The sequence below is a fragment of the Phyllostomus discolor genome, chromosome 3 (genome assembly GCF_004126475.2).
Source record: "Phyllostomus discolor isolate MPI-MPIP mPhyDis1 chromosome 3, mPhyDis1.pri.v3, whole genome shotgun sequence".
NCBI lineage: Eukaryota > Metazoa > Chordata > Mammalia > Chiroptera > Phyllostomidae > Phyllostomus > Phyllostomus discolor.
The window spans coordinates 149,423,615-149,567,793 of NC_040905.2; the positions used below are offsets into that span (position 1 = coordinate 149,423,615).

A 144,179-nucleotide genomic window follows, 5' to 3' on the forward strand; every position below is an offset into this window, starting at 1 on the left:
AACTAATCAACAAGCATGAAGTTTCAGTTGTACAAGGTGAATAAGTGCTAGAGACCTGCAGTACAACATTGTGCCTATAGTCAATAATATTGTATTGTGCATTGAAAATTTTAAAAGGGTAGATCTCATGTTAAGTGTTCTTATAAACATAAAGTTAAAGTTAAAAATTAATGATCATCAGATGATGAGGTAGCCCCTCTCTTCTATGATGGTGTTTTCCTAGGCCCAGAGCATTTCCACCTCAGGCTTCTGAAGGTGTCTGCAGAGGTCTTCTGCAGCCTCTGCTAGTGACCTTAGAGAAGTGAGGGGAAAGTGGAGAAGTGTCACAGAGCTGAAGATGGACAGATGTTCTTCTGACTTTTCTGAAAGTTGTTGAATGGCCAGTTAGGATGAATGAATGTCTTTTTGAGGCCTCATGGATTCTTGGGGGCATGTCTGGTCCCATTTCCTCTCAGCACTCTGACTTCCTCTGCACATTGGCTATGCGTGGCTGCCCCAGCCCTAGCTTATACCGCTTCTCATTTCAGGTACCCAGAGACTCATTGGAGTTAAGTGCATTATTTCAACATTTCAAGGAGAAGAGGGCCTGGTTGGGACAGCCTATGACCTGGTTTCTCTGGCTTCCAGGGTCCTTCCCTGTGGTCCAGTCAACTGAGTCCTGGGGCTGTGGGGTTGCACAGTATAAACTGGGCATCTGCAGGAGGGGCTTGCTTTGTGTAGCAGGGGTGTACACAGGAAAAATGATTAGAAGAGGAAATGATTTATCTCTTCAGGACTTTTGCCAAAATATCCTTGTAGATAAAGTTGGTGAAAGATGGATTAGAGGATAGCATATTTATTTATTTATTTATTTATTTATTTTTGTTGTTGTTGTTGTTTTTTAATATATTTTATTGATTATGCTATTACAGTTGTCCCATTTCCCCCCTTCTCTCCCCTTCACCCTGTACCCCCCTCCCACCCACATTTCCCCCTTTAGTTCATGTCCATGTGTCATACTTATGAGTTCTTTAGTTTCTACATTTCCTGTACTATTCTTGCCCTCCCCCTATCTATTTTCAACCTACATTCTATGCTACTTATTCTCTATACATTTTCCCCCTCTCTCCTCCTCCCACCCCCCTGCTGCTAACCCTCCATGTGCCCTCCATTTCTGTGGTTCTGTTCCTGTTCTAATTGTTTACTTAGTTTCTTTTGGTTTTGCTTTAGGTGTGGTTGTTAATATTTGTGAGTTTGCTGTCCTTTTACTATACATGTTTTTTCTTTATCTTCTTTTCTTAGATAAGTCCCTTTAGCATATCATAAAATAAGGGCTTGGTGATGATGAACTCCTTTAACTTGACCTTATCTGAGAAGCACTTTATCTGCCCTTCCATTCTAAATGAAAGCTTTGCTGGATAGAGCAATCTGGGATGTAGGTCCTTGTCTTTCATGACTTGGAATATTTCTTTCCAGCCCCTTCTTGCCTGTAAGGTCTCTTTGGAGAAATCAGCTGACAGTCTGATGGGAACTCCTTTGTAGGTGACTGTCCCCTTACCTCTTGCTGCTTCTAGGATTCTCTCCTTCGTTTTTACCTTGGCTAATGTAATTATGATGTGCCTTGGTGTGTTTCTTCTTGGGTCCAACTTCTTTGGGGCTCTCTGAGCTTCTTGGATTTCTTGGAAGACTGTTCCCTTTGCCAGATTGGGGAAGTTCTCCTTTATTATTTGTTCAAATATGTGCTCAATCTGTTGCTTTTCCCCTTCCGATTCTGGTACCCCTATAATTCGGATATTGGAACGTTTAAAGGTGTCTTGAATGCTCTTAATCTTTTCCTCAATTTTTTGAATTCTTATTTCATCATGCTTTCCTGCTTGGTTGATTCTATCTTCCTTCTGGTCCATTGTATTGTTTTGAGACTCATATTCCTTCCTTTCACTATTGGTTCTCCTCCGCGTGTCTTCCTGCATCTGTTTTATGGTACTCTGCATTCTTTCATCTAAATTTCATCCAAAATCCACCAGTTCTGTGAGCTTTCTGATCACCAGTGTTTTGAACTGCGCATCTGATAGATTGGCTAGTTCTTGGTCTCTCAAAAGGATGCTACTTCAACTTCTTGGCTGCCCGACTTCCATTCAGATAAATCCTCTGCCGGATCTGGGTGTTATTCTGATAGTAAATTATTGTTGTAAATTATTGGTTTTCTAATCTTGGTTGTGCGAGGAGGCACGGTGCGTCCACCTATTCCTCCATCTTGCCGGAAGAAGAGGATAGCATATTTAGGTAGTACCCAGGTCATTGAACACACAGGCCCATGGAGTGTCATTTGATGACTTTTTGCTGGCTTGGAAAAATATCACTAGCACTGTGCCACAGGGCTCCATCATTAGCCTTGTCTTGTTCAAGATTTTTATCAAAACTTGGATGAAGACATAGAAGTCACCCTTATCAAATGTTCTGAAAACACAGGGAAGAAAATAGCAAGAATGATAGATGATAGTATCAAGATTCAAAGTTATCTTGACAGTCTGGAATGCTGGGCCCCAAACCAATCTGAAACCTATGAGTAAACATGAAGTTCTACATTTGGAATGAAAAATCAATTATACATATTCATAATGGGAGAGGTTTTTCTTGGCCATAGTTTGTGAAAAAGTCTTTGGGTTTTACTTAGCCACAGTTTCATATGATCTGATGATATGATGTGGCTGCTAAGAAGCATTAAGTTAGTTTCAGGCTGAGTGGAAGGAGGGTATCCAGGTCAATGATATAATTACTTCATTGGATTTTGGCTTGGTCAGACACAAACTAAAGGATGCTTTTCCATTTAGAAACTTCATTTTTAAAGAATACCAGCAAATGACCAGGAGGGCTGAGTTATGGGGAATGCATTCTGGAAGCTAGACAACTTGGTAAGATCAGGGGATAAACAGTCAATTAGTATTTGAAAGTCTGTATTCTGCAGAGGAGGGTCTGTATATGTCCCTGGTTGTTTAGAAGGTAGAACTGAAACTGCCAAAGGTCACTTCATGAAAACTGATTTTGAGTTGATATAAATAAAGAAGAACTTTGTAACAGTTAGAACCGTAGGGACTTGAAGTGGACTGCCTCTGGTCCTTGAGCTGGGTGTGTGCCTGCCAGGATGCTGTGGAAAAGGATTCCTGCGTTGGACAGGATGTTTGACAAAGTGATCTCTAGGGTCCCTTTCAACAATGAAAACCCAGATTTCTGGAAAAGGGGAAGAGCATTTATTTTAACGTGATGATTGTGCTCAAAAGACGACTACAGAGTAAAGAACTATGGGTACATGTGATATGAAGATAAGTTGAGATCCATATGTGCCTGAAAAACCAAGGAAATTAAGAAGGGGGGTCTTAAGGCATTTATATTTAATGAAAAAAGCCCATGTGCAGACTTCAGCTTCCTTTCTTTATCCACCATTCCTATGGAACCTCCCTTTCACTTGGTGTCCCTGCTTGTCCGAGAGTCCTTTGATATCCTTTGGTTGGTGTATTGAAAAGTATCTGTTGCTTCCATGACTTTTCCTGGTTATTTCTACATGGAGCAGTTCATGTTCAGAAGGATTTTTTGGGGTAGTTTGGGACTCTAACCACCATGTGAAGCAATGCTTTTTAGGGAAATATATTTCAAGCTTCTAATAACCAGTGTATGGACTTTTGAAATAGTCATTGCAAAGCTGGAATATTTCTCTCTTTCCTTATGATGTCCCACTTCACACCACCTCCGAACCTTTTCTAAACTGAGCTCTGGGCTTGGAAGCCCCCCTTGCTCCTTGCTGCCAACCATGGCAGTTCCTAAAATTGACACTTCAATGAATCAAGCTCTCTCAATTCTCTTACATTGCTCTATCTAAAGATGGATTATACTAAGGTTCTTTCTTCACCAAAAGGAATTAGAAGACTCTTAGAAAACTTTAGGTAGTACAGTACAATAAGAAAGAAAAACATGGTAAAATATTGGGTTGGCTAAAAAGTCCATTTAGTTTTTCCCATGAAGTAAAAGACACAGTTTTCATTTTCACCAATAACTTTGTTGGTTTGGATATTTTGAGTATGTCAGCTATCTCTCGCTATTGACTTCAAGTGGGTAGAGGCCAGGGATGCTGCTAAACATCTTCCAATGCATAACACAGCCCCACAGCAAAGAATTATTTGGCCACAATGTCAATAGTACCAGTAAACTTTGCAAACCACTTTTGATACTTTTGATCAGTCACAGCACCTTCTCCATACACTGCACAAATCTATTTTTGTGTTTCAGTTGCATTTTTACCTTTCTTGAAATAATAAAGCATAGTACACCAAAAATGTTGTGTGTTTTCTTCCATCTTCAATATTAAAATTGCTGCTCAAAAATTCACCGATTTTGATTTTTTTTAAATGCACGCTGATATGACAGTTGTCACAATACAATCTAACAACATTGTTTCTAATGAAATAAAGACAAGTAGGCACTACTAGAGCCACTTTATGGAAAAAACCATAATGGACTTTTTGGCCAACCCAGTAGTTCCACGTCTTCTAGCCCAACATCGCACTGTGTGCCTGCTCTCTTAGCCACCATCTTGTGGGATCTAGTTTTGCCGTCCTTAGCTTCTCAATGTCTAATTCCTATATAAAAAGGTGTACAAACTAAGTCCACACTTAGTTTGAAATGATGATGTTGGTACAAAGGGAGTTCCTAGAATGGTTGTATTATTCAGAATTCTTGGTTGAAGCAAGTGAAATGGACATTGCCTGGTTTAAGCAGATTTAAACAAATGAAAAGTTACAGGGTCCAAATCACTTTTAAGAGACTACCTGGCGAGGATGCTGCTGATGCAGCCCTTGCGAGTCAGCATCCTGCAGCTGTAACAACTGCCGCTGGACACAGCCCTGGCCCTGCTGATGTCCCAGCCCATGAAATGAATTCTTTACTGTCCCCACTTTAAACTTTTTTTGCATCATTTATTCCACATTAAAGTTTTCAGATGGAGCTTCTGAGTGACCAGGCCTTGATCACAGGCCCAGACCTCCATGTGGAATTGAGTGTTGGGAGGGGTGTCTTACTTTTTGGTTTCTATAGTGGGAGGTGGGGTACTGCCTCTCTCAGATTGAATATGGTTGGGAATTACTCAAACAAGGGAAGGGCTTCAGATATTAGGCTGCTAAAAAAGAAAATGGCCCTGGCTGCTGTGGCTCAGTGGATTGGGTGCCGGCCTGCAAACTAAATGGTCGCTGGTTTGATTCCGAGTCAGGGCACATTCCTGGGTTGCAGGCCAGGTCCCCAATAGTGGGCATGCTAGAGGCAACCACACATTGATTTCTCTCCCTCTCTTTCTCCCTCCCTTGCCCTCTCTCTAAAATAAATAAATAAAATCTTAAAAAAAAGAAAATGGGTAAAAATTTATTTTTAAATTTCTTCATTAACTTATGAAAATAAAAGGTTGAACTCAGTTTGGAGCATGGCTTTTCAGCTGTGGCACATACTGACATTTTTGTTGTGGGGTCCTGTCCCCACATGCCTATCCTGTACATTGTAGGATGTGTAGCAACATTCCTGGCCTCTGACCACTAGATGCTGGGGACTCCCACCCAGTTGTGATCGTAAAAAATATTTCCAGATATTGTCAAATGTCCCCTGGGGGGCAAAATTGCCCTGGTTGAGAATCACTAGGCTAGAGGCCTTCTCAAATCATGGATTATGATTTCTCCTTTCCCCTGATGGTGCCCTTCCCTGGTCCCTTGAGGGTCTGAAATTCCAGTGTTCTTAAACTTAGGTGTACTTAGGAATTAACTGGGAACTATTTGAAAGATACAAATTCTTGGGACCTGTCTCCATGTAGTTTGACTCTGTGGGTCTGAGGTCCAGGGATCTGCAAGTTTTAACAACCCTGGTGATTCTGATGCAGGTGGGCTATGGAGCACACCTTAAGAGACATGTAGCTACTTCATTGAGTATCAACCTAAAAACAAAAGTCATGTGTTTCTTCAGTGGAAAGAGACATAATTTTCAGGCTTTTAAACCTTTCCAATTGTTAATTAAAAGGAAGGAAGGTAAAGATGCAGTCTGTTCTTAGACGTTTTTTGGTGAGGGTTGTTTGGAACCAGCCTTGACATATGATGCCAGTGCTCATTGCCCCTGTCTCCATCAGCGAGAAGTGTCTCCTGTTTTGAGCTCTGATGTGCCTCTCAATCCTCCTTGGAAAAGCACCTTTCACTCCCTTGCCCCAAGTATTGGTTGAAACTTGTAGGGGTGTTTTAATTCTTTCCAGTTCCTGCTGGTCTGCTTTGTGGTCTTGTTCTCTGACTCCCTAACCCCCACAGGAACAGAGAATGTCCCAGCATCACGGGCTTCACTTCCCCCAAGGAGCCTCCATACTGGGAGATCCCGCGTTCCAACTGTGTGTGAGGCAGAGGATACATCTGCTAATAATACCTGCAACAAAGCTGTTGCTCCCACTACGCTCTTCTCTCAGAAAGCCTTAAATCCAAGCAAGAAGTTTCCACCCAGTGACACAGCATCTTGTAGTTTTCCACCATGTTTGGGGGGCTTACTAGAGCTATTTGGTTCTGCTTTCACTCTTGCTCTAGCTGGGACTACTCACTATGCTATTTCCAACAGCATTTTAAAAATAAAACTCAGAGTCTGTGGCTTTGATTTAAAGCCTTTGGTGGTTAGCCATTGATGAGTGGGCAAAATTCACACTTATCTGAGTCCCCACCCTACCTTTGCAGCTATTCCCTATCATGTGCCCTGTATTCCAGACTCCCCAAACCACTTAGGCTCCCTGTGTGCTCGTTGCTCTCTGTATGCTAACTGTCCTAACACCCTGTATTCCAGACTCACCAGACTGTTCTATAGGCTAATATGCAATATCCAGTTCACAAACTGCGTGCCTGCCAAGTATTTTGTCAAAAAAAAAAAAAAAAAAAAGAAAGAAAGAAACTGGTTGCTAACATTATACAACATCTAATTCTAAAAAGCATGGGCTTCCAGTGTCTTTTTAAAAATCAAAAGATGTGACAGTACTGTGGCCACGTTTCCAAATGATGAACAGCCAGCTCTTGCCCCAAGGTGGGGCATGTTCTCTTCATAGTGCACTTGGAGGAAGGTAAGGGGAAATTCTGTGAGTCTTTACCTTCCTGTTTCCCACAAGAGGGCATTAGAATTTCTCTAAAAGTAAAATTTGGGACTGGAATTGCAAAATATGGTTGGGAATTACTCAAACAAGGGAAGGGCTTCAGATATTAAGGCTGCTAACTTGACTTTTCTATCAAGTAAAAAGTTATTTTGGCACCCACCTGTTTTGTGTGCTGAATGGGTGTCTAGCATGTTGTGTGCTATTATTAGTCACACTTTCTCAGAAACTCCTTTCATTTGGCTTGGTTCCCTCCATGATCTTAATTCAGTTCACTGAGAGCCAGTTTGAGGGAAACAAATGCAAGTGGACCTCCAGTTAGCTTTGGGAGCCACCTTCCACCGGGATGGAGGGTGTGGAAATTTGCTGGAGTCCTGATGAGGCAGTCTTGTTTCCATCAGGAATTGCCTGATCAGCAGAGACAGCCTCACAGCCTAGTATTCCTTGGTGGTGCTTCTTGCTGGCATATGATCTTGCTTTTTCGTCAGCACCCTGAGAGGAGAGCAGTCGCCCACCTGCCCCTACTGGCACGCTGTAACACTGATGAGGCCGGCAGAGACAGGTGTGTTGACCAAAATGCCTGTGTATTAGTTTAGAATGAGCCATATTTGTAGAGGTGGCCTAGAAACTCATTTTTGCTGGCTAGTGTGTACTTTCCTTTAAGAAAAATGAAAACCAAGTCAAAATATAGCTTTCCGTTTACTTGTCTGAGTTCTGAGCAGGAGAAGTCTGCACAGAAGGAGATCCCGCTGTGATCCTCCCACCCTGACTCAGCAGTAAGGGACGGGTGGGCGGAGCACCTCGGCCAGGCTTCCTGTGGGAGCTGTGCTGTGCCGCCGTGCTGTGGGCACTTTGCTGTATTTGCCTCTCAGACTGTCTGGGCGCCCCTCTCCTCCATGGTCCATGCCAGATATACAGGTCAATAGCAAATGTTACCAACTGGATTATAAATGTGTGGCATTTTTCGTATTAGATCCTGTTTATGTCTTATCTATTACAGGTGATTTTAATTCTTTGGGCCTAAGGATTTGGAAGGGTTAAGGGTGAGTTCCCTTAGCACCTCTAAGTGCCTAAAGAGATCTCAAAGGTTTAAGAAAATAAAACAAGCTCTGATTGCCCATATGTTGACTAAATATATGGTAAATGAAAACACAGTTTCTAAATTTTACTTTCTCTATTAGTTTTTGTCTTTTTGCTTGCCTTTGGTTAAAACAAAACAACTCATCTTTGCCTCAGTTTTTCTTTTTCAAAAAGTTTTAAAATTATATTTTATTGATTATTGCTATTACAGTTGTCCCAATCCCCCCCCCCCCCCCCCCCCACTTTGCTTCCCTCCACCCAGCACCATCCACTCCCTCAGGCAGTCCTCACACCATTGTTCATATCCATGGGTCATGGGTATAAGTTCTTTGGCTACTCCATTTCCTATACTGTACTTTACATCCCCATGGCTATTCCGTAACTACCTATTGGTACTTCTTAATCCCCTCACGTCTTCACCCAGTCCCGCATACTGCCCTCCCATCTGGCAGCCATCAAAACTCTCTCTGTATCCGTGATTCTGTCTCTCTTCTTCTTGTTTGCTTAATTTGTTTTTTAGATTCAACTGCTGATAAATATGTATTTATTGCTATTTTATTGTTCATAGTTTTGATCTTTTTCTTAAATAAGGACCTTTAATATTTCATATACTAATAGTTTGGTGATGATGAATTTCTTTAGTTTTTTCTTATCTGGGAAGCTCTTTATCTGCCCTTTGATTCTAAGTGATGTCTTTGCTGAGTAGAGCAATCTTGGCTGTAGGTCCCTACTTTTGATGACTGTGAATATTTCTTGCCAGTCCCTTCTAACCTGCAAAGTTTCTTTTGAGAAATCAACTGACAGTCTTATGGGAACACCCCTGTAGTTAATTAACTGCTTTTCTCTTGCTGCCCGTAAGATTCTTTATCTTTAACCTTTGGCTTTTTAATTATGATGTGTCATGGAGTGGACCTCTTTGCATCTATCTTGTTTGGGACTCTGTGCTTCTTGGACTTGTATGTCTATTTCCTTCACCAAATTAGGGAAGTTTTTAAAAATTATTTTTTAAAGTATATTTCCAATTTCTTGCTCTTTCTGTTCTCCTTCTGGCACCCCTATGATGTGAATGTTGGAATGTTTGAGGTTGTCTCAGAGGCTGCTTATACTATCCTCCTTTTTTGGCTTCTTTTTCCTTGTTACTGTGATTGGTTGATTTTGCTTCTCTATGTTCCAAATCATTGATTTGATTCTTGGCCTTATCTACTCTACTGTTATTTCCCTGTAGTTGTTCTTTATTTCAATTAGAGTATCCTTTGTTTCTGAATGGATCTTTTTTATGCTGCTGAGTTCCTCACTAAGTTCCTTGAGCATCCTTATAACCAGTGTTTTGGACTCTGCATTTGATAGATCACTTATCTTCATTTTCTTTAGTTCTTTTTCTGGAGTTTTTATCTGTTCTTTGTTTGGGCCATATTTCCTTGTCTCCTCATTTTGGCATCCATACTGTGTTTGTTTTTGTACATTAGGTAGAGCTGCTGCTATGACTCCCTGTCTTGGTAGCATGGCCTAATGTAGTAGGCATCCTGTAAGGTATAATGGCACAGGGTGCCCTACCACTCAAGTTGGGTACTTGAGGTGTACCCTTTGTGTGGGTTGAGTACACCTTACTCTTGTAGTTGAGCCATGACTGCTCTTGGCAGGTCAATGGGAGGGATTTACCCAGGCCAGTCAGCTATAAGGACTGACTGTGACCACTTACCACCAACCTCCACCCTCTGTGGAAGATAAGCTATGTAGGGGCAGGATGGTGGTGTTCTGATGTGGTCAGTAGCTATTCACTGGGTACACAGCCTCTGGGGTTTTCTGGATGGTACAGGCCAACGTCAGCCCCCACTTATGTTCTGTTCAGGGTCACCCTGCCTGAGCTATAAAGCAATTTGAGATGGCTGCTACTTGTGCTGGGCTTGGAGATTCCAAGGTGAAGCCAATCTGTGAATCTAGGCTGGATGCTGCTAGTGCTATGCCTGGGGCCACTCAGTCAGGGGTACTGGGACTGGGGGGCTCACTGAGGCTGGCTGGTGCTTGTTTGATGGGATTTAGGAAGTTGTGAAGCATGAGCCAAGACCAGTCATTCATATGGAAAAGTCATGGTTAACAACTTGGGTGACCTTATAAGTTAGGTGGGACAGAGTCTCAGGGGTTCTCTAGGGTGGAGCAAGCAATGTTAGCCAGGTTGATGGAGTCTCAGATATGGCCTGCCTGTCAGCTGTGTGGCTCTGTGGGGGGAGGGCTCAGAAAAGGGACAAAGGCCTCTGTCCACCTTTCTGTCTGGGAGGAGAAGTTCCCCTAGCTCCTGCCTTGATGTCAGACACTTTACTTCTACCCTGTATTCCACTGGTGCCTTTCAAGCTGCTACCCTGGTGCTGAGCTCAGAAAAATTGAGTCTGAGTAAGTTCATGTGTGGGGTTCTTTAAGGGGATCTGCTTGGGACTCCAGAGGTTTCTCTTACCAACTCAATCCCCACTGGCTTCTGCTGCCAGAAGTTATGTACTTATCTTCCTGGCACTGGAACCCTGTGCTAGGGGACCTCTTATGGAGCTGGGATGCTACATTCTGGAGATATTCTTCCCAACTTTTTATCTACTTCATGTGGATGTGGGACCAGCCTGTTTCACATCTCCACCCCTCCTAGCAGTATGGGTGGATGTGGTTTCTTTAATTCCGTAGTTGTCTGACTTCCATTCAACTCAGTTTCTGATTGTTCTGAGTGATGGTTGTTCTATATTTTAATTGTAATTTTGATGTGGTTGTCTTTCATTTGTTTATGCATCTTTGATGATGGTAAGATTTGAATAAGAATGTGGAAATATGGAAAAAAGAGGAAGAGAAAGAGCATCAGTGTAACCTATATGACCTTATTAACTAATATCACCCTAATAAATTTAATTAAAAAATAAAATGAGAGACTTCTGAGTCTCTATTAGAGACTTCTAAGATGGAGGTGTAGGTGGACACACCGTGCCTCCTCGCACAATCAAAATAAGGACAACAAAAACTTAGAAACAAAAAAATACCCCCAGTACTGACAGAAAATTGAACTGTATGGAAGTCCAACAACTGAGGAGTTAAAGTAGACACATTCATTGAGACTGGTAGGAGGGTTGGAGTCGGGTGGTTGGACAGAGAGGGGTTGTGGCAGAGCTGCTGGCAGACCCCAGGCATGCAAAGTGGCAGCTGGTGGACCCAGTGAAGCAGCAGATTGTAGAGGGGTGTGGCCAGCCTGGTCCCACATTTGCACACGGATAAACCAGGCCAAACTGGTGAGCGAGACAGACCTCACAACCCAGGATCCCAGCTCAGGGAAATAAAGCCTTAAAATCCTGATTGAGAATACCTATGGGGTTGAGGTGCAGGGAGAGACTCACAGACTCACAAAAAAGTTTGTTGGAGAGACCCACAGGGTCCTAGAATATACACAAGCCTACCCACATGGGAATCAGCACCAGAAGGGCCCAGTTTGGTGGGGGAAGCAGGAGAAGTGACTGAAATCTGTCAGAGAGCAGAACAAGTGCCATTGTTTCCTCTCAGACCCCTCCCCCACATACAGCATCACAACCCAGCAACTGGGTTTCCTGGCCCTGGTGAACACCTAAGGCTCCGCCCCACACTACCTAACAGGCACAACAAGACAAAAAAAAAGGCCCAAATGAAAGAACAGGTCAAAGCTCCAAAAATAATATAATAAGTGACAAAGAGATAGCCAACCTATTAGATGCACAGTTCAAAGCACTGGTGATCAGGATGCTCACATAGTTGGTTGAATTTGGTCACAAATTAGATGAAAAAATGAAGGCTACACTAAGTGAAATAAAGGAAAATGTACAGGGAACCAATAGTGATGGGAAGGAAACTGGGACTCAAATCAATGGAGTGGACCAGAATGAAGAAAGAAATATCCACTCAGAAAAGAATGAAGAAACAAGAATTCAAAAAAAGTGAAGAGATCCTTAGGAACCTCCAGGACATCTTTAAACTTTCCAGCATCTGAATTATAGGGGTACCAGAAGGAGAAGAGGAAGAGCAACAAGTGGAAAAGTTATTTGAACAAATAATAAAGGAGAACTTCCCCAATCTGGCAAAGGAAATAGACTTTCAGGTAGTCCAGGAAGCTCAGAGAGTCCCAAAGAAGTTGGACCCAAGGAGAAACACACCAAGGCATATCATCATTACATTACCCAAGGAGAGAATCTTAAAAGCAGCAAGACAAAATGAAAGAGTTACCTACAAAGGAGTTCCCATCAGACTGTCAGCTGATTTCTCAAAAGAGATCTTGCAGGCAAGAAGGGGCTGGAAAGAAGTATTCCAAGTCATGAAAGGCAAGGGCCTACATCCAAGATTGCTCTATCCAGCAAAGCTTTCATTTAGAATGGAAGGGCAGATAAAGTGCTTCTCAGATAAGGTCAAGTGAAAGGAGTTCACCATCACCAAGCCCTTATTATATGAAATGTTAAAGGGATTTATCCAAGAAAAAGAAGATAAAAAACATGTACAGTAAAAGGACAGCAAACTCACAATAATTAACAACCACACCTAAAACAAAAACAAAAAGAAACTAAGCAAACAACTAGAACAGGAACAGAACCACAGAAATGGAGGTCACATGGAGGGTTAGCCACAGGGGAGTGGGAGGAGGAGAGAGGGGGAAAAGGTACAGAGAATAAGTATCATAGATGGTAGGTAGAAAATAGACAGGGGGAGGGCAAGAATAGTATGGGAAATGTAGAAGGTAAGGAACTTATGACACATGGACATAAAGTAAAGGGGGGAATGTGTGTGGGAGATGGTGTGCAAGGGTGGAGGGGAATGAAAGGGGGGAATGGGACAACTGTAATAGCATAATAAAATATATTTTAAAAATGTGTCAAAAGTGGTTTTTGAAATTTCTTGGTACTATTGACATTTTGGCCAAATAATTCTTCTCTAGAGGTCTGTCTTATGCATTGCAAGATGTTTAGCAGCACCCCTGGTCTCTACCCACTAGAAGCCAATAGCTGGAGGTAGCTGACATACTCACAATATCCAAATCAATAATGTTATTGGTGAAAATGAAAAGTGTGTCTTATATTTTATGGGAAAAACTAAATGGACTTTTTAGCCAACCCAATATATAAAGGAATAAAGGGCATGAAGTAGAACTAATAAATAAGGCCTCTGGGACAACTTCAGTGTCTTGGGTGCTCAGAATTCTTTTGCTCCCAGTTTGTTGGCCATGTTAAGGACTGGGGTTTCTAGAAATGTGGAACCTGGCTAAATGGAGTGTTTGTTTAGTAGGACAGGGTGTAGAGAAACATTGAGTAGCCCTGGATTACCTTTATTTCCCATCAGAAGTGAGCTTGATGGAAAGACGAACTCATGCATAGGTGGGAAATGTGGGTTCCAGCCTTCATACTGAGGCCATGACCATGCGTGAGGGCTGCCGGAGGAGGTCTTCAGTTATGGCAACAGTTTGGACCCTCCTGGGAAGAGTGAGGTAAAGAATGAGTGAAAATGAACTTATTAGGTCTCAACTTCATATAAGTTGTTTTAAAATGAAAATGTTTATTTGTAATAAAATAAAACCCAACAAAACACTTTAAGGGACTTTGCCTCTTTAGAGAGTGACTGTTCTCTTTTGAGGTGATGGAAATTGCATGCGTGAAGGAAAATCTGACTGGCTGTGGTAATGAAAGAGTGTAAAAGTCAGGATTTCTCACAGCTGTTTTCATAGGCAGAGTGCTTCCACTTAGGGAATAACACCACAAAAAAATCTCAATTTTTCCTGATGTTTGTTCCATTTCATTCTGTGTATTCCTCTCCTCACAGATTTAAATACCAAATTGCTTCTATTACTTCACAGTTTCCACCTGTGGTCTCAGGAGTTTGCACAGAGCCAAATAGCATCTGCAGCCCCCAACCCCTTTGCCACATTCTCAAACTTGGGGCTTCTTTTTGAGCTGTGTATGTCATCATCACTATATCTCTGGGTATTCCTAGTTGAGTTTTTAGTTTCAACCAAAGCTGTAATCTCAGAAGTGGCGGCATTCCCTGTGCTTAAAAACCAACATTATCTTGAAGAGTTTTCTGCTGTGAGCTTGGGGTGACTTAATATTGAAACTCTTTTTACCTTTCTCGTCTCTTCTGGGATTAATAATTTTTCTTTATTTTTAAGTTTGGCAGATTTTTTTTGCATGTAAAGATTATTTTTCCCATAGATACAGAAAATTACTTTAGCAACAATCTTGTCAGCATCAGTGTTTTATTCTCTGAACACAGAGAAGGAAAATTAGAGGCAGTAAAGATAGATTTAATTCTGTCTGCCAATGCTGTGTGGCACACATTAAAATGAAGTGTCTCTGGGTATTTGAAGGAAATACAGATTTTTGTTTGAAAATAACAGTTTGTTGCATGTATGAATGAGTTTGGCCATTTCAACTAAATTGATCAGTCAGTTAGCTGGATGGTGAATTGCTTTCAATTTGGGGACTAATAAATTTTGGGTGCTGTGATCAGCACTTGTCTAGCTTAGTTGCTAAGTTGTATGCATTTTTGCCAGAGAACTGGCCTGTCCTTGAAAAAGGTCCACTGCGGTGGCTGGAGCACCCTTCCCTCTCCCTTCTAATTTTTTCCCTTCTCACTCTGTGACACAGTGGACAGGCTGAGTGGGGTTGGAATGACCAGCCTTGAAAAGAGGTGAAAGGTCAGTGTGGTGGCTAATGAGAGGTCAGATATAAGACCCAGGAAAATTTCTCCCAGCTCCTTGCTTTGGTCCTTGCATCTCTTCTGCTTGCTGGCTCTGCATGTTCCCATCTCTCAAGAGTTCAGTGTCCCGTGGTTGGCCAAAGATCCCCAATCCTGCCTGCCCCTTGTGTCCCAGGCTTCAAGATTACTTCTCCTGCTTCCCAACTTCAGAACTCCCTTTTGCCATTTGAAAATTGTGTGTTAGTTGTCTGAAGACCAGTTCTGTTGTATTCTCAGTCACTAGAACAATGGCATGTATTAGGCTCTCAATAAACATGTTTTCAAATTTTTTCTTAAATTGGATGTGTACCATTGTCAAACATTTGAATGCGTAAGTGAACAATTATTTTAGTCTATTAAAAGAAAGCAATCTGACTAAACTAATCCATATTAAAATACAAATGACTTCCTGAAATCTTTCATCAATATTATTTCAAACCATTACAGGAATTTTAGGCTCAAGTTTGCAGCATTTGACCATTAATTTATTATGTTTATTTTAGCCAGAAAAACATTTTAAAGGAAATACAAGTTCACGGTTAAAAATTTCATATAGTCCTTTAGTACCCTTTAGCAAAGCCAACTACTGTTTCAGATTTCTTATGTATCTTTTCTGAGAGTTTCTATAAATATGCAAGCATATGTTTACATATTGGAGCAGACTTTCATAATATAAGATAGAATATGACTGTTTTATTACCCATTGCTACCGTAAGGCCCTGACCAAATGGCCACCTGTCTCTTCCCCCTTAGCTGTCTCTAAAATGGCCATGTATTTGTCTTAAAAAATCTCATTCAGAATTGTGTGTTTTTAGATAAACTTTATAATTTATTTCTTTACACCACTGTAGTATTGGGGTGGCCAAAAAATCCGTTTGGGTTTTTGTAAGATGGCTTACACTTAGTTGTACACTTAGATGGCTAGAACTTAGTTGTCTTTAACTTCATTTGAAACAATTTTGTCAGCTTGTATAGTGACAGCTGTCATATCAGCATGCATTAGAAAACTTATCAAAATTGATGTAGCCATTTTAATATTGAAGATGGAAGAAAATATGCAACGTTTTCAGAATATTATGCCTTATATCATGAAAGGTAAAATGCTGCTGAAATGCCAAAAAAGATTTGTGCAGTGTATGGAGAAGGTACTGTGACTGATTGAACGTGTCAGAAGTGGTTTGTGAAGTTTCCTGCTAGAGATTTCTCGCTGGAAAACGCTCCATGGTTGAGTAGATCAGTTGGAGTTGACAGCAATCAAACTGAGACATTAATTAATAACAGTGAATGTTCTACCAAAATATTGAAATCCATAAAGTTATTGCTGAAAATGAAAAATATGTCTTTTATTTTACAAAAAAATCTAAACAGGCTTTCTGACTAACCCGATATTTGGGATAAAGTTTGACTGCATGTGTCAGAAAACCTAAAATAACAGTGGCTTACAGAAGATAAATTATTTTCCCCTTCACTTAAAGAAGTCCAGGGATGATAGGGCAGCTTACAACGTCAGGGGCCAGGCTCTTTCTGCCTTGCTGTTTCTAGTGCTTTGCCTTGTGATCCATGGTGACTGTTTAACCTCCAGTCATTGCATTCACTTTCTAGGCAGCAGGAAGGAGTAGTCTCTCTACCTTCCCACATCATGTACCCCCTTTATGGAGACCTCGCAGAGGTATCATACAAGGCTTTCTGGCTGGCCCATTGTTCTAAATACTGGAGATTCTGTTGCTGGGGAAGAAGGGGAATATATACATTGGGTTAGGTAGTTAGTGTTTTCTCCCACAATCAACTCTTCAGATATGGAACCTCCCCTTCCCTGACCTGACCAATTTCTTATTTACTGTGGGCTTCAAAATAACTTTCTGCTTCTTTCAGTAATACTTGATTTGATTTGTGAGCCAAATTTGACCCAAGGGCCCTGTTTTGCTGACTCCTAATATTGATGATTGTAGAAATGATAAGCTCTAAGAAAAGAAAATGGTTTTTTGTTCTAAATAGAAGTTGGTCAATTAGAATAAGACTCTGGAATGGGAGAGAGGGTAGGAGAATCTAAAAATGTTTAGAAGAATTGGTTAAGTTTTGAGGCCACATATTCTAAGATGCTTAAAAATATATCACTAGATTAAGAAAATACCCATTTTTGGAGGTTTTTTTGCGGTGATTTTGAATTTTCTTTCTTTTTAAAATTTTAATTGTTGTTCAAGTACAGTTTTCGGTCTTTTATTCCCATCCCAGCCCAATGTTTTTGTTTTCTAAGGTGATAAAATTTAACATAAAATTTACTATTTTATCCAGTTTTTAAATGTACAGTTTAGTGACAGTAAGTACATTCACAATATGTGTAACTATTACCACTATCCATTTCCAGAATGTTTTCATATCCTAAACAGAAACTCTGTACCCATTGAATGCTAACTCCGTTATCTCCTCCTCACTCCCAGCCCCTGATAATCTCTATTATATTTTCTGTCAATTAAATTTGCCTATTCTAGGTATTATATAAATGAAACCATACAATATTTGTCTTTTAAAATCTTCGTTATTTCACTTAGCATAATGTTGTCAAGGTTCATTCATGTTGTTACATGTACCAAAATTTCATTTGTTTTTAAGGCTGAATAATATGCTATTTTATGGACATACTACAGTTTGTTTCTCTATTCATCTGTTGATGGACATTAGGTTGTTTCTACCTTTTGCCTATTATGAACAATGCTGATATGTACATTGGTGTGCAAGAATCTGTGTTTCTTTTCAATATTGTTTGTGTATATACCCAGAAATAGAATCACTGAAGCATATGGTAATTCTGTGCTTAACTTTTTAAGAAATGACTGTACAATTTTCCTCAGAGGCTGCAACATTTTACACTTCCACTAGCAGTGAATAAAGGTTCCAGTTTCTCTATCTTCTCACCACTACCTGTTATTTAAAAAACTGTTTTTGATAATAACCATCTAATGGTTGTGAATGTTTTCTTTTTCAATATAGTTTATTGATTATGCTATTACAGTTGTTCAATTTTCTCCCCTTCAGTCCTCTCTACCCTGCACAACCTCTCCCACCCATATTACCCACCTTTAGTTCATGTCCATGTGTCATACTTATAAGTTCCTTACCTTCTACATTTCCCATACTATTCTTGCCCTCCCCCTGTCTATTTTCTACCTACCATCTATGATACTTATTCTCTGTACCTTTTCCCCCTCTCTCCTCCTCCCACTCCCCTGTGGCTAACCCTCCATGTGACCTCCATTTCTGTGGTTCTGTTCCTGTTCTAGTTGTTTGCTTAGTTTCTTTTTGTTTTTGTTTTAGGTGTGGTTGTTAATTATTGTGAGTTTGCTGTCCTTTTACTGTACATGTTTTTTATCTTCTTTTTCTTGGATAAATCCCTTTAACATTTCATATAATAAGGGCTTGGTGATGGTGAACTCCTTTCACTTGACCTTATCTGAGAAGCACTTTATCTGCCCTTCCATTCTAAATGAAAGCTTTGCTGGATAGAGCAATCTTGGATGTAGGCCCTTGCCTTTCATGACTTGGAATACTTCTTTCCAGCCCCTTCTTGCCTGCAAGATCTCTTTTGAGAAATCAGCTGACAGTCTGATGGGAACTCCTTTGTAGGTAACTCTTTCATTTTGTCTTGCTGCTTTTAAGATTCTCTCCTTGGGTAATGTAATGATGATATGCCTTGGTGTGTTTCTCCTTGGGTCCAACTTCTTTGGGACTCTCTGAGCTTCCTGGACTACCTGAAAGTCTATTTCCTTTGCCAGATTGGGGAAGTTCTCCTTTATTATTTGTTCAAATAACTTTTCCACTTGTTGCTCTTCCTCTTCTCCTTCTGGTACCCCTATAATTCAGATGCTGGAAAGTTTAAAGATGTCCTGGAGGTTCCTAAGGATCTCTTCACTTTTTTTGAATTCTTGTTTCTTCATTCTTTTCTGAGTGGATATTTCTTTCTTCATTCTGGTCCACTCCATTGATTTGAGTCCCAGTTTCCTTCCCATCACTATTGGTTCCCTGTACATTTTCCTTTATTTCACTTAGTGTAGCCTTCATTTTTTCATCTAATTTGTGACCAAATTCAACCAACTATGTGAGCATCCTGATCACCAGTGCTTTGAACTGTGCATCTAATAGGTTGGCTATCTCTTTGTCACTTATTATATTATTTTTGGAGCTTTGACCTGTTCTTTCATTTGGGCCTTTTTTTTTTTTTGTCTTGTTGTGCCTGTTAGGTAGTGTGGGGTGGATCCTTAGGTGTTCACCAGGGCCAGGAAACCCAGTTGCTGGGTTGTGATGCTGTATGTGGGGGAGGGGTCTGAGAGGAAACAATGGCACTTGTTCTGCTCTCTGACAGATTTCAGTCACTTCTCCTGCTTCCCCCACCAAACTGGGCCCTTCTGGTGCTGATTCCCATGAGGGTGGGCTTGTGTATATTCTAGGACCCTGTGGGTCTCTCCAACAAACTTTTTTGTGAGTCTGTGAGTCTCTCCCTGCACCTCAACCCCACAGGTATTTTCAATCAGTGTTTTGAGGCGTTATTTTCCCAGTGCTGGGACCCTGGGTTGCATGGTCTGTCTTGCTCCCCAGTTTCACCTGGTTCACCTGCTTACAAATGTGGGACCGCCTGGTCTGCCAGCTGCCTCGTCTGCCAAGCCCCTCCACAATCCACTGTCTCGCTGAGTCCACCCGCTGCTGCCTTGTGCACCTGGATTCACCAGCTGCCGCTTTGCGGAGAGTCCTCTCCACCTGGCTGCCTGACTCCACCCCGCCGCCTGACTCCACCCCGCCGCCTGACTCCACCCCGCCTACTGGTCTGGATGAATGTTTCTTCTTTAACTCCTTGGTTGTTGGACTTCTGTACAGTTCAATTTTCTGTCAGTTCTGGTTGTTTTTTGTTTCTAAATTTTTGTTGCCCTTATTTTGGTTGTGCGAGGAGGCACAGTGTGTCTGTCTATATCTCTATCTTGGCCAGAAGTCCTGAATGTTTTTTCATTACAGGTTACATTTGCATTTCTTGAATTAGTGGTGATGTTGATTACCTTTTCATGTGCTTTTGGACATTTGTATATCTCCTTTGCACAAAATCTATTTCAGTTCTTTACTAATTTTTAAAGTGTTTTTTTAATTGTTGTTGGGTTATAGGAATTCTTTATATATTTTGGATATAAGTCACTTATCAGAGATACTTGATTTGCAAATATTTTGTCCCATTTTGTAGGTTGTTTCTTGACTCTCTCCATGGTACATAATAGTTTGATGCACAAAAGTTTCAATTTTGATGAAGTCTGTTAATCCATTTTCATTTCTCTTTTGTTGCATGTGTTTTTGGTGTCATAACCAAGAAATCATTGCCAAATCCAGTGTTATAAAGCTTTCCCCTTATGTTTCCTTCTAAGAGTTTTGTCGCTTTTGTTCTTACATTCAGGTCTCTATTTTATTTTGAGTTAATTTTTATGTATGGTATATAGTAAGGCTCCAACTTCATTCTTTTGCACATGGATATACAGTTTTTCCAGCACTGTTCATTGAAAAGACTATGCCAATGGTCTTGACACCCTTTAAAACAAAAAAACCCCCACATTATATTATTTATGTGATGGTTTAGTTCTGAGCTTTCTGTTCTAGTCAATTGCTCTCTATATCTGTTCTTATGCCAATACCACTGTTTTGACTCCTGCAGCTTTGTTGTAAGTTTTGAAATCAGGAATTGTGAGCCTTCCAACTTGTCTGTCTTTTTTGGTGTCCCTTAAGATTCCATATGAATATCAGAATGGGTTTTTCTATTTCTGCAAAAAATGCCAGAGATTTTGATAGGGATTGCTTTAAATATGTAGATTGCTTTGACTAGCATTGCTTTCTTATTAATAGTAGGTCTTTTAATCCACAAACATGCGATATCTTTCTATTTGTTTGTGTCATCTTTAGTTTCTTTCAGAAAATTTTTTAGTTTTTAGTGTAGAAGTCTTTTGCTGCCATGGTTAAATTTATTCCTAAGCATTTTATTCTTTTGGAAGCTGTTATAACTGGGATAGTTTTTTAAACTTTTCTTTTGGATTTTTCATTGTTGGTGTGCAGAAATTAAACTAATTTTTACATGTTGATTTTGCACCCTGCAATGGTACTTGTTTATTAGCAATAACAGTTAAATTTTTTTAGAGTTTTCACATATGAGGTTATTATTTGCAGATATAATTTTGCCTTTTTCTTTCCAATTTGGCTACTTTTTGTTATTTTTTTCTCAAGTAATTTATCTGTCTAGGACTTCCAATATTGGGTTGGCCAAAAAGTCAGTATGGTATTTTTCTATCAACTTCAACCGGTCTGCCTGACCATGGAGCATCATCCAGCAAGAAATCTCTAGCATGATACTTTGCAAACCACTTTTGACATGTTTCATTAGTCACAGCACCTTCTCCATACACCACACAAATCTTTTTTTGCATTTCAGTTGCAGTTTTACCTTTCTTGAAATAATAAAGTATAATAATACAGTGAAAATGTTGTGTATTTTCTTCCATCTTCAATATTAAAATGGCTACACTGAAATTCACCAATTTTGATAACTTTTTAAAAAAATGCACACTGATATGACAGCTGTCACAATACAATCTCACAAAATTGTTTCAAAGGAAGTTAAAGACAACTAAGAACTACTAGAGCCATCTTACAGAAAAAAACATGAACTTTTTGGCCAACTCAATATTATATTGAATAGAAGTGGTGAATGACGTCTTTGTCTTTTCCCTGCTTTTAGGGGTAAAGTTTTCAGTCTTTCACCATTGAGTATGAGGTTAGCTGTGTGTTTTTCATATATAGCTTTATTATGGTGTGAAGCTTCCTTTTATTACTAGTTTGAGTGTTTTTTTTTTTAAAATCAAGAAAGGATGTCAAAATTTGTTGAATGCCTCTGTAGAGATGCATATTAAAGAATACACGGGAGGGGAGGGGTGGGGAGAAAGTGCAGACAACTGTAATTGAACAACAGTAAAGTAATTAAAAAAGAGAATACAGGGATGCTTTCTGACGTTTACTTTAAAGCACTTCAGCAAAAATAAAAGGATTTAATGAAGCAAGTGTGGCAAAATCTGGATAATTGTGGAGAATGGGTGATGCTTTGGGGATTAACTATTATCTTTGCTTTTTAGTATGTTTGGAGATTCAGATTATTAAAATTTAAAGGAAAAACTTTCATTAAAATACTCATTTAATTATTCAAACATTATTATTTGAATGTTTTTATTAAAATAACTTTCTGATTTTAAATTCATTATCTTTTAAATTGCTTTTACTATTGTCTCTTAGTTTTAGGCAATATTGTGATTTTTCTGGAACACCAAACTATATTATGCTTTTGCTTTTTCCTAAGAAAAAGTATCTGTTCATGTTGTTTCTGTTTGTGAGAGTCTCATTCTTGATGAAAGTGCTCTTGTCACCTCTAGAAGTTGGTAAAATTGATGCTCGTGAGTTCTTGGATATTTCATATGAATGTGCAGTAGTTTCTAAACTTGAATTCCTGGGGTGGGGGACTTTGAGAAAAGTGTAGAACTGTAGACAGATTCATCAGGCCTGGGGAGCGCTTGGTCCCCAGAAAGGATTGGGATGCAGCCAGGTTTGGGCATCACTCAATATGAGCAAAGCTTCAGAAAGGGCATAGGACCAACATCCCTTTGTGCACCCTCCTACCAGCCTGCAGAGCATCCTGTTTTAGTGGAGGGAGAGCAGGACGAACTCAGAAGTTTCAGTCCAGTCAGTAGACCTAGAGGACCTTGGTTACACAAGTAACTTCACCCTTGGAAAAATAGGAGACTTAACTCTACTACCAGTGTTTCCTGAATGAATTAGTTATCTCATGATGAGATTCTGGGAGAGAGATATTGGTCACCAGAAGTGTCAGGATTAATGTGGAATAATCCTGTACGCTAAAGGAGAATATACTTGTGTATCTGTATTAGGTTGATTAAATTTTTAGCCAAATTGCTCAAGGAAAATAACTATAAATTCCCACAGGTGTTTTTTTTGGGGGGGGCAGGTAGTGGAGGAGAAGCTTACTTTGTTAGTTTATTTTTATACATATTTATTTAAATCAGCATAAGTATTAGAAACATGGCATTCTATAGTTACTCTCTACATTTCAGAAAAAGAAAAACTCATTCTCTTCTTGGATGGTCTAGTGGAACCACAGCTTTGACATATTTAATAAAATTAAGCATTGTACAATGTGCTTTTCTTTTGAGGCCTTTAAGAATGTTTGAATATGCCTTGTTAGCCTACCCAAGAGCCAAACTGGGAGGTCAGAAAGATGCTGGCAGCCTGTTGGATCCTGAGGCTCCCAGGCCCTGAAATTAGTCCCAGATCACATTCAGGGGTTAGTGTACAACTGCTAGCAGATTCCAGTCTTCTAAAAATCCAGGGTTCAGAGGGGAATGGATCTGTGAGGCTTTGGGACAACCCTTTCTTTTACAGATGACAGAACTGAGGCCCTGAAAGGGACGGCCTAGGCAGAGCCAGAGCCAGAGCCCTCGTGCTGAGCCCAGGCTCTGTTAGGATGGCAGCACCTTCAAAACACAGAACATACTTCCCTGCCGGAAGCCACATCTTTCAGTGGTGACACCCATCGTCGGCCCCTGTGGTCTTTTGCTTGTTTTGGAGAGATGCAGCGTGACTGCTTTTGTTGTTACAGCACTGGGTGGTCTGCCAGTGAGCACGTAGTATAAATAACAACTAATAAATAATTTTACAGCAGAGGTCCTAAATCTTTCCAGATAGGGCACTGGTGCATGGCTGTCAAATGCCAGACAGAGCCTAAGAAAACAGTAACTTTAACCCGTCCATCTTTTATGTGCATGGCACATTGTTGTCATAAAATTTTCCGAAGGTTTTAATGGCTTAAAGGAAAAAATGTACACATGAGAACACACGTACACAAACACACCCACATATGCAGAGCTGCCCTGTCTGACTGCATGATGACTTCTCTTTGTAGACATCGTATATTTTATTATATTTTTCTGAATTTTTCTTCCACTTGTAAGCTATTTTATTTTCTACTTGGTAATTTTGATATTTTTGAAATAAAATTCCTTTGATTTTGCATGCTGGACTATACTTCTGTGCTTGTTTTAGTGTCAGAAATGATAAGATGAATCGGTTTTGTTCACTTGGTAGTTTTTTACCTCCTGAGAGCCATGCTCCTGAATGCTGTTCTGTTTCAGACCCTTGGGTTTCCAGCTGAGTTGGGGTTAGGATTCTGGCCTTGTCTCCCTCCCTGAAATGTCCCAAGCTTCAGCTTGTCACCTGCAAATTGGGAGTAATAATACCTATTGCACAGGGTTATTTTAAAGGTTGAGAGTGGTGGCTTCCACAAGAGCCCCCAGCACAGATTCTCATATAGAGCTCTCGGTAGGTGTTGGTTCTCTTTACCTTCTGTCTTTATGTCTTGTAATCCTTTCTGTTGAAATTGTGCCCACAGCAAAGCCTGTTCTCTCCTTCAGGAACCTTGAGTTGGAATAAAAGACATGCTGCTCTGTGTTTTCATAGTGCACTTACTTTGAGCCTCTCCCATAACAGTCTTTGATGTGATGCCTTTTTCTGGGGTGATTACAGCGGACCTGCCTCTGCACCGGTCACCTTGCATCTGGGCTGAGCCACTGCACAGAGGCTGTCTGAGGACAGGCTGTGGCTGACTGAATCCTGCATTTCTTCTGGGACATTAGTGTACATGTGATCACAGACGATCCCTCAGCAGATGTGGGGCAGTTTCTAAAACAAATCAGAATTGTGCCTGCTCACGAGATGCATGCTGTCTCCTGCATCCTTGCTGCTTCTAGGGCTCTGTTCCTCTCCAGGCCCTCGCACTTGGAGAGAGGAGGTCAGGTTTATGGAGTGCTGGTTAATCAGAGCCAGCCTGTTTGCTTAATAGCTGTGTGCTCTGGGTAGAATTGTGGCCCCAGAAGTCAATGAAGTCCTAACCTCTAGCACCTCAAAATGTGACTTTTTCTGGAAATAGAGTCTTCAGAGAGGTCATCAAGGTCACATGAGGTCATTAGGGTGGGCTCTAATCTAATATGACTGGTATCCTCATTAAAAGGAGAAATTTGGACACAGAGGCAGATATGCATAGAGGGAAGATGGTGTGTAGGGGCATAGAGAACAACATCTACAAGCCAATGGATGCCTGAGGCTACTAGGAGCTAGGAGAGAGGGGTGACACAGGTTCTTCCTCACGGCCCTCAGAAGGAACCTACCCTGCCAATGCCTTGTTTTGGGACTTCTAGCCTCTAGAACTATGAGACAATCGATTTGTGTCATTTAAGTGACCCAGTGTGTCATACTGTGTTATGGCAGCCTCAGGAAGCTAATACACTATGTAAAGCAGGCGCGTTTAATTCTTTTCAGCTTTATTTTCTTTCCTATAGAATGGGATGATGTGATAAATCATACCTACCTCATTGGGTTCTTCTGAGGATTAAATAGTGCCTGGCATCCTGGGAAGGTCTTTATTAATAGTGTCCCTTTAACCATTATTCCATAGACTCTGGGCCCTCCACAGCCCTGGAGCACTTTTAATCTTAGCAGCCCCTTGTTGCATTTCTCCAGAAGCTGTTCAGCCAGTTTCTAGTTTCAGTAGTCATTCAATCTAGAAACCTTAGTGTAAAGCAAGTCCTATTTTGTCATGGGAACCTAGTTGAACAGGGGTTTCATTTCCTGCCTGAGCACTCTGTGACACACAACCTGCAGAGCCATTGTCCTGACAGGTTAGGGTGTGTCCACAGACTGAGGCTTTCCTGCCCTCCAGTAACCATTTTAACTGGGAGCCTTTGTTATTTATGATACCCTTTGAGTACCCATTGATTTCCTGAATTTTAAAAGCCTGTCATCATAGGCTATAGGAAGTAGGGCCTGGTTTCTTTGGTAGTCATTAGAAGAAAGATTAAAATCTATGAGTTTAAATCTATGCATCCTTCTTGGAATGTGGTGGGTGGACAGCCTCTGGAGTCAGATGTGGACTTCACTCTGACACTGGTAGCTGTGTGGCCTTGGACCAATTATTTAATCTTTCTGATCATCTGCTTTCTTCTCTGTAACACTAAGGTGATGATTCCTGCCTGGGTGGCTGTTTTAAGATTTAAGCAAGATAATGTAGGTAAAGAAACAACTTTTGCATGTGATACTCAGAAAATGTTCCTTTCCTCTCTCATCCATCCCTCCCATTCCTCAACTATCACAGTCAACAGCTCAATGGCTGGCCACTCAGGCCTGTTGTGGAGGGTTCTTTGGGACAGGTAAGAGCTTACTGTGCCCCTCCAGATGTCCTTGTAGAGAGCGGCCCGCCGACTACATGCTGAGGACCTTTGAGTGACAGTTTAGATTCAGAAGTTCGTTTCAGCACAGTCTAAAGTGAATCTGATATTCTATGTATAGTCTTTTGATAATTTTATAACTTCTGAGCTGTTTATTTTTTAAGAGGTCTGAAGTACCAAACATTTGAAGGCTAAGGTATGAGACGTGTGTGTGCATGTGTATACAGCATGGCTGAAAAAGCAAAATTTCCTATAGCTAGGGTTCTTCAATTATGAGTTGGTCATCTCTATAAATTCAATGTATATTTTTGAAGTTCTCTAAGATAAATCTGCATTAATAACTATGGCTCTCTAAGCACTTAAGGTTCAGTTAACGTAACCTAAAAATCTCTAAGCTCTTTATAAACATCAGTGCAGACTGTATTAATACCCATGAAAAACAACCTTCAGTTTGAGCTTAATTGAATTAGTCACATGGTATTGGATGAGGCGTCTGCTCCAGTTTCACTTAAAGGGCCGTAGGGTGGGGAAAGAAAGAGGCATAGAACGTTATGTTTCAGCATCATTTTATTTGTTTTATTAATTTTCTAGTCTCAAAGCCATTCTCAGATGTTTCCATTAAAAGGAGGTGGGATATTTGCCATTTTTCATGAAAGTAACGACAGATGATGGGGGTGAGAGATTATTCACACCTTATTATACTCAGTATAACCTCATCCCAGAACTGCTTTTTGTGTACTAGAAGCTGAATGACCTTACTTTCTTTTAAAAATAAAAAACTTATAAATTCCATAGGGGCAAGTTCAAAACAAAAAATTTTCCTAGTTTTCATGCCCCCTTTTGATTAATAATTATTTTCACAAACTGGGTTCAGGTAGGACCCTGGTTTGAGTGGCTATATGGTCTGGAGACCAGTGTGAAATGAATCATAAAACGGATCATAGTTCACCATAGGAGTCTAGTTTTAATTAGGAATTTTATTCCTGACAAAGTGCTCAGCATCTTATAAATCTTAAATATGGCCATTAATATGTTAGGAAAGTAAAGATTCAGTAATATATGTCATGTAATAACTGAAATAATAGCATTATACTCCTAGTTACATAGAATGGGCCTGCATGTAGTATATACATTGATTATACAAAGGCCCGAGTGCTTTATAAAATACACATTCAGCACATAAAATGCATAACTCTGCGATGATTTAATATCTATGAAAGACTTAATAAACTATAGAGTGCTATATAGATGTAAGCTAAAATTTTATTAGCCTTGTGCTTATAGCCTAACATAATACACGTGCAATAAGACATTCCTAGATGTCTATGGTTAGCAGTATTTTTGCTTTCATTAGAATTTAGAACTTTGGGTGACTCATGAGCTAGGATATGTAGAGAAGTTTGAATGGGTGCTATTTTGGGGGTTAATACTTCTTTATGCTTAGATGCTTTATTTCAAAATGTTTTTACATGTGTTTTGGGATGTAATCCTCATTATCTCCTTTAAGAGAAGACACCATTATCCCCATTTTGAAGAAGAGGGAGGACACTGATATGCACAGAAGATCAATGGTGACTTCAGGGCCACTTTGTCACTAGGAAGTTGCAAAACCCAAACTAAAGCCTGTTATTTCTGACTCCTCATTCTGTGCTCTTTTAGGTGCATCATAAGAATCTGGCATTTTCCCCTGTAATAAACAGATGCTACCAGCATTATTTCATGGATCTTAGATCAGTGTTTAAGTCTTCCTCACAAAAGACTCCAGCTGTGAGAGTTCAAGAGGAGAGATTCTTCTTGAGTCTTTGCTCTTTCTTCACCACCCCTATCCCCAATAGCATTACTGAATACAGGTGGTCCCAATAGGCTGGACAACCTGAGGAGGGCACATGGATAGGGGGGAGTAGGGTCACCTGTCTGCCTTCATGTATTAGGTAATACTAGCCAATGCTGCACTAACAAAAACCCCTCAAGTCTCATTAGTTATAACAAAGATTTTTCAGTCAGACACAGTCAGAGACTCTTCTTTGTGCAGTGACTGAAGGACAGGGCTGCTGCCATCATGTAAGTCCACCACCTTGGAGTATCTGTTTTCCAGGTATGAGCAAGAGGAGAAGAAAATATGTGTCTGCCCCTGAGTTAAGGAGAACAGTGTGTGGTCCCATGTTCATGTGTTCTCTGTGTTGAGGTATTGGCTTCTACAGCAACAGAACCATGACACTGTCTTCATTAACATCCTGGTTAGTCATGTGACCTGGCCATACCTGACAATCATCTTGATGGCTTTTTGTTTGTTTATTAAACATGTGTGGAGTGCTTGTGTGCAAGGCATTGGGTTGGAAAGTTAATTCAAAGCAACAATTTATTCCAAAGACACACCAGAATTATGTCTCACCCAGTTATTGTAACTTGCATCAGGGCCATTGTTGGTCCATGCGGAGCCTTTGTGCACACTGGAAACGGGCACCCCTTCCTCAATGGATTTCACTTCCATCTCTCAGAAAATTGTCATGCTGAGCTTCTTAGAACAATTTCCTCCGTTACTGCGTCATGAAAAATTGTCCAAATAAATACGCAAATTGATAGTTCCCTGTTACACATCACCCTGTCTCCCTCGTGCAGTACACAGCCTGCTCAACTGTATGTGGCAGCTTGTTCTTGCTTCCTACTGTCGAATCTTTCTGAAGTTCTTCAGCTCCTCCCAGATAACAGTCTTTCCAATCTTTGTAAATGTGGGTTATTCTTTTTTTTGGAATGGAGATTTCAGTTCTGTCAGGCCATGGGAAGAAGTGTCACTTCTTTTCATAAGGTCAAATTTCTGTGCTATTTTCTGAGGCAGATATCATCAATCTTCAGTCTGATTTGTTTTAAAATTGTATATATCTCCATCCATTGTTGCTGTCTCTATTCTTTGACCATTTGTTACATTTTGAAAATATGGAGTCGCGGTGGTACAATAGTTCCTTTATTCAAAAACTTTACTCAAATAGGACCTTAATAGAATATCCTCAGAGTGATAAATTCATGCCCAGAGGCTAACAATTATTTCAATTATTAGGAAAATAGGTTTTCTGTTTGCCAGCATTTGCAACAAGCCAATCCAAGAGGCAACGCTATTATTTGTTAAATGAACAAATGAATGGATACATTGTGAAGGACAGTTAGTCTTAACTGTAAACCAATTGCTTTAAATGAAAATTTGTTTAATAATTGCATGTTATCACAGAAAGACCCAAACCTAGAAGAGCCCATTACTGTTTCTTTGAGTTAGGGAGTTTTGCTGAAAAAGAAGGAGCAATCATGTGTGAAGAAGGATAGTATGTTTAAAAGAACTCCAGGACCAGTCTAATTGCACTTTGATTGCTGTCTCTAGGGAGTAATTCTTATTCTTGGTAGGAAACCACGAGCAAGTCTGACCGTTTGGTTTTGTGAAAATAAACTTAGTTTAATTTATTGACACATTATACATACCTGCCAAATTTTCTTATGCTTTTTCCCTGACATGTGTCTTGCCTGATGGAGTCACTGTAATGCAGCCTATATGTTTTTAAAGAAATTATGTTTTGTTAAGGAATGTATCAAAATTGTTAAACCGCATTGCACCTTGTTCTCATTAGTCTTTGGAATGCAGCTGCCGGAACAGAAAGGGCAAGGGAGACAGAGACGGAGAGAGGTGGTTGTGAATACTCTCACCTTCTCTCCTTCTAGGAGGCCTCTGGGTTACATTTTGAGCTGCAGGGTCTCAGTCCGTGTTCAGACAGCTGAGCCAGGAGGTGTAGTAGGGGGTCCCTGTAACCCAACCCCATTGCTGCTTTGTTTAGCTGACAAGCCTAGTAACAACGAATCTCATCTCTGTGCAATCCAGCTATAGTTGCCCTACTGTATGTAGTCATATTTCACTGGGTCTCCATTGGAAATACCTGCTAAAGGCCTGCCTGGGTTTTAGCAAGTATTTCCAATGGAGACCTGGATGTTGGAAATTTCCTTAACAGCAGTGAATACTGAAGAGTGTGCAGATGGAGTTCTAAGTCCTGACAATTCTGTCTGCTAGCATCTTGTCAGTTCCAGATGTCTCTAATCCTGACATCCCTGCCTGCTTCTGGATCCCATGAATCTTTCCTGAACTGGTACAGTAGCTTCCTAACAGGCCTCCCTGCTATTTCCAGTACTCCCTTCACATTGTGGCCAGAGTGGTCTTTTAAAGATGCTTGGCCTTTTCTGCCCCCTGCTGGGAGCTCATCCAGGGTTCCCTGTCACCTACAGCATAAAATCACAACCCTTTGTGTGTTGTTGAAGGTCTTTCAAAATCTGGCCACTACCTCCTTGTCCAGTCTGCTTTCCCAATACTTCTTGTCTGCAATTTCATGTTCTAGGAATAAAGGACCATTTGTGATTTTGGAGATATACCTTGCTCTGTCATACCTCTCTCTGTGCCTTTGTTGTTGTTTTTCTTTCTTCCTTGGATGTCTTTCCTGCTAATTGTCCATCTCTCTGAATGCCGCCTCATCTTTGAAGCCCTCCCTAATTTCCTCTGCTGATTTAGGTGCTCAGAGTTCTGGGCTCTCACTGAGCTTTATGTAAATATAGCCAGCAAAGCAGTTAGTAGCATAAATACTTGTTGTTCTTGACAGGACTCTGAGCTCCTTGAGCTCAAGGACTATAGCTTTTAATTTGGATCTCCATAAGGGATCGCAAACTTGGTATACAGAAGTTCAACGAATGAATTAAGGAAGGGCTGCAAAGTGAATCTTCAAAAGCTGTTTTTTGCCCTGGCTGGCGTAGCTCAGTGGATTGAGCGCGGGCTGTGAACCAAAGTGTCGCAGGTTCGATTCCCAGTCAGGGTACATGCCTAGGTTGCAGGCCATGACCTCCAGCAACTGCACATTGATGTTTCTCTCTCTCTCTCTCTCTATCTCCCTCCCTTCCCTCTCTAAAAGTAAAGAAGTAAAATCTTTAAAAAATCACTTAAAAAAAGCTGTTTTTTTAGACATCTCAGAATCCAGCAAATTCAAGTAAGAGAATGGAATGGCTTTGGTGAGAAGGTTTAGGTGTCTCTGAAATTCAGCCAGACTGCCTTGTCTATCTCTGTGCTTGTTGCTATCTCTCCCATGTTGATATTAAATACAAAGCCACTGAAGGAAGGCTCTGCTGTGGGTCACCCCCACTGCCATGGTGACTCTGCCAGAAGTCAGCCAGCACCACAGGATGGTGCAGGAGTGCTCACCATTGGGGCTTCCATCTTGTGTGTTTCAGTGTAGTTTGGATTGGTTTCCCCAGCTCCTGCCAGGGCCCCAGATTCAGGCTTCTTTGGGTGTCCCCTCTGGGGGGAGCCATTTTTATTATTATTGAATAAAAATTGCTATGGGTCCTGGCTGGTGTGGCTCACTGGATTGAGTGCTGGCCTGAGAACCACAGGGTCACTGGTCGGATTCCTAGTCAGGGCATATGCCTGGGTTGCAGGCCAGGTCCCCAGTAGGGGTTGCATGAGAAGCAACCACACATTGATGTTTCTCTTCCTCTCTTTCTCCCTCCCTCCCCCTCTGTCTAAAAATAAATAAATAAAATCTTTAAAAAAATTGCGGTGGAATTTTAAGGCATGTGACATCTCAGTCCTCCAGGCTCCATTTGGTAGTAAGATATTTTCTTGTTTTGGTCCTTCACAGTACAGGCTTCACCTTTTTTTTTTTTTTTTTAAAGATTTTATTTATTTATTTTTAGAGAGAAGGGAAGGGAGGGAGAAAGAGAGGGAGAGAAACATCATTGTGTGCTTGCCTCTCATGTGCCCCCTACTGGGGACCTGGCCTGAAACCCAGGCATGTGCCCCGACTGGGAATTGAACCCCTGACCCTTTGGTTCTCAGGCTGGCACTCAATGCACTGAACCACACCAGCTGGGGCGGTTCACCTTTCTCTACAGGCTTCACCTTTCTCTACATTTGGGGGCAACTGGGTCTTCATTGCTTGTGAGTCTTCATATTGTGGCCTCTGTCCAGTTTGGGCTGAGCTGGGCAGAGGGGGCTCCATGTCCCCAACATGCAGGCTGCTGTTGTGGATGAGGTTCTTCATTCCTCATAGTGCTACCCTGCCTTCCCGCCAGTGAGGAAACAGGGTGATGCTCGAAAGGGGGCTGGCTGTCATGGGCACTACCCCTTCTTTGTTTCGTGTAGCAGGGGGTGTCTCCTGTCATGGGGTTTCTTCCTCCCTTGGTGACAAATTCTAGCTCTCCCAGTCATTGGGAGTCAAATGCCTCTAAACTTTTTGAGTGTGTTAAATGTTGAGGAAAAAGTTTTCAGAGTTGTGCTGAATTAGAATCCAGATTCTGGCATTTTACTGTAGGACTTTGGCCAAATTGCTGATCCTTCTTTTATTTATTTATTTTTTATACTTACAAAATAGGGCCCACACTCCTTGTGGGTTGCTGTGAGGATTAAATGTCATACAGCACTTGAGAGAGCTTCTGATATGCACTGGGAGTTTAGGAGCGAGTACTCCTATTTGTGAATATCTGTTTTAACAAAACATTTGCGAAATACAAGGAAGGAGCAGAAAGGGAGAATGGATATTTGTTTTTACTGCTGGCCTAGTGAAGTGGCCAAAATTGCTGGATCACGCTAACTCAGAGAGGGCTCCAGACTGTGAGAAGCTCTAGTCTGGCTGCTTATCCAGAAAATCTGCTCAGGGGCCCCCTCTGGGGTGGGGTTGGAGGGCACTGTATGCCTGAGCTCTAGTCCTGTATGACCTTAGATTAGTCACTTGCTCTGTTTGCCTCAGTGTCCAGACTTGCTTACCTCCAATAATGTAGATGTGAAATTATTATGAAAATACTACAAGGTATTTTATGACTGAGAATGGTAGTAAATGGGGGTTGTCTTTTCCTCTCTCTTTCCCTTCTTTCCATTAGCAAGCTGTTTAATTAACACCATCACAAAGAACCTTGAAGCACAGAGGAGAGGCATTTCTGTTAAAGTGATTTCTCCTAAGTGTCATTATATCCGTTTCCAGAGGTTCTTGGGAAAGTCTTTGAAGTTGTCTTAACATTTTACACCTGCTCTGCTGTCAGGTGTTGAGGTAGCAGCTGGTCCGATTTGAATTTCACAAGTCCATGAGTCAATTTATTCCTTAGCTCTTAAATAATGCTCTCCAGGATAACTACATTTTAAAGGTGAAAATCTCTTGACTATGTTAAAAATGCAGGTGGAAAAGACTGGAAAATAATAGATCAAAATGCTAACTGATGGGTGCACAGGAGAGTTCTGAGTTTTTCTTTTTTCCTTTTTAAAAAATATATTTTACTGATTATGCTATTACAGTTGTCCTATTTTTTTCTCCCCTGTATTCGCCTCTGCCCTCTACCTTCCCACAATTATTCCCCCACCTTAGTTCATGTCTATGGGTCATATATATATATATATATATGAATATATATATATTCTTTGGCTTCTCCATTTCCCATACAATCTTGACCTCCCCCTGTTTATTTTGTACTTACTATTTATGATTCTTATTCCCTGTACCTCTTCCCACATTCTCCCCCCTTCCCACCCTCTGCTGATAACCCTCCAAGTGATCTCTATTTTTGTGAATCTGTTCCAGCTCTAGTTGTTTGCTTAGGTTTTTTTTTTTTTTTTTTTTTTTAGGTTTGGTTGTTGATAGTTGTGAGTTTGTTATCATTTTACTGTTCCTACTTTTGATCTTCTTCTTTTTCTTAGATAAGTCCCTTTAACATTTCACAAAATAAGGGCTTGATGATGATGAACTCCTTAAACTTGACCTTATCTGAGAAGCACTTTATCTGCCCTTCCATTCTAAATGAAAGCTTTGCTGGATAGAGCAATCTTGGATGTAGGTCCTTGCCTTTCACAACTTGGAAACCTTGCAAGCCCCTTCTTGCTTGCAAGATTTCTTTTAAGAAATTAGCTGATAGTCTTCTGGGAACTGCTTTGTAGGTAACTATCTCCTTATGTTTTGCTGCTTCTAGGATTCTCTCCTTCATTTTAATCTTGGCTAATGTAATTATGATGTGCCTTGGTGTGTTCCTCCTTGGGTCCAACTTCTTTGGGACTCTCTGAGCTTCCTGGACTTCCTGAAAGTCTATTTCCTTTGCCAGATTGGGGAAGTTCTCTTTCACTATTTGTTCAAATAAGTGTTCAATTTCTTGCTCTTCCTCTTCTCCTTCTGGCACCCCTATGATTCAGGTGTTGGAACATTTAAAGTTTGTCCCAGAGGTTCCTAAGCCTCTCCTCATTTTTCTGAATTTTGTTTCTTCATTCTGTTCTGGTCGAATGTTTATTGTTCCTTCTGCTCCTAACTGTTGATTTCAGTCCCAGTTTCCTTTCCATCACTGTTGGTTACCTGTATGGTTGTCTTTATTTCACTTTTCATAGCCTTCACTTTTTCCTCTTTTGCGACCATGCTCAACCATTTCTCTGAGCAACCATTTCTCTGAGCATACCAGTGTTTTGAACTTTGCATCTGATAGGTTGGCTACTTCTTCATCGCTTAGTTGTATTTTTTTCTGGAGCTTTGATCTGTTCTTTCATTTGGGCTGTATTTTTTTGGTCTTTGTGTACATGCTATGTAGTAAGGGGTGGAGCCTTAGGTATTTGCTAGGGTGGGGCAACTCATGGTCGATGTGTTGTGGAGTTGTCTGTGTGGGAGTGGTCAGAAAGGGAACAATGCTGCTTGCTCAGCTCTTGGCTGGCTTCCAGTAATTTCCTCCATTACCCACAAGCAAATTGGGGCCTTCTGGTTATGATTCCCCAGGTGGGTGGTTTTGTGTATATTCTAGGACCCTGTGGGTCTCTCTAATGAACTCTCCTGTGAGGCTGTGAGTTGCTCCCACTGCCGCTATCCACACAGGTTATTTTCAGTCAGAGGTTTAGAGGCTTTATTTCCCCACACTGGAACCCTGGGTTGCCTGGTCTGTCTCAGTCCCCTGTTGTTCCTCCCAGTTTATCCACACACAAATATGGAATTGCCTGCTCCACCGGCCACCACCTCGCCTGGTCCATAAGCCACCACCTTGCCATGAGTCCTCTCTGCACCAGCTGCCCATCTCTGTCCCTCCTGCTGGTCTGGATGAATATTTCTTCTTTAACTCCTTGGTTGTTGGACTTTCATGCAGTTTGATTTTCTGGCAGCTCTGGTGATTTTTGCTTTTAAATTTGTTGTTGTCCTTCTTTTGGTTGTGTGAGGAGGCAAAGTGTAGGTACCTATGCCTACAGTTTGGCCAGGAGTCCTATTTTTTCCCTTTATACCCTTTGGTACTTTCAACAGTGGGTTTTGCTTTTGGAGTAAAAAAAATATGTGCCTCCTCCCACAGACCAAATGTAATGCTATTATTTAATATTAGAAAAAAAGTACAGATTTTAAAAGTTTGTTACACTAGTCTTCCTCATTTTGCTTACCAGCATGTGGAAAAGTCCCCAAAAGCAAGCTTGGATCAGCCAGGAGGAGGCACTTACCCTGAGCAACAGCTCACCCTCCTCCCTCTCCCTCAGCTGCTCAGAGCTGGGGGAGTGGGGACAGGACTCCTTTTCTGACAAGGCCTTTCTTACCAGCAAACCAACGAGCTCAGTGTTTAGTGAGCTCACATAGAGTTTTGGTGGGTCTGGAGGATTAATGAGCTGCTAAAACTCAACTTCTTTATCCCCTGAAGCTTCCTTTCAAACTGCAGATTCCAAATATGAACTACCACAGCTATGCATCCCCTCCTACTATACTTGTAATTTGTATGCTTAAACACACACTCCCAAGCAGTGCCTTAGTTCCTACTATTGATTCTGAGAGTTTAAACCAAAAAGTGCCAGATAACAGCTTTACAAATGAGCTCAGCAACCTCAAAGCATGCAAATGACTCTAGAATAGCACAGTTTTCAGGACTGCTGGTAAATTAAACTTTATAATTATTCTAATTTGTTAGTCCTAAAGTGTAAACACATGAGTCAAATAGAAAGTTCAAAAAAGTGAAATCCTTTTTTTTTTTGTCAAGCAAAGGCCCTTTCTATTCCATTTCAGGGAGCTTTTCTCTGGTGGGGAATTTCATTTTTTTTTTCATTCTGCTGATACAGTCTATCACTGAGTCCTGATGAAATGTCTTTTAACTTTTCACTTTCTTTCTTCCACCCCCTAGTGTAGACCTTCATCTAATAACCAGACAATTGTAATCAGTCTCCCCACTTCTAGACTCTGATTATGTCAGTCTCTTAAACCAAAACCTTAATTGCACTCCCAAATGCCTTCAGTGAACTAAACAGATCAATCAGGCCTTCCCAGTGCAATTTCCAGCCTCATGCATTCCCCCAGGCCAAGTATTCTAGCCAAAAGAGGTATCGAGCACAGGTGGCAAACAGAAGCTTTGAGGGCCAAATCAGGCCATTTACCTTGTTTTATCTGGCTGGCACCTTGTTTCTACCTGGTGGCAGTGCCGAGCTCCCTGCCCTTAATTAAGGGGTAGTTACATTTATACAGTCCTAAAATTACATTTGGCCCTTTGAAAGCAACCATGAGGCTGATGTGGCCCCTGGTGAAATGAGTTTGACACCCCTGGTATAGACCATCCCACAAAGTACCCTGTGCCTTCTCCTCCCTAAGCCTTTGCTCATATCCTTCTCTTCAGACACCCCCTTCACTTTTGTCCACTCATCCCTGACATGCAGGAGGCTCTCCTTTCTCAGCTCTGATGCTATCTCCTTATGAAGTCTGAATATATTACATACCTTCCTATCCTATTCCTATGTGAAAACAAGTGTGTCCTTATTTTCTTCCTCTAAGGTCCATTTGCATGCTATGAAATGCTTCCTCTCTTGTTTTGACAAAACATTTGAGAAATACAAGGAGGCACAGAAAGGGAGAGTGGATATTTGTTTAGTAGTATATTTAGTAGTTTTAGTAGTATATTAAACAATTTGTATATTAATTTGCTCAATTCACTGGAAGACCATTGGGTGGGGTCCAAGACCCCACTTTTGGGTCTCTCTGCTGTCTAGCCCACTGCCTTGAAACCTGTATTTGTTGAATATAGTTGAACAGTGGGATTCAAAAATGGCCTTTAATGAAGCATCTAGAGTAGGTTTAAGAAATATACTAATTTTTCTTACTTTCATTCGTGGAGAATGAAAAGGAAAAATTGTATGCTATTCCATTTTAGTGGAATGCTGTGAAATGATAGTGTTTTGTGCTACTTATGTTGCTGAGACCTGGAAGTCTTTCTTATTTTCCAACTCAAATAGACTTTCTTTAAGAAGAGAGTAATTTTGGCTCTATGAGAAAGAGAGGAAGGTGTAAGAGTTTTGCTTTTGGCCCAACATGGAGTCAAATCTTAAGTCCCAATAGAAGCTCACATTCTGCATCTGCAAAATGTTGACAATATCTGTATAAGCTATTGTGCCGATTGTAGGACAATGAGTTGGAAGCATCTAGTATAGTACCTGGCACACAGTAGGCATGCCAAAAGTACAATAATGGGTTATTATTTTTATAGTCATTGCACATGGTTCAGTTAGAAGGTGGGGCATCTGTAAGTGCAGCCGTAGACTGAAATTGCATGTTGCAAAAGCTCACCTTACACAATGGCTTTCATGAAAATATGAGATTGTTTATTTATTTATTTATTCTTAAAGATTTTATGTATTTATTTTTAGAGAGGGAAGAGAGGGAGAAAGAGAGAGAGAGAGAGAGAGAGAGAGAGAGAGAGAGAGAGACGTCAATGTGTGGTTGCTGGGGGCCATGGCCTGCAACCCAGGCATGTGCCCTGACTAGGAATCGAACCTGCAACACTTTGGTTTGCAGCCGGCGCTCAATCCACTGAGCTACCCCAGCCAGGGCTGAGATTGTTTATTAAGTAGAGGATTACTTGATAGCAGACCCTGAAAATGGAGCTGGAGCTTAGCAGAAAGGGCCAGGTGTGCTGCGCTAGACTGTGCTGGGCATTTCCTCCTCAGTAGGCAAGCTCTTTGGGTCAGAACAAGCAGATGTTTGGCTTTCTGGGATGAGACGGCAGGATGGGGTCTCATTTGCTCTTTCACAGTGTGAGGCTGTGAAATACAACAGCATGAAAGGCTGGGCCCTGGGACTATGCTGATGGAGATCTCACATGTGCATGGTTGAAAATCAGAGCTTTAAAAATTCACCACCCTCATGGCATCTCCATTTCGGAGGCAGGGGTGATGAGAAAGAAAGGACCAAAGAAGAGGATGGATCAGTTGGATAACTGGTGGTTGAATACCTGTCATCTATTAGGTACTGCTTTTGGGTGCTGGGGCCAGTGATGGAAGTGGTAGTACAGATTACAAAGGTAATAAGATATAGTCTCACCCGAGTCTGTATTTTTTTCTTTTTTTGGTTTTGAGTCCCAGACTTTTTGAAAATATGGTAAAAGGAAAATGTGTACATACACACATTATTTTATATACGATTCCCAGGGGCTCATGGATCCCCTGAAGTTCACTGGAGGACCCTAAGTTAAGAACCTTTATTTAGTAATTACAGTCTAGTGGAAAACATTAGCACATTGGATTTAGAAACATCTGATTCAGGTTTCTGTCCCAGTCCTTACCAGATATATATCTCCCTGAATGAATGAAGAATGATCTGAGATAACTTATCTTGCCACATCTCAGACACTTCATGGAGATGAGGACAATAGCAGCAGCAGCATCTTACAGGGTTGTTGGGAAAAGAAAAAGTTAATAAGCAGAAAAGCTCTTAGCTCTATACCTGGCTTGTGGTAAATGATTGATAAATGGTAACAGTTATTATTAGTAAGCTTTCTATGAAGGACCAATGGAAATATAGCAGGAAGTTAATTCCTATTAGCATCTGAGAAGAGAGTATGAACCACAGTTTTCATTTGAAGGTCTTGTATCTAAAGAATTGTGAAAAACAACATGTAATTTTCCATCTGTATACACAACAAATTGATGGTAACTATCTCATGCCTGTTTCTAAAAGAAGGCAACCCAACAGCATTCCATAGGGGGTTTTAGTGGTTACATATTTCATGGAGAAGATCTCACTGGAGGGAATGAATCTTTCTCAATGATTGCTAAATACTAACAGTTATAATCACAAGCAGTAATGAAGAAAAAGGCTGTGATGATAACAGTTATGAATTATTGAGGGAGTGCCACATGCCAGGCATTGTGCTATGTGCTTTATACAGGGGTGGGCAAAAGTAGGTTAATAATAATAATAATAATAATAATAATAATAAAATAATTAATAACTTATAATGCAAGAATAAACTCTGTTTTGTGTGCTCACAGCTATAATGCTACTTTTGCCTACACTGTATTTCTGTGGGTATTTTGTTGTCCTTTCTGGTGAAGCTTGATCACTTAGAAGAGCAGAAGTCCCAAAGATAAAGGGCTTCCACCAGATGTGTTGGAGGTCTGCAGGCTGTGTGTGTGTATGTGTTTCCTTGAGCACACTCACTGGTGAGCAAAAACAGCTTCTTATCAGCTTTCGCTCTTTTGACTGCTTTCTGAGCCTTAGTTTAACATTTGGGAATGCGCCCAAAAACAAAGGTTTATCATGCAGCGAGTCGAATTACAACCACAAGATTCAGAAAAGGGTTTCTGAGCTTGGGGGAAAGTTACAATTAACCTCATAAAGAGCCTAGATGAAAGTCTTTCCCATCGTTACAATCAAAGACACTTTAGGCCAGTCTTCCCCCAAAGGAATAGTTGCTTTTTATGACACGTTTTAAAGTTTTATTTCAAAAACAGTCAGCATCTTAAAGCACAATGTGTATGCTCCCCAGGCCTTCACTCACAATATGTTTTCAGTTTTCTCAATCATATTACCATGTTTTTGGATGTGATGTTGCTACCCTCCCCGATCCACACACGGAAGGATTTAGCCTGACTTTCCTGAGCTCATAGCAAGAGCTTTCTCCTAAACCTCTTTGCTTTTTTCTTCTCAGAGGAGGGTACAGAGTTAGCATTATGACGTTAGAAGAGATTCTCTTTTTCAGTCCTTTCATTTTTCAGTCAAGGCCACTGAGGCTGAGAGAAGAGATGAAACCCAGTTCTTTCCTTCTTTTCCTCCCTCCCCTCCCCTCCCCTCCCCTCCCCTCCCCTCCTTTCGCCTCCTTTCCTTTCCTTTTCTTTCACTGTACCCAGTACTCAGCTATTCCTCAAACTTAAGAAACCAGTTTCTGGCCCCCTATTCTGGTTTGGAATGCTTCCTCACTCTGTCATATGTCTGTGTACACGTGGGTATATCTGTGCGTGTGTCTTAACTTATGCACTTAAATATCATATGCCTTTTTCATGATGTAGAAACTGTGGCTAATTGCCTTTTAATGATAATCTTTCACTGAGTACCTAAATGCTGGAGGAAATGACTAATAGCCTGATAGCACCTAGGGTGTTACAGTACTGCCATGGTCACTTTGCACCTGTGTTTGCAGGAATTTCAAGGTCAGTGAACATACTCATGTCTCTCTTGGTTGCTTGCTTTACTCCCACTCCAGCCCTGTCTGCTGGGTCTCACTGTCACCTGAGCACTAGTGTCAGCTTGTGCTGGCTGCTGGATTTCATTGTTTGAAGAGCACTTCAAATGCTTTCTGTACCATAATATGCCTCAGAAAGGACTGGGCAAAGCTTGAAGTTTCACCCAGTTCTGACTTTGCTGGGATGTGCAACTCCTCCTCAGTGGTCACTGTGCCTGCAGCCTGTCCCTTGATCAATCCTCACTGCTGTACTGCTTCAGCTTTGTTATGCACAGAACCAGTCTTACCAGCCAGCCACCTGTTGAAAACCCCGCAGCCTTCCACCACCTAGAGTAAGGATGGCAAATGGTTCTTTTTCAGGTGCCAATTCCAGGTGATTAGTGGTGGCCGGCTGAAGTGTGGGCTGTCTAAAGTGTAATAAAGTGCTATGATTTGTGATGTCTGACGTGTGGGGAGAGGCAGTGGGAGCAGATGTGCCACGTCATCCCTAGCCCAGAGGACAAGGTGTGAAGTTCTAAGCATGGCACACGAGACACTTTCTGGTTTCTGCCTACCTGTCCCGAATCATTGATCACTTTCGCGCCTGCATCCTCCCTCCATGCCCTGCTTCCCCAACACTCTTGCCATCGGTCACACCAACGTGGCTTTGCATCTGTCGAACTTCTACCTGAAATCCCTTGCCTCTTGTTTCTGTATTGCTGCCTCATTCTTCAACACCAGATTAAAGTATTAATACCTTCGAAGCCTCCTTAGTTTTGCCCCTTAGCCAGACCTCACAAAATCATTTTCTTCTTTCTCTAGTTTTGTATTGCATTCTGTATATATAGTAATGTTGACACATTATATTATAATCATTTAATCATATGTCTGCTCTCCTACTAGACTACTTGATAGAAAAATCTATATTGACTGTTTACAATGTTAAACACATTGCAAGGCACCGACCGTCCAGGAAGCCCAGTAAGTAGAAAGAGGGTCGGGTTTTGAAGCTGACTTTCTGATCTTTACCAATGGAGAAGATATGCCATTTCTCCGAGTCTCAGGCTATTCATATTGTAAATTGGGAATCATAATATTTATGCCAGGTTATTGAGTGGTTCAGAAATAGTATTTCTAAAATGTTAGCATATTCTTTAATAAATGGAAGCTATTATTATCAGTTACCTAGTTTATTTTTAGACTAATTCTGTGAGGTGCAGTAAGAGTTAATTTTTTTAATGTTGCAACTGAGCCTCAAATTATTTCCTTACAGTCATATATCAAATAAATTACTGAGTTAGAATTTAAACTCAGGTATGTGTGACTTTGTGGCCAGTATCCTCTTTCTTATGTGTTTTTCACAAAAAAATATTAGTGGTCTCAAACCTACCAAGAAGCTGTAAAAACAGTACAAAAAGAATTCTGTATCCCTTTCATCTCACCCAGATTTTTCCAGTTGTTAATATTTTACCTCAATTTTTGGCCACTCTCCTTTTCTCTCTCCACATGCATGTGGACACATAGACAACACATACATTTTTCTTACATGATGACTCATCACCCCTAGTCCCACTTCCTGTATGATCATTGTGCAACCATCCCAACCAGGGGGTCAGTACTGATCCAACAATACTCACTGTACAATCTACACACCCCACTCAGATTTCTCCAAGTGCTCTAACAATATCTCTCTTTCCCTTCTGGTTCACGATCCTATCTAGGAAACAGTATTGCATTTGGTAACCACATTTTATCAGTATCCTTTAATCTGGAACTGTTCCTCAGTCTTTTCCCAGTGTCTCGTGCCCTTCACAGGCATTTCATTCTGTAGGACCATCTTCCACCTGTGTTCAGCCAGTGTTTCCCTATGATCAGCTCAGGCCATGCAGTGTTGGGAGGAAACCACAGAAAGGATGCTGTGCTCCTCCTGGTGCATTAGATCAAGAGGCACATGATGGTGATAACCCATCACATCACTGGTGCTATTAACCTTGCTCATTCCATCAAGTTGGGATCTGCCAGGTGTCTCCATGGTAGAGCCATGGTTTTTCCTTTTTATTTGACTAATGTGGGGGAGATATTCTTGTATTATATGAATATCCTGTTCCTTATCAAAACACTACTTTTAAGCCTTAGTATCCATGATCAACTCCCACCTGCATCCACCACCACCATGGTTGCTAAATAGTGATGATCTATTTCCACCATTTCTTTTATGTTTTAACTTGGCTTTCTATGGTAAGAAAGAGCATTCCTTCTCTTCCATTTATGTATTTATTTATTTTGTTTCATTATGGAAACTTGGTTCTATTTTATTCAGTGGATTTTAACCTGATGCTATCATTATTTTAACCCTCAAACTCTTCCCAGTTTGAGCTCCTGCATGCTGGCTTTTATGTCTTCTTGACATTTAACCATCATTTATGAAGCATTTCCTTGCTTTCTGACTCAGATGTTCTATGCTCATCTTGTATTTCCCCTGCTCCAACCCTGAAATCAAACTTTCAAACACTCTGGTTCCTGTTAGTGAAGGATGATATTGAGAAACCAAGGACTGATTGCTCACTGTGCTTGTTGCTTCTGTATATACACATCCATGCCTGTGTAGAAATACACACATATACAGGGGTGGGCAAAAGTAGGTTTACAGTTGTTCATATGGAAAAAGACACGCAGGCTTTGATTATTACAATAGCTTTACTGACTCAAAAGAATGTCACAACGGCACAGTAAACCTACTTTTGCTTATCCCTGTATTTGTGTATGTGTATGTATATATCACACAGAAATACAGAGAAAATAAGTATTTCTGTATTGGAATATATATTGAATGCCTATCAGTTCATATCAATACTTCCAATTACAACTCAACACCTCAGAGGTCTTTTTAGCTTCCTTTTTATGTTTGGAAATCCCTTCTCAAAGTGACAAACCTGGAAACTTTTATTTACAATGTACTTACTTATTTGTTTAATGTAACCAGTCTTCCTAACTGTTCTGGCTGCCTCTTCTGTCTGCTTTCTTTTTACCTCCAACCCCTTCCTGTCTGCTTTCTTGACTGTCACACTACCACCAATGTCTTTATAAGGCAGAAGGGCTCTCCTCTCCCCCTCACGTTCTTGAATGCTAAGCAACAATGTCAGGAAGTGAAGACAGGAAGAAATAGGTACCGTATTTTTCAGACTATAAGATGTACTTTTTTTAAAACCACATTTTTGCTTCAAAAAATTTCCCCCTATTTTCCTCCTCTAAAACCTAGGTGTGTTTGGGGTCCACGCCATAAGATCACCTAGGTTTTAGAGGAGGAAAATAGAAAAAAAAATTGTGAAGCAAAAAATGTGGTTTAAAAAAAGTGCATTTTATAGTCTGAAAAATACGGTATATGCCTTTAGGCAGGGAATGTGTACTTTTTCCCCCCTCTAACCCTAACACCTGATGTGGCATGTGGCAATTGGGGATTTATTAATGCCATGTGAATGAATGTATAAATGGACAAATGAACAAATTAATGAGTGAACAAACTTGTACTGTTACTGTGTGTTGCTTAATTTATTAATGTTATGTTTGGATTATCAGAGGATGAGAGTAGAATAGATACAATCAAAGCATCTTCTTTATCTAGGAAGATTTTTGTCTCTTTTCAGTCTTGCAAGCAGCTTGGAATGCTATAGAGAAAAGGTACCAGACTTGGGAATACCTGCTCAAGAAGCCAGAGGTACTGAATGAAACTGGTCTGGAGTGATTGACAATGAGGCAGCCTGCTTGTCTGTATCCAGAACAGCACCAGGCACAAAAGGACCCTTTACGCAGGAGGTGTGATGATGAGAACAAGTGCAAACAACAGTCTGAATTTTGGTTGCCTCATTTTGTTTGAGATATCTCAATGTGTGTGTGTGTGTGTGTGTGTGTGTGCGCGTGAGACAGAGAGAGAGAGAGAGAGCACGCGCGCGAGAGAGCGAGCAAGCATGCTAATGTAAGGCAACACTCCAGAATAGCTAGTTCCCAGTCACCTCTGTATTTTCTCAAAGTCCATTTGGATTCCAGTATTCCACGATATCCTGGTCCAACTCTAGTGGGATGTGTACTGTGTTGGCACAGAGGCACTAGTCTAAAGGTGCTGGTGCTGTAAAATCAATGATTCCACTTTAATAGTGTGCAGCTGTAAGTAAACATGCATAATGTTAGTTTTGTGGATATTTAGAACCTCTTTTCATCTTGTTGGAGTTTTCACTAACCCTTACCATGGTAACTACCTGTACTATTATGACAATACATAAAAATGCCTTATTGTGTTAGAATCATTTTGAGAATAGATTCTGCTGGGTGGCTACTCCAGCTACTTCCCAAGCCCTCTCTGTCTTGCCTGTTGCCCACTGTAGTGACTAAAGAAGTCAGACCCTTGACTTCACAGCTTCCTTTGCAGTTGGGGGTGGCTTTATGACCTGATTCATCAGTGAGAGGGCTTATGGGAAGTGATTTTTACTTTTTCTTTGTCTGGTTGTGGAGCATAGGATGCCTAGTAAGTGGGGCTGCTGATGCTATGCTCTATTAATGAACTTTGCCTCCCTGATTCAGGGTTGGAAATGGTTTCTTCCTTAGATCCTGAAGGGCTCGAGGTTTAGTGTTGGGCACCAAGAGGAGAAAAGAGATAGGGGAGGAGCAAAGGGGACAGAATTAGGAAAGAGATGGAATTTGATCAAAGCTGGGGGATTCTTACCCTTGACATCTCAGGCTGCTCAGAGGTTCAGAGACTAAGGCTGCAGTCTACTCCCTGGTGAATGCTCTTGTGAGCCTTTTGCAACCGAGCTGTTCCTGGACAGTCCTTTGCAGCCCCTGACTTTCCATAGTATGACTGACAACCTTAGGTTTTGAGTCTTTAGTGTGCGTTTTGGTTACTGTGAAGGCTGAGATAATACACATAAATAGTTAACTCTGCCTGGGACATAGTCAGTACTCAATATCTATTAACTATTCATATGGCTATCTTTGAGAGTATACAACAGGGGTGTGAAGCTTATTTTCACCAGGGGCCACACCAGCCTTGTAGTTGCCTTCAAAGGGCCGAAATAATTTTAGAACTGTATTAAATGTAACTACTCCTTAACTGTTAAGGAGTTGAAATTACATTCAGCCCTTTGAAGGCAACTGCAAGGCTGATGATGTAGCTCGTGAAAATGAGTTTGACACCCCTGGTATGCAAATCTATTGGTGTACAAATTTTATACTTTTATGAACAGAAGGCAAAGGACCCACAGAGAAGTTTTCAGCCAGTCCAATAGAAATGTATGGTGTTTGTTTATTCACTGATTTGAGGAGAGAGAAAGAAGAGGGTTAATTTATGAAGATTGTAGAGGACCAAGAATCTTATTGTTGTGGATTTTTTTCTTTTGTAAAGAAGGTTTCTTTTCTACCAGAAATCAAGAATGGAGTTAACACCCATCATGTGTGTGTATATCTGCCTGTTCTCTGCTAACACCTCCTCATTCCCTAGACCTTTGCCAGCATCTGGGAGGTCTAGTAAGAATGCTCTTTAAATCCTCTGCATTCTTCCAGAAGCCCAAGGGGTTTAACAAGTTCTGATTTTAGCTAAAACATATGAACCAAAAAAAAAAGTACACTTTCTGTAACTTGGTTCGTTATGCCAGAAATCTTTGTGTGTTTGTCAAGTAAAGAAGCAAAACCTGGATCTTTTGTTAGTGGTCATTAGGCAATCAATATTAAGCAAGATACTTGTTCAGAGATGAGAAATTGTATTGCCTTTAACATTTTATAATGTATTTTATTGAATGAGTGGGTTTCAAGTTACTATCAGTAAACCTTAATTTCTAGAGATAAGACTATATTAAAAGTATAGTTGGAAAGAGGTAATTTAAAATGTTTTTAACATCTGATGAGAAATAGAGAAAAATTATTAATGAAATCAGAGACCACTTTGATATACTGAATTAGGCACACACAGCATCATGAAGTGATTTCATTTCAGCTGCTCAGTTGTAATAATTAAACCTGAAATGCAGCCTCCTGCTTTTTTTGGGAGGGAGAAAGGGGGTGTCCTGTAACAGTGACATCAGCTCCTAAGAATCAACTGCTTGTTTAAAATATTTATAGTACACGAAGGAATACATTTAGTGCAATAGGCCATTTTTCTAAAATCATTCCACTCATTGTGTAAATTATTTTTCTTTAACTTTAATGACAATTATAGGAGATTTGGCTCAAATTTTGAATAGCTCAGTAGAGGCAGAGAAAAAAATGTGGATTAACATTGGAACAATCATTTTTGATGGAGATGATAACAGTTGTTGAAATTTGAGTATTGGTTGAAATTCCAGCAAGGGTTTCAGTGAGGAACTGAAGCAAGCACCGGGGGCCTTAGGGAACAGTATTTGGTTTATGACAGTAAAGCCTCCAGTAGCTTATGAATGAGGTGGGGAGAAAATTCGCACTGTTTGAGTTAGGCACTGGCTACTAGACTTAGAGCTTCTGTCTGCACATCCTTGCGCTGCTACTTGTTCCTGTGAAGGACAAAAGTGCTCCCTTCTGTGCCTAGTCCGGTGGGAAATGGTATTGGGTAGGAGGGCTGGGGCAGATCGCATGGGAGCCAGGGGAGAGTTGATGGGAGCTATTTTCTCTCCATTATCCATAGCATGAGACAGGTTCATATTTAGAGAAGGAAAGGCCCCCCGAAATTTTGACCTAGAGAGAACTTAGCATTGAAAACCTGACATGGAGGCTAAAATACCTCAGTACCAAGTTTTGGGGCTTAAGGCAATGGGACCCCTAGAAATGCTGTGAAGTGCCTTGTAATTCACATTAGTTCATAAGACACTTGGCAGCTCCCAGGCATTTGAGTAACTCCGCAGTGGACAAAAGCATGACCATATCCAAGAGATGGGCTGTTAGGACACTGGGACAGTTTTCTGAGGAAGGCAGAGTGCAGCTGTGCCTGGAGTACTTCCTGCTCTTTGGACTTTTGGCTCAGTGAAAGCTGTCACCATGCGCCCGCTGCAACTCAAAGCAGAAATCCAGGGCCGTGGTGGATATACAAGCTGACAGGTTTGGGTAGGGAGTGCGCCTCAGCTGATGGCCAGTGTTTTATTTATAGATACACTCAGGACTTCCAGTTCTTTTCCTAAACTTGAAGCAAAGAGAGGAGGAGTTGTCTTTTATGAACTACTGCTTGGGGTAATCTGACAGCTCATAGATGACAGCTCAGGGTAAGCCTAGCCAGTCCCTGATTATTCCCAAGAAAGAGGCTGTGAAAACATGGTCCTTCATTGTTATTTATGCAAAATGAGGAACAAGGCATGTGTGGAGGGAGAAATTATGAAACAAATGAATACATGTTGAGTGGTTGATGTCAGCTGGCTGGTGGAAATTAACATGGTATATAGCATAATTGTTGTCTTTCTACCTTAATTAATTATCTGAGATATTTAACGTGTTGAAACATCAAGCCAGACATCTGGGGCTTAATGGATGGTGGCGTTTATCCAACTGATTATTCCCCTTTCTTTCCAAGTAAGATCCATGCTCATTGGGTTCTGTTTATTCTTAAATGTGGTAGGTCAGAGGGCACACACTCCAACTCCAAGCTCTGTGATTGTGCAAAGAGAAATGTCTCATATTCTGAGTAATCAATGTGAATTTTCTTTGGAAAGGAATTTGATAGGATGAAAGAGTAACCAAAGGAGTCAGCAAAACTGGCACTCCTCCTGGTTTTACCCACGGATTGTTCTGCAGGATTGAGCGAGCCTTGAACTCCCTGGCCTTGCTTTCTCTCCTGGGATATTGGTGGGAAGTTAATAATTTCTGCCTTGCATAGCTCTTCAGGCTGCAGGAAGAATAACAACATGAGACCATATGAGAAAGCCCTGTAAACTGTACATGTTTTACAAATTGTTCATCTAGCCATCCAAAAACATTTTAGTAAATATGTATGTGTTGCAGGCATTGTGCTTTGCTGGTTTTCTAGTAGCAAACAAGATACCCCTCCCACCCATTCCAAGGATCCTAGTCTGGGCAACACATAAACAAGAATTTTAAAAAGTATTATGGGATAAAACAAAACCCAAAAAATATATTGTGAGCTAAAGACTGTGATAAGAGTAATCACAGAGTGCTCTGCAAGCAACCCAGTCTTGGGTAGGGGTGAGGTGGGTAGGTCAAGGAGTTACTGCTTTAAGATAAAGATTAAATGGGCTTTGGTTGTTTTTTGCAATGCTTGGAAGAGAGCCTTGGGAAGATTTGTTTAGCACAGCTGTTGGGTTTTATCTGAAATTCACAGGGTACTTACTAGATTTCTTGAGAAGAGAATGAAACTCCAGTTAAGCATGGGAGCTTGCTGCTTTTTGGCTGGAGGACACTAAAAGGCCATGTGGGAACAAGCCCAGTGCAGCTGACACAAACTTCAGCATATGAGAAGAGAAGCTTCCTCTGGTTGTTGGCTCTGCACTTATCATCAGCTTAAATCAAAATTTTGTTTTGTCCCAGGTGGTTGGACTAAAGCCGTATTAGCCTCGAGGGAACTCTTGCTTAAGCAGATGCACACTTGTTTCATGTGGGTCCTACCTCTTACACATTTGTTTTAATATTTCTCTAATTAAAAAAATTTAAATCTGCAAAAAAGAGAAAATAGAGTGATGAATTCTTATGTATACATCTCCCAGCATCAATAATTATCAAGATTTTGCCAAATTTGGTTCATCCATTGATTCCAGACATCATCTCATTTCATCCCTATGTACTTCATTATGCTTCTTAAAAGTATGTACATTTTCTTACTAACCACAAAGCTATAATTGGAGATTTTTAGAAACTTTTACTTGCTCTTTTTTCTCCCCAACATTTTATTATGACAAAGTTCAAGCATACACCAAAGTTGAAAGACTGTTAAAGTGAATAGCTGTCAAGCCACTGCCTGGATCCCATCATTAAAATAGACACATCTCTCCAGCTATTCATCCCATCATCCATCCATCCATCCATCCATCCACCCACCCATCTTTTTAATGTCTTTTGAAATGAAGCACTATCAGTAATTTTTTTCCCTATGTAGTTCAGCATTCATATCATTAAAAACAGTTTGATATTGGATACTCTTCTTTTGAGGTAAATTTACAATGAAATGAGAAAATCTTGAGGTGTTTTGCTCAGTTTTGAGAAATTCATGTGCCCATGTAACCCAAATCTTTGTCAGGATATAGAACCATACTAGTACCCCAGAAGATTCCTGCACTCTCCTTCCCAGTCCCCTTCTCTTTCTCCCAGTGTTAACTACTGATCTGATTTTTTTTTCCACAAAAGAGTTTCTTCTGTTCTGGAATTTTCTATAATTAGAATCATAAAGTATGCACTTTAAAAAAATTTTTAGTATGCACTCTTTTGATTGATTCCTCTTTCACTCAGCAAAATATTCTTGAGATTTATCCATTGCTTTTGTGAGTCTGATGTTGTGTGGCTGCAAGTAATTTCTTTTTTGTTGCCAAGTAATATTCTATTGAATGATTATAATACAGTTTATTCTCCTGTTGATGGGTTTTGGGTTTTATAAATAAGCTTCAATGTTTATTCTTGTTCAACTCCTTTTTAATGAATGTATGGTATTTTAATTTCTTTTGGATGAATTCCTAGGAATGGAATTGCTGGGCTAGGAGGTAGCCCAGCATGTAGCACCTGCCATATCCAGGGGATGGCAAGAATAGATTTACAGTTGTTCACATGGGAAAAACATACAGGTTATGATTATTACAATAGTTTTATTAACTGTTTTGTGTACTCACAATGGTAAACCTACTTTTCCCATTCCTGCATTTTGTCAAATTGTGTTGGGTCATTTTATGTTTCTACCAACAGTGAATGACAATTTCAGATATTCCTGTTTGCCAGCACTAGGTTTTGTCAATGTTTTTAGCTTTAGCTATTGAGGTGTATGTGTAGTAGTATTTCATTGTGGTGTAAACTTGCATTTCTCTGATAACTCATGATGTTAAGCACTTTTGTACATGTTACTGTCCATTTGTATATGTTTGTGATGTGTCTGTTCAAATCTTTTGTTATTTATTTTTTGTCTTTTTAGTTTTGAATTGTGGATGAAATTTACATATCCTCCATACTAGTGCTTTGCTAGATATCTGCCTTGCAAAAAATGTGTGGCTTATTTATTTTCTTAATGGTATCTGTTTTTAAATGTATTTTATTAATTATGCTATTACAGTTGTCCCATTTTTTTCTCTCTTTCATTCCCCTCCACCCTGTATCCCTCTTCCCACCATCATTCCCTCACCTTAGTTCATGACCATGGGCCATATGTATAAGTTCTTTGGCTTCTTCATTTCCCATACTCTTCTTAGTCTCCCCCTGTCTATTTTGTACCTACTATTTATGCTTCTTATTCCCTGTATCTTTCCCCCTATTCTCCCCCCTCCCCCTCTGCACTGATAACCCTCCAAGTGATCTCCATTTCTGTGGTTCTGTTCCTGTTCTAGTTGTTTGCTTAGTTCACTTTTTTTTTTAGGTTCAGTTGTTGATAGTTGTGAGTTTGTTGTCCGTTTACTGTTCCTACTTTTGATCTTCTTTTTGTTAGATAAGTCCCTTTAACATTTTATATAATGAGGTTTGGTGATGATGAACTTCTTTAGCTTGACCTTATCTGGGAAGCACTTTATCTGCCCTTCCATTCTAAATGATAGCTTTGCTGGGTAGAATAATCTTGGATGTATGTCCTTGCTTTTCCTGACTTGGAATACTTCTTCTTAGTCCCTTCTTGCCTGCAAGATTTCTTTTGCGAAATCAGTTGACAGTCTAATGGGAACTCCTTTGTAGGTAACTGTCTTCTTTTCTCTTTTGCTTTTAAGATTCTCTGTCTTTCATCTTGGGTGATGTAATTATGATGTGCCTTGGTGTGTTCCTCCTTGGGTCCAACTTCTTTGGGACTCCCTGAGCTTCCTGGACATTCTGGAAGTCTGTTTCCTTTGTCAGATTAGGGAAGTTCTCCTTCATTATGTTTTCAAATCAGTGTTCAATTTCTTGCTCTTCCTCTTCCCCTTCTGGCACCCCTATGATTCAGGTGTTGGAATGTTTAAAGGTTGTCCCAAAGGTTCCTATGCCTCTCCTCATTTTTTTGAATTTTGTTTCTTCATTCCATTCTGGTTGAATGTTTATTTGTTCCTTCTGCTTCAAACTGTTCATTTGAGTCCCAGTTTCCTTCCCTTCACTGTTGGTTCCCTGTATGGTTTCCTTTATTTCACTTTTCATAGCCTTCACTTTTTCCTCTGTTTTGTGACCATAGTCAACCATTTCTGTGAGCATCCTGATTACCAGTGTTTTAAACTCTGCATCTGATAGGTTGGCTATCTCTTCAACACTTAGTTGTATTTTTTCCTGGAGCTTTGATCTGTTATTTCATTGGGGGCATTGCTTTTTTTTTTTTTTTTGTATTTGTGTACCTGTTATGTAGTAAGGGGCAGAGCCATTGGTATTCCCCAGGGCAGGGAATCCCACATTGTTGCTTTGTGGCACTCTATATGGGAGAGGGGTCTGAGAGGGAACAGTGCCACTTGTTTAGCTCTTAACCGGCTTTCAGTAACTTCCTCTACTACCGACAAGCAAATTGGGCTCTTCTGGTGCTGATTCTTGGGTGGGTGGGTTTGTGCACATTTTAGGACCCTGTGGGTCTCTCCAACGAATTCTCTTGTGAGGCTGGGAGTTTCTCCTGCTGCCTCAGCCCACATAGGTTTTTTTCAGTCTGAGGTTTTGAGGTTTTATTTCCCCATGCTGGAGCTCTAGGTTGCATGGTCTGTCTTGCTCCTCAGTTGTTCCTCCTGGTTATTTGCATGCAAATGTGGGACCACCTGCTCTACAAGCCACTGCCTTGCAAAGTCTGCTCCACCCAAGCTGCCTGTCTCTGCTCCTCCTACTGGTCTGGATAAATGTTTCTTCTTTAACTCCTTGGTTGTCAGACTTTCAAACAGGTTGATTTTCTGGCAGTTCTCGTGATTTTTTGTTTTTAAATGTGTTGTTGTCCTTTTGGTTGTGTGAGGAGGCAAAGTGTATCTACCTACACCTCTGTCTTGGCTGGAAATCTTCATGGTATCTTTGAGCAGGAGCATTTGGATTTGGTGATGTTTAACTTACCAGTTCCTTCTTTTATGGTTATTACTTTCTGTGACCTAAGAAATCTTTCCCTTTCCAGAGTTAAAAAGTTATTTTCTTTTTAAACATTATAATTCTAGCTTTCACATTTAGATTTGTGATCTAGCTCAAATTATGTATGTGTGTGTTTGATATCAGATTCAAGGATTTATTTTTTAAACCCAATTCCTATGTTTACATAGGGACTGCCACACAGCATGGGTAAACAAACAGGTGTCTAGCTGCTGGGTTTTCTTTTTAAACACTTACTTAAACTTGTAAGTGTGCTGCTGGACCAGGCCACAATAAATAGAACTTGCCCATGTGTGATTCTTGCCCCTGTTCTTGCATGCTTTCAGCAATCATAGACTGAGTGTCCATCATGTGCCATGCACAAAACAATGGTATTCATGACTTGTCTTCAGGAAGTCAGACTATACAGGGCACTACAAGCATGTGGTGTGTGAATAGGGGAAGAGCAGAGTGAACATGACCTTATCTGGCAGTCCAGGAAAGCCTCCTTGAAGGAAGTGACAGAGGTTGGGTAGGAATAGGGTTCTGGAGAGAGTGGTGCCAGGGCCTGGAGGAAGGAGGAAGGAGACATGCACAGTTAGAACAGCCCCGAGTGGTGCCTGCCTTCCCTCTCAGGATTAATTCTCTAAAAGTTGGAAAGAAAAGGTGCCTGGGTGACTGATATGTTTCTTTCTGGGTGTCTCTTCAAGATGCAGTGGGGCCATTGCCAAAATGCCTACCCCGTATCTCCTTGACCAGTTGTACTTTCTTGAAGAGGTTTCTCCAATTAATTTAAATACTTTATTCACAGAAGAAAGACTTTTTCCTTTCACTTGCCACAGAGGTGCCCATGAGGAACTCTCTGAAAGCCCTGAATATATTCTTTGCTCCTCTCTTCAGGCCCCCAGTTTCTCCAAGGACCACTGCATTTCCTCACTTCCCTCCTGCCCACTCAGCTTGAGAGCTGCAAGTGCCAACAGAGCTGCTCTCCATAGCACCTGCCATTCTGCAAGTCTCTTAGCTTCTCATTTTGCTGAACTAGAGTATCTTTCCTCAGAGCTGAACATTGCTAGACAGTCCTCAAATTGGGTCATGCGGGGCTTTTTGGGCCTCCTTTCAGCTCACTACTGCTAGAAGAAAGTCTGTGCTCTTTTCTTATTGCCTCATCTTGATTGATTAGCCATGTCTGTCAAGGGTGCCAGGTTCTCTAACCATGTTTTTATTTGTTTCTCTGTTCAGCAACATTTTGTATTTTTATGGTTTTTTGTTATTCTAAGTGATTTTCAAATGCATGATTCCTACAAGTTGACATTTTCAATAGTGTGTAGATATTTCCACCAGAATTCCTTCCTTCCTTTGCTTCTCTTCTGTTGACTGACTCATTCATATATTTATCACCCACCCTCATTTCTCTAACCTGACACCTTTGACAGACATGGCTAATCAATCAAGATGATTTTTCTCACTAAACTTGGTTGGACCTATGAATTTTTTCACTGTGATCACTTCCCCCTGCCATCCCAGGGCAGCCACTGCTAGTTGGTATATCAGTTGCATCTATTTGTCATATTAGTACCAGATAGTCTTAAAGGTTGGTTGTTCTCTTCACACATTTAAAGACCCTGCTTTCTGTTACCTGGGATCTGGTAGATCTGGTCCCCTGAAGGATTAGTCATCACCAAAGGTTCGAGTTTATAATCCCTTCCCAGTTCCCTAGTACCATGGGCAGAATATAAGCTGGAGTTTTTCAGATTTTTTACTGTCTGATTTTTTAAAGCTCTATGTAGAAGAGATAGATAGGAGGTACAAGTTGCCTTGTCTCAAGGTTGGGATTAGATATATCTGTGTATGTTCAAAAAAGGTCTTAATTTGCAGTTCATAAAAGCATTTTCACTTGTCCCTTTAACTCTGGGTATATTATAAATATGCAAGGACAAATTCTAGTAAATACATTTTTTAAAGATTTTATTTATTTTTAGAGAGATGAAGGGTGGGAGAAAGAGAGGGAGAGAAACATTGATGTGCGAGAGATACATTGATTGGTTGCTTCTCACATGCCCCTAACTGGGGACCTAGCTCACAACCCAGGCATGTGCTCTGACTGGGAATTGAACGAGTGACCTTTTGGTTTGCAGACCAGTGCTCAATCCACTGAACCACACTAACCAGGGCCAAATTCTAGTAAATGTTTAAAAATTTTATAAACCTCTGCTGGTACACATGTACTTCAGAAAATGCATTGGTTTTATCCACCCCAGAGGCTAACTGGGTTGGCTTTGTGAGCTGTTCAGGAAGAAGGCCATTCCAGTGATGTGGGTCCTCCACTGGGTAGACCTTGTCTTTGGGATCTTGGTGTTCCTCCAGACACCCTGGGAGGGGTTTAAACTATTGGCTTGGAATGATGATCTTTAGGACTTGAGACCTGGTGATCCTTGTCACCTTTCCCTTTTCTAAACCAAGAGTGCATTTTCTGCTCGTTTCCTCCCTCACACAGCAGCTGTGACAGGTCACAGGCTTCCAATTACTAGGAAAAAGGAAAAGCAGGCTGCAAATCCTTGAAGAGTCTGAACATGAGTTTTAAATTGGATTGTTAATGGAAGTCAATTATGTGGGAGGTGATGTGGGACCTGGGGTGAGTGCTGCTGGCCAGCTGTGTGGCTTTGGGCAGTAACTCTCATCTCTTGATCTCAGTGTCCACATCTGTGTGACGGAGCTGCAGGGTGGGCTGATCTCCAGGGTCCTTCTGGAGTCAGCATTCCATATTCTTTGTTTTCCTGGTTGTTGCTATTATTAATTTATCTAACGATGCTCTCTTGTTTAGACAGTGAACAGAGTTCTGTAGAAAGATCAGAATTTTAAAGAGCCTTTGGAGTTGTATGTATTTGTTCGCCTGTATTAGAATAGTTGCAGGATCTGCAAGAAAGCAGACAGTGTCTTGCTTTGGAAGACTCTGAGTGTAGCTAAAGGGATGAGGAAGAGGCCAGCCTAAGAATTGCCAGTTAGCTGACTGCCCTTAGGTTTATCAAAGCAGGCGGGAAACGGAGGTGTGTGGTACAGGCCAGCATTCTATCAAGCCACACAATATATAGTCGTGAAAAACAGCACAGGCTTTGGAATCAGGCAGTAGACCTTAGGCTCTAGTCCTACTTTTACCATCCTCTGCTTACGTGACCTGGGGTGAGATTACCTCTCCAAAACCTCAGTTTTCATGTTTGTAAATGGAATAATAATGGTGCTTCCTTCATAGCATTGCTGTAAATATTAGAATGGACAATAAAAATCTTAGCCTGTGTGGTGTATAGTAATTTATAAATAAACATAGTTTTTTTAATTACAGGGTGCTTGCCTTGGGCTAGGTGAGGCATTTTAATCCTCTGTATCTGATTTAATCCACACAAGAATACTAAAGTCGTAGAAGTTGTTACCAAGATATTCCAGAGGAGAAAACTAAAGTTCAGAAGAGTTGAGTAACTAATTTTCTCAACATTACACCTGCAGTCAGTGGCACAACATTGGTTAGCTTCTTTGGGGCTGGGGGAATGGCAACAACAGCCATGGCATTCAAAAATGGACCTTGAAGAAAGGGAAGCACTTTGGAAAAGTGAAAGTGGCAGGAAAGAGACAAGTTCCAGGCAGCAATACAGGTGCATAAAGCTGAAGCTCAGCTCTGTGGAGTGAGACTATGGAAAACTTCAGTAATTTTTCTTGTCTTTTAATGCCTCTGACTTTGTCACGTAAAGGCATGTCAGACAGTTCAAGAAAGAGATAAATATCATATTAGCCAATAAAAGTATCTCTAAGCATGTTTGTTTTTCTGCCACTCGCAGAGAAAACTTTCAGCACTTAAGTACTTGCAGTTCTTTAGTCTGTACCTTCAAATTCTAATGCTGTCCTTTCCAATTGGGAAGCCACAATCACCTGTGGCTGCTGAACATTTGGAATGTTGTTCCGATTGAGATGTGCTGTTTACGTAAATACAGTAGAATTTAAATACAGCAAGGAAGTAAAATCCTCTATATTTTTATATTTGATTTCATGTTGACATGATCATATTTTGAAAATATTGGGTTAAAATAAAAATATTAAAATTAATTTTACCTACTTTTTAAATTTTTTTTTAATTTAAAGATTTTGTTTATTTTTAGAGAGGGAAGAAGGGAGGGAGAAAGAGAGAGATAGAGAAACATCAATGTGCGGTTGCTGGGGGCCGTGGCCTGCAATCCAGACATGTGCCCTGACTGGGAATCGAACCTGTGACACTTTGGTTCACAGCCTGTGCTATGCCAGCCAGGGCTTCTTTTTACCTTTTTAATGTGATTGCTAGGAAATTTAACATGATATAGGTAGTTCTCATTCATGGCTTGTGTTCTCTTTCTATTGGATGGTACTAGTCTATAGGTACTTGTTATATCCTTGAAGTTCTGCCATGCATTCTAGTGTTACCTGAGTCATAGATGGCTTTAGGCTTGGTGCATGTCAGGAAACATACCTGGACATTCAGATGTGATAGAGAGCTGGGTTTTGACCACGGCTAGGTCATGTACATTGTACTTTGAGCTTCAGATTTTTTATCTGCATAGTGGAGACATGGGACTAGATATTCTCCCAGCCCCTTAATTTTTTTTTAAAGATTTTATTTATTTATTTTTAGAGAGGGAAGGGAGGGAGATAGAGAGAGAGAGAGAAACATCAATGTGCGGTTGCTGGGGTCATGGCCTGCAACCCAGGCATGTACCCTGACTGGGAATCAAACCTGCGACACTTTGGTTCGCAGCCCGCGCTCAATCCACTGAGCTACACCAGCCAGGGCTTAATTTTAAAATTCTATGATTCTAGCTTGGAGTCAACTATTTTTCTTTTTCTGGGTTTCATTGAGAGGCCTCTCCTACTCCCTGTACCATATATCAGAAAACATCAAGATTATTGCCTTTTGCTTGTGGTTCTTTAGTAAAGCTTGGGGTGGAAAGACTTTAGAGAGTCCTAACAGATTAATGTACCTTCTTCCTCCCCTTTCCCTACTGCCCACTGGCTCTGTCTATGTGTGTTTGACTGTGCTCCTGAGCAAGGTGGCCAAGGCAGTTCCTAAAATAACACATCTATTAGAGAGTCTGAAGTGGCCTCATTTCTTTGGTTCATGACTGTCAAGACTACTTTTATTTTATTTTTAAAAAGATTTTATTTATTTATTTTTAGAGAGAGGGGAAGGGAAGGAGAGAGAGAGAGAGAGAAATATCAGTGTGTGGTTGCCTCGTACGTGTCCCCTACTGGGGACCTGGCTCGCAACAGACATGTGCCCTGACTGGGATTCAAACTAGTGACCCTTTGGTTCACAGGCTGGCACTCAATCTACTGAGCTGCACCAGCCAGGGTGAGACTACTTTTAAACACCCCAAGTATGGTGATTCCATAAACTTCTTTAGGCGCTATCTAGATCCATAAAAACTGAGAATCTGTCTTTTCCCCATTTGCTCCACTAATGTTAGAACAATTCATTTTCTTTGTAAATATCTTTCTTTCAGTACTTCCTCTTCCTATACACTACCTGTTTATCCACCTGTAAAATAAGTATGTCAGGCTTTGGGCTAGTTTCCAGAACAGACTTTGTCTTTATCTTTGAGAAACTCCTGGATAAAGACCAACAAGGAGAATTCATGGTGTTCAGTGACTTGAGAGGGATATTCAGTGTGTGTGGGTACAGGTAAGGAAAGCAGGTGGCCTCTTGAGCAAACTCAGGCAATGAAATATTTACTTTGAAATAAGAGTTTTGATATTTCAAATTAAGACTAGGTTTTAGTTAACTGGCAACAAGTCAAATAAATAAAGTCTGCCCTATAAATATATATTAGATATAATTCCTTTTAATGGAACATCAATGTCTGGATGCAAGTGTTTTCTATACTAAAATCCTCTCTCAGGATACCAATCACAATGTAGTATTTTTCCATGAAATTTATTTTTCTTTTGGAATAAGGCTTTACAGTATGTTACAGTTTTAAAAAGTAACAATATAGAAGGGGGAGTTATATAAAGCAAAGTTTTACTGGCTTAAACAACAAGGGCACTGGAGAGGAAGAACATTGCTATGTCTGTGGAGTTCATTTTATTGCAAGTGCCTGAATCTGTTATTATTAATAAAATCTTGACTTTTCTGTCAGAGAGTGTGGGTAAATATATCTGCAGAGACATTTTTGGAAGTCAATACACTTCTTGCCTTTTGATTTGAGATTTGTAGGAATCCTAAAATAATGGTGTACTAATTGGCCCAAATTGAAATCTTGGGCAGTTGGATGGATTACTAGCACAGAAAGGGTGATAATAGCAAATGTTTTTATACTGTAGGAGATGGTTATTTTGTTTACCATGAAACACAACAATTTATCTTGAGAACAGAAGAATATAAGACTCAACTTATGTTCCTATGATTAAGAGATACCTTTATTAAATATATATGATATAAATACATACTCATTTTTCTGCATTACATGCCAACAATGTGCATTTTTAAAAATATATTTCATTGATTATGCTATTACAGTTGTCCAATTCCCCCCCCTTCATTCCCCTCCATCTTGCACACCCTCTCCCACCCACATTACACCCCTTTAGTTCATGTCCATGTGTCACAAGTTTTTTACCTTCTACATTTCCCACACTATTCTTGCCCTCCCTCTGCCTATTTTCTACCTACCATCTATGCTGCTTATTCTCTGTACATTTTCCCTTCTCTCCTCCTCCCAATCCCCTGGTGCTAACCCTCCATGTGATCTCCATTTCTGTGGTTCTGTTCCTGTTCTAGTTGTTTGCTTAGTTTCTTTTTCTTTTTGTTTTTATTTTAGGTGTGGTTGTTAGTAATTGTGAGTTTGCTGTCATTCTAGTACACATGTTTTTTATCTTCTTTTTCTTGGATAAATCCCTTTGACATTTCATAGAATAAGGGCTTGGTGATGATGGACTCCTTTAATTTGACCTTATCTGAGAAGCACTTTATCTGCCCTTCCATTCTAAATGAAAGCTTTGCTGGATAGAGCAATCTTGGATGTAGGCCCTTGCCTTTCATGACTTGGAATACTTCTTTCCAGCCCCTTCTTGCCTGCAAGATCTCTTTTGAGAAATCAGCTGACAGTCTGATGGGAACTCCTTTGTAGGTAACTGTCTCTTTATGTCTTGCTGCTTCTAGGATTCTCTCTTTCATTTTTATCTTAGCTCATGTAATTATGATGTGCCTTGGTGTGTTCCTCCTTGGGTCCAACTTCTTTGGAACTCTCTGAGCTTCCTGGACTTCCTGGAAGTCTATTTCCTTTGCCAGATTGGGGAAGTTCTCCTTTATTATTTGTTCAAATAACTTTTCCACTTGTTGCTCTTCCTCTTCCCCTTCTGGTACCCCTATCATTCGGATGCTGGCATGTTTAAAGGTGTCCTGGAGGTTCCTAAGCCTCTCCTCATTTTTTTGAATTCTTGGTTCATTCTTTTCTGTTTGGTTGTTTCTTTCTTCCTTCTGGTCCACTCCATTGATTTGAGTCTCGGTTTTCTTCCCATCACTATTGGTTCCCTGTGCATTTTCCTTTATTTCACTTAATGTAGCCTTCATTTTTTCATCTAATTTGCAACCAAATTCAACCAGTTCTGTGTGCATCCAGTGCTTTGAACTGCACATCTGATAGGTTGGCTATCTCTTCATTGCTTAGTTGTATTTGCTGTGGAGCTTTGATCTGTTCTGTTTGGGCCTTTTTTTTTTTTTTTTTTTTGTCTTGTCGTGCCTTTTATGTATGCGGGGCGGAGTCTTAGGTGTTCACCTGGGCAGGGCAATCCAGTTGCTGGATTGTGATGCTTTATGTGGGGGTGAGGTCTGAGAGGGAACAATGGCACTTGCTCCACTCTCTGTTGGATTTCAGTCCCTTCCGCTGCTTCCCCCAAGCAAACTGGGCCTTTCTGGTGCTAATTCTCATGTGGGTGGGCTTGTACATGTTCTAGGACCCTGTGGGTCTCTCCAACAAACTCTCCTGTGAGGCTGGGAGTCTCTCCTGGCACCTCAACCCCCATAGGCATTTTTAATCAGTGCCCTGAGGCTCTATTTACCAGCAGTGGGACCTTAGATTGTATAGTCTATTTTGCTCCCCAATTTCCCATGGTTTATCTGTGTGGAAATATGGGACCGCCTGGTCAGCCTTGCATGCAGTGCCTCACTTCACAATTGCTGCCTTGCTGGGTCTGCCTGTTGCCACCCTGTGCCCAGGGTCTGCCAGCTGCTGCTTGTGCACCCAGGGCCCACCTGCTGCATTCTTGTGTGCCTGGGATGCCTTACATGCCCGGTGTTACTGCTTTATATGCCTTGACCCCTCTCCACCCCGCTGCCTGACTCCGCCCTTCCTACTGGTCTGGATGAATGTGTCTATTTTAACTCCTTGGTTGTCCGGCTTCCATACAATTCAAATTTCTGTCAGTTCTGGTTGTTATTTTGTTTCTAAATTGTTGTTGTCCTTATTTTGGTTGTGCAAGGAGGCACAGTGTGTCTACTTATGCCTCCATCTTGGCCAGAAGTCTGAGTTTGTGTTTAAATTTTTTGTTGTCCTTCTTTTGGTTGTGTGAGGAGGCAAAGTGTATCTACCTATACCTCCATCTTGGCCAAAAGTCAACAATGTGCATTTTGAAAAAGAAAAACTAAAATTTTACTGAGTACATTTAATACTGTGAAATTAAGATATTCATAGTATAAGGACAATATTTGTGGAGGATTTCCTTGTAATTTGGAAAACCTAAAATATTCATTGTGAATCAATAACACAATTATAACAAATAAAAAGTAAATGTGACAAGTTTATAACATTTTACAGATTTTCAAAACAGAAATCTACAAATGAGAAGAAAATAGAGATATCTGTAAAGGTACTTGTTTATATACAGTTGCATTCATATGAACAATACAGGTATAGATCACCCTTTAGAACAATACAGGGTTGGAGAGTTGAAGAGAGGTACCTAGAAACAACACTGGGGCAGCAGCATTTATGTAGAGGGTTAAACTTATTAACCAGAGCAGGGTACTAAATACCTTTAGAGAATGATGAATTCTCTGTATATTTGTTTCTCTCCTTCTCTATATACTACCAAGAATGCTGTGTATTTTAGTTTCTATAATTAAAATCACTTTAGTGTAAAGTTTTACAATAATTCCATGCCATTCCTTGATATAACTAGATTGGAAATCACTAATGGAGTTTTGATGAATTGCTGGTGTCTGATGACTAGAAGTGACCCAGTTGGTTTGTAAGAATTGTATGTGGACACAAATAATTGATGCTCTCCTTAGTTTTTGAGAGCTCCAATAGCTGCCCTTTGTCCAGCAATTAGTAGAGTGATAGGTTCATTTATTACTAGCATATAAAATGAAAAGCTCACTGTAAATTGTAACTGAAATTTATTTATTATCACCTGAATAATGAGGCACAGAGCTTAACATTCATTTATATACTCAGTCATTTATTCAATAAATGTTTACTGAATGCCTACTGTGTGCAAGGCAGGCTATAAGGTACTAGGGATAATAGCAGTGAATAAGACAGAGAAGGTCCTGAGCTTGATAGATGAGGCAGCCAATAAACAAATTCATTAACACACACTCAATTACCAATAATAATAGTGCTGAGAAAGGCATATAGGTGGTGAGAGAAACAGTGAGGGGGTGGGAGTAGTGGGGTATATTTTGGGTATAAAATGATCAGCAGAAGTCTTTTTAAGGAGGCAACAATTGAGGTGAGACCTGAAAGAATAAAAGAGCCACACCTTCAATGTGAAAATGGTTTCCCACAGTCACTGGCATTTAGTATACCATTTGTATGCAGGATAATATTCTGAACTGACCCAGAAACCAATGAGGGAAAATGGTACCCTCATCCTAGAGCACAGCCATGGAGAACAGGGTTCAGTCAGGTGCTGGGTGATTGGGAAGTCTCGGGGGAGGGCTTGGGGCAGCTGGGTTGGTACTCAGAGGGTTCAGGGGCCACAACCAGTTAACTATTATGGTAGGGAAGTATTTAAACAACCAGTATCCCTGTGTAACAGCTGAACACCAGCCATGTTTGTGTGTAATTTTATGATCCAAGGAATTTGGACAACCAACTGCTGTTACAGATCATTTAAAAAATTCTGGCAATATTACTTAGTTCAGTAGAGAAAAGGAAGAGTTAAATTTCTGTTTTCAGTGACAGCTGTCATGCCTTTACAGTCTGGGATACAAACTGGATATATCTCCTCAAGAAGGTAACTGACCTAACTTCATGTTTTTATAGGCGGCATCATTGTCCACATCTCCCTACCAAGATTTTTGATAAAACCGAGAAACCATGTCTTCTCTCCGAATACACAGAGAACTACCCTCTCTATCACTCGTACCTGCCCAGAGATTCCTTCAAGCCCAAGCTGGCGTACCAGAAAGGGTCCATACCAATGGAAGGCCTGACCACATCGAGGTGAGGGCAGAGGTGTGAATATATATTAACATAGAACACGAATGGAGTAATGTATGATACTAATGTACAACATTAATGCAATAATGTTTGACAATGCATTAATGTACACTACCAACATATGCTATTAATGACTTAATGTTAATTTCCTATATTTCTGAAAGAAAATCCTGCATGTATTGAGTTGGCCAGAAGGTCTGTATGTTTTTTTCTATAAAATAAAAAAAAACATTTTTCATTTTCACCAATAACTGTATTGATTTGGATATACTGAGTATGTCAGCTATCTCCCACATGGTATAATGTTGATTGTTCTCAATTAATGTCTCAATTTGATCACTATCAACTTCAATTGGTTTATCTGATCATGGAGCATCATCCAGTGAGAAATCTCCAGCATGAAACTTCACAAACCACTTTTGACATATTCGATCATTCACAGCACCTTCTCCATTCATGATACAAATCTTTTTTTTAGTTTCAGTTGTGTTTTTACCTTTCCTGAAATAATAAAACATAATATGCTAAAAATGTTGCATATCTTCTCCAATCTTCAATATTAAAATAGCTGCACAAGAATTCACTGATTTTGGTAATTTTTTAAAAATGCATGTTGATACAACAGCTGTCATAATACAATCTAACAAAATTGTTTTGGATGAAGTTAAAGACAACTAAGTGTTCCTAGAGCCATCTTACAGAAAAAAAACAAACTTTTTGGCGAACCCAATATTAGCCTGTTCAATTTTTTCCCAATCTCCTCTAAAGAAGAAGGATTCTTGTGTGGGGGGAGGAGGGTGGGTGGGGTGGAGAAAAAGTGGAGGGAAAGACTAAATTGATTTATATGAAAAGAATTGGAGTTTAAGCAAAGTAATAAAGGGATAGAAACTGGGGGGCTGCTATTAAAAAAGGAGTTTTGGGCTTTGGCAGTTAAACCCTAGGTCAGCTTGGGTGGTGATAGTGATGTTGGTAGTGGTGAAAGAGAACTTAATGATAGTGCAAGAGTGGGCTTTTTGAAGTTATGCTATCAATTTTGAATTGTGGTCCCCTTGAATGTTCTTCAAGAGTATGAAAAAATAATATTTCTTTTAAAATTACTCATGTTTTATAAACTCTGATTCTTTAGATCCAGTCTGTGCAGAGATGGAACCACTGGGCTTAGTGTATTTGGGACTCAGAGGTTATCTGTAATGAGGGAGTGGGACAAAGTGATCAATCTCAGGATTGTTCTGTGAGTTGCAAGGATCTAACAGAACCTGCCATTGACAAACTCAGTTACCTCCAGATGGTAACTTGCAACTGGCGAGTCAGTGGAGTAGACTAATCTCTGAGTGCAGCTGGGCAGCCTTTCAGATTGTACAGCTTAGTCCCAAAATGAGACCTGAAAGATGGATGCATTCTTTGCCTGTGCCATTCCTCATTGTCTCAGGATTGCTGTGGGGTGGAGGTGAAATAGTACCAGCACAGTGCCCATGCATTACAGGTGGTCAAAACCTAGTAAATGTCCTCCCTGTGCCTGATAACTTTGTGTTTTTGTAGGGAAGGTCCCAGATGTTCCAGGCTAAGCAGAACAGCTCTAATTCATTCTTCACCCAATTACCCCCAGGGCAGGCCTGGAAACGTCCTCTGTTGAGATTGCAGGTTGGAGGCATAGAGTTTCTACAAAAGGCTGCTTTTAGATTCAAAGGAAGAAGTCCATGTCTCAGTTATGGGGCAGAAAAGACTGACCAGGGGAGGTACAGGGGCAGAAATGAAGTCAAAGGATTCCTGAGCTTGGTGGGGACCCCTGGATGGGAGGGAGTGGAGTGCCGTCTCTGATGCTTGACTTGAATCAGGTCACTTTTAGGTCAAGCAGTTCTCTTAAATGATTTGGCTTAAGCACAAAGTTTCCAGGTCCTTTTTGAAAAAAAAAATTGTCATGTATGCAACCCATTTTTAAACCTCTGACTTATTAAACTGTATGAATCTTGAATTTTGGGCTTTATTTTACCAAGAAAAAAAAAAGCATTCTTAGTTTCTAAGAGTCTGAAGACCACAAGAAGAGATGTGGACCCTTCCAGAGCATTGCTTTCTCTCTGTTTTTAAAGAAACTTTGGTCAATACTAATGAAAAGTCCTTAACATATGCATGAGATATTTGATTATTGGTAGTAAAGGATAATATCTATGCTGAAGACTGGCTTGCAAACACCATGGTCAGCCTCTAGATACTGACTGGTCTTCTCATCTATTTCTCTCCAATTCACAGGAAATGAAGAGCACCTTGTGAATGTAAAGTATAGCACAGCTCCAGAGGTAGTCATATTAGGGATCTACTTCATGTCCTGGAGATAGAGAGAAGGGTGTTTGAGGGTGGGTATTGAGGAATACTTTCTGTTTGGTGCCCACAGGCTTAGGAGAATGAGGGTAAACCCTCTCTGTGGGACAGGAGCCCCCAGGTGGAGCCCTCACAGACCCTTTTACCTCCCAAAGGTGTTCTGCAAAACAAAAACTCCCCCTCTCACCTGTCCTAAATTACCCTTGCCTCAGGTCACTTATAACAATAAACATATCACCCAGAAATTCCCTCTGTCCTTGCCAGAGCCAGAGTAATAATAATCATTCCTGTCAATACGTGGCCAAAATGGAGGAATGCAGAAGCTGAAAGAATTTCCAAAACAAAAATTGTTACTGATCATAGGGGTCTTAAAAAGAAAAAGGGGTAGGATCAAGGTTACCCATGGGAAAGAAAAAAAAGCAGAAATACTTCTCTCCTGTTCTATATTTTCTTCCCCAGAAATAGAACTGAAGAAGCAATAAACAGAGGGCATTTCTGCTCTCCTCTGTATTTCCCATCCAAGTACTACCCGGGCCCAACCCTGCTTAGCTTCCGAGATCTGATGAGATCGGGCGTGTTCAGGGTGGTATGGCCGTAGACTCCTCTGTATCTCAATTCAATCATTTCTCAGCCCTGTGCCTTCCATACTGGGCACCAGTGTTCATAGGCCAGGAACAAAGCTATGTCCCTATCAGGATGCTTTTCTTTTTGAGTTCCAGTGAGTTTTTATTGAGATAAATGAGCAGAAATGAAGATTCTACAGAATCATCTTTTCTGAATCTTATAAACTCAGAGATTCCGATTCACATATGTGTATGTACAACAGAATTATGTCCTATCAAGAAATGTAGAGACACTGTTCTCTGAGTACTCCACCGGAGGCTTCTTGGGGAAAGGATGGGTCAGCCCTGTGTCTGAACACTCTGTGTCTGCATGGGTTGTCACTCCCCTGCCTTTAGGACCCTTATTACAAGAATGTCCCACGTACTTCCCTAACTGAAGGCTGACCTGGCTTGGTTTCTGAGATTGGACATGGGGCTGCCACCTGCTGCATGATAGAGTCATGTGGCCTAGGGCTTGGCTGGATTATGTGATTAAGCCCAGACACAAAAAAACACCTGGTTTCTGGAAAGGTTATCATGCCAGCATGAGGCATGATTACAGCTGCACACAACTCTTACTGACTGTAAATCTTGGGGATTTACAGCAGGTGCCATAAGGAGAATGCTTGTGATTTTCAGCCCTTCTTAGTATGAAGCTCTTTTGCAGCTCTTGGTAATTCTTTCACATAGGGTCTGCTTTTGGTTCAGATAGACCTGAGATCAGTTTATGAATAAGAGGTTTGTACTTCAAGCCTCATTTCCCCTTAGGAATGTCATTCTGTAAAACACTTGGGCCCCATTTTGTGACATTATTTATGTAAGCCAAACCAGATGCTTTAAGATGGGCAAAGTGGATAGCCTCACGGAAAAAGAGGTGAGTCTTCAAGATGGTGCTAGACCCTTATTCTAGAGGAAGTGAGACCATGGCTAGGGTAAATTGGAGATGCGCATGTGGGTGGGAAGGCTGAATCAGGTTCAGACTTGATGGGTTTGGCTGAAGGGCAAAGGGGCAGCAAGTTGGCAGCATAGATTTATTCATTTATTGAGAAGACTTTTGGGTAAACTGAGGAGAGTAAGGGAGGCAAGAGTTGAAAGAGAAAGGGCATTTAGTAATCTTTTCAAAAGCCAGGAAACAGGCAAGAAAATAGGTAGCGGACTTGAATCTTTCCCTACCCATTGAATTTTACACATTTTCTTTTCAAATACTTGGCTTTCTAGTCAGAGCTATACCCCAGGGGACACACTTACTCTCCTCTGTATACTGGACTTGAGAATTAATGAAGACATGCAGAAATAGGTCTCAGCACTAGACTTGCCTGAGCAATTTCACTGCCTTTGATGCTGTGTGTCTTTGATTAAAGTTGGGGGCAATTTGCCCATTATTTCTTCAAGTATTTATTTTTTTTTCTGTCTCTGTTCATTTCTTTCCCCCAATCTTTTTTCTCTTTGTTCTTCAGAATGGATAGTTTCTATTCATCTATTTTCAAGTGTACTGAGTCTTTCCTCCACCTCCATTTTAATATTAAGCCTATCCAGTGAATGTTTTATTTCAGATATTGTATATTTTAGTTTTAGAATATACATTTGGTTCTTTTTATTTCATTACTGTTTGTCTCTGTAGTTGCCTTTTGATTCATTATGACCTTATTTTTCTCTTTGTAATCGAGTGTAGTCAAACGGCTGCTTTGATTCTAACATCTGAGCCTGATTGGGATTGGTCTTCATGATTATCTTTTTCTTCCTTTAGAGTGGGTTACATTTATATGTATGCCAAGTAATTTTGAATTGATCCTGTATATTGTTAATGTTCTATAATGAAGACTAAATTTTTCTACATTTCTCTGAAGAGTTTTTTTTTAAAGATTGTTTATTTATTTAGTTTTAGAGAGAGGGGAAGGGAGGGAGAAAGAGAACATCGATATGAGAGAGAAACATCTATCAGTTACCTCTCATACACACCCCAACCTGGGACTGAACCCACAACCCAGGCATGTGCTCTGACTGGGAATCCAATCGGCAACTTTTCTGTTTGTGGGATAATGCCCAACCAACTAAGCCACGCTAGTTAGGGGCTGAAGAGTTCTTTTCTTTTTCTTTTTTTTTTCCCCCTCCCATCATTCCTTCCTTTCTAAAGAGCAGATAGGAGGTAACTTGATTGGACTGAACATGCAAACTCTGTGTCTTGGGTGGCAGCTCAAATCTCAGTTCAGTTTTTTACCTTTAGCATTGCTTCAAGGCTGACATGCATGTGAGGTCAGCCAGAGACTGGGGTCCAGTAGATAAACTTTCAGGTTTCCTATTTCTGATTCTTTCCTTTCCAGGATTCCTTCTTCACTTTGTGGTACCTGTGGTTACCTCAAAATTTGGTTCTTTGGTTCTTCAGTCAAGAAAGGTGGAAGGTGTTGTAATCACATTTTGTCTGCCTTGCCTAGCACAGTCTGGAGAACTTGAAATGAAGTGGAAACTTACACAGAGGCCATTCCTTTCTTTCACTCATTGGTTCAGCTCTAGAATCTGCCTATCTTTGGTTACTCTTTAGTTCTTACAGATAGTTGTTTTTATATTTTATCCAGAGTTTGTATGAAGCAATGACAGTTGTTAGCCTCAGGTCTAGTGGGGGTTGAGGACATGAGAGGTACTATGTAACCTGGATCCTAGAGGCAGGTACTTTGGATTCCTGTCTTTCATAGTGAAAATGAGAAGGGTTCAGTCTGTTCTTATTAGGATCAGAGACATGGATCAAGCCCTTTGAATACATTTCTTACCCCAAGGCACCCCACTAGCCCTAATCCTAATATCAGTAATTATTGAAACAATCAGTCTATTTATTCAGCCAGTAGCTTTGGCTGTGTGACTAACCACTAATATTACCACTGGTCTCAGCCTGGGAGTCTTTCTCAGTGTGCTGGGATGGGTTCCCCTACCCGCCTGCAATGACATAATGGTTTCCTTAGCAGGTGTCTCAAACTCATTTTCACTGGGGCCACATCAGCCTTAAGGTTGTCTTCAAAGGGTCAAATGCAATTTTAGAACTGTATAAATGTAACTACTCCTTAACAGTTAAGTGATAGCTCAGTGCTGATGCCAGGTAGAAATCAGGTGCCTGGCCGGATAAAACAAGGTGGAGGGCCAGATTCAGCCTACAGGCCTTGTGTTTGCCACCTATGCCTTAGAGGGTGCCTTTTAACCTTGGGGAATTTGAGAACTATGTGTGGCAGTAATCAAATCAAATCAATTGACAAAGAGCAAAACCCCATAGAGGTGATTGAGAAGATAAATCATGAGGAGTATCTCAAGGGAGAGATATTTTAAAAATATCAAGGGAAAGAGTATTTAAAAAATGAACGAGAGGATGGATAGAATTAGGGTGCAGGAAGATAAAGGCCTGTGGAGCAGGGAGTGGATTCGGAAACAAGGTGGTGCTTTGCAGACCTCATCTAGAGTGAGGAAGGGATAGAATCAGAGTTGATGGGTGGAACAGGAGTGGGAGGTAAGGAAGGCCAGTCTGTACCTGTAGACACCCATTTCTAGAAGGGAAAAGGGGAAGAGAGAGGGCTGGACACCAGTAAGGTTTGTGTTATATTTTAGTTTTTCCTTGAAAGTTCAGAAAGGATGGAGCATGCTTATTTATTTATTTTTATTATTGTTCAAGTACAGTTGTCTCCATTTTCCCCCCACCACTCCCCCCTAACCCCCCACCTCCCATCCTCAATTCTACCCCCTTTGTCATTGTCCATGTATCCTTTATACAGGTTTCTTGAAAACCCTTCCCCTTCCCCCCCTCCCATTATCCCCTCCCACCTCCCCTCTGGTTACTGTCAGTTTGTTCTTAATTTCAATTTCTCTGGTTATATTTTGCTTGCTTGTTTGTTTCATTGATTAGCATGTTTAAATATGGATAGAAAGAAGCCAGCAAGAGGAAACAATTAAATCACAGACCAGGTGATGGTCCATTCCACGAGGTTTCCAAGAAAGGAGGAAAGGATTAAGGGTAGGGGTGGAGAGACTGGCTTTGGGCGAGAGGAGGGACACTTCTTCAAATGGATTCCATTTAATGTGATAGATTGCTTGGACACACTAACAAATTCTGAAGTTTTCATAGATCAACATTAATAACAGGTTGGTTTTTTTTTTAAAAGAAGTATTTTATGGCCCTTTTATTGCTATGAAAATCTTCTTTTCCCTACTTCCAGGCTCCTGGAAGCTAGTTGGCTGTGTTATTTCTTCTTTCCTTTTGTCAAATTTTTGTCAAACACCTTTCTTTAGCTTTGCCTGATGATTGGGAGTCAAGTTGTTACGACTTTCCCAGCAGGGCCCCTTTAACCTTTACTTAACTCAGAGTTTAGCTCCTGGCCTTCCATACTATATAACTTTTATAGCTCTGCATCTAAAAGAAACTTAACATCTTTGACCAATTTTTTCCCCTTGGTTCATAGCCACAATGGGCACAGGGACTAGGAAATGTAACATAGAAAGAGAGGGGACTGCCCTTAAAAAAACCTACTAAATTGGAGCAATTTCTGGGAAGGATAAAACAGACTTTTATGTGAACTTAAAGGCTGTAAGATTATGTGAGATTGGGGACGTGCAGTTGTGTTGTGGTTAATGACAGGTTTCAGTGAATGTTCCCAATGTAAAAATGTAATGAGGAAACATAAATTCTTATTAAATTCACTCTTAAGCTGCAGTCAATATTTTTTGGGTGGGGTATACATGAATTAAGTTTAAAACTTTCCCCTCTTCAGAAATAGTTCATTTTCCCTCTCAGGATTGTTTTTCTTAGTTATAGCTGATTAGTATATTCAATCACAGATGCACTTTCACAAGAAACTTACATTTTGTATAAGAGAAGGAGATTCAATGAACAATTTCTTTCCCTAAACATAGTGAGCAAGGATATTGCCACATCAGCTTTTGTCTTTGAGTAACCAACTTCAGGTGAGTTTGGCGGTGGGCATTTTTCTGTTTGTCTCCTGTAGAAACAGAAGGAGGCAGGGGTGTAAAGCACCCTGAAAATCTGAGAGAGTTTGGAACACTTGAAGAGCTTGGAAATACTGAAATTCTCACAGTATCTCTGAGGAGAAGTCGGACCCTGCACTAGGAGTAACAGCAAGGAGGATGTCATGACCTGTGTGTAGGGTCCCAGCTCATGGCAGGCCCGGAACTGGAGAGCACTCCTGACTGCTTTGGGGTTGGGGGGTTAAGAAGGGCACAGCTTGGGCACTGGGCCTTGTTTCTTACCACTCGCCCTTGGTATCTGCTGATCTTCGTCTTTGGAAGAGGGCTGAACCCTTGGGTAGCTATGAATGAACTTGAGTCTATGTGGGGAGGTGTGGTCTCAGCTGCCTCTATACCCCTCCCCACCCCTTTTGGGAATGAGAAGAACTCACCTGCCCTTGGGAGCATTCCCCTGAGAATACAGACTTCCTGATAAAAGCCACTTTGCAGTTAACCAGTTTTCAGACAAGGTTTTCTAGATATTTCCAATTCTCTCTGCTACCTAGAACCTTCACTTTTAGTATGCTGCTGCAGTTGATTTAGTGCTAAGCAGATTGTGGCATGAGATATACTAAGAAGGGTGCAAGTGTGGAGCCCACCCTTGGGTTCTTGTGTAGCGTGCTCCTTCCATAGCCCCAGTCGATACACAGTCAGCTCCTCTTGCTGTTTGCCAACATGGGGCCCTTGGGAAGGGAGTCCAGGCTGAAGACCTGTAACTGCTGCCAAATATGTTTTTAAATCTACCCAGAGGGTGTTACTGGGAGTTCAACTGGAGCATCTCCTATTTCCTTCTTAGAGCCCTAGAGAAACTAATTCTCCTGCTTCCTAACTCCCTCCCCTGATCCCACGAAGCATTTTCAGGCACTGGTTTGGGTTTATTGACAACCAAGTATATAATTCATGCAAGACAGATTACAGTGGAGCGTGTTACCTTTGCTAGTCAAGCGTGGCTCAGTAATGCTGCTCCAGATTTTGGCCGGGAAGTCGGTTTTATTGGTGTTTGGGCCTGATGTTTTCCTGTCCGGAAACCTCCCCCTCCCTTAGCGAGGCTGTTTTGGCAAGCACCGTCAGGGAAAATCTACCTTCCCCTTGTCCAGTTTAATAAATGGGTTCCAGGCAAAACCAAATTGTTGTGTAAAGGAGAAGCCCTGGGGGAAGTGTTTGCTTAAGAGAGTTTGCATCAAGAATTGGGAATTTCCCTGGTGGGGACTGTCAGCTCAGACTGAGCCCTGGTGTCACCAAGGTGGTTCCTGGTGGTGGTGCAGTTGTTTTCTTGGCCTCTCTGACTGTGGGATGCTTAGGGAAAAGAGTGCTTCCTGTTTAGTGAAGGCCATCGTGCTTTTTCTGTCCCATTTTTTCATACTCCCTGAAATAATGGGGACACTGGTGCCAGAGAGCAGAGAAATAAATGTCTCATGTCTCTACTTACTGTACTGTTCTGCCCTGCTGGGTTTTCTGTGAGGTTGGGTAAAGGAAGGAGATAAATATTAGCAGGAGGAGCTATAGGAGCACAGAGAAGGAAGGGGTAGTACCTGAAAAATAGTAGTTAGCCTTACAGTGAAGGGGTTGATGGGGAAGGAAGGCAGAAAGAGCAGGCACAGAAGAGAGGCCTTCTCAGTGGTCCAGGGTGGTTGGACAGGGATGTGGCAGGGGCGCGGGGGAAGTGGGAGATGCAGTTGAGGAGTAAGGCAGGGGCAGGTCCAGCAAAGCTTATAAACCATGCTACAAAATTGGGCCTTATCTGGAAGAGTTTTAAGCTGGGGAGCCACATGATCTGATTTTCATTTTAGAGGGCTTATTCTGGCCACACTAGGTAGATTGCAGTAGAAGTGCCAGGAATGAAGTAGGAAGCCCAGGTAGTAGGCTGTCACATGATCCAGGTGTGAAGGAGTCAGGGTCTGAACTGTGCAGGGGAACTCCCCTGGTGAGTGATGGTCTGGAACTGTGAGAGGGTGGATCCAGGGTGGTGTCTGGGTGCCTGACTTAGGTGAGAAGGGAGTAGTGGTGTCTTTCTCGAAAGTGAGAAACAGAGGAGGAAGAGTAGTTAGGGGGATAGAGTAGAAGACAACTTCTTTTTTAAAAATTGTCGTTCAATTACAGTTGCCCCCATTTTTCCCCCATTGCTGTCCCCTACCCTACCCACCCCCACCTTCCACCTTCAATCCCACCCACCACTGCTATTGTCTTTGTCCATGGGTCCTTTATACATATTCCTTGATTTGACTCTTCCCCTTCTTTCCCCTGTTATCACCCTCCCTCCTCCCCTCTGTTTGTTCTTATTTTCATGCCTCTGGCTCTATTTTGCTCACTTGCTTGTTTTATTGATTAGGTTTCACTTATAGGTAAGATTATATGGTATTTGTCTTTCACCACCTGACTTATTTCACTTAGCATAATACTCTTCATTCATGCTGTTGTGAAGGCTGGGAGTTCTTTCATTCTGCTGTGTAGTATTCCATTGTGTAAATGCACCACAGTTTTTTGATCCACTTACTTACTGATGGGCACTTAGGCTGTTTCCAGCACTTTTCCAGCTATTGTGAATAACACTGCTATGAACATTGGGGTGCATAGGTTCTTTTGAATTGGTGTTTCATGATTCTTAGGGTATAATCCCAGCAATGGAATTGCCAGGTCAGAAGATAACTTCTTGGCAAACATTTGTAGAATTGGGTTGAATGGAAACCATGAACCTCATTCTGAGCCAGTGGCTCCAATGGCAGTGTTTATTTTTGTTACAGGAGAGATTTTGGGCCTCACAAAGTATTACCAGTGAAGATCCACCAGCCTGACCACTTTGTCCCAAGTAAAGAGAATATGGATCTGCTCACGACGTATAAACAAGACTACAACCCCTATCCTCTCTGTCGAGTGGACCCCATCAAACCTCGGGACAGTAAATATCCATGTGGTGACAAGATGGAGTGTTTGCCTACTTATAAAGGTAGGGGAATGCTTGAGGGGCAGCTTGGGGGAGGATAGGCTGAGCTGGCGTGCAGGCCAGGACATGTGTTTCCCATGTACACCTCCTTAGAACAGGGGCCAACCTGCTTCCTGTGGGTCAAATTGGGCCTGTAGCCATTTTGTACAGCTGGAGAACTAAGAATGAATGATTAAAAAAAAAATCAAAGGACTATTTCAGGACATGTGAAAATTATGCAAAATTTGGTGTTCAGTGTTCATTAGTATTGGGTTGGCCAAAAAGCCTGTATGGTTTTTTCTGTAAAATAACAGACACATTTTTCATTTTCACTGATAACTTTATTGATTTGGATATTTTGAGTATTTTGGCTATCTCTCGCATAGTATAACAATGATTGATTGTTCTCAATGTCTCAATTCATTCAACTTCAAATGGTCTACCCGACTATGGAGCATCATCCAGAGAGAAATTTTCAGCATAAAACTTTGCAAACCACTTTTGACAGGTTTGATCACTCACAGCACCTTCTCTATACACATCACAAATCCTTTTTTGCATTTCAGTTGCCTTTTTTACCTTTCTCGAAATATTAAAGCACAATATGCTAAAAATGTTGTGTATTTTTTCCATCTTCAATATTAAAATGGCTGTACAAAAATTTCCTAATTTTGGTAAGTTTTTTTTTTAAAGAAGCACATTGATATGACAGCTGTCACAATACAGTCTAACACAGTTGTTTCAAATGGAGTTAAATACAACAAAGTACTACTAGAGCCATTGTGTGGAAAAAACTAGACAAACTTTTGGGCCGACCCAATACATGTTGTTGGAACAGAGCCACACTTGTTCATTTACATTGTCTGTGGCTATCTTTGTTTTGTATGGCTTATAAGTCCTAAGACATTTAATCTTCCCATTTATAGAAAATATTTGCCAATGCATACTTTAGCTTGCTCTTGAAATCCTACATTGGGGAAGCATTTCTACTGAATAGCTGATTTACTAATCAATTTAAAAAATTGTGGAAACAGAGATAGAAAAATGTACAAATCATAATTATACATAATTACACATAATTATACATAATTATACTCCCCTCTCCTCTGGGGACCAATTACACAGACCAATGAATTTTTTAAAACTAACAAGTATTTATTTATTTTTGTTTTCTTTGTTATAATTTATTTTTAATTTTGTTTAATTTTATTTTTCAATTACAGTTAACACTCAGTGTTATTTTGTATTAGTTTCAGGTATGCCATATTGGTTAAACAATCATATACTTTATAAAGTGTTCCTACTGGTGTTTCTAGTTCCCACCTGACACCATACATAATTATTACAATATTACTGACAATATTTCCTATGCTGTTCTTTATATCCCCATGACTGTTTTGTAGCTACCAATTTGTACTTCTTAGTTCCTTCACCTTTTTCACCCATTCTTCCAACTCCCCTCCCCTCTGGCAATGTTAAGTCTGTTCTCTGTGTCTATGAGTCTGTTTCAGTTTTGTTTGTTTATTTATTTTGTTATTTAGATTGCACATATAAGTGAAATCATATGGTATTTATATTTTCTCTGAATTATTTCACTTAGTACAATACTCTCTTGGTCCATCCATTCTGTCATAAATGGTAAGATTATTTCTTTTTTATGGCTGAGTAATATTCTTTGGTATATATGTTCCACAACATTTTTATCTACTTGTCCATTGATGTACACTTGGGTTGCTTTCATAGCTTGGCTATTGTAAATAATGCTGCAATGAACATAGGGGTGCTTATGTTCTTTTGAATTAGTGTTTTGGGTTTCTTCAGATATATACCCTGATATGGAACCCCTGGGTCCTAAGGCAGTTCCATTTTTAATTGTTTGAGAACCCTCCACACTGTTTTCTAGTGGCTGCACATCCTGTATTCCCACCAACAGTGCAAAACGATTCCCTTTCCTCCATACCCTTGACAACACTGGTTTGTTGATTTATTGATGATAGCCATTCTGATAGGCATGAAATGATATCTCATTGTGGTTTAAATTTGCATTTCTCTAACAATTAGTGATGTTGAGCACCTTTTCATATGTCTGTCTCTTGGCCAACTGCATGTCCTCTTTGGAGAAGTGTCTATTCAGGTCATCTGCCCACTTTTTAATTGGATTTTTTTGTTGTTGTTGTTGTTGAGTTTTGTGAGTTCTTGATAGAGTTTGAATATTAACTCTTATTGAATGTATCACTGAAAAATATCTTCTCCCATTCTGTAGGTTGTTCTTTCTGCTTTTTTTTATGGGTTTCTTTGCTGCATACAGACAAATTAATTTTTTGACCGAACACATCAATGTAAGCAGCACCCAAATCAAGAAATAACATTGATACTCCCTTCCAGTAATCCTCTCTGCCCAGGATACAACCATTATGCTGACTTGTAACACCATAAATAGTTTTGACAGTTTTGAATTTATATAAATGGGATTGATTCATTCTTTATTAAAAATCAACTACATACATCCCAGGCATGGCATTAGGAACTATGAAGGAAGTGTTGTGACCTCCTGTGACTTTTTTGTCTACTAGGAGATGCAGGATATGGAGGCATATGTGTGGTGCAAGCAGTGCAGCACTCACTCAATGGAGCAAAGCCACAGGCTGAGACCCTGGGAATGGAGGACAGGTTTATCAGTAACTTTCCTGCTTATGGTACACCTAGTTTCCCTAGGAATACATGCTGAACCGTTCATATAACATGTCTGTGGATCTCTAAATGGCTGTGATAATAGTTGCTTTTATGTCATCAAGCCAAACACTTAGCCAGAGGGAGCTGGGGAGGCTCGGGAGATGTAGAACCTTCCTGAAGCCCTCCCCTGAATATAGAGTTCTAAGTCTGTATTCAGAAAAACTTCACATATGGCTGAGCTTCTCTGCTTCTCCTAGGAACTGGGACTCAGTGCCTTTTCAGCATTCTGGTCTCTATTCTTCTACCTTCTTATCATTGCTATTATCCTCTTCCATTCTTCCATAGCTACCTTCTGCCAAGCCATATTCTAGATATTGTCATACCCCCAAATGATTACACCTTTGTGCACCCCAACATCCAGTTCTTCCTCTTGCTTTCTTGTCTACTCCTGTCCTGACAGCCCTTGGCCTCAGTAGGACCTCCAGTCCACTGCTTCAACCTTTCTTCTTAACACCATCCCCTCCTGTGTCTGTTCTCCAAGTGGCCTATTCCTTGTTATATTATTGTGGCCTGTCTTTTTATACCCTCTCTTCTCTCCTTTTGTTACTTCTTTCCAGAAAAGCCCTAATCTAGCCTTCACTGTGCCTACACCTAGGCATACACCTGAGCCTATCTCCTGTCTTGTCAGCTGTTGTTCATTTTCTACAGAAAGGAACCAGGAGGAGGTCTTTTAAAAATGGCAATCTGATCTGACCTCTTCTATACTTAAAATGCCTTGAATAACTATTATGGTTCTTAGGATAAAGTCCTAAACCTTTACCAATTTCTTGGATGCCTTGTAGATTCTGGTGCCTCCTGCCAGTGCCCCTCTGCTCTGCCACAGGACCTTCTTTCAGTTCCTTTCCTCCATTTCTTTTCTGTCTCAGAGCATGTTGCACATGCTCCCTCCTCTGTATAGAGCCTCCTTCTCTTGCCCAGTCTAGCATTTGTCTTTCAGTGAGCAGCAGAATGTCATACCCTTCACGGCCTTTCCAGACCTCCCCTCACCACCATGCCAGACTAGACACATCCTGTTATATGCTCTGGAGTGTCATGTAATTCATTGCATAATTTATTCTTTCTCTCTTTTGCTTAACATTTATCTCCTTGGCTGGATTATAAGCTTCAAGAGGTCAAGGATCTATCTTTCCCTACCAGTTACACCCAACAAGGCAGGAACTGTAGTATATGCTTTACGAAGGAGTCAGTAGTACCAGGTACATGGTTGTGGCACTGTTGCCTCCAAAGGGCTCATTCTCCCTTTTCATCCAGTGTTTATGGGAAGGCAAAACATGGGGTACCACAGACACTGAGCAGGCAGGAGGGAGACACAAAGCTGGCATGAACAAGTATTTCCAGCTACAAACTCTCTTTTCCTCCCCACCTTTCCTAGGGCCCTCCTGCAATTATAGATAGGCATGGTTAGAGTTTTTTTAGAGCAACTGCATGTCCAGCTCAGTTCCCCTCTCCAACTTTCCCTAGGTGCAAGGAGGGGTCTGGGAGTGAGAAAGGCTCCTTGCTTATCTTAGGGGCTAGTAAGGATGCCATGGTCCATTGTTGTTATTTGAAGACAGTCCTCCCTCTTTCTTCCAGCAAAATACTCAAAATAAGCACACAGAAGGAAAAAAATATATATACTTTAATCTATTCCACCTCCAGCCTGTCCATATTCCTCACCTTTTCCAAACAGTTACATCTGAAAGTCAGATCATAATATTCCACTGCTAAAATGGAATTATGGCTGGCTTTTCTCTGCTGATAAAGTTAAAGTTGAGAAAACTCTATTTTCTTCTCCATTTTTCTTAAAATTCTGGCATCTGTTCACCTGCTTACATGGAATTAATGAACAAATACTAGTCAAGTATTGACAGAACCAGGCATGCTTAGGTAAAGGGAGAGAGTTTGTTCTGGCTACAAATACATTTGGGTTGGATTTCATAGTTCTCCTCTGAAATTCAGATTTAAAAACAAGTCAGTATGTAGCCAAGGAAACATATATGTAGTTAGATTTGATCCATAGGTGCCATTTTTCAACCTATGTGTCTTAATAGTTTTTTTTGAAATAATATATATTTGCCATATTCTATTAATTTAAATGGTTTCTTTGTTCCATTCCTCTCCTATGATATAGAATGGCTTCCAAAACTGGGCCGTGAATGGCCAAATAAGTAGTCCCAGCCTTTTGCACCGAGGATGATATTACAAAGGCTCTTTACTGAGGAAATGCATGAATGAGTGGTTCTGGACCATTGTTTACAAGGACTCCAGGTGACACAGTTTTGCATTGGACAAACACAAGTCCTCATCAGCCTGTTACTCTGAGGGTCCCCTGGCCAAGAGCCGGAGTGAAGCTTGGGGAAGACCCGTTATGTTTACTTTGTCCTTACATAAGTCCTGTGCAACCTCTTGTACCTGTTAAAGGACCACACCTTGCCTTATCTCTTGGAGTATCACCTTTTAATTGCTTGCCCCTTGTGGAAATTTGCTGCTTTAGTAAGATTTTTTCATAGCAACCTTATGGTTTTATGGCCATACGTTGATTCTCCTTCCAAAAGGGTCAGTGAATACAACCAAAGACCAAGTTCATTAAATATGTGTATTTCAGTGGGTGCCATCTATATTATATCTATGTGCTCCACTTACTATGGTTCTATAGGAAAAATATGCAACCTCTTTCCCTTTCCACTCCTGCAGCCAGCACCTTTACTAGGGTCCAGAAAACCACCAGTAAAATATGCTGCAGCAGCATTTGGTTGTAATTTTGACATTTTCAAAACACTGTGCAATTGGAAAGATTGAGAGTGTAATTACTTGATGCTCAGCTTTAGGTTTAGCTAAGTTTTTTAAAAAGACACATTATTGAATGGAATCCCTTTTAAAGAGGTTCTTGCCAATTACCCACATGACGCCCTGGCCCTGAAGGGCTTTACTGATGGTTTTCATGCTTTTGAATAGTTTGTCATGTGGAATTCTGAGGTTTTCAGGGTCTTGTGGAGGTTTTTTTTTTTTTTTTTTTTTTTTTTTTTTGTAATATATGCTGGGTGGAGGAAGCAAGAAGTTTGGATAATAATGTGGTTTTAACTGTATTGTTGGTTATCAGAAATCACATGAGGCAACTTTCAGCTTAGGAACCTGATTTCTTATCACTTCATCCATCACAGAAGAGGGTCAGGAAAGTCCTATCCTGTCCACCCCCACAAACCTTGAGGCAGTGTGTAGGCTTCTACAGGTAGATAATCCCATTTCAGGGAGGCCTGAAGTCTGACGGGGAAACATGTGGTTTATATTTAGCAAGATGGTTCCCTCTGAGGCCCCCTAATGCTTTCAAGATGCTGATAGAACCATTAATGGCTCTTGGAGAAAGATTAGATTTTCAATTAAAATGAAGCCAATTTAAAATAAATAGTTGGTAGTATTATTAGTCTAAAATAAACTTAAGAGTGTGCCTGGCAGGGGAGGGGGGCAAGGAACAGGGATGTCAGGATTTCCAGAGTAGTGAAGTGAGAGCTTGGCAAATTCTCTGCCCCAAATGCAACAATACAACTGGATAAAACAGTAAAAGTCAACCATTTTAGGGCTCAGGAAATCAAAGGCATACAGAAAATTGAGAAGCACTATTCAAGAAACACTACCAAACCAGGGTTATGAACAGTGGGAGTTTGTGGTATCTTATCCTGGGGCTTCCATCATGCCCCTCCCTTGCCTGTTACATCTGGCCAGGTGAGGCTGTGGAAACTGGCAGCTCTGCTGCCTGTGGGTGCTGACTTGATCTGGGTTAAAGTGCATACTCAGGGGCTTCAATAAAATCAATGGCAATCTCAATGGTAAAATATTAGGAAAGACAACTTCTGCAGCTAGTCTGAGGTTGCAGACCAGCCAGAAATTTAAGCTTATGCATATTCCTGCTGGTCTGGAAGACAGCACATGTAGACAAGGTGCAGTGTACAGTCTGAAGAGAGATCAAACACAGGACCTAGTTATCTACTCATCTTCCCTGGTTGAATGTGGTGCCTAGTGCAGGTGCAAAGGCGACATGAGAAAGCCCAGGAAAAAATAAAAGCTAGGACAGATTTGTAAAGTGCCTGATTTATGACTGTGTTCCCCAACCCACGCACAGATCCATTGGCAAAAAGTGAAAGCTTTATAGGTTTAAGGTGCTTAAGCATAACTTCTGATCAATTAAACTGTGCTGATACAGGGTAACTCTCAGGAATTTAGGATTAATAATAAAAATTAAAAGAAAGAAACTATAATGAGTAGAAATGTCAGTCATCACACACTGCATGAGAGATAAAACTCTATAGAATTAGTGCAGGAAAGTCGCTAAATACACAGGAAAAACAACTACCAGTGGGAGACCAGAATCCAGAGTTGCTGAAGCTAATTATCTAAAATGTGAGTTTTTAACAAAAAGTTATAAGGCATGAAAAAAATAGGGAAGCATAATCTGTGAATAGGCAAAAAGGCAGCTGACAGAAACTATCTCTAAAAGGACCAAGGTGTTAAACCTAGCAGACAAACATTTCAAAGTAGTTATTACAAATATGTTCAAAGAAAAATAGGAAGCCATCTTTAAAGAAATAAAGTTGCCCATCAAATAGAGAATACTACTGAAGGGAAATCATTAAAAAATCAAAAACCCTGGAGTTAAAAGGACAACAACCTAAACAAGAAGTTCATTAGAGGGGCTTAACACTAGATTTGAGCTGGCAGAAGAAAGAATCAGTGAGAATGGAGATTGATCAATAGATATTATTATCCAATCTGAACAGAAAAAACATTAAAATGAGTAGCAACTCAGAGACTTGTGGGATACCATCACTGTACCAATGTACTCAGAAATCCCAGGAGGAATAAGGGGTAGAAAAAGATTTAATTGCTGAAATTTCTCAAATTTCATGAAAAATATTAATCTATACATCCAAGAGGCACGATAGAAATAGAATGAATACAAAGAGGTCCACATCTAATCACTTAATAGTCAAGCTGTTGAAAGCCAAAGATTTAGAATGAAGCAAAAGAGAAACAACTCATTATATACAAGGAAACAACAATAACAACTAAGTTCTCATCAGAAACGATGAAGAACCTAAGGCAGTGGGATGACATTCAAAGTAATGAGAGAAAAAAACTGTCAACCAAGAATTCTATAACTAATAAAACATTATGCTTCAATAATTATGGGGAATAAAAACATTCCCAGATAGCCATGGCTGGTGTAGCTCAGTGGATTGAGCATGGGCTGTGAACCAAAGGGTTGCTGGTTCGATTCCTAGTCAAGGCACCTGCCTGGGTTGTAGGCCTGGTGCCTAGTGGAGGACCCATGAGAGGCAACCACACATTGATGTTTCTCTCCCTCTCTTTCTTCTTCCCTTCCCCTGTCCCTAAAAATAAATAACATCTTTAAAAAAATTCCCAGATAAAGATTGCAAGTATTTCTAGCTAGCTGATTTGCCTTACAAGAAATAGTAAAGGAAGTCTTTCAGGCTGAAAGAAAATAATATAGAATGGTAACACAAATCCACAGAAAGATATAAAGAGCACTGATAAAGGTACTAATGTAGGAAAATGTATATTTTCCCTTTAATTAACATAAGATAATTAAGGAACCAATCATTATAAAACTAGGGTTTATATAAAGAATGCAAGGTTGGTTTAACATCAGAAAGTCAATGTGATGTGCCACATTAATAAGGTAAAAGACAAAACTGCATGACTGATAGACACAGAGAAAGCGTTTGACAAGATCTGTATGCATAAAAGCTCTTAACAAACTAGGAATAGGAAGAAATTTTCTCAGCCTGATAAGAGTCACCCCCCCCAAAAATCCCCCTATAGCTGATATCATACTTAGTGTGGGAGGACTAAATGCATTTCCTCTGAGATTGGGAGTAAGAGTAGTATGTCCACTGTTACTACTTCTATTCAGTATTATACTGGAAGTTCCAGCTAGTGCAATGATGTAAGAAAAACAAACATATGTATCTAGATTAGAAAGGAAGAAGTAAAACTGACTTGATTCTCAGACAACATACTGTATTTTCCCATGTATAATGAACTCTCATGTATAATGTACACTCATGTTTTGTGGGCATTATACATGGGATTATTATACCCACTATTATACTCATAGTATGTAATCATTATGCCCATGTATAATGTGTATCCTTATTTTTCCCTAAAAAATTTGGCCAAAAAAGTGTACATTATACATTGCAAAATATGGTAATCCTGTATGCAAATAAAACTAAGGAATCCACAAAAATACTTCTAGAGCTATAATACATGAATTATGCAAAGTGTCAATATTGAAGAGAAATGTGTAAAAAACATTGTATTTCTATATACTACCATTGACAATCGAAAATGAAGTTAAGAAAACAGATGTCTTCACAGTAACTTCAAAATGAGCAAAATCCTTGGGATAGTATTTTCTTTTTAAAGTACAAGACTTTTATACTGAAAACTACAAAACGGTGCTGAGAGAAATTAGTATCTAAGCAAATGGTAAGACAGTTCATGTTCACAGATTGGAAGTCAATACAGTTAAGTTGGGAGTTTCTTCAAATTTTTCTATAGATTCAGTGGTATTGTTATTAAAATCTCATCAGCTTTTTTTTGCATAAATTGGCAAGGTGATCCTACATTTTGTATATTAAATTCAAATAAACCAGAATAGATACAAATTTGTCTTTTTGACACATGGTGCTGGGACAATTGGCTATCCACATGCAAAAAAAAATGAACTTAGACTTTTACCCCACACCATACTAAAAATTAACTCAAAAAGGATGAGACCTAAATTTAAGAGCTAAAACTATAAACCTTTTTGATGGAAAGGAAAAACATTGGACTTTATAAAAATTCAAAATCTTGAGGCACTTCAAAAGACACCAGCAAGAAAATGAGAAGATAAGTGATAGACTGGGGGGGAAGCACATATCTGGTATAGGTGTTGTATCCAGAATATGCAAATAACTATTATAACTCAATAACAACAGGCTGACAGTGACCAGAGGGGAAGGAATTTCAGGAGAAAAGGGGAAGGGTTTACAGGAACAAATATAAAGGACACATGGACAAAAACTAGAGGGGGTGGAAATGGGAGGGAGGTGGGGAGGAATGGGTGGGTGGGGTGGGATGGGAGTAAAAGACAGAAAACTGTACTTGAACAATGATTAAAATACAATTTAAAAAAGACAATCAATTTAATTAAAAAATGGGCAAATGATTTGAATAGATATTTTACCAAAAAAAGAGAAAGAAATGTGAATGGCTAATAAGCACATGCAGAGATATTATTAGTCATTAGGAAAGTGTAAATTAAGCTACAATAAGATATCATTACTCACTAGAAGGTCTTTAATTAAAAAAACTGATAATAAGTGTTGGTGAGGATGTTGAGAAATAAGTACCTTCATACGTTGCTGGTGGGAATGTAAAATGCCATATCCACTTTGGAAGTTATGGTATCTTAAAGTTAAATATAGCTTTACCATATAATCTAGCAATTCTACTTCTCAGTCTTTATCCAAGAGAAATGAAGACATAGATCCACACAAAGACTTGTCCACAAATGGAAAACTTCATGGCAGCCAAAAAATGGAAATAACCCAAATGTGCATCAGTTGATAAATGGATAAACGAAATTTGTTATATCCATATAGTGTAGTACTGTTCTACAATAGCGTTGAACCTCAAATATGTTATGGTAAGTGAAAGAAGCCAAATGCAAAATACTACATATTGTTCAATTGTATTTACATAAAATATCCAGAAAAGGCACATTTATGGGGACCAAGAGAAAATTAATGGTTGGCTGGAAATGGGAATGTAGAATGACTGCAGATGAGCTACATTGATATTTTTGGGGTGATGGAAATGTTCTATAACTGGATTGTGGTTATGGCTGTACAACTCTGTAAAAGTTAATAAATTGTGTATTTGCTTATATTATAAAGATAATATCTCAAACTGTTAAAAAAAGTATGTCTATGGATTCACTGGTGTTAGCTATATGCACTCAAGAGAAGCTGCTTTTCTTCTAACCCTTTATGGAGCTGTAGTAAGCTAGAGAATTCCCTGTGGATTCCGAGGGTCTATGAGAATTCCATATTGGCTACTTTATTATTTCTTTTAAAATTTATTCTGATATTTTTATCCTTCATCTTGTTTATGTGGTATATTACATTAATTGATTTACAAACATAGAATCAACCTTACATCCCAGGAATAAATTCCACTTGATGATAGTGTATGATGTTTTGAATGCATTGTTGAATTCAATTTGCTATTATTTGGTGAGGATTTTTGCATATATGTTCATCGGTAATATTGGCAATTTTTTTTTCTGTAATGTCTTTCGTTTTGGTATCATGGTAATGCTGACCTCATAAAATGAGTTAGGTAATGTATCCTTCTCTTCAATTTTCTGAAATAGCTTGAGAAGAGTATGTATCTTCTTTTCATACTTAGTAAAATTCACCTGTGAAGTCATCTGGTCCAGGGAGGTTTTTGTTCGGAGGTTTTTGATTACTACTTCAGTTTTGTTAGTAATTATCAGCCTGTTCAGATTTTGTTTCTCCCTGATTCTGGGTTGAAAGGTTATATATTTCGGGCATTTTATCCATTTCTTCCAGGTTGTCTAATTGCCATATAATTGTTTGTAGTATTTTCTTATAATCCTTTGTATTTTTGTGGTGTCAGTTGTCACTTTTCCTTTTTCATTTCAGATTTTATTTATTTGGTCCCTCTTTTGTTTTATTTTTGAATCAGGTTAAGGGTTTATCAATTTATTTTTTACTTATTCAAAGAATGAGCTTTTGATTGCACTGCTCTCATCATCTGTTGTTTTTATAGACTCTATTTCATTTATTTCCACTCTGATCTTTATTATTTACTTCAGGCTTGGTGTGTTTTTCATTGTCTAGTTCTTTATGTATAAGGTTAGAGTGTTTATTTGAGATTTTTCTTGTTTCTTGAGATAGGCTTGTATTGTTATGAATTTTCCTCCTAGAAATGCTTTGTATTTTCATTTTTATTTTCATTTGTCTCAGGGTATCTTTTGATTTCTCCCTTGATTTCACTGTAAACCCAGCATGTTATTTAGCTTCTACATGTTTGTATGATTTTTCAGTTATCTTCTTTTTTAATTTTTTAAAATTTTTAAATTAATTTTTTAATTTGTTGCAGTACAATTTTCTATCTTTTACTCCCATCCCAACCCATCCACCCAGCCCACCCCGCCTCCCTCCCATTTCTACCCACCCCTAGTTTTTATCCATGTGTCCTTTATACTTTTTCCTGTAAACCCTTCCCCTTTTCCCCTGAAATTCCTCTGAAATTCCCTCTCCTCTCCCCTCTGAACACTGTCAGACTGTTCTCTGTTTCAGTGTCTTTGGTTATATTTTGCTTGTTTGTTTTGTTGTTTAGGTTCCTGTTAAAGGTGAGATCATATGGTATTTGTCTTTCACCACCTGGCTTATTTTGCTTAGCATAATACTTTCCAGTTCCATCCATGCTGTTGCAAAGGGTAGGAGCTCCTTCTTTCTTTCTGCTGTATAGAATTCCATTGTGTAAATGTACCATAGTTTTTTGATCCATTCATTTACTGATGGGCACCTAGGTTGCTTCCAACACTTGGCTATTAAAAATTGTGCTGCATTCCCAGCCAGGGTACATGCCTGGGTTGCAGGCCATAACCCCCAGCAACCGCACATTGATGTTTCTCTTTCTCTCTATCTCCCTCCCTTCCCTCTCTGAAAATAAATAAATAAAATCTAAAAAAAGAAAATTAAAAAAAATTGTGCTGCTATGAACATCAGGGTGCATAGATTCTTTTGGATTGGTGTTTCAGGGTTCTTAGGATATAATCCTAGCAGTGGAATTGCTGGGTCCAAAGGCAGATCCATTTTTAGTTTTCTGAGAAAATTCCATACTGTTTTCCACAGTGGTTGTACCAGTCTGCAATCCCACCAATAGTGCACTAGGGTCCCCTTTTCTCCACAACCTCTCCAACACTTGTTGTTTGTTGCTTTGTTTATGATGGCCATTCTGACTGGTGTGAAGTGGTATCTCATTGTGGTTTTAATTTGCATCTCTCTGATAACTAGTAATATTGAGCATCTTTTCATGTGTCTCTGGATCCTCTGTATGCCCTCCTTGGAGAAGTGTCTGCCCAAGTCCTTTGCCCATTTTTTAATTGGGTTGCTTGTCTTCTTAGAGTGGAGTCATGTATGTTCTTTATATATTTTGGAGATGAAACCCTTGTCTGAGGTATCATTGGCAAATATGTTTTCCCATACAGTTAGTTCTCTTTTTATTTTAATACGGTTTTCTTTAGCTGTGCAGAAGCTTTTTATTTTGATGAGATCCCATTTGTTTATTCTTTCCTTTATGCCCCTTGCTCTGGGGGATGTATCAGTAAAAATGTTGCTCCGTGAAATATCTGAGATTTTCTTGCCTATGTTCTCCTCTAGGACTTTAATGGTGACATGGCTTATATTTAAGTATTTTATCCCCCTTGAATTTATTTTTGTGTATGGTGTAAGTTGGTGCTCGAGTTTCATTTTTTTGCATGTAGCTGTCCAGTTCTCCCAACACCATTTGTTGAAGAGACTGTTTTTATTCCATTTTATGTTGCTGCCCACTTTGTCAAATATTAATTAGCCGTAGAGACTTGGGCTTATTTCTGGGCTCTCTGTTCTGTTTTATTGGTCCATGTGCCTGTTTTTATGCCAGTGCCAGGCAGTTTTGATTACAGTGGCCTTGTAATACAGTTTACTATCAGGCATTGTGATCCCTCCTACTTTACTCTTCTTTCTCAAAACTGCAGCAGCTATTCGGGGTCATTTATGGTTCCATATAAATTTTTGCAATGTTTTTCTATGTCTGTGAAATATGCCATTGGTACTTTAATAGATATTGCATTGAATGTGTAAATTGCTTTGGGTAGTATGGACATTTTGATGATGTTAAATCTTCCAATCCATGAACACCATATATGTTTCCATTTGTTTGTGTCTTCCTTAATTTCTTTCTTCAGTGTTGTGTAGTTTTCTGTATATAGGTCTTTTACTTCCTTGGTTACATTTATTCCTAGGTATTTTATTCTTGTTGCTATATCAAATGGGATTTTTTTTCTTGATTCCTGCTTCTGCTGTTTCATTATTGCTATACAAAAATGCCTTTGATTTCTGGATATTGACTTTGTATTCCGATATTTTGCCAGATTCATTTATTAGGTCAGGCAGTTTTTTGGCAGAGTCTATAGGATTTTCTATGTACACTATCATGTTGTCTGCGAACAGTGACAATTTTGTTTCCTCCTTTCTGATTTGGATGCCTTTTATTTCCTTTTCTTGTCTGATCTCTGTGGCTAAAACTTCCAATACTATATTGAATAAAATTGGTGAAAGGGGACAACCTTGTCTTGTTCTTGATCTTAGTGGAAAAGATTTTAGTTTTTGCCCATTGAGTATGATGTTGGCTGTAGGTCTCTCATATATGGCCTTTATTATGTTGAGGAATGCTCCCTATATTCCCACTTTGCTGAGTGTTTTTATCATGAATGGGTGCTGTGCCTTATCAAATGCTTTTTCTGCATCTATTGCTATGATCATGTGGTTTTTGTCATTGCTTTGGTTTATGTGATGTATTATGTTTATTGATTTGTGAATGTTGTACCATCCTTGTATCCCTGGGATGAATCCCACTTGGTCATGGTGTATGATCTTTTTAATGTATTGTTGGATGGGGTTTGCCAATATTTTGTTGAGGGTTTTAGTATCTATGTTCATCAGCGATATTGGCCTGAAGTTTTCTTTCTTTGTTGTGTCTTTATCTGGTTTTGGGATTAGGATGATGCTGGGTTTATAAAAAGAGTTTGGGAATCTTCCATCATTCTGGATTTTTTGGAATAATCTGTGGAGGATAGGGGTTAGCTCTTCCTTAAATGCTTTGTAGAATTCTCCTGTGAAACCATCCAGACCCGGGCTTTTGTGTGTTGGGAGTTTTTTTTATTACTGCTTCAATTTCTTTTGTTGTTATTGGTCTGTTCAGGCTTTCTGCTGCTTTTTCATTGAGTATTGGAAGATTATATTTTTCTAGAAATTTGTCCATATCACCTAGGTTTTCAAATTTCTTGGCATACAGTTCTTCATAGTAATTTCTTACAATCCTTTGTATTCCTGTGGTGCCAGTCGTTATCTCTCCTCTTTCATTTCTGATTGTGTCTATTTGGATCCTTTCTCTTTTTTTCCTGATGAGCCTACTTAAAGGCTTGTTGATTTTGTTTATCTTTTCAAAGAACCAGCTCCTGGATTCATTGATCCTTAGAATTGTGCTTTTAGCCTCTATGCCATTTAATTCTGCTCTGATCTTGGTTATTTCCTTCCTTCTGCTTGCTCTGGGCTGTCTTTGTTGTTGTTCCTCAAGTTCTTGTAGATGTAGGGTTAGGTTGTTTGTTTGAAATGTTTCCATCTTTTTTAGGTAGGCCTGTATCACTATGAACTTCCCTCTCAGGACTGCCTTGGCTGTGTCCCATAAGTTTTAGGTTATTGTGAGTTCATATTCGTTTGTTTACAGAAACTTTTTGATTTCCTTTATTTCATTCTTGACCCATTCATTATTTAATAGCATGCTATTCAATCTCCATGATTTTGAGTGTTTCAGGTTTCTTCCCTTGGGGTTGGTTTCTAGTTTCAGTCCTTTGTGGTCAGAGAAAATGCTTGGTATAATTTCAATTTTCTTGAATTTGTTGAGGCTTGCTTTGTGTCCTATTCTGTGGTCTATCTTTGAAAATGTTCCAGGTGCATTTGAAAAGAATGTGTATTTTGCTTCTTTGGGATGAAGGGCTATATATATATCAGTTAAGTCCATTTCCTCTAGGGCATTGCTCAATGCCACAATATCTTTGTTAATATTTTGTTTGGAAGATCTGTCCATTTTTGACAGTGGGGTGTTAAAATCCCCTACTATAATTGTATTGCTGTCAATATCTTTCTTGAAGTCCTATAAAATTTTCTTTATGTGTTTGGGTGCTCCTATTTTGGGTGTATATATATTTACAATGTTTAAGTGTTCTTGGTGGATTCTTCCCTTGAGTATTATGAAGTGACCTTCTGGGTTTCTCTTTATGGCTTTTTTTTTTTTGAAGTCTATTTTGTCTGATATGAGTATTGCTACCCCAGCTTTTTTTCCCTGTCCATTTGCTTGAAAAAATTGTTTCCAGCCCTTCACTTTTAGTCTGTGTATATCTTTTGTCCTGAGGTGGGTCTCTTGTAGGCAACACATGTGTGGGTCATGCTTTCTTATCCATTCAGCTATTCTATGTCTTTTGATTGGATCATTTAACCCATTTACATTTAAGGTTATTACCGATAGGTACTTATTCATTGCCATTTTCGTACCTGTGTCCCCCACCCTTCCTTCTTTTCCTTAAAGCAGGCCCTTTAGCATCTCTTGCAGAGCTGGTTTGGTGGAGGTTTATTCTTTTAGACTTCTTTTGTCTGGGAAGCTTCTTATTTGGCCTTCTATCTTGATTGAGAGCCTTGCTGGGTAAAGTAGTCTTGGTTGTAGACCTCTGGTTCTCATTACTTGGAATAGTTTTTGCCATTCCCTTCTGGTTTGGAGCATTTCCATTGAGAAGTCAGCTGCTAACCTTATTGGGGCTCCCTTGTATGTTACTTCCTATTTTTTCCCTTGCTGTTTTAAGATTCTCTCTTTGTCTTGGTATTTTGCCATTTTAATTATGATATGTCTTGAAGTGACCCTCTTTGGGTTCCTCTTGATTGGAACTCTCTGTGTTTCCTGGATTTATGTGACTTTTTTCTCTCATCAAATTAGGGAAGTTTTCCATCATTATTTTTTCAAATAGGTTTTCTATTCCTTGCTCTTCTTCTTCTTCTGGTATCCGTATTATATGGATATTATTACATTTCATATTGTCTTGCATTTCTCTTAATCCCTCTTCATTCTTTCTGAGCCTTTTCTTTTTCTTGCTCCTTCTGGGTGTTTTTTTCTACTTTGTTCTCTAGCTCACTGATCTGATCTTCTGTTTCATCGATCCTGCTTTTCATTCCTTCTGCTGTGTTCTTCAATTCAGAAATTGTATTCTTTATTTCCTCTTGGCCTGTGTTGATAGTTTCTATTTCTTTTTTCATGACGATATAGTTTGCAGTGAGCTCATTGTAGCTTCCCTGTAGTTTCTTGTAGCTCATTGTGAGCTCATTGAGCTTCCTGACAATCATTGCTTTGAACTCATTATCTGATAGTTGAGTTGCCTCTATTTCATTTAGCATTCTTTCTGAGGCTTCCTCCTTTCCTTTCATTTGGGGATTGTTTCTTTGTCTTCCCATTGTTTGTGAGACTATTCTTGTTAGCCTCAGCTTCTTAAATTGATCTGTTCTAGCTCCCTGGGTTTGTGGTGTGAACTTCTGTGGTAGAATACCAGTGAGTTTCAGTGGTGCAGTTTCCTTGGTCTCCCGAGCTGGTCTTGGGCTGTCATTTAAGTTGGCTGTGTTTGTCTTTGGGTTTTGATTGTTGTTGGGTTTTTGTTTGGTGGTTGCTTCCCACCAGCTGGTTAAATGAGGGTCACTCTGTCCACCACCTCTTGTATTTTGTTGTTCTGGTGAGGACAGGTTTTGTTGAAGCTGGTTCTTCCATATGTATAACGTTTTGAGGATTCTCTCTTTCTCTTGTTCAGTTGTTTGTACTGGGTACTGTCTATACTGTTTAGTTGTATTTCCAGATAGGTCCTGGATTGAGGTTAGTGTGGTTTCTACTCCCTCCTTCACCTTCTTCTGTTGTTATCTGTTAGTGGTTCCTTTGTTGTTGGGTTTCCTCTTCCAGTGGGTATCCTGGTGTTCACCGCTTCCACCTACTCTTTTTTGTGATCAGTTGGAGGCGGAAGGCAAAATGGCTTAAGACAGTAAAAGAGTATTCTATGATATTTACAGTATTAGCCAGAAGAGAAGAGATAGGAGATCCTTTGGCTATGTATAGTGTTAACTGTGATCTTCCACTGAGCTACCTGATTTTTAGAAAGGATAGAAAGAACATAAGACTCTTGTTGTGGAAGGAAGGATTGTGAGTTGGATCTAGAAAGCAGTGAAGTTGTGGGATGTCAGATTCTGAGGTAAGGTGAGGGCAAAGGATAGTAAATAGGTGTAGTGTGTGAGAGAATAGAGTTAACCACTACAGTAATAGAGTTCAGGAAACTTTGACGTGGACTAAGATCTGGGAGGGGTGTTGTGAAGTATTTACAATTGCATGGAACAGCAATTATTTACAATAATATTAGAGCAACAATCATATGACAGAATCTATGAGATCTAGATAACAAGAATAGGGAGCATAGAACCTTGAGTAGTGTGCTAATGGGACACAGGTGAGGTGAAGGACAGTATATTAGCAATACACTATAAAAGAGATATCAGGGGAAACCTGTCAGGTGATACAATATAATCAGCCTAGCAAAGCAGACTATACAGAAAAAAGAGGAATAGAAAAATACTATTAAAAAGATGTAAGAATAATGGAAAAATAATAATAATACAAATATGCAATAACTTGCAGGTTCTCTGTAATAGCAGAGTGAAATTTGTCTCACTGTCACAGCTGTTGTGATGCCCCTTCTTTGAGTTCAACTCTGGTCTTTTCACAGATCCAGGTTTTTGTCTCACTTGTGGGTATTTAAAAAAAATTAAAAAGGCAGACGAAGGAAGGTAGAAGGGATAAAACTGGAAGAAAGAAAGGAGGAAGGAATAAAACAAGAAAGCAGGAGGGAGAGGATAAAGAAATTAAAGAGAATAAAAATAATAAAAATTAAAAAATTAAGAATTGTTAACAAAATAGAATAAAATTAAAAAGTCTCTTCATTTCAAAGTGGCCAAACTGGTTTTTCTGGTCTTGCTGGCTGCAGCAGGCTGAGGGGTGACTGGTATGGCTTTTCTTCTTCCTTCGGGATCTGCACTCAGTCAGCTGCATGCACTGTCTGGGGAGCTATCGTGGCTCCTGTGCCCTGTGCCCTGGGTGTGGGAATCAGGTCTTTCCAGGGTTACTTGGGGTGCAGTGATGCACTCCTGCATGCGTGCACACTCCCTCGGCCAGACTGCCTCACGCTTCCCAGTGCTATGGGGGTGCGCAGGGTCCTCCACACAACCACAACCTTCTGTGCAAACTCGGGATTGCTGCCTGGCTGGGTGGCAGGGAGGCTGGGGATTGCTGTAGGAGAATTCTCCAAACAGTGTCTGTCTTTTCACTCCTTCCTCTTGAGAAATTCCTCCTATTCAAGCCTGCCACTCCATACAGTGGCCTGGCTTCTCCTGCAGCCCAACTTTCCAGCCAGACTGGTGACCATGGGGGTCAGGGCCCATTGCGCAACCCAACCCCACCAGTGTCCACAGACTCTGAGGGTGCTCACAGCCCTTGTGTGTTTGCTAGCAACTGGGTTCCTCCCGGTGCCACTCAGACCCTGTTTGGCTGGGGAGGGAGCAGTTGTCCTGGCTCTCTCCCAAGGACTCTGTGGCAAACCCAGCAGCCGGTGCTGGGCCTGGGGCTGCAGCCCCCTGACCCTGCACTGGTCCCTGGAACCCTACTGTGTTGCAGCACTCCTCTCACCAACTGGTTTTTCAGTTCTGCCATAATCCTTGGTCCCCTATTTTCACATATGCTGAAGTATGTTGGTTGCTCCTCTACTCCATAGTTTCTTCCATGTGCAGGGAAAAGCCAAATCTGCTGCCTCCTACTCCGACACCATCTTCCTTCTCAGTTTTCTTCTTGTAACTGATTTCAATTTTGTTCCACTATGATCAGAGAATATGGTTGATATGATTTAAATCTTAAATTTATTGAAACTTGTTTCATGGCCCAACATGTGGTCTATTCTGGAAAATGTTCCATGTGCACTTGAAAAGAATGTATATTCTGCTTTTGAGTGAATGCCCTAAATGTATCAATTAATAGCACCTGGTCTGATATGTCACTGAAGGCCACTCTCTCTTTTGTTTTTTGCATTTCATTGTTTATTATATCATATCTCTATATTAAATGCCTATTTGTAAATTTTTAAATATATTTTATTATGCTATTACAGTTGTCCCATTTCTCCCCCTTCATTCCCTTCCACCCTGCACACCATCTCCCACACACATTCCCCCCCTTTAGTTCATGTCCATGTGTCATAAGTTCTTTACCTTCTACATTTCCCATACTATTCTTGCCCTCCCTCTGTCTATTTTCTCCCTACCATCTATGCTACTTATTCTCTGTACCTTTTACCCCTCTCTCCTCCTCCCACTCCCCTGTGGCTAACCCTCCATGTGACATCCATTTCTGTAGTTCTGTTCCTGTTCTAGTTGTTTGCTTAGTTTCTTTTTGTTTTTGTTTTAGGTGTGGTTGTTAATTATTGTGAGTTTGCTGTCCTTTTACTGTACATGTTTTTTATCTTCTTTTTCTTGGATAAATCCCTTTAACATTTCATATAATAAGGGCTTGGTGATGATGAACTCCTTTAATTTGACCTTATCTGAGAAGAACTTTATCTGCCCTTCCATTCTAAATGAAAGCTTTTCTGGATAGAGCAATCTCGGATATCGGTCCTTGCCTTTCATGACTTGGAATACTTCTTTCCAGCCCCTTCTTGCCTATTAGGTCTCTTTTAAAAAATCAGGTGACAGTCTGATGGGAATTCCTCTGTAGGTAACTGTCTCCTTATGTCTTGCTGCTTTTAAGATTCTCTCCTTGGGTAATGTAATGATGATGTGCCTTGGTGTGTTCCTTTTTGGGTACAATTTCTTTGGGACTCTCTGAACTTCCTGGACATCCTGGAAGTCTATTTCCTTTGCCAGATTGGGAAAACTTTCTTCTATTATTTGTTCAAATAACTTTTCCACTTGTTGCTCTTCCTCTTCCTCTTCTGGTACCCCTATCATTCAGATGTTGGAATGTTTAAAGATGTCCTGGAAGTTCCTAAGCCTCTTCTCATTTTTTTGAATTCTTGTTTCTTCATTCTTTTCTGTTGGATTGTTTCTCTTTTCCTTCTGATCCACTCCATTGATCTGAATCCCAGTTTTCTTTCCATCACTATTGGTTCTCTGTGCATTTTCCTTTATTTCACTTAATGTAGCCCTCACTTTTTCATCTAATTTGTGATCAAATTCAACCAGTTCTGTGTGCATCCTGATTACCAGTGATTTGAACTGTGCATCTGATAGGTTGGCTATCTCTTCATTGGTTAGTTGTATTTGCTGTGGACCTTTGATCTGTTCTTCTGTTTGGGCCTTTTTTTTTTTTTTTTTTTTTTTTGGTCTTGTGGTGCCTGTTAGGTAGTAAGGGCCAGAGCCTTAGGTGTTCACCAGGGCAGGGCAACCCAGTTGCTGGGTTGTGATGCTTTATGTGGGGGTGGGGTCTGAGAGGGAACAATGGCGCTTGCTCCATTATCTGTTGGATTTTAATCCCTTCTGCCACTTCCCCCAGGCAAACTGGGCCTTTCTGGTGCTGATTCCCATGTGGGTGGGCTTGTGCATGTTCTAGGATCCTGTGGGTCTCTCCAACAAACTCTCCTGTGAGGCTGGGAGTCTCTCTCAGTGCCTCAACCCCCATAGGTATCTCCAATCAGTGACTTGTGGCTTTATTTTCTGGCCCTGGGACCCTGGGTTGCTTAGTCTGTCTCACTCCCCAGGCTCATCTGGTTTCTCTGCATGTGAATGTGGGACTGCCAGGTCAGCCAGCCACCTTGCACACTGTGCCTCGCTTCACAATTGCCTCCTTGCTGGGTCTGTCTGTAGCCACCCCATGCCTGGGGTCTGCCAGCTGCTGCCTGCGCTCCCAGGGTCTTCCCGCTTCCGTCTTGTGTGCTCAGTGCCATGGCTTTTTGTGCTGCAACTCCTCTTTGCCTGGCCGCCCTACTCTGCCCTGCCTACCAGTGTGGATGAATGTGTCTAAAATAGAGTTAAAATAACTCTTTGGTTGTCAGATTTCCATACAGATCAATTTTCTGTCATTATGGTTGTTGTTTTGTTTTTAAATTGTTGTTGTCCTTATTTTGGTTGTGTGAGGAGGCACAGTGTGTCTACGTATGCCTCCATCTTGGCTGGAAGTCAAGGCCACTCTTTCTTTGTTAATTTTCTGTCTGAATGATGTATCCTTGATGTTAATGGGGTGTTAAATTCCCCTAGTATAATTGTCTTACTGTCAGTCTCTCCCTTTATGTTCATCAGTATTTGCTTTATAGATGCTCCTACCTAGGGTGCATCAATGTTTATGAGTTATAACCTCTTATTGGATTGATCCTTTACCACTATGAAATGTTTTTAGCTCTTTACAGCCTTTGTTTTAAAGTCTGTTTTTCTCCTATATGTATCACTACCACTGCTCATTTTCATTTCCATTTTCATGAAATATCTTTTTCCATTCCTTATCTTTCAGTCTGTGTGTATCTTTTGATCTAATGTGCATCTCTGATAGGTAATATTTGTATGGGTCTTGTGGTTTTATCCAGTCAGTCACCATGTGTGTTTTGGTTGGCATATTTAGTCCTTTTACATATAAAGTAATTATTTCTAGTTATGTAGTTATTGCCATTGTATTAATTCTCTTCTGATAGTGTTTTTGTAGTTCTAATCTGACTCTTATTTTCTTGCTCTTCTCTCATACATGTTGGTAAGTTTCTGTAGTATTGTGTTTTGATTTCTTTCACTTTATTTCTTGTATATCTCTTATAGGTTTTTGGATCCTGGTTACTATGTACTTCCTATGTACCAAGCTATATTTTTGGCAGTCTATTTTAACTTTATATTCAAATACATTCTAAAAGCACTATGATTTTTACTTATCCCCTCCATGTTTGTTTTTGTCATCATGTTTTACTTTTTTGTGTGTGTTCATGTATACCCCTTATTTTAATTGTTGTAATTACACATGATCTTTCTACTTTTGCATTTTAATCTTTGGTCCAGCTTTATAGTTTGTTGAACCACTGCTTTTACTAAGTGATTGTTTTTGTCAATGAGATTTTTTTTCTTTCCTATATTTCCTTAAACATATTTTGATTTTTTTCTTAAAGGAGCTCCTTTAACAATTCTTGTAATATTGGTTTAGTGGTGATTAACTCCTTAACTTTATCTTGTCTGAGAAACTCACCTTCCTTCAATTCTAACAATAGACTTGCTGGATAGAGTAATTTTGGTTGTAGGTCTATGTTTTTCATAACTTTGGACATCTTTGCAATTTCTTCTGGCCTGCAAAGTTTCTTTTGACGGGACCTCCCATATGTGTGAGTAACTTTTAAGATTCTCTATTTGTCTTTACCTTTTGCCATGTTAATTATAATGTGTCTTGGTGTGGTCCTCTTTGGGTTCATCTTATTTGGGATTCTCTGCACTTTTCTGGGTTTGTATGTCTATTTTCTTTCCCAGGTTAGAGAAGTTTTCTATCATTTCTTCAAATAGATTTTCATTCCCTTGCTCTATCTCCTATTAACACTATAATACTAATGTTGGTGTACTTGATATTATCTCAGATGTCCCTTACACTATTCTCATTTTTTTATTCCTTTTTCTTTTTTAATTGAATTTATTGGGAATGACATTTGTTCACAAAACTATGCAGGTTTTAAGTGTACAACTCAATAAAACATCATCTGTACACTGTATTGTGTGCCCACGACCCCAAGCAGAGTCTTTTACCATCCACATTCCCCCCACCTTTTGCCCTCCTTCACCTACTCCCCACACCCTTTTGTCTGTGTCTATGTGTTATATATATATTTTTTCTTAATCATTTCACCTTCTTTCATCCAGTCTTCCACTCCAACCCTGACAGCTCTCAGTTTGTATGTATCCATGACTCTGTTTCTATTTTCTTTGTCAGTTTATTTTGTTCATCAAATTCCACATATAAGTGAGATCATATAGTGCATGTCTTTCTATGATGAATCTTTTTTTTTTTTTAGTGCTGTTCCAGTTTGGTGTTTTCACTACTTTGTCTTTCAGATCACTGATTTGGTCCTTTGCTTTAATCTGGTGTTGATTCCCTCTAGTGTACTTTTCATTTCAGTTTTTGTATTCTTCATTTCTGACTATTCTTTTTTTATGGTTTCTCTCTGTTGAATTTCTCACTAAGTTAATATTATATATTCTTCCCTTAAGTTGATTGAACATTTTTATAACCAGTATTTTTGAACTCTGTATCTGGTAGATTGTTTGTTTCCAGTTCACTTAGTTTTTTTTTTTTTTTTTTTTTTTTTTTTGTGGAGTTTTACTATTCTTTCACTTGGAACATGTTTCTTTGTCTCCTCATTTGGTTGAATCCCTCTGTTTAGTTGTTCCCATATGATGGCTCAGTAGTGCTTAGTTGTCTTTAAATTCATTTGAAACAATTTTGTTAGATTGTAATGTGACAGCTCTCATATCAGTATGCATTTAAATAAACATTAAAATTGGTGAATTTTTGTGTAGCCATTTTAATATTGAAGATGGAAGAAGATATGCAACATTCAGCATATTATGCTTTATTATTTCAAGAAAGGTAAAAATGTAACTGAAACACACACAGAAATAGATTTGTACAGTGTGTGGAGAAGGTGCCGTGACTGATTGAATGTATCAGAAGTGGTATGTGAAGTTTCTTGGTACTATTGACATTTTGGACAGATAATTCTTTACTGTGGGGCTTTCTTATGCATTGGAAGATGTTTAGCAGCACCCCTGGCCTCTACCCACTAGAAGCCAATAGCAGGAAATAGCCAACATACTCAAAATATCAAAATGAGTAAAGTTATTGTTGAAAATTAAAAAAATAGGTGCTTTATTTTATAGAAAAAAACTAAACAGACTCTTTGGCCAACACGGTATTAGGCAGAGCTGCTACATCTCCTGGAGTTGACAGAGTGGCCTTGACAGATGTAGTTGGTGTCCTATTGGCTCAGTGGTGCAGTCTCCCTGTTTGCCTGAGTCTGATGCTCCAGGACATTTTCCATGTGGGTTGTGTATACCCTCCTGGTGTGGTTGAGCCTTGATTGCTTTTGGCACATCAGTGGGTGGGATTGTTCTCAGGCTGAATGGCTGTGAGGGCTGACCATGAATATAGCAGATGAGCTGTTGTATAGAGGCTGATCTCACAGAGTGGGTGTCGCTTCATCAGGGCTTTGGTGCCAGGCTAGTCTGCCCTTTAAGTGTGTCATTTGTGGAGCTTACTGGGTGGTGTTCTGATTTGGTCTGAGCCTGGTCACTGGGTGTGTTGGTTCTGTAGCCTCTTGGGAGGGACTCTGGGGTATGTCAACTATAGCTGCTGCTTGTGCTGCCTAGTGGGAACTACAAAGTGGTCTGTGGTTGGTTGCTGCTTTTTATGGGCTTATAGGCACTTGTGAGAAGCTATGCTGTGAACTGAGGCCTGCTGCCATTATTTTTGGGCTCGGGACCCTTGGTGAGTATCACTATATGAGCTGAGGTCAGCTGCTACTTGTGCCGGATTTTTGGCTCCTTACTTGATGCTGTGTTCCAAGCCAACACCAGCTTCACCATATGCTAGGCTTGGGACCACCTGATGGAAGTTACAATGCAAGTTGAGACTTTACTGCTTATGCTGGGTTTGGATCATTTTGTAAGTGGTACAGGGCATGCTGAGGCCAGCTGCTGCTTGTTTTGGGTTTGTGGGTCTTTGAGAAATTTTAGAAAAGTTTGAAACAAGAGCTGAGCCAGGCCATTTATGTGAAGCAGCCACTTGAAAAGGTCTCGTTGGGCACACAAGTTGGGTGGGGCAGGGTTTCAGGGAATCACTAGGGTGGGGTGAATGTTGATAGCCCAGTTATGGACAGCTCAGATTTGGTGTCCTCCTGCACCAGCTGGCTAGACGGGAGGAGTAACCAAGAAAGGAACACTGGTACCTTCACACTTCTGTCCCCAGAGACAGCTGTCCTGTCTCTTGCCCCTCCCTTTCTCACTCTGAAGTTAGGCAGTTCAGTTCCTCTTCATAGATCCCTGGCATATTTTTAGCTGCTTATCCTGTGCTGGAGACCAGAGTGTATGAATTTGTAAGCTGCGAATCTGTGCTCAGCCCTAAAGAGGAATAGCTGGGACTCCTGCAGCCTATGTCTCACTTGGATACAATCCCTGCTGATTTTTAAAGCCAGATGTTATAGGGACTCCTCTTTCTGGCACTGGATCCCTGGGTTGGGGAGTCCAGCATGGGGCTAGGATACCTCACTCCTCAGGGGAAGACCTGTGAAGCTGAGATATTTCTGCCCTTTCTTAATTGCCACACTGTGGCTATGGAACCTGTCTGTTCTGTGTCTTTGCCCCTCCTACCAGTCTCATCATGTCTTCTTCTTTATATTCTGAGTTATAGAACATCTGTTCAGCTAGTCTTCAGGTGGATCTCAATGATGGGTGTTCTATGATTTAGTTGTAATTTTGATTGGTTGTGGGAGGGCGCAAACACAGTGTTTACTTATGTCACCATCTTGACCAGAAATCTGGTATTGGCTACTTTAGATCTGGAAATTGACATTGATGGGCTCAGTGGAGACAATGTAGAACTTGGATTTGAACCAAGTATTATGGAAACAATGACAGTAGTCCCACAGCAGAAGTTCCTTTTAGACAAACATCCCCTAAATACAGCTGGCCAATCCTTTTCATTTTTTAAACATTTTGACATTCTTCTTTTCCTGAAAATCTCTGATTATTCATTAGCAGTCTTTTTTTTCTTTCCTTGACCCTCACTCTATTTAGAAATGTAATGGTCCAAGTGGTATTCATTCCAGGTATGCAAGGATGGTACAATATTGGCAAATCAGTAAATGTAATACATCACATAAACAAAACAAAGACAAAAACCACACGATCATATCAATAGATGCAGAAAAAGCATTTGATAAGGTACAGCACCAATTTATGATAAAAACACTCAGTAAAGTGGGAAGAGAGGGAGCATTCCTCAACATAATAAAGGCCATATATGAGAAACCTACAGCCAACATTATACTCAATGGGCAAAAATTAAAATCTTTTCCACTAAGAACAGGAACAAGACAAGGATGTCCACTTTCACCACTTCTATTCAATATAGTACTGGAAGTTCTAGCCACAGCAATCAGACAAGAAAAAGAAATAAAAGGTATCCAAATCGGAAAGGAGGAAACAAAACTGTCACTGTTCGCAGATGACATGATAGTGTACATAGAAAATCCTATAGACTCCACCAAAAAACTGCTTGACCTAATAAATGAATTTGGCAAAACAGCGGGATACAAAGTCAATATCCAGAAATCAAAGGCATTTCTGTACACCAACAATGAAACAGCAGAAGCAGAAATCAAGAAAAAAAATCCCATTTGAAATAGCAAAAAGAAAAATAAAATACCTAGGAATAAATCTAACCAAAGAGGTAAAAGACCTGTATTCAGAAAACGACATAACACTGAGGAGAGAAATCAAGGAAGACACAAACAAATGGAAACATATACCGTGTTCATGGATTGGAAGAATTAATGTCATCAAAATGTCCATACTACCAAAAGCAATTTACACATTCCATGCAATACCTATTAAAGTACCAATGGCATATTTCACAGACATAGAACAAACACTTCAACAATTTATATGGAACCATAAATGACCCCGAATAGCTGCTGCAGTTTTGAGAAAGAAGAGTAAAGTAGGAGGGATCACAATACCTGACACTAAACTACACTACAAGGCCACTGTAATCAAACTGCCTGGTGCTGGCATAAAAACAGGCACATGGACCAATGGAACAGAACAGAGAGCCCAGAAATAAACCCAAGCCTCTACGGTCAATTAATATTTGACAAAGGAAGCAGCAACATAAAATGGAATAAAAATAGCCTCTTCAACAAATGGTGTTGGGAGAACTGGACAGCCACGTGCAAAACAATGAAACTCGAGCACCAACTTACACCTTATACAAAAATAGATTCAAGGTGGATAAAAGACTTAAATATAAAACGTGACACCATTAAAGTCCTAGAAGAGAATGTAGGTAGGAAAATCTCAGATATTTCACACAGAAACTTTTTTACTGACTTGTCTCCTAGAGCAAGGGACATAAAGAATAAACAAATGGGACCTCATCAAAATAAAAAGCTTTTGCACAGCTAAAGAAAACAGTATCAAAATAAAAAGAGAACCAACTGTATGGGAAAACATATTTGTCAATGATACCTCAGACAAGGGTTTCATCTCCAAAATATATAAAGAACTTACATGACTCCACTCTAAGAAGACAAGCAACCCAATTAAAAAATGGGCAAAGGACTTGAACAGACACTTCTCCAAGGAGGACATACAGAAAATCCAAACACACATGAAACGATGCTCAATATCGCTAGCCATCAGAGAGATGCAAATTAAAACCACAATGAGATAGCACTTCACACCAGTCAGAATGGCCATCATAAACAAAGCAACAAACAACAAGTGTTGGAGAGGCTGTGGAGAAAGGGGGTCCCTAGTGTACTGTTGGTGGGACTGCAGTCTGGTACAACCACTATGGAAAGCAGTATGGAACTTCCTCAGAAAACTAAAAATGGATCTGCCTTTTGACCCAGCAATTCCACTGCTGGGACTCTATCCTAAGAACACTGAAACACCAATACAAAAGAACATTTGCACCCTGGTGTTCATAGCAGCACAATTTACAATAGCTAGGTGCTAGAAGCAACCTAGATGCCCATCAGTAAATGAATGGATCAAAAAACTATGGTACATTTACACAATGGAATTCTATGCAGCAGAAAGAAAGAAGGAGCTCCTACCCTTTGCAACAGCATGGATGGAGCTGGAAAGCATTATGCTAAGTGAAACAAGCTAGGCAGTGAAAGACAAATACCACATGATATCACCTTTAACAGGAATCTAAACAATAAAACAAAAAAACTAGCAAAATATAACCAAAGACACTGAAATAGGGGATAGTCTGACAGTGACCAGAGGGGAGAGAAGAGGGAATTTCAGGGGGGAATGGGTAGGGTTTACAGGAACAAATTTGGAGGACACATGGACAAAAACTAGGGGTGGGGGGTAATGGGGGGGAAGGGGGGAGGGTTGGGTGGGTGGGCTGGAATGGGAGTAGGGGGGAGAAAACTGTACTTGAACAATGATTAAAATAAAATTAAAAAAAAGAAAAGAAAAGAAATGTAATGGTCCTAACTGTGACACAGGCTGTCAGAAAAGCATGGCTTTTCAATCAACTATGTGATTTAAATTCCAACTTTTATCTCACCAGCCATGTGACCTGTGGTCAAGTATCTTAGTCTCTTTGAGCCTTGCTTTTCGTAATCTGTGCAATGGAGACAGTCATACCCATTATAAAGGGTTATTGTAAAGATGAAACAAAACTGTGTTTGAAAAGCCCTGAGTATATTTGTTTGGCACATAGCATTCCTTACCTGTTTACTTCTAGCTATGTGACCTTGCATAAGTTCCCTGCTCTTTCTGTGCCTCTTTTTCTGTAAAATGGGCATATTGATGGTACCCACATCCTTAGGGCTGTCTGAAGGTTAAAAGAATTACCACTGAAAGCATTTAGAATACTGCCTATCACATAATAAGGTCAATACAAAAGGCAACTGCTATTATTCTGTCACCAGCCAATAAAATGCCCTTATTCCCCTGGAGTAGTCTATTTGATTTATGTGGATTAGATGTGTGGGTTATATGGACACAATAGCAGTCTTCCCAGGGACACCAGGGTTGGTCTGGCTGGCAACCCATTAGTGGTGGATTGTGAATCTCCTCTCTCACTGTAGCACAGGCATCTTCCAGTCACTCTGTGTTGATTCAGAGGGCACCTTCCCCACAGAGGAATGGAACTGTTCTTGGATAAGGCTAAGTCAGTGGTGGGACAACCCTACTGGAATTGGGTCTCTGGATCTTACCATGGCTGTGGGCCCTCTTAAATCCCCATGTGCAGCATTGTAGGGTATGATAAGATTCCTATAAATTTTTCTCTTCTGCGCAGTAACTCGCAGATACCATAAAGTTGAAACACCAAGACCTTATTAAAGTGATGGCAGGCATCCATTCTGTTTTTCCTTTGTCCAAGGAGCATCTCACTGGAGACTGGCTTAGGTCTTTGAAGGTTCCTTGGAATACATGCAGGTTGAGTAAATTGATTTGGGAGTAAATACCACTTCTGTTTGTTTTCAGCTGATTATTTACCCTGGAACCAACCAAGACGAGAGTTACTTCGTCCGGAACGCAAGTACTGGCCAGAATCAACTAGGTTTGATAGTAGAACCACACACCAGGATGATTACTCTGTGAAGGGCCTTGTGAGCACCATGAGCTGTAAGCCTCCAGTCATGCCCAAGGTCTGTAACATCCCCCTGGAGGATCTGACTAACTACAAAATGAGCTACGTGGCCCACCCTTTGGAGAAGCGTTTTGTGCACGAGGCGGAGAAGTTTAGAGCCTGTGAAATACCCTTTGAGAGCCTCACCACTCACAAACAGTCCTACCGGGGCCTGAAGGGGGAGCCAGCCAAGAGCTTGAAACCTCCAGCCAGGTCCTGTGGGCTAGACACACCTTTCTCTAACACCACGGAGTTTCAAGATAAGTTCCAAGCTTGGCCGACGCCCCAGGTGTTCTGCAAACCTCCTGCTCCCTACGCCCCTCCTGAAGAAAAGATGGACCTTCTGACAACAGTGCAGTCCCATTACACGTACCCTAAGGGTGCTCCAGCTCAGTCCTGCCGACCAGTGCTTTGTGTCAAGAAGGGTGGTCGCTTCGAAAGCTCCACCACCACCAAGGATGATTACAAGCAGTGGGCCAGCATGCGCACAGAGCCAGTCAAGCCCATTCCCCAGCTGAACCGTCCCACCGAGCCCTTGGACTGCCTGACCACCACTAGGGCCCACTATGTACCCCACCCACCCATTAATACCAAAAGCTATAAGCCCTCCTGGTCTGGTCCCCGAGGAAGTATCCCTATGGAGGGCCAGACCACATACACCATCAGCTTTACTCCCAAGGAAATGGGGAGGTGCCTGGCTTCATACCCTGAGCCTCCTGGCTACATCTTTGAAGAAACAGATGCTTCGGGGCATAGGATATACAGGCCGATTTCCCAGACATGCTCTCGGCAGAACAGCCCTCTTTCTGCAGGTGATTCGGAAAACCCCAAACAGCAGGAGTTGGCAGTGTCGGCCTGATTTTTAAAAAAATTATTTAGAAATTGCACAATACTTTTAAAAGCAGATGATTGAAAATTACTCATTAGACAGAAAAGAATTCCCCAAATAGGGAAAAAATAACTTCATCATCATTCCCAGGACACTTAAATAAAATGAGAATCACTTGACTCAAGGAAAATGACATTTAGTCACTGGCTAATTACTCTTTATCCCGCCCTCTGCTGTCTTCCCCTTTTGGGTCCCTTACCTTGTGCTCATGGAATCAAAGCTGGTCTCTATGAGGTTTTCTCTGAACCAGAATGTTATTTGTTTAATCATTGTATGAATTCATATTATGATTAACCCTTGCCAAAGATGAAGCACCAAAAAATAAAATTTATTTTGGGAGGGAGCGAATGTGCGGGTCTGTGCGTTCACTCCCCATGCGCTGTCTGTGCATAGAGCAGGCTGTGTTCCTTAGGACCTTTGGAGAGATTTCAGGTTCAAGCCCCCCGCCCACCCCACTCCCATTGCGCTCCAGTCCTGGTGGCAGTGCCCTGTGTCCAGTCTGGAGTCTTGTTTCAGGTTCTTTCTTTCTCAGGCAGCCGCACGGGGTGTCTTTCGACTTCTTCACGTTGTGACCTACTAGCAGGAATAGTGCTGTCTGATGGTGCCTGCGTCCCTCTGATTATGGGAGATAGCAGTCCCACAGGAGCATGGACCTGCCAGACCACTCCCACCTCTACACCAGTGTAGGTTGTGATTCCAGAGGGAACAGGGGGACAAAGGGACCCTGACAACCACACATTCAACAGCCAGCCCCTGGGCTTTGAGTTCTAAATGCTCAGAGCTTGGGAAGAATGGCCCCATGCTGGGCTAGTTCCTGGGAAGGCTGGACCTTCCTGTCCTAAAATGGTAACTCTGGCCAGACTTGTGACAAAGCTTGAGTTAGTGGTCAGCTGGACCCTGCCCTGGAGAAAGGATGGGAGATTTCTCTTTTGGGTCTAAGCTTTTGCCAAGTTTGATTCTAAAGCTAAGCAATTTGGAGATTATTTTAAGTTGAGAAAAATTGAAGAGGGACTTTGTTCAAGAGGGCCCAATGCCGGGGTCATGATCTGGGTAAGTCTCTCACAGGTGGATGCAGACTGGCATACTACCTCTCGAGTCCATAGAACTTAAAATATGTTCCATGTTCTCAGAGAACTTGGAAGCACAATGCAGTGAAGAGAAAATTTCAGCTCAAGTCCAGAGATTCGAGCTTAGGTTCAATACCTCATTCACGGGTGAGAAACCTGCATCCCTTAGCCAGGCCTCAGGCTTCCCAGCTCTTCCCATCCAGCCCAGACTGCTTAGGTCCCTACCCCTTTTAGTCTCACCATGAGGTTAGTTTGCATCATTGGGTTGGGATTTATATCACTTAATCCTCTTTTTGGTTAGACAGGGTCTGGATACCTGCCCTTATGGGGTAGAGAGGCTCAGGGAGATTACAGTTAATGGTCAAGGCCACAGAGTTTGGAATAACAAGGCCAAGATAGGAACCTAGGTCTTCTGATTCAAGATCCAGTGCTTTTCCCACAACAGCAGACACCTTTGTCTGCTGTGTCTCAGAGACCAGGTGACACAAGCCACATCAAACCACATTCCCTTTGAATCCCTTCCTGGAGTCTGTTAAGCTAACAGAGATCACTAAGGAGGGTAGGTTTTGTTTCATCATTTTTTACAAATCAAAGAAATATTTGCACTTGAAAAGCCAAATGTGCCAAAATACTTAAAAAAAATTCAGCAATCTCTTATGCCCCAGGCCCTTGGCCACCCCCATTATCACTTCCCCAGAGAACAATTTTAATTTGTTCTGTATCTGCTAATGTTTCCTTTCATATTCCCAAATAATGTACCTGTACTGCTGTGTGTTGACTCATTGATTTTAGTCATGGTCTATTTTGGTTCTGTTACACTTCCCGTACTCTCTCCCTTCTTTTCAAAATGTTTATATGATAATACTTAAAAAGTTTTTTTGTTGTTGACAATACTTGTTTATATCAAGACTAGTAAGCTTTTCTAATGTTTCTGATGAGCAGAAAGGGAAGAAGAAGAAGAAAGATGGAGATCCTTCCTGATTAAGGAGCACTGAGCCCTCTCAGGGTGAGGAGTATCCTGTGAGCCCTTCCTTTGTGACATGTAAGGTCACCTCCGTGGCAACCCCAGGCTAGAGGAGCTCTCCAGGGCATCCCTGCCCTTCCCACTCTCGGGCTTCAGGAGCCAGCTCTCCCCCCACTATCTGTCCTGTTTTGGTCTCAGATTAAAATATCTTTATTATAATAAAAGTGATTAACACAAGTAAAAAATGAAGAAAATATATTAAAAAAGGACACAAGTAGCTATTATGGGGACTAGTAGAACACAGTGTCTGAGAGCAAATAGGGAGACTGTCTGGCAGACGTGGGCTTGTATCTCAGCCTTTGCTAAGAGACCTTGGTCAAATTCTTTAGCATACAGACACTAGCGATACTGGCTACATGATTTTGTTGTTGGGATTGAATGATAGAATATATGTCAATCACTTACCACTGGCTCATAGTTAACTCTCATTAAATGTAGGATGATGGTGGTGATGATGATGAAGATGGCTGCTAAGTTCTGCCTTGTTGAATCTACGTATGATTTTATTGGTAAGTATTTACAAGCATGCAAATAAGGATAGCTGCTTGTATTTTATATTTTATTATTTTACAAAGTAACATATTTACCATTTTTTCACACAGTTAAGTTTTTAGTTCTGAGTTGGGGCTGATAACTGCCCAGCCTGGAAATGTCATTTTAGGAGGTACTTGGGTTAAGGGGAGGTGTGGGGGGAGGCTCTGCCCACCATGGATGAGAATAAGTCTACCAAGACATGATCCGCTTGGGGAGGAAAGGTGACCGATCTCTCAAAGGAGAAGGGCCAAGAGCCTTTTCCTCGATGGGCTTTTATTGGGTTCGTTTGCACAGGAATACAGGTAAAGCTCATTAATCATTGTCAGGCAGTAAGGATCAAACAATAGACAACAAAGAACTCTGAGGGCCTATTTTGAGTCAGGGTCAGATAGCTAAAGAGCTGTAAAACTTTGAGGAACAAACTTACTTCTTGCTTGGACCCTTATCATTTAATTGAGAGCATTCTAAACAAATCATATTTCACAGGATTTTACATATTCTTTCTTAGGCCTGATTGCGGAGAACCCGCCCTTTCCGGCACAGGGCTATACCACTCTCTGTCATTGTTTCAGGCTTAAGGCATTGTTTTAGGCTTAAGACAGGCAGGGGAAGTAAGGCAGCCAAGAGATTGGGAGACTTCTCGCAGACAGAATGAGGACTCAGGTTTTGTCAAAGCTGAGGGGCAAGGGTCTATCACCCCCTTTTCCTGTAGTCCCCCAAATCCTTCCCTGGGGGCCTCCCACGTGATCATGCCTGTCTTAGATGGTTCCCCCCTAGGGGAATCTTACCCGTCATTGGTTAACTAACCAAGCATTGGGGGCCAGTTATGCATGAAATAAAAGGAGCAGAAGCAGTGCTCCTGCCAGGCAGATAAGCTTTTGTCTCCTTAGTGTCTTACGGTCCAAGGTCGCTCCCTCAGCCTTAGCTTTGGTGGGGTTACAGCTTCTGAAACCAGGCAGGGTGGTTCCCAACAGGGAGGGAAAGAAAAGCTGGGCAGAGGAAATGGGGCTTTGGTTCCCTTACCCTGTTCTGTCATAGCAGCAGTTTGGTAATCAATTCTGTGTATTGAGCTTCCACATAAGAGTTGGTTGGAAAAGGGGTCTGCTCTGTTAAAATGTTCTAACACCTGATATGATCCTGTTCCATAAGTCGTGATGACAAAAGGCTTTAAACAAACTCTTTTCTTTTGAAAATATGCACATATTATGTCATATTTTTTATTTGTGAGAATTAAGTGGGGGCTTAGTCACCTACCACAGACCAAGTTTCTCAAGACTTTAGGCATGTTATAAAGGAAAATTATTAGAGATAAAAAAACAGGACTCAAAGGGAAAAGTCTTGTGTCTAATCAGGGAACCTGTTCTAGTTCAGAATCCATATGCTCTGTGGATGAGGTTCTTGGAGAAGAAAACAGATAAGGGGTTTGAAAGCCCCAAAGTGACAGTCTTCCCTGTCAGAGGGAAGCAGAGTTTCCAAGTGAGGCTGATGGGCTGGAGATAGTGGGATTAGTTGGCACAGAAGCTCTGGGCTGGTGGGACATGGTCTGCTGGTTTGGGACATGGTGCCAGGGGGTAGCATCAGGGATTAGGTCCCACTCCCTGCGATGGTGTCTCCCTGCCTGTGCTGTGCACAGGGCAGCCCCCATGTTAGGATTGGTGGCCAGGCTGGGTCTCATTCTTTGGTTTCCTTACAGTGGGGCCACCTGCGTGGGTGAAGACCCTGGCACATCACTCTTGTTTTGGTGATCAGGAAACCATCTTTAGTTTGTCCTCCAATTGAGGTATAATTATAGCATCAAGAACAGCTTAAAGGACTTTCCATTCTACTACTCGGTATGTTTTCACAAGGGTCAGTGTCTTTAAGGATGAGTCCCCCTTTTCTGGCTTGGCTCTAAGACCTTCTGCTAGATAATGGCTGGAGTGTGGGGAAGGTGGGGCCCACTGTTAGTGATTCTTTTAGCAATTCCCAGTTTTTGCACCATTTGTCACGCTGCTTTCTATGGTACCTATATTTTAGATCCAGAACCTCTGCTGGGTTCTGCCTGGCAGAGCTGTTCCTGACCAGCTCCAGCATCCTTGCTGTATTTTTGTTCTAGGCCGTGGCTTCCCCTCTACATTCGTCCATCATTGTTCCACCATCTGCTGCATTTCTTCTTCAAAATTCTTGAAAACCCTTGTCCATTGATGCTCCTCCTTCTAGTTTACTGTGGAATTTTATCATTAGTGATTTATTAGAGCTTAATGGCATATGTGAGGGAGTAGGAAGGGGATAAGCACAAGGAGGCGGCCCACCATTTGACTTGGGATGCAGCCAGCTACAGGTGAAGAAGCACTAATGGGATTTCATTAGCATCTTCTCAAGTGGAATGTCCACATGGAGGGTGACCTTTTCCTCTGACTGGAAAGAAAGGCAAACCTAGATAGTGCAGAATAAGTACAAGGCCAACCAGTGTATGCAGGTGAAGGGAGGCTGAACCCCAGGCTATGCAGACAGCACCAGCCAGGGTTCTCCACCTCTATCCTTGGGCCCACCCATCTTTCTTCCTACTCTGCTCAGACAGCACCCACAATTTCATGGAGGAAGGTCTAGCAGTTCAGAGAGCCCTCAACTGAGCAGAGAACACAGTCTAGTTGTGACATCAGAGCAGCCGTCCTGGTCAGGGCCTGTGTTGGGGTGGCCAGGGGCACAAGCATTCCCTGCTGTGTGTCATGGCATTGTTTTCATGTGGTGTCCTCCAAATACCTTTTAATTATAGTCTCATTGCTCTAAACATGTTTGCAGTAATGTACATAGTTGGGATATCTGTCCTGCTCACCCCAGGCTTCTGTCTCTAAAACAGGAGTGAAGCAAACAGCTCAAGGCAATGGGATTGGCATAACAAAATCTTTCCAAAATGATGCACCTTTTTGGGAACTTGTGATTCAGGGCATGAAGATAAATTCTGAGGGATCCATTTCCTCTAAAAGTGCTTTTCAGCTGTGCAGTTGTCAAAAGGAAGTAGGTGGGGCAATTGGGGGTGTGCACAGGTCCCAATTGCAGATTAAATGCCCCCCTAGCTTCTCAGGCTTGCCCCTGCCGTCACCCAGACCCACATCTGGTCAGCAGGCCTCTGCTGGGTTCTGCCTGGCAGAGCAGTTCCTGACCAGCTCCAGCATCTTTGTTGTATTTTTGTTCTAGGCTGTGGCTTCCCCTCTACACTCATCCATCATTGTTCCACCATCTGCTGCATTTCTTCTTCAAAATTCTTGAAAACCCTTGTCCATTGATGATCCTCCTTCTAGTTTACTGTGGAATTTTGTCATTAGTGATTTATTAGAGCTTAATGGCATATGTGAGGGAGTAGGAAGGGGATAAGCACAAGGAGGCGGCCCACCACTTGACTTGGGATGCAGCCAGCTGCAGGTGAAGAAGCACTAATGAGATTTCATTAGCATGAAAGTGCTGGGGGTGGAGGGCAGGCAGGGGTGTTTTCTTTGGCAGAGCAGGCTCAGAATTTCCACATGGCTGGCTGAGCAGGTGCTTGGCTCCTCCCCACTTTTGGGGTTCAATGGGAGCCTAGGAGCTTGTGACCCTTCCAGAACATGTGGTCTGGATTCTGGAAAAGACATCAAGGCAATCCTATCCTGGGCTCCTCTTTAAGCCATTCTTCTGGGCCCCAGGTGCCTCAGTCCCTGTTTTTGGATCCTTGGACACCAACATAAGGAGTCCTGATGGCTTGTGAGTGTGGCAACAAATCCAGCCTGATGCTAACCAAAGGGGTTCAGGAACTTGTCACTCCTGTGATTGAACCTAATATTGATTTTTCTTGGGCTTTTACTGCCCAGACCAGTCAGCCAGGCTGTCTGCCTGCCTACTTCACCATGCCTGTCTACTCAGGGCCACAAAGATGTTGCTTCAATGATAAGGGGGAAGCTTGATTACTTCACCGTTGTCCCAAATCCCTCTCCATTTCATGTTATAGGATCATTAGACAGGGGAGTGTACAAATACCCTTTAAACAGGCAAGCAGCTACTTGAGGGTTATGGCAGACAAAATGCATGAAAAATGACCGTGATTTGATGTCTATTGCCAGTGAATGACATAAAGTAAGAAATTGAATTTTTTGGACTGTAGGTTCTCCTGGGTTTTTTAAAAAAACCTCAGTGCTTTTTATTTTAAAGTTTTTAAGCAAAGCTCAGTGCTTACTATCAACTTGGAGTGGCTCTTTTCTTGGCTAGGTATTGCAACACCTCCCATATTTGAAGGTCAGTTATTTGGAAACTTCAGCTGTCCAAAACCAAGGCAAGAACCTGGAAATAAACAGCCTTTAAGTTGCCAAAATCATTGACATGCATCTCATGTATAGAAACTTAGGTGCTTTACTCTGTGCTCACCCCCTACCCTGGCGCTGTCTCTGAGCATATTGGCCCCTCTTCATCACATTTTTTTTTTTAAAACACACACAGTTCCAGTGAATGTCTATTATCTGGTTTACTAGCCCACAGAAGAGTAGGAGGGGCTGCTGTTAGAAGCAGACACACTTAAAACAAAAAGGAGTGACAGCTAATAGCTTGGCAGTGGGATAGAGGCCCCCCAAATTAAAACAAATACAGAACTTAAAAGTATGGCAGCTCAGAAATTATGATCCTGATGTAATAAAAAAATAAGGACACATACACACGTGAGTGTGCATGCACATGTATACATTTTTTATTAAGATTGAAAAATACACCATGGCTTGTGCTCATGATCTCAATTTACTAAAAAGAATAAAAATTATATACACATTTTTAAAGTCTGGACAAATACATCAACAGTGTTGGATAAATGAATTCCCACTTGTCTCATTTATCTGTAATAATAAGAGAGTGGGGATTTGGGGCATTTTAATATGAAGTTAACCTATAGGTAATATGTGTCAACCTTTCCCAAGGTGTTTTCTGTGCTATACCAGCCCGGTGAAACAGTCTTCAAAAAAGTTCATTGGAGACATCAGTTTGGGAAAGGCTGCATGCCATATCCTCCCACTGGAGATTCATGATACATGTTAACATTCTGAGGGCTCTGTGAAGCCCTATAGGAAAGGAACTTGGTATAACCCACTGTATGACGGCATTCTTGCAATTACAACTGGTCAAGCAAAAAAAGGAATTTGTTTAGGCAATTGAAGAGCCTAAAGTTAGTGGGCTTTAGGCATAGCTGGATCAAGGGGCTTGAATGCTGTGATGGGAGATTAATCTTTGATTTTTGGCTTTATTTTCTTCTGCATTGCCTTCTTAAGCAGACCTTTTCCATATGGTAGTTTTTGGCAATTATGAACTTAAAGTATCCTATTAACTGAAGGGCTTCTCCTTTCTAGTGGTTCCAGCAAAAATCCCTGAATTGGGTCTCTTTTGTCGGATTGGGTGTTGTGCTCATCCCTGACCTGATCACCATGGCCAGGGAGATAGAAAATGTGCATTGTCAGGCCTCAATGGAGCTCCACCCCTGGCCAGAGCATTGTGTATGTTGGGGTCAATCCCATGTGAACTACATGAACTGTAGGAGGGCTGGGGGTGGGTGGATCTCTACAGGAAAACTGAGGTGTAGTTACTGGGCAGGGAGGGATGAATGCTGAGCAGGCAGAAACAACAGTTTCCAACTCTGACAATAGAGCCCTTTTATTGTGTAAAACCTATTGGAACACATTTGGAGAAATACTGCCAAGTGCTCATCATACATTTTTTCAAATAAGTTTAGAATACAATAAAAGACATGCATGCAAACATGTGGTTGAACTTTCCTTTCTTGGTTTAGAAACCTCAGTTCATCCTGCAGTCCCTCAGGGGTGACTCTGTTGAAACATCTGGTCACTGATGGTTGAGATTGTTTGACTTATTGATAAATGAGAGGCTGGGGGACAGCCAGAGTGCAGGGCACAAGGAGCCAGGGAAAGTTCATTGACTGGACAGTAGACAGAAGTGTATAGTGTAGTGTTCTGTCAAGTTTTGACCTCACTAGCACGTGTCACTTCACTTTATCCATAGACAACCCTCTCTGGGTTGTTATCTTTCCATCTGGGTTGGGAATTGAAGCTCAGAGAGGTTAAGCAACTTGGCAAATTCTTCACAGGCTTGCTCAGGGCTTACCTTGAGTATCTTCATTCCAATGTGGGGGGCCTGTGCAGGTGAAGACATTCAACTCAAGAGCAAATGGTCCATGGACCACGTCTGCTCTGTGCCCTGGCACTGTGACATGTTGAACACCAGCAATGGAACAGAGCTACCTGGATGACTGAAAAACTTCATCTTTCTTCAGATGACCTCATCCAAGTCATTTCCTGGTCCTTTCATTGTTACTTAAAAAATGATGGTGAATTGAGGGAAGCAAACCAAGCCCATGACACACTTCATCACACACTCCTTGCCTTAATCGTTAAACATTTCCTAGAGTTGCTTACCTGGTAACTAAGTGTTGGTAGTGTGTCCACTGTCTTTCAAGGGATTTGTTACAAGGTCAACCCTGGCCATCAGAAAGACCTGCAGGAGGGCTGTTTATGTCATCTTAAAGGAGGTAAGTTTTCCAGGCATACTTTCTGGTCTAAATCATGACTGTTCAATCTCTCAGGTACTCCTATGCATTCTGTTTAAACAAACATTATTTATGTTTGGCAGGAGGACCATTCCCCACTGTCTGCTTTCTCTTCACTTACCGAAAACTCCACATTTAATTTCTGTTTACACATATATAAACCATGTTTTTAGGAGCAACCTGGGAAATCCTCGGTTGGAGATGAATTTTGCCTTTGGAAAACACAGAGGTGAGTGACATCTGTATATTGTGTTATCAGAAGCGTGACATGTGGTTGATTGGGACCAGGTGCTTCACAGACTCCATCTGAGTGAAGTTGTAAACCTCTAGTTGACAGGCAAGGTGACAGCCCAGTTCTTGTTAGGAAAGGCTCGATTAGCAATATCTATTTTCCCCTTTAGGGATGGTAAAAAACAGTTGAAAACCTTGGGGTGCTATGACTACAAAGCTGAGGTTTGTCCAAAGATAACACTCTCTGATCAACTCATATATATTTGATCTGTAAAACAGCTGAAGTGGACAGGATGGGTATATGGGAACAGACAAAAATTTTAGGTTAAACTTAGGAGGAGAAACACCTCCTGCAGGTGTTTCTGATAAAATTCACTAGGGACTTCTGGTTAAGATGGTGGCATAGGTAGACATGCTTCACCTCCTGGCTTATAACCATAAGAAGGATCACAACTACTTCCAGCCAAGAAGGAGGAGTAGGTAGACACACTGTGGCTCCCCCCACAGCCAAAAGGACAATAGTAAATTTCAAAACAAAAAACAACCAGAACTGACAAAAAACTGAACTGTATGGAAGTCCCACAACCAAGGAGTTAAAGAAGAAACACCTAGACCAGTAGGAGGTGTGGAGATGGGCAGCTGAGCAGAGAGGGCTCTTGGGGAGGCAGTGGCTGGAGAACTGGGGGTCCCACATCTGCGAGTGAATAAACCAGGACGAACAACTGGGGAGCAAGACAGACTGCACAACCCAGGGTCCTAGCGGTGATATAAAGCCTCAAACTTCTGACTGAAAACACCTGTGGGGGTTGAGGTGGCAGCAGGAGAAACCTCCAGCCTCATAGGTAAGTTCATTGGAGAGACCCACAGGGTCCTAGAACATACAAAAACCCACCCACCTGGGAATCAGCACCAGAAGGGCCCACTTGTGGGGGAAGTGACTGATAACTGGCAGAGAGTGGAGCAAGCAGCACTATTCCCTCTTGGACCCCTCCCCCGCATACAGTGTCACAACTCAGTGATGTGGGTTGTCTCTCCCTGGTGAACACCTAAGGCTCTGCTTCTTACTGTGTAACAGGTACACAAAGACACACACAAAAAAATGGTCCAAATGAACAGTCCAAAGCTCCAGACAAAATACAACTAAGCAGTGAAGAAATAGTCAACCTATCAGATTACAGTTCAAAACACTGGTTGTCAGGATGCTCCAGGAACTCTCTGGGTACTTCAACAGCATAAAAAAGACCCAGGCAGCAATGAAGTTTGCATTATGTGAAATAAAGAAAAGTCTACAGGGAACCAACAGTGATGGGAAGGAAACCAAGACTCAAATCAAGGGTTTGGAGCAAAAGGAACAAATAAACATTCAACCAGAAGAGAATAAAGAAACAAGAATTTAAACCAATGAGAGGCTTAGGAACCTCCAGGACATCTTTAAATGTTCCAACATCCGAATCATAGGGGTGCCAGAAGGAGTAGAGAAAGAGCAACAAGTGGAAAAATTATTTGAACAAATAGTAAAGGAGAGCTTCCCCAATCTGGCAAAGGAAACAGAATTCCAGGAAGCCCAGGAAGCTCAGAGTCCAAAAGAAGTTGGACCCAAGGAAACACACACCAAGGCACATCATAATTACATTACCCAAGATGAAGGAGAGAATCTTAAAAGCAGCAAGAGAATAGGAGACAGTTACCTACAAAGGAGTTCCCATTAGACTATCACCTGATTTCTCAAAGACACCTTGCAGGCAAGAAGGGCCTGGAAAGAAGTATTCCAAGTCATGAAAGGCAAGGACCTACATCCAAGATTGCTGTATCCAGCAAAACTTTCATTTAGAATGGAAAGGCAGATAAAGTGCTTCTCAGATAAGGTCAAGATAAAGGAGTTCATCATCATCAAGCCCTTATTACATGAAGTGTTAAAGGAACTTATCTAAGAAAAAGAAGATCAAAGATATGAACATTAAAATGACAAGAAACTCACAATTATTAACAACCACACCTAAAACAAAAACAAAAACAAACTAAGCAAACAACTAGAACAGGAACAGAACCACAGAAATGGAGATCACATGGAGGGTTATCAGTGAGGGAATGGGAAGGGGAAAAGGTGAAGAGAATAAGTAGCATAAATGGTAGGTAGAAAATAGACAGGGGGAAATTACAAATAGTATGGGAAATGTAGAAGCCAAAGAACTTATAGGTATGACCCATGGACATGGACTAAAGGGGGCGGGAATGCAGGTGGGAGAGGGTGTGCAGGGTGGATGGGAATAAAGGGGGGAAATAGGACAACTGTAATAGCATAATCAATAAAATATATTGAAAAAAAGGATCACAACTAACCTCAAAACAAAAAACACTAAGAATTGCCAGAATTGTATTGTGTGGAAGTCTGACAACCAAGGATTTAAAGAAGCCATATTCATCCAGATGGGTAGGAGAGGTGGAGCTGGGGAGCGGGGTGGAAAGGACACAGTGTGGCGGTGGCGGGATGCTGGTGGTGAGGTGGTGGCAGCGGCAGCTGACAGAATGAGGGTCCCACATTCATGTGTGATGGATAGAAATTGGGAAGGACACCTGAGGAGTGAGTGATCTGAGCCCCAGGGTTTCAGCACCAGTAAAATAAAGCCTCAAAACTTTTGACTATAAAAACCAGTGGGGTTTGGGGTGCTGGAAGAACCTGCCGATCTCTCAGGAGGGTCTGTTTAAAGGGCCCACACAGTCCTGGAACATACACAAACCCACCTGCTCTGGGAATCAACACCAGGGAAATAGCTAGTAGGGCACCAATTGCATATGGGAAGTAGGTAAAGTGACTGAAAGTGGGGTGAGTGCTAAGCAAGCCTCCAGCAGCCAGGAAGTCACATTTTCTGCTCTATGATACCTCCCGCACATACAGAGCCACAAAGCAGTGAAGCAGGTTGCCCTACCCTGGTGAATACCTAAGGCTCTGCTCCATACAACTTAACAGGTGAGCTAAGACCCCTAGGGAGTCAAAGTGGCTCTACCTAATACACAGAAACAAACACAGGGAGGCTGCCAAATCAAGGAAACAAATATGGCCCAAATAAAAGAACAGAACAAAACCCCAGAAAAAGAAATAAATGAAATGGAGATAGCCAACCCAGCAGATGCAGGGTTCAAAACACTGGTGATAAGGATGCTCAGAGAAGTCATTGAGTATGGCAAAAGCATAAGGGGAAAAAAATGAAGGCTACATTAAGTGAAATAAAAAAGAATCCACAGGGAAACAACAGTGAAGGGAAGGAGGCCAGGGTTCAAATCAACAATCTGAAACATAAGGAAGAAATAAACAGTCAAAATGAAGAAACAAGAATTCAAAAAAAACCAAAACAAAACAACAAAAACAACTGAAGAGAATATATGAAGATTCTGGGACATCTCCGAAAGTGCCAACACCTGAACCATAGGAATGCCAGAAGGAGGAGAAGAGCAAGAAATCGAAAGCATTTGAAAAAATAATGAAAGAAAACTTCCCTGATTTGGCAAAGGAAATAGACATACCAGTCCAGGAAGCACAGAGAGTCCCAAAGAAGTTGGACCCAAAGAGAACTACACCAAGGCACATCATAATTAAAATGCCAAAGATTGAAGATAAAGAATCTTAAAAGCAGCAAGAGAAAAGCAGAGACTTACCTACAAAAGAGTTCCCATAAGACTATTAGCTGATTTCTCAAAAGAAATCTTGTAGGCAAAAAGGGGCTAGAAAGAAGTATTCAAAGTGATGAAAAGCAAGGACCTACAACCAAGATTACTCTGTCCAGCAAAACTATCATTTAGAATGGAAGGGCAGATAAAGTGCTTCCCAGATAAGGTAAAGCTAAAGGAGTTCACCATTACCAAGCCCTTATTATATGAAATGTTTTTTTAAAAATATATTTTATTATGCTATTACAGTTGTCCCATTCTCCCCCTTCACTCCCCTCCCCCCTGCCCACCCCCTCCCACCCACATTCCCCCCCTTTAGTTCATGTCCATGTGTCATAAGTTCTTTCACTTCTACATTTCCCACTCCATTCCTGTCCTCCCCCTATTTTCTACCTATTGTCTATGCTACTTATTCTCTATATCTTTTCCCCCTCTCTCCTCCTCCGACTTCCCTGTTGCTAACCCTCCATGTGATCTCCATTTCTGTGGTTCCACTCCTGTTCTCTTTGTTTGCTTAGTTTGCTTTTGTTTTAGGTGTGCTTGTTACTAACTGTGAGTTTGATGTCTTTTTTTACTGTTCATATTTTTATCTTATTTTTCTTAGATAAGCCCCTTTAACATTTCATATAATAAGGGCTTGGTGATGATGAACTCCTTTAACTTGACCTTATCTGGGAAGTACTTTATCTGCCCTTCCATTCTAAATGAAAGCTTTGCCGGATAGAGAATTCTTGGATGTAGGTCCTTGCTTTTCATGACTTGGAATATTTCTTTCCAGCCCCTTCTTGCCTGCAAGGTTTCTTTGAGAAATCAGCTGATAGTCTAATGGGAACTCCTTTGTAGGTAACTGTCCCCTTATCTCTTGCTGCTTCTAGAATTCTCTCCTTCATTTTTATCTTGGGTAATGTAATTATGATGTGCCTTGGCGTGTTCCTCCTTGGGTCCAACTTCTTTGGGACTCTCTGAGCTTCCTGGACATCCTGGAAGTCTATTTCCCTTGCCAGATTGGGGAAGTTCTCCTTTATTATTTGTTCAAATAACTTTTACACTTGTGTTTCCTCTTCTCCTTCTGGTAGCCCTATAATTTGGATATTGGAATGTTTAAAGGTGTCCTGGGGGTCCCTAAGCCTCTCCTCATTTTTTTGAATTCTTATTTCTTCATTCTTTTCTGTTTGGTTGTTCCTTTCCTCCTTCTGGTCCCTTCCATTGATTTGAAACCTGATTTTCTTTCCATCACTATTAGTTCCGTGTGCATTTTTCTTCATTTCGCTTATTGTAATCTTCATTTTTTCATCTAATTCATCACCAAAGTCCCCCAATTCTGTGAGCATTCTGATCACCAGTGCTTTGAACTGTGCATGTGATAGGTTGGCTATTTCTTGGTTGCTTAAAAAAAATTGGTTCTGGGGCTTTTAACTCTGTTTGAGCCATCTTTTTAATTTAATTTCATTTTTTTCCTTTGGTCTGGTTGCACCTGTTACATATGAGGGGCGGAGCCTTAGGTGTTCACCAGGGCAGGGCACCTCAGTCGCTGGGTTGTGACATTGTATGTGGGGGCGGGGTCCGAGAGGGAACAATGGCAACTGCTCTGCTCTCACCAGGACTCCAGTCCCCCTTTCCGCTTCCCACAAGCAAATTGGTCCCCTCTGGTGCTGGCTCCCAGGCGGGTGGGCTTGTGCACTCTCTCGGACTCTGTGGGTTTCTCCAAGTGTTACAGAACAAACAAGGGGGGTCTGGGACGATATACTATTACTGAAAGAAGCCCCCAGGTCTGTTATGTCCGCCGCCAGAGGAAAGACGTCTCTCAATGCCAGAGATTCATGAAAAGGAAAGGAAATGTTTATTTAATGCTATACAAACTTAAAGTAGTGACCTAATATCTTCATCAAAAAATCCTAAAATCTCTTAAAAACACCCACAAACAGACACAGTCCTTCCTTCCCCCTTTGCCCAGTCCAGAGTACCGTATCTCAGGAAAGGAAATAGAAGTCTATGGCTCAGGCAGTCCTCTGGTTATTCCCAGTTAGTACTCCATCTTGACTGGGAGACCTCCCTGGGTTCCCGGCACCCTCAGCTGTGTCGCTGGGATCTCTGCTAAAACCAGGTGGTGGTTCCCCCTTCTAAAGCTGCGGGTGTCCCCACTCTGGCAAAGGCACATAGTCCTCTCTCCCAGGGCCATGGGAGTCCCCACTAAGCCCAAACCGAGTGCTTCTCCCCCTGCGTAATGGCTGTAAAGTGGGGGGTGGGGGGTTGCCACTCTGCCAAAGCTGAGTGGCAGTTCTCTGCTAAAGCCGCATGGTGATTCTCTCTTGCAGGGCTGCAGGAGTCTTCACTCTGCTAAAGCTGCGTGGTTCTCCCTCCAATGGCTGTGATCCTCTCTGTACTTCCACAGCTGCATGGTTCTCCCCCTCAGGGCTGCCACCTCTGGGTTTAAATCCCCACGCCAGTCTTCCTCTGCAGCCCTATTTCTGACTCCTCCTACACTTGGGCACACTTGCCCTCAACCTGCTGTCGTCTTCAGCTTTTCTGGTCGCCATTGTGGGTCTGGGCAGGTGTGACCCCATGTCATGGAGCCAATCTTCTCTGAGCTCCCACGCAGGCGCTGTTAACTCAGGGGACCTGCCCCCCAGTCACGTCTTGGTGGGGTAGTTACTTCCATTCCCCTGGCTCAGAGCATGGCCACAGCTATTTAACATATCTAAGTGACCAGCCAAAGGCTATAGATATATTAAATGACCACACCAGAGGTTAGCTACAAGGCTGTTGCTATGTGAAACAGCTCTCAAAGGCCCTGCTCCATTTGTCCCTTCCCCCAACCCACACCTGGGGAGTGGGAGTGAGGACATCCAAAAATCTCCTGGACATCTTAAGTTCTGGACTCCATTTCAAATGCCTATTTGGGGTTTCCACCTCTTGGCTGCACCTCATAACACAAGGAGCCTCCTGTGAGGCTGAGAGAATCTCCCAGCCTCAACTTCCACAGGTGTTTTCAATCGGCGCCTTCAGGGTTTGTCTCCTGGTGCTGGGTCCCTGGGATATTCAGTCTGTATTGTGCTGCCCATTTTTGCTAAGTTCTGTGTGCGAATGTGCGGCTGCAGACAGCCAGCTGCCTTGTGCGCCTCACTGGGTCTGCTGGTTGCCTCCTGCGCCCAGGGTTTGCCACCGGTCTGTCAGCTGCAGTCTGTGGTCTGCGCCCTGTGCGTGGGCATCTGCCAGCCACCGATTTGTCCTGCCGGTACCCTTCAACCCCTCTCTGTAGGCCTCTGATTCCGCTCCTCCTTACCAGACTGGTTGTATGGTATTCAGACTTCCGTTCGGTTCATTTCTCTCTGTTCTGGTTGTTTTTTGTTTGTAAATTCTTGTTGTCCTTAGTTTTGTTTGCACAAGGAGGTACAGTGCAACCACCTATGCCTCCATCTTGGATCCTCTCATTATATGAAATGTTAAAGGGACTTATTTAAAGAAAAATAAGATGATCAAAAATACAAACAGTAAAATGATGACAAACTCACAACTATCAACAACTAAACCTAAAAAAACAAAAACTAAGCAAACAACTAGAACATGAACAGAATCATAGAGATGGAGATCACTTGGAGGGTTATCAGTGGGGAGGGTGAAGGGGAATAATGGAGAAAATGTACATGGATTAAGAAGCATAATTGGTAGGTACAAAGTAGACTGGGGGATGTTAAGAATAGTATGAGAAATGGAGAAGACAAGGAACTTATATGCATGATCCATGAATAAGAACTAAGGAGGGGGAATGATGGTGGGGGGGGTCCTGGGTGGAAGGGGGAGATAGAAATTGGGACAACTGGAATAACATGATTAATAAAATATCCTTTAAAAACTTAATTGGGTATTTATTGGGTTGGCCAAAAAAGCCTATGTAGTTTTTTCTGTAAAATAAAAGATATTTTTCATTTTCACCAGTTACTTTATTGATTTGGCTATTTTGAGTAATCTCCCTTGTGTTGGCAATCTCCCTTGTGGTGTACATTTATTGTTCTCATTTAATGTCTCAATTTGATTGTCATCAACTTCAACTGGTCTACCTGACCATGGAGCATTGTCCAGTGAGAAATTTCCAGCACAAAACTTCACAAACCAGTTTTGACACATTTGCTTAGTCACAGCACCTTCTCAATACATTGCAGAAATCTTTTATTTGAGTTTCAGTTGCATTTTTGCCTTTCTTGAAATAATAAAGCATAATAGGCCAAAAATGTTGCTTATTTTCTTCCATCTTCAGTATGGCCACATGAACTTCTCCAATTTGGTTTAAGTTTTTTAAAAATACACGCTGATATGACAGCTGTTGCAATATAATCTACCAAAGTTGTTTTGAATGAAGTTAAAGACAGCTAAGTGTTGCTAAGGCTATCATATGGGGAAAAAAAACCCCACAGAATTTTTGGCCAACCCAATAGTTCTTTACTGTTTATTTCAAGGTTTGTATTAACACCAATAGTTTCCTAATTGGTGGTATGTGACATGGGTCAGTAACCTTCCCTGATTTAACTCACGTTCAATGCATTCCGAACCTGAATCCTGAAGTCTTTAAACCATAACTGGCTCATTGAATAAAATAAGGGACAGAGAGACGAAAGCAAGGAGATGGCACCTTATTTTGTTTCCTAATTTATCCTTCTGTGGTTTAATTCACCAAAGAGTTTTCACCAGGTTGTTCTCCAAGAGTTTCATCCTTCTCTCTACCCAAGCTTTCCATTTTCCTCTGTGGGTGAATTTGCCTATTTTGGAGAGCCCCACAGATGGATTAGTGAGATCTAAGTTGTCTAATTTTAGCTAATAAAATTGGATTATTTCTTTTGAGTTTATTTGCAAAATAATACCTGAGGCTAGTGGATAATAGCATTCTGTTTATGAGAAAATATATCACCTGGTAAGTGAAATAACCTTATTTTTAGCTTTCAATTCACTTGTATATTTGTTCATGAATGAGTATTTCTTCATTTTTTAAAGTAAATTAAAGGAAATAGCACTTATATGTACATTTGGGTATTTTGTATTGAGACTAGACTGTACATTTGGATCATAAGGTAACATCTGTCTTTGGAGGCATTTCTGGAAGTTTGCCAGTATTTTGCTGAGTCTTTGACTTGGCTACATGGACTGATCTGTTTTCTTCAAAAATAATGGAGCTTGGTTCCTTAATGTCTCTGTTGTTTACACTATTGTCATAGTAATGAACTTTCAAGGCATGACTGCTGTCCTTCTCAATCAAAAATGTAAACATGGGGGGATCTTTCAAAGTTGACAGTAGGAAGTAATGTGATATTTCTGTCAGCTCTGTCCTTCATCTCCTCATCTCTCTAAGGTTTCTTGGATGATGATAATAGCAATTAGCATTCAGTGAGTGCTTCAGTGACACACCAGGCACCCTTATATTTCCTTGACATGAAGTAACTAATAGTTTGTTCACAACAGCCCTGACCTATGAGGTATCCTCTTTTAAAGGTGAAGAAGCTGAGGCATAAATGACTTTTGGGATTGTTGACCATTCTAGTCTTAGAGGACTCACAGGTTTCTTGGGTTCATCTTGCCAGTGTCCTGGAAACATCTGAGGCCAAGCAGAGGACTCTAGTGTGAGCAGTTATGAGCCTAGGAGTGGCCTGTGGTTAACATCCCAAATGCTCATGCTGTGGTTGGTGGCACCTGGGTAGGACTCTGTCACTCCTTGCTCTGATGTCATTTTGGCTGGAAAATTTTCCATATGATCTGCTCAAGGCATTCCCACCATTTAGCCTTCCTGGAATTTGGGTCTGGAATCTGACTCATTCCCCTCCACTGGAGTTTCTGTAGCACTTTGGTTGCTGGTATGTATTTATAGTTCTAGCATTGGCTTTTTCTTTAAAGCAAAACCTAAAATGCCTTAGGAAATAATTGGAATTTGAAGAGTTTTCTGGAATATTTTTATACTGCCCAACAGGGTGTGATATGCTGAGGTCAGTTGCTGGGAAACAAGCCAGAGGGTGGCATTTAGGCTGGGGTCCGGGGGCACATCTCCCACAGTGGTCCACGCATAGCCATCACCTGGGCCTGGAGACGTGCTGCCCTTTTACCAGAGCCTCTTTATGAAGAATCCTGTAATATGCTGCTTAAAAAAAAACACTTCCTGCAGTGGCTTTATTTAAAAATAAGGAACCAGGAGCCCAAGAATGCCATAATTGATTTTAGGGAACAAGAAAATGACCACTCCAGTAAAATGTACTATTGTCATCTCTACCAACCTCCAAGCAGTAGGAAAGCATAGGGGCACATGCTAAGGTGGCCACACGTGGTCGGCTGTTGCTCGGAGGAGCTGGAGATAGCATAGTGGGTACAAGCAAGGCTCTGACTAAAAAGCCAGACTACTCCAGTTTGAATCTGGTCCGCCAGCTGGGTGACTTTGGTCTTCTCTGGACTTATCTCCATTTATGTATCTACCCATATGTAAATGGACAATCATGGGGTTGATGTGAGGATTAAATGTAGCAGTGATTTACAAATGTTAGTCCCTGCCCATAGTGAACATCCACAACTCCAGCACGCAGTTACTTTACAGTGCTCACTTTCAGGCATGCATTCCAAACCCGAATCCTGAAGTCTTTAAATCCAGGAAGCCTGGAGTGAGACTCCTCTTGCACCCAAGTCTGCATCTACCTAGATGTGCCTGTGCTTGCTTTTTTTCCTAAAGGTACTGTGTCTCCCATCTTCCCACTACATAGGGTAATACATAAAGACAACTGTCAAAGGGCAGCACTAAGTCGGAATATGTGCACACCTACAACTGTAGCTCCTCTGGGTCCTTTTATAGAGTTGGCCCCTCCAGGTGTGGGCCCCTTGCCCCCATGTGAAGCTGAAAATTGCAATTCTTCCTCTTTAGCCAAACATACATAAGTGGCCGGGCACCGCCTTTTCCCCCTACACAAAACAGGATGGGACGGCTGAGCTTAAGAGAGAGTCAGACAACATGATTTAAATAAATAAGCTGTATTATCTGTACAAAAAATATAAATACAGTTTTGTGTTTTAGAGGAGGAGGTGCCTCCTTCCATATTATTCAGCAGCCCTAATAATCTTGGGGTGCTGCTGAGTCACAATTCACAGAACAGTAAATGAACATTCATCTCATGCAAGGAGCATGCGGCTTCCTACCCCAAACCCAGGTCCTCCAAGCTTGCTCTGAAACCCACTTTCAAAGGGTCCAACCAGGCACATGGCAGAGATGGAGGACACCTGCTTTGTAGGAAATGTGAATATTGGCCACTGGTTTTTAATAGCTATCAAACTAGAAATAATCAGCCACATTAGTAGTAGAATAGAATTTGTCTTCCTTCATTCTGTGTGTAACTACTGTGTCACAAATGAATTCCCACTTATTGCCCCATCATCCCATGTTAGTTTGTACAATGTATTCTGTACACAGTGAATGGATCCAGAATTAAACATCAGGTTCTATTAAAAACAGGAACAATACAATAATCACCACTGAGTTTACAGGAACACAACTGCAGAAAGTTACTAAAATGTCCCCCAAATACTATGTTTTCTGGATGACAATGTACAATTATTAATATTGCACTTTTTTATACAAGAAATCCTAATAAATATTCACAAAAGATATACATAGAAAACATCCTCTTTTATTTTAAATAAACATTACACTGATTTTTTTAGTAACATGATTCCTTAGAGCCCATTTTTGTGCTGAGGAAGAAAGAAGCTCACCTCATGGTCCACAGCTCACCCGGGGAGGGTGCAGCGCACTGTCTCTCCCCCTCAGCCCATCCCTCCAGGCTGGCTGGAAATGTGTCGTGGTGTCAGTGGCGGCCCCGGAGGGAGTGGTGCTTCACCTGAAGGGTGAGTGGCTCTGGCCACCCTGCCCTGCCGTGACTATTAAACTGTGGCCACTCAGGGAGAGGTGGCCAAAATCACTTGTCCAAAGCCACTTGCTGAGTGAGTCATTTGCCAAATCATCCAGTCTGGTATATGTTGATGTCTAGTAGTTAACTGTGTGTGTGTGGGGGGGGGTGGGGTGGGGTGGGGGGATGGGTTGAAAAGCCTTTGAGGACGGTCCTGGAAACGTTATCCTTCAGCTTTGCCACCACACCCCATCACCCTGTCCAGTTGTCCTGCCCCAGCCTGCTCGAGATAGGAGGGCAACTCTTGCTGTGAAGGCCTGCTGTCCACGCCCTGGCCAGCTCTGGAATGGAGTGGTTGCTATGACCTGATGGCTGCTCTCTGGCTAGCTGATTAATAAATTGGTTTTTGAAGACTGACTCTAGTCCCTGGCTCCTTAAGTGGGGCAGCATAGGCCATCCAGGCAGAAAACCCAACCTGTTCATGTTCAGAATGCCCTGGCTCACATTAGCAGTGAGGTCCAGGATGGGGGACTCTAGACCTAGATAGAGAGATGCCAGGGGTGGTTCTGCCATGGGTGTGGAGGCAGAAAGTTCACTGAGACAGCATGGGGAGCAGGGACTCCTCTCCACCCCACGGAGGGTAAGTCTTTCACTAAAGCCTGAGCCTCTGTGAGGGCAGCAGAGCTCTGAGCATCCCCCTCCCGAGCCTGCAGAGTCCATGCGCACAGGCAGGGTTCAGAGCCCTTCTGTGAGAGCTCCTGCCTGCTCCTTCCACCCCTGTCTCACTCCCTGCCCCACTGAGGATCATGCACAGGCTTCTTTTTGCTTCTGTCCCCTCTGCCCTCGCTACTTCATCTCTGCACTGTGCGCTTTAGCTACTCAGATTGTCTCCTCCTCTACTCCTACGTGTCCAAGTTTTGAGTTTCCGTTGCTGTGTCCCCCACGCCCACTAGCAGAGCTGAGTTCTAAAGCTGGGTTCTGCCCTCAGCATTGTGTCCTTCCTCCCTGCTTGCCCTTCCCAAGGCCGAGGGGCAAAAGCAGAGGAGGAGACGGGGACAGCATATTTCTGTGTTAATAGTGTACCACCGGGAAAGGCACAGTTGCTTGTCCAACGTCTGGCCACTGCTTTGCAAACCATCTGGGACCCTGCCGTCATGCCTGCTGGGAGCTCTGGCTCCCTGCTGTCTCCAGGAGCTGTATCTGCCTTTTCCTAGGTCTCTTCAAGACCCATGTTTGGGAGGAAGCCAGCTTTGCAGGGAAGCCCCTGCTGTCTGGCCTGGTCAGCTCTGCAACCTCCTTTAGACATCTGTCCTTGTCCTTTCCCAACATCCTGTCCTCCATCCAACTGAAAGAGAAGACATGCTGAGGTCCTCATGTCTGGGGGTGTGCTGGGGGAAGGGGTTGGATGAGTGTGTGGTTGAGGGCAGGGAGGGGGAAATAAATAAATAAAACAAAGAAAGCTTAAGTTCTGTTCAAGGTGGTTGCGTGAGTCCTTTGTGCGGCCAGGGTGGAGTTTTTCCCTGTGCCCTGTCTTCACGCTTTGCCACAGGTTCCACAGCAGCGAGACTTGAACTGGCTGAGTTGGCAGAGTTTGAGCTGTTTCACCTTCTCGCAGTACCTGGTGGTATCCCTGCACTCCACTGGGAAAGAAGGGCAGGGTGGGGGAAGGGGACAGAAAGGTAACATGAAACAGAGGCTGTGGGTACCCGGTCTGCCCTGGACACCAGATTCTTGTCCTGGAGGGGCCACTGCTGTCCAGTTCCCTGGGCTGACCTTGCTCCAGCGGGTCTCAGTCACTTGCCCCAGGCTGCCAACAAGCTGCAGCTACTGCTGAATGGCAATGGGGAATGCTGGGGCCCTGCCCTAAGGCTGCTCTGCTGTTTTTCTGATAGCTCCTGCCTTCCTGAGAGTGCCTGTCATTTCCCTCTGTAGGACCACCTCACGTCCTAGGCAAGCTCGCCTTCTCACATGGTATTTTAGTTAAGTGACTTTCCTCCTTGAGATGGTTTCCAGAAAGACTAGAATTTGTTGTACTTTGAGGCAGCATGTTAGTGAGGCCCTAGTTGATGGCCACATCCCCAGAGTGAGAACTTTCCTTTCCTGGGGAAGCTTCATTTTCTTGTATTCTCCACCTAAGCCTCTCTACACCTTCCCCTCACTAGGCCTTGCCAGAAGACCATGGCATTCTAGTTCAGTATTGGCAAGGGCTGGATCGCTCCTCACTACCAGTGCTGATCTGGGTTGTGGATACCTCTGACTGACATAATGAATCTGCTACTTTCATTGTTCAATGAACGTGGTACTGAATGTGGTGAACTTCTACCACAAAGATGGGTCAGCACCACACAGGAGGACAAAGACCACCCCTCCCAGTGCAGAGAAAGCAACTGGAACTGTGGGCCTCCCGGGCATCTGCCTCAGCCCTGGGACTCTCCTGTTGGGAGAAAAGAGTGCTGCAACAAGTAAAAATTTCCTGTTGTTTGCCTCATGCTTTGCCTTCCCTGTGGGGAAGCACCCCCAATTTGTTTTGGGTCCAGAGGAAGAAAAAAGTAGATCCCTACCCAACAGGGATATAAATGCTGGTGTTAGGCTGAGGAGGATCAGACCTTAGGGAGGAGGGCGTGAAGGAGTGTCAGTCTCAAGGGCAGGGATCTGTCTGGTGGGTGCTATGGGGCAAGGGAGGTCATCAGCAGGTCCTTATTCTGTAAGAAGCACAGCTGTGATGGGTGCAGGGCCTGTTAAGCGGAAAGCACTCTGTCTGCTGCTTTACTGGGAACAGTGCTTTCTCTGTAGCAGCCTGCCCCTCAAAGAGTTGCTGTTTAGTTGTTACCTGTGGACACCAGCCAAGCAACTGCCGGCGAGCTGGAGGCTGATTTCATCTGGCACTTGGCCAACAGCACCTGGCTCTCTCTCAGTGCCAGGAGGGAGCCTTTAGGGCACACCCAGCCATCTTTTGTGGCCTAAATATGTGTACACACATCCTTGCACACACCCATGCACCATGAAAATACCTAACTCTAGCCCCAGCTCACAATTCATGGGAAGCCTGATCCAATGCCCTCTGCTCAGGCTGGGGCGCAGGGACTATTCTCTGCACCTGATGCCCTGTGGGGAATCTGCAGAAGGTTTTTTGGGATTGGGACATACTGTTTTCACATGGGGTGATGTTGCAGCGCTGCCAGTTGGCAGGTCGGGGCCCCCAGGAGCACAGGTGCTCAGGCACTGCCTTGTTGGTGCGAGCATGCACACACTCCACACGCCGGGATTGGAAGCCATAGTTGCCGCAGGTCGCCGTGCACAGGGTCCATAGGCTGACTCTCCAGTGTACGCTGCAGGCTTCTGACCAGCAGTTCTGGGTGCTCACAGGCCTGTAGGAGGAGGATGGCAGGGTTAGAGCCTGCCTCTGTGGGGGCTGAAGCCAGACAGGGTGGGGGGCAGATGTGAAAACAATGCTGCAAAACCAGTAATTATGGATAACTCAAGACCTTCCCTCCAGTGCTACCAGACCTGGGTACTCAAAGGCTGCAATATCTCAGAAGGCCACTTCCTCCAACTGGGACTCTGCTTATCTCTACAAGGTCTGCCTCACTGCAAGACCTAAGAATGAGCTCTACCCAGAATGTGGATTGGCAGAGGCAGAGCCTGGAGCTAGTCTCAGGGGCTGGGGCCTTATATCAGGTGGTGGGCCCTCACCCCAAGGGAACACCTGCAAGGAGATATGACAGGAAATGGAGGCTAGATAGGGACAATAGGTAGAGACAGAGGGACAAAGGCCCTCATGGGAACATAACTTCTATAGGGAGGTCAACAAGAGTGAGGGGTTGTTGGAGCCCTTAAGGTCTGGTGGTCACTTTGTGGACCTGACCTTTTTGCTCACCCTGGGGCTAGTTCAGGTCTTGTGGTATCAGGCTTCCTTCAGAGGAATCTGTGCACTGTTCATCTCCAAGAAAGGAAAGCCCAGCCTGTCCCATTTGGCAAGTGCAAGGAGGCCAGTGGCCTGGGGAGAACTGAGGTGAAAGGAAGGGTATGTGAACTCTGGGGCTGTGGGAGATTGGAGGACAAACATATAGTCTTTCTATCACCTTTCCATGCTATTGACTCAGGGTCTGGGGAAAGGAGGCGCATGGTTTTCTCTTACCTCGGAAGGGCACTGCACTGCTCTGATGGCAAGGTGATGCCATCCAGTGTCTGGCAGAAGACTTGTCTGTGTTGCACAGCTAGGCGAGGCCCGATGCAAGGCCCATTGCACTGGGAAAGAGAAAAATGTGACATATGCACCTGTAGTGTTAGCCAAGTCAAGGGGGAGGCTGCAGTCCTCAGGCTGCATGGGACACAAGTTCAGGGTCTTACGTGAGGCTTTCAGATCATTCATCATGCCTATTTTGAGCCCAACTAAAAATGTTCACTTGCATGTTTTCTTCATGCCACAGTGGAATGGTCAGCTTTCCTGTGGTCTGTGAGCATTCTGCTGGAAAACGGTAGACAGTAATGTTGAGCCAGTCAGAGAATGTCAGCCCCTCCCAGCTGAAACATTTGAAGGATTTGTTGGCATAATGTGCCAGGAATGTGTTGGTAACTTTTAGAGGTAAAGGTCTCTAAAGAAGCCTCTCAGTCCTTTTAGTCCAAAGAGTGTTTGGTTTATTGTTTTCTTGCTAAATTCCTTCCAGTAACCAGGTCCATTACTTCTTTCCTTCCTTTGGTTTCATTTTCTCAAGGCTAAATCCAGGAGGGTTGAACAAAAGCAAACTTGAGTATGTATAGTTAATCCCTGCTTATAGTCTCTTGATATGTGCTCATAGAGATTGTTAAGCTTTTCCTGGAGTTGGCAGGGCCAGAGTCCATCATAATAATACCTCTAACAACATTGTCTGTAAAACAGAAAAGCAGCTGACCCTTAGCTGACATCTGCTATTTGAGTAAGAGGATAGACATCCCTTGGAGGTCACTTTCGAATAAAAGGTCCTTAACTTGGGGGTCTTTGGACTTCCTAGGGGACCACAGGGAAGCTGTAAACCCTTAAAATTATAAGCAGAAGTCTTGAGTTTATTGACATTTTTCTAGCAAGAGGCTCTAGCTTTTATCAGATGTTCAAAGGATTTCAAAGGTTAAGGACCACTGAAGGAAAGGATTTTAGGTAAAGGTTGTCTCTTAGGTCAGGCAACTATGGCCAAAGCCAGTTACTGCTCCTTCTGCTATAGCTGAGCATACCAGAGTCTTGTCTGTTTGTCTGATCAAGTGGTGCTAGAAGGTGTGAACTCAGACCATAAAGAAATGGCTCTAAAGGGTCCAGTGTCATATTGTTCACAAAGACACAGGAAGGTTAGGGGAAATATAAAAATGCCCCCTGACACCAACAACTGGGAGTTTTTTAAAAAATGTGATAAAATAGGTAATTTGTTAAAATTTATAATTTGAACTTTTTATGTGTACAATTCAGTGGCGTTAAGTACATTCATATTGTTGTACACCATTAAATTTATTCATCCCTAGAACTTTTTCATCATCCCTATCTAAACTTTGTACTGGTTAAACACTAATTCTCCATTACCCTTCTCCAAGTTCCTGGTAACCTCTCTTCTACTTTTGGTTTCTATGACTTTGACTACTCCAGGTACCTCATTTAAGTGGAATCATACAGTATTTGTCCTTTTTGTGTCTGGCTTTCTTCACTTTAATGTTTTCAAGGTTCATCCATGTTTTAGCATACATTGAATTTCTTTTTTTTAAGGCTGGATAATATACTATTGTAAATACACACATTTTGTTTATCCAGCCATCTCATCATGGACATGTGGGTCGTTTTCACTTTTTGGATATTGTGAATATGCTACTATAAATATTAGTGTACAAATAACTTTTCAAATTTCTGCTTTCAGTTCTGCATGTATACTAGAAGTAGAATTGCTGGATTTTAAGGTAATTCTGTTTGATTTTTTGAGGAACCTCCATACTATTTTCCACAGCAGTTGTTCCATTTCATAATGTCACCCACAGTGCATAAGGGTTCCAATTTCTGCACATCTTGGACATCAACACTTGCTGTTTTCTGTTTCCTTGATAATAACAGTCCTAAAGGATGATAAGTGGTTTGCGTTTCCCTAATTACTAGTGGTGTTCAACATCTTTTCATTTGTATAGTGACCGTTTGTATATCTTGTTTACAGAAATGTCTATTCAAGACTTTGTGTTTTCTTGTTGAGTTGTGGTTCGCTTTAAGAGAACGTGATATTAATCCTTTATCAGCTTTATGATTTACAAATATAGTTGACCCTGGAACAACACAAGTTTAAACTGTGCTGGTCCATTTATATGCAGATTTTTTCCAATAAATACCTGCACTGTTTTTGATCTGTGGTTGAGAGTCCATGGATGTGAAGGGGTCAACTGTATGCATTGAACTACACCAGTTGTTATAGGGCACTTGAGCATCTGCAGATTTTGGTGTCTGTGGGAAGAGGGGAGTGGAGGGGCTGTCCTTGAACCAATACCCTGTATATACTGAGGAACAACTTAAGTTTTGGGGGAGACAAAAGTTATAGATTTTTGACTGTATGGGGAGTGGGCACTCCTAATCCTGGCATTATTCAAGGGTCAACTGAATTTTCTTCCATTCTGTGTGTTGCCTTTCAAAAAATTCTATTGATAGTACCCTTTGATGAAGAAAAGCTTTTAAATTTGATAATATCCACTTTATATAATTTTTCTTTTGTTACTTTTGCTTTTGGTGTCAGATCCAAGAAATCACTGCCAAATCCATTATTATGAAACTTCTTCCCTCCCTGTATTCTTCTAAGAGTTTTATACTTTTGGCTCCTATGTTTAAGTCTTTGATTCATTTTGTATATGGTATAAGGTATGGATCCAAGTTGATTCCCTTGCATCTAGATATACAATTTTCCCAGTACCATTTGTTGAAAAGACTGTCCTTTTTCCATTGAATGATCTTGGCACACTTCTGATCATATATGAAGAGTTTGTTTCTGGGCTCTCTATTCTATTCCATTGCTTTGGTCTATATGTCTGTCTCTATGCCAGCAGTATACTGTTTACTTTTCAGATTTTATTTATTTAATAAAGAGGGAAAAGAAGGGAGAGAAAGAGGGAGAGAAACATTCATTGGTTGCTTTTCACATGTATCCTGACCAGGGACCAAACCCATAACTGAGGCATGTTCCCTGACTTGGAATCAAATTGGCAACCTTTTGTTTTGTGGGATCATGCCCAACCAACTGAGCCACATGGGTCAGGGCAGCACTATACTATTTTAATTACTAGTAACTTTGAAATCAGGAGGTATGAGACCTTCAACTTTGTTCTGCTTTCCAAGATTGTTTTGGCCATTTAGGATCCTTTAAGATTTCACATGAATTACAGGATGGATTTTTCTGTTTCTGCAAATAAAGTCATTGGTATTTTGATAGAATTTGAGTTGAATCTGTTGATTAATTTGAGCAGTGATGACAGCTTCACATTAAGTTTTCTAACCCATGAATACAAGATGTCTTTTCATGTACTTGTGTCTTTAGTTTCTTTTATCAATGTTTTATAATTTTTAGTGTACAAGTCTTTTGCATCCTTAGTTAAGTCTATTCCTTAATATTTATTATTTTTGGTGCTATTATAAATTGCTTAAGTTTTCTTTTTGGATTGCTCATAATTTGTTTATAAAAATACAACTGATTTTTATGTATTGATTTTGTATCCTGCAACTTCGTCGAATTTTTTCATTAATTCTAAGACTCTTTTTTTTTTTGTTACTAGGATTTTGGAGCTTTTATATGTGAGATCACATCATCTAAGAACAGAGATAATTTTATTTCTTCCTGTCTGACTTTCATGGCCTGACTTTTCTTTTTCTTGCTTAATGCTCTGAACTTTCAATACTGCGTTGAATGGCAGTAGCGGACATTGTGTTCCTGTTTTGTTCTTCATCTTAGGGGAAAAGTTTTCTGTCTTCACCATTGAGTATGTTGTTAGCTGTAGGTTTTCATAAATGGTTTTTGTTATTTTGAAGTGGTTTCTTTCTATTTTTAGTTTCTTATTTTTTTTTATCATGAGAGGGTGTTGAATTTTGTCAAATGATTTTCCTGTATCAATTGAGATGACCATGAATTTTCTCTTTATTCTGCTAATGTGTAATATCACAGTGATTGATATTCATACATTGAACCATCCTTACATTCCAAGAATAAATTCTATTTGTTCGTGATGTATAATACTTTTTATATGCTGCTAAATTTGGTCTGATTGTATTTTGTTGAGGATTTCTGAATCAATATGTAGAAGGGACTATTAGTCTTTAGTTTTCTTTTCTTGTATTTCCTTTGTCTGGTTTTAGTATCAGGGTAATGCTGACCTCATAGAATGAGTTAGTAAGTATAAGGGTTCCCTCCCCTTCAATTTTTAGGAAGAGTTTGAGAAGAATTGGTGTAAATTCTTTAAGTATTGTCCAGAATTCATCAGTGAGGCCATGTTACCCAGGGCTTTTCTGTGTTGAGAGATCTTTGATTACTGGTTCATTCTGTTTACTAGTTATAGGTATATTTATATTTTTATTTTTTTATGATTCAGTCTTGGTCGGTTATGTGATTCTAGGAATTTTTCAAGTACATCTAGGTTATCCAATTTATTGGTGTATAATTGCTCATAGTACTCTCATAGAATCATTTTTATTTCTGTAAAATGAATAATGTTGCCAATTTCACTTCAGATTTAAACAATTTGAGTCTCCTCTTTTTTCCTTAGTCAATGTTGCTAAAATTTGCTCTATTTTAGATCTTTTGCAAGAACCAACTTTTGGTTTCATTGATTTTTCTCTACTGCTGCTCTATTTCTTATTTTACTTATCTCCACTCTATTTTTTATTTCCTTCTGCTTTAGATAATAAATTTAGGTTGTTGATGCAAGGTCTTTATTTTTTAGTGTAGTTATTTATAAGTATACATTTTCTTTTTAGCACTGTCTTACCGGCACCCCATGTTTCACTTGTTTTAAGGCAATTTCTAATTTCCCCTGTGATTTCTTCTAAGTGAAAGTGCAAATACAACATAATAAAACTTACTGGATATGGCAAAAGAAATTCTAAGAGGCAAGTTCATAGCAATAAATGCCTACATTAAGAACCAAGAAAAATCTCAAACAACCTAGCTTATATCCTAATGAACTATAAAAAGAACAAATGAAACCCAGAGTTAGTAGAATGAAATAAAGTAGAAGGAAATAAAGATCAGAGCAGAAATGTATGAAATTGAGACTAAAAAGACCATAGAAAAGATCAATGAAACTAAGGGCTAGTTCTTTCAAAAGAGAAACAAAATGGACAAATCCTTAGCTAGACTCACAAAGAAAAAAGAGAACTCAACTAAAATCAGATATGAAAGAAGAGATGTTACAACTGATACCAAAGAAATACAAAGGATCATGAGACTACTGTGAACAATTATATTCCAACAAATAGGATAACTTAGAAGAAATGAATAAATTCCTAGAAACATACAACATACCAAGACTGAATCAGGAATAGAAAATTTGAACAGACTGATTACTAGTAAGGAGATTGAATCAGTAATTTAAAACCTCTCAGCAAACAAAAGTATGGAATGAGATGGCTTCACTGGGGAATTCTATCACTAAACATTTTAAAAGAGTTAATACCAATTCTTTTGAAACTTTTCCAAAAAAATAGAGGAGGGAAAGTTTCCAAACTCATTTTACTAGGCCAACACTACCCCGACACCAAAACTAAACAAAGACACTACAAGAAAAGAAAATTACAGGCCAATATTCCTGATGAACATAGATACAGATATCCTCAACAAAATACATTCATACCTCAGTTCTCATTGGTTTCAGAACTTGTCAAACCATGTACTCATTGCATTTTTATGAGAAAAAATGTTTCAGCACTCAGCGCTTGCTCAGGACTCATTGCACGTGCTAGAATTTGTGTGAGTCATGACACCACTACAGAAAAATGCTTCATCACTTGCTGCTTGCTCAGTACTTGTAAGTTTCGGCACTCATCATGAGTTCCAGGATGAATTAATGATGAGTACTGAGGTACCAGTGTATTAGGAAACCTAATTCAATAATATATTAAAAGGATCATACAGCATGACCAGTGGGAATTATTCCAGGGATGTAAGGATGTTTTTAACATCCGTATATCTATCAATGTGATACATCACAGTAACAAAAGGAAGGATAAAAATCATATAATCATATCAATAGACGTAGAAAAAGTATTTGACAAATACAATATGCACTTATGATAAATAAATTCAACATACATTTATGATTAAAAAAAACTCTCACATGACAAGTCCACAGTTAATATTATACTCAACAGTGAAAAGCTGAAAGCTGATCTTACAGGAACTGGAGAAGGATACCCACTCTGTCCACCTACAATTGTATCAAAAAGGATAAATTACCTAGAAATAAATTTAATGAAAGAGGTGAAAGATATGTACACTGAAAACTATAAGACATTAATTAAAGAAATGAAAGAAAACACAAGTATTTTTTTATTGTTGGTCAAGTACAGTTGTCTCCATTTCTCCCCCACCACTTCCCCCTACCCCAGCCATCCTCTTTTCCCACCCTCAAGAAAACCCAAATAATACATGAAAAGATAGTCCATGCTCATGAATTTGAAGAAATAATGTGTTTTTTTTTAAATAAAATGTACTGTCCAAAGCAATCTACAGATTTAATGTGATCCTTTCCAAAATTCCAATATTTCTTTTCTTTTTTTATCGTTGAAATAGAACAAACAATCCTAAAATTTGTATGGAGCTACAAGAAACCCAAATAACCAAAGTGATCTTGAGAAAAAAGAAAGATGGAGCAATCACACTCTGTTATTTCAAACTATATTACAAAGCTATTGTAATCAACAAAATACGGGACTGGCATAAAAACAGACACATAATAGAGAACCCAGAAGTAAACCCACAAATGCAGCCTATTTACAACAAATGAACCAAAAATATACAATGGGGAAATGATAGTCTCTTTAATAAATTGTGATAGGAAAACTGGACAGCCACATGCAAAAAAATGAAACTAGACTATACTACACAACAAAAATTAACACAAATGGATAAAAGACTTGAACATAAGGCCCAAAACCATAAAACTCTTAGACAAAGACATAGGCGATATGTCCTTAACATCAGTCCTGGCAATAATTTTTTGAATCTGACACCAAAAGCAAAGACAATAGACAAAAGTAAACAAGTGGGACTACCTAAAACAAAAAATCTCCTGCAAGCAAAACCATCAAAAGTCAAAAATTCAACCTATTGAATGAGGGAAAATAATTGCAAATCATATACTCGATAAGGGACTAATACCCAAAATATATAAAGAACTCATGCAAGTCAAGAACAAAGAATGAAAACAAAAACCCAATTATTTAAAAAGGTGTAGAGGATCTGAGTAGACATTTGTTCAAAAGAAGACTTACAGATGGCCAACAGGTACATGAAACTGTTCAACATCACTAATAGTCAAGGAAAGGCAAATCAAATGCACAATGAACTAGTGCCTCACACCTGTTACCAGATGAGATAAGTGTTGGTGAGGATGTGTAGAAAAGGGAACCCACTGTTGGTGGGAGTGCAAATTGGTACAGTGACTATGGAAGCAGTTTGAAGGTTTCTCAAAAAGACATTGAAAATAGAACTATATGATCCAGCAATTCCACTTCTGGGTATTTATCTGAAAAAACTGAAAACATTTATTCAGAAAGATATATGCACTACCATATTCACTGCAGCATTATTTATAATATCAAAGATATGGAAACAAGCTAAGTGTCCATTAGTGGATTAATGGGTAAAGAAAATGTCACACACACAAATATTACTCAGCCATAAAGTAGAAAGACATCTTGCCATTTGCAACAACATGTATGGATCTTGAGGGAATTATGCTAAGTGAAATAAACCAGACGGAGACAGACAAATACCGTATGATCTCATTTATATGTAGAATATAAAACAAAACACACTCGAAAAACAGATTGGTGGTTTCCAGAGGTAGGGGTGAGCATAGGCAAAATCAGAGAAGGGAGCCGAAAGTTATAAATGTCCAGTAAGAAAGTCAGGGAGGTGTAATGTACAGCTTGGTGACTATAGTTAATAATATTGTATTGTATATTTGAAAATTGCTTAGGGTAGATCTTAAAAATTCCTAGAAGAAAAAAAAATTTTTTTAATAAATACATATGGTGACATATGTTATCTAGATTTACTGTGGTGTATACAATGTATACAAACATTGAATCATTATGTAGTACACCTGAATCTAATATAATGTTGTCAGTTATACCTCAATAGAATAATCAGCAGCCAAGCTCTACTTCAGACCTGCCATATCAGAATTAGCATGTTTAACAAGATGCATAGGTGATTTACATCCAAGCTTGAAACATACTTGCTTAGAGGGTTCTGGAAGAAATGAAACAGTGATGAGAGTGTTTGATGGGAAAGACCTATTTTCTTTTCTTCTAGGAAAAACAATTACCGAGAATGATCAATATGCACTGTATGTCCCCTTGATTGACCTCAATGATACAATGCAGGAAGTTCTCCCATGTGTAGCCAGATCTGTTCCCAATTGTAATTTCACAAGCTACCAATAAGTTGAGGCTTAAAAGCAGAGTTGCCTAAATGAGAGGTATCAGAAATGGACTTTTCCAGGTAAGAGAAAGATGATATCCCCAAGGTATAGGAGCAAGGGGGAGCTCATGCCTCTTTTATTATGAAGCACATACATTAGGTCACTGGAAATAGGGGGGTTGATAGAGGTGCCAACAGAACTTTTAGCTGAATGTGTTAATAGGCCATTACTGAGCATTGTCCCCTAACTCACCTGGGACACAAATGGCTTATGTATTACAATCATATTCTGTGGCCACATTTACTCAAATAACATTTGATCTTCACTAGAAATGGGCAGTGTATATTTTTCACTTTATAAAGGTTTTAGTATATTTATTGATTATGCTAGTATAGTTGTCCCAATTTTTCCCTCTTTGCCTGCAACCACCCAGCACCCACCACTTCCTTAGGCAATCTCACCACCATTATTCATGTCCATGGGTGATGGGTATAAGTTTTTGGCTACTCCATTTTCTATACTGTACTTTACATATCCATGGCTATTCTGTAACAACCAATTTGTGCTTCTTAATCCTCTTACTTCTTCATCCAGTTCCCTATAACCCTCCCCCATCTGGATCTTTTTTTATGCTGTTGAGGGTACTCACTAAGTTCCTTGAGCAGCCTTCTAACCAGTGTTTTGATAGATTGCTTGTCTCCATTTTGTTTAATTCTTTTTCTGGAGTTTTGATCTGTTCTTTCATTTGGGCCATATTTCTTTGTCTCCTCATTTTGGCAGCCTCCCTGTGTTTGTTTCTTTGTATTAGGTAGAGCTTTTATGACTCCCTGTCTTGGTAGCATAGCCTAATGTAGTAGGTGTCTCGTAGGGTATAGTGGCACAGCCTCTTCTGTTACCCAAGCTGGATACTCAGTGTGCACTCTTCATTTGGGCTGAGTATACCTTCCTCTTGTAGTTGAGCCTTGATTGCAGTTGGCAGGTCAATGGGAAGGATTTACTCAGTCTATTCAGCTGCAAAGGACAGTTGTGATCACTGACCCCCAACCTCTGCCCACTGTGGAGGATCAGCTGTGCAGGGACAGGATAGTGGTGCTCTGATGTGGTAGCTGTCCAATGGGTATGCAGGCTCTGGGATTTCCTGGCTGGTGCAGGCCAAGGTCAGCCCCTACCTCTGTTTTGTCCAGGGCCACCCTGCCTGAGCTATAAAGCAATGTGAGATGGCTGCTACTTGTGCTGGGCTTGGAGATTCCCAGGCGAAGTCAAGCTGTGAATGTAGGCTGGCTGTTGTTAGTGCTGGGCAGGGGACACTTATCAAGAGGTATGGAGCTGGAGGCTCACTGAAGCTGGCTGTTTCTTGAGAGGATTCAGGAAGTTGTGAAGCATGAATCAAGACCAGCCATTCATATGGAAAAGGCACTCACTGTTAACAGCTTGGGTGAGCCCATAAGTCAGGTGGACAGAGTCTCAGGGGATCTCCAGGGCTGGACAAACTGTTAGCCAGGTTGATGGAGTCTCAGATATGGAAGCTCCTCTGCCAGCTCTGGGGCTCTGTGTGGGGAGGGTTCAGAAAAGGGAGAATGGCCTCTGTCCACCTTTCTGTCTAGAAGAAGCTGTCCCTTAGCTCCTGCCTTGATGCCAGACCCCGCAGTTTTTCCCTGTATGCCACTGGTGCCAGAGCTCAGACGTAGTGAGGCTGAGTAAGTCTGTATGTGGGTTCTTTAAGAGGAACTTCTTGGGACTCCAGAAGTTTCTTCCACCAACTCGATCCCTACCTATTTTTGCAGTCAGAAGTTATGGGGACTTAGCTTCCTGGCACTGGGACCCTGGGCTGGGGGCCCAGAGTAGGGCTCGGACTCTTTCCTCACAAAATGTCCCTCCTAAATTTTTATCCAACACACGTGGGTGTGAGATAGTTTTATCCATGTCTCCATCTCTTCTACCAGCCTGGATGGATGTGGTTTCTTTAATTATGTAGTTGTCAGACTTCCATTCAACTCTATTTCTGATGGTTCTGAGTGATGGTTGTTTATAGTTTACTTGTAATTTTGATGTGGTTGTGTAAGGAGGTGAGTTGTGTTTACCTATGCCTCCATCTTGACTAATAGTCTTAGCTGTGTGTATTAACTAGATACAATTCCAGGTGATCTCCAAAGGATACACCTCAGGGTGGAGATGGAGGGACATGAATGCAGCCAGGTGTAGATAGCCAGTTTCAACAAGTTTTTAGTTGATAACTGCCCAAAAGCATCCAGTCCCATAGTTCATATAGGAACACAAAAAATTAAGAGCCTTATGGTTGTTTTAGGTTGTCCCAGCTGGCCTAGCTTAAAGGTATGTTTCAGACACTAACCAATCAGAAACTATACCTGACCAATCAGAATGATCATTCTACCAAGTAGCCCTAGCTGCTGACTAACCACAGTAATTGTTGCCACAGTGGTGGGTATTCTAACTGATTATCAGTCCTGGAAGAGAGTCCTTAGATGCTCAGTAGGTCTCCAAATAGGTTTTGAACACAGTACATAGATTCTAAAACATTTTACCAGGTTGAAGATGGTGGCATAAGTAGACACTGAGCTCGCTCCCTCACAAGAACACATTGGATACACACCTATATTTAGAGCAGTTCTTCCTAGAAGACAACTCTGAGGCAATTGAACAGCTTCCATACAATAAACAAGACAGAGAGACTGTACAGAGTTGTTTAGGGGAACTGTGAGAGTTCTCTGGAAGCTGAGGGAGCAATTTGGGATCAGAGGAACCACTGAGCACCACTGTTTATTTCTCCTACACATGGATAACGGGCAGGAGTCCTACTCAGTTCTCTCTCAGACATGCAGGGTGCTACAGTGTGTCCACAGCCACCTGTCCTGCAGGGAGATACAGCAGAAACAGGAGGGCAGGATAGCATGCATACTAGCGGCCCCTGTACCCAGAGACTGATCCAGCATGTACAGCAGGATAATGCTTTACAAACCCATTGGTCTACCCAAGCACACAGGACTCCTCCCAGAGAGAGAATGCAGAGCTAGAAAAATGCTTCAGAGCTGTCCTGTCCAGAGAAAGTGCAGAGATAAAGGGGTGCTGCTGTGTGCTCACATGAGGCTGCCCTCCTGGAGAGTGTGGAGCCAGCAAAATGCTATGGCATCCACATGCAGGACTGCCTCATCCAGAAAAAGTGCAGAGAGAGTGTGGCACTGCTGCACAAACATGCGGGACTACCTCACCTGAAGAAAGTTCAGAGCTAGCAAAACTTTGTGGTACCCACACACAAGGCTGCCCCATGTGCAGTGAATTGGGAGTTTCTGTGTGTGCCTGCAGGGCATCCCTGCTGTGAGAGGGTGTAGAACTAGCAAAATATAGCTGTGTGCATACACATGCTATTCCACCCAGATAAAGGGTGAAGGTAGTAGGTCAGTGAGAGGCAAGCATGCAGAGCAACCCTGCCCAGACCCTGCTTTGGCAACAGATAATTAAAGAAACAGGGCACACTAAGCATGCATTATGCAGCCCCCTCTACACCAGGCAACCCCACCCAGATTAGAAGGAAAGGGAGCATGCACACACTAGGCTTCCTGGAACCTACTCCTTCAGGCCAGAGGACACACCCGGCACCTTGTACACCTTCCCTGACTACAAGTGGCCTGCCAAAACTGTTTGACACACATCTACACAGAAACTACTTTTTCAAGACTGGGAGACATAGCTATTCCATGCAACTCATTGAAACAAATACGGAAAGTCAAACAAAATGGGGAGACAAGAATATTCTCAAATGCAGGAACTTAGGAAAAAAAAGCAACTCAGAGAAACTCCCTAATGAACCAAAGATAAGTAATTTGCTTGATAAACAATTCAAAGAAAAACAGTCATAAGGATGCTCAACAAACTTGAGAGTAGAATAGAGTAACTCAGAGAATACTTCAACAAAGAAATAGAAAATGCAAACAAGAACCAATCAGAGATGAAGAATACAAAAACTGAAATGAAGAATACATTAAAAGGAACTGACAACAGATTGTGTTAGAAGGCATAATAGTCATTATCACCCAATCAGAAAAGAAAAATAAAAACAATTTAATAATGAGGATAGTATAAAAGATCTCTGGGATGACATTAAGTGCCCTAATATTCATATGGTAGGAATCCAGAAGGAAAAGAGAGAGAGAAAGGGGCAGAAAGAATATTTGAGGAAATAATGGCTGAAAAACTTTCCTATTTTGGGGAAGTGAACAGACATCTCGGTCCAGGAAGCACAGAGAGTTCCAAACAAGGTGAACCCAAAGAGACCCACACCAAGACATTGTAAAATGGCATTTTAACTAAAATGGCAAAAGTTAAAGAGACTATCTATCTTAAAAGCAGCAAGAATGAAACATCACATACAAGGGATAACCCGTAAGGCTATCAGCTGATTTTTCAGAAGCAACTTTAAACATTTCCTGCCAGTCCCTTCTGGCCTGTAAAGTGCTGAAAGAAAGGACTTAACAGTCTAGAATACTGTATCTGGCAAGGTGTTCATTCAGCATCGAAGGAAAGATAAAAAGTTTCCAAGACATGGAAAAACTAAAGGAGTTCACAGCCACTAAACCAGCCTTATAAGAAATGTTAAACAGTCTTTTTAGGTAGAAAATGCCATAATTAAAAATAATACAGAAAAGAAAAAAAACATCTCACTGTTAAAGGCAAATAACACAATAAACACAGTGAATCAACCACTTAAGGAGCTAATACGAAGGTTAAAAGATAATAGTAGCAGAATTAACTATAAATATAATAAATAATTAGGGGATACACAAAACAAAAAGACTTAAACATGATGTCAAAAATAAAGAATGGAGGAGGTGCAAAACTGTAGTACTTTTAGAATGCAATTGAACTTCAGTGCCCATCAGCTTAAAATAGATAGCTATAGGTATGGACGGATGTATATATAAACCTCATGGTAACCATAAACCAAAACCAAAAAATACACAAAAAGTGAAGAGAATAAAAGTAAATCAAAATCCTAAAGAAAACCAACAAATTCAAAGGAAAGAAATCAAGAGCAGACGTAAGGAACAGAGAAAAACCACGAAAACATAATTAACAAATGGCAATAAGCACATACCTATCAATAATTACTTTAAATGTAAATGGACTAAATGATCCAATTGAAGGACATAGGGTGGCAGAATGGATAGAAAAAAATGACCTTTACACATGTTGCCTACAAGAGACTCACTCTAGAATCCAACCTGTGGCCCATGGGCTGCATGTGGCCCAAGATGGGTATGAGTGTGGCCCAACACAAAATTGTAAATTTTCTTAAAACATTATGAGATTTTTTTTTGTTTTCATTAGTGTTTGTGTATTTAATGTGTGGCCCAAGACAACTCTACTTCCAGTGTGTCCCAGAGGTGCCAAAAGTTTGGATACTCCTGCTTTATATAGAAACACCCATAGGCTAAAAGTGAAAGGATGGGAAAAGATATTCTGTGCAAATAGAAGTGTAAAGAAAGCTGGGGTAGCAGTCCTCATGTGGGGTAGCTCAAGACATGGCCGCTTCCACCACCTGTGATGAGGGCTGGCTAGGGGGACCCTGGCAAGAGGGACCCCTGTGT

At 40.9% G+C, this 144,179-nt stretch overlaps 2 protein-coding genes across 4 annotated transcripts in view; one reads left to right on the plus strand and one right to left on the minus strand.

The window, feature by feature from the left end:
* The first annotated feature begins 13,596 nt into the window (after nucleotides 1-13,596).
* SAXO1 (stabilizer of axonemal microtubules 1) lies at nucleotides 13,597-105,349 on the plus strand. Its single transcript, XM_036020110.1, has 4 exons — nucleotides 13,597-13,670; nucleotides 63,081-63,260; nucleotides 73,915-74,117; nucleotides 103,976-105,349. The coding sequence occupies exons 1-4, from the start codon at nucleotides 13,597-13,599 to the stop codon at nucleotides 104,977-104,979; spliced, it is 1,461 nt and encodes a 486-aa protein (XP_035876003.1). The 3' UTR covers nucleotides 104,980-105,349.
* Nucleotides 105,350-125,061: 19,712 nt separating this feature from the next.
* Nucleotides 125,062-144,179, minus strand: part of ADAMTSL1 (ADAMTS like 1) — a 907,410-nt gene continuing 888,292 nt past the window's right edge. For all 3 annotated transcript variants that reach the window (XM_036021558.1, XM_036021557.1, XM_028519737.2), the window contains 3 exons: nucleotides 130,088-130,197; nucleotides 129,097-129,317; nucleotides 125,062-127,589 (listed from right to left, as the gene is read on the minus strand). In XM_036021558.1, the coding sequence (XP_035877451.1) occupies nucleotides 127,483-127,589; nucleotides 129,097-129,317; nucleotides 130,088-130,197 (438 nt within the window). In that variant the 3' untranslated portion in view covers nucleotides 125,062-127,482. The remainder of the gene's footprint in view (nucleotides 127,590-129,096; nucleotides 129,318-130,087; nucleotides 130,198-144,179) is intronic.

Bases quoted from the DNA above. Each gene is read 5' to 3' on its own strand.
- SAXO1 (XM_036020110.1), top strand. From the start codon at position 13,597: ATGACCATGCGTGAGGGCTGCCGGAGGAGGTCTTCAGTTATGGCAACA. The intron at 13,671-63,080 runs GTAAAGAATGAG...ATGTTTTTATAG, and splicing joins ACCCTCCTGGGAAGAGTGAG to GCGGCATCATTGTCCACATC. The intron at 63,261-73,914 runs GTGAGGGCAGAG...TTTTTGTTACAG, and splicing joins GAAGGCCTGACCACATCGAG to GAGAGATTTTGGGCCTCACA.